The following is a 144,179-nucleotide window of genomic DNA, read 5'->3' as shown; positions in this document are numbered from 1 at the left end:
ACCACTGCAGCAGCACATTGCAAACCACTTTGCCATAGTCCCTCATATTATTGCTGCTATTATTGTGTTCTTATACTATTGCTGCTATTATCGTGCCTCTCATATTATTGCTGTTAATATCATGGTTGTTATACTACTGCTGCTATTACTGCATTTTTTATATTAATGCAGCAATCATAGCGTCTTTAAGATAGTATTGTTATAATTATGCTTATATAGTGGTACTATGATTAGGAGGTGGGGTTGGTAATAAAAATATTGCTGTTAAAGAGTAGTACATTGGGGCAGTGAGATATTGCTTGTGAATCTTGAACAGTGGTGCGGAAACTTATTATATGCTGCCCCCCTTACTTAGCGCCTGTCTTCTTCTGGGTGTGTGACGTCATGTGGCAAACTGCAGGTAATGCAGAAGTGATTAATGAATAGACAGAAACGGTCATCCAGGTGCAATGATCTTTATTTATACAATCCAGTTGGTCTGATGACCCAAGTACAGCAATACAGCGATAATGAGAAGCAATACAGCGGTGTATATTGCTTATTTAAATCCTCAGGTTTGGTCCCGAAATAATAAACAGTCCCGTTCTTAAACACCCACACGTAACACAAACGCAAGTCCACAGTGAGTGATAAAGTGCTTGTGGTGTATTTACAGTTCTCTGTGATATAGTGCAATGTTGTCTGGGTTTAGTGCTGGCCTTTGGCGACAGCTCCAGATTGTGTTAGCTGTCTTAATAACAAACAAGTACAATTTAGACATGAAAAACAAAATGCTCATGGTTTACAACATTACTCCTTTCTGGTTCAGAATAAACCATTACAAAAGGAACAAATCACATCACTCCATCCCCTTTTGTACCATCTATAATGACCCCTTTGTTAACGAGTGCAAGAGCTCCTCCAATCCTTGGCTGCCACGTTCTTTCCCTTCCGGATCGATGATTTAGTGTACCGGAGCTCCGCCGCAGTTTTCAATGACCAACTTCCACTTAACCCTGGAAATGAATTGTCTGGTCATCCAGTCCAGGGTACTCTGTTCTCTTTACACAGTGCCCTCACAGATCAGGAGGGAGATGTATCACCAAGAATCACTTTATCTCTGTCACAAGTCACCACACACTTCTAAGTTTAAGCTTGACCTCTCTCTTTGCTTCTCTAGTTGTTATTAATATGAAATGCTACTGTAAGCTTTTTCCTAAATGTATTACATTTTTACTAGATCTAAGAAACTGTCACACACTATTGCTCCCTCTCACTTCTTTTGCCAAGTTCTAATTCATTTCTATAACATAATGAAGCAATGGACAGTTCACCATTGACTCTGTACCAAAAGGTGCTTCTTATTTGTTAAAAGATCAATAGAAACCTTGGATTTCAAACAGCTGAGCAGTGAGTCTCTCTTCACTTGACAAGATTTATTTCCTCCATTTCCCCATGCATGGTACTGCTTCGCGTCAAGCAAGCAAAGACAAGGTTACCAAATGAATTATATTCTCTTTGGCAGATCTACTGTATACTTCACAGGGACTGGTACCGTTATGCTTTGACTGAAGTTATTACTTTAAGTCAGTTTCTGATCTGCATTATATTCTCTTAGTTTCAAACTTTTACAGATTCTCTGTCATTATATTTCTATTATTCTTTTTAGAGTAAAATCACAAACCACTTTAGTTCAATTGATTTATTTCAATTGTACCCAAACATATTGGATCTTTTCACTGAGTTTACTCTTCTTGCTTCACTAGATCGGAATGTTAAGGAGGCTCCATGCTTAGTTCAAAGAGATCCTTCCACCTGATAAGAAATAACTTTCAGCATGCATTAATTTACAGTATTAATTTGACTTTTGTGTAGGCCTACTGTACAGATTTATTTAAAAAATGTTTTTTGACAACTCATATCTTCCTCCACACATGTCCGGTTTAGAGAAGGAGTACTGACTATGAAAACCTTTTTGATAGAAAAATATTTTTGATTTGGGGGTGAAGGTGGGGAGGGCCCACTGGAGGTTCCTTGCCTGAGGCCCACCAAAACCTATCGCCAGTCCTGCCTGCTACTGTCAGAACTACAATACACCAGACCACATATAAGTACTTTTAAATAGAGGAAACTAGATCTGTTTGTGCCTGTTTAATATGAGATTTTATTTATTGTCAGGGAGCATAAATAAACTGAGACATCTTAGTTAAGTTAAAGTCCAGGAGATGTTTGCCAAGAACATTATCTTAATGGAACTGTCTGCACTAAATATTAATCCAATTTAGAATGTAACATTAAATAAATCATTTCTAGCTTTTTTAATGTAATGTGACTCATCTATTGCCCCCAGTTCCCCAAACTTTACTAAGCTCCTCAGTACAGGAGAGCAGATGCTGCAGTTAATGCATTACACAGTATAACAATATATATATAATATATATATATATATATAAAGATATATATATATATATATATATATATATATATATATATATAAGGTTGCCTCAAGTCCATGTTGAAAATATCAGATTTTGAGTTCGCTGAAAATTATTCCAAATGTAATACATTATAATTGAAATGTAACTACATAAGAACAAGTGTATCATTTACTATTAAATTATCCAACTCTAACATTCATTACTCATGAATAAGCAACCATTTTACTGCAATACAGGCAACACAAGATACGGCAAGGAGAATGTATTTCTTGTAAACACTGCAGTGTAAACACAAAATATTATCTAGTGCGCTTGTATCGATAATAACACAAATTCTGCAGTTACAAAAACACCAACTTATTTATCTATGAATGTATGGACTCGGTTTAACCAGTTCAAAACTAATGACAATCTCTCACAACCAAGCCCCTGCTGTCACTTCTTCACATGGTTCATATCAGAGTGAGCTTGGGCTTGTCAATTGTGTACCTAGCCAGCAGGAAACTCGACTGCAGGTGATTCATTCATATTCAAGTGTATACAAAGCTGCAAACCTCTTCCTTCCTGACTCCATAGGCAGCACTTTAGTTTGTATACGTGGGCAGCAAAAACATTAATAAACTTGCTGTACTTACTATACAGTAAAACAACATTTAAATATATGCCAGAGGTCCCTTACAGAGAGAGGTGTGTATGTTTGTAATTGATACAACAATTAATCAATGTATCGATTATTGATTATCTGTCCCTAAATTTCCCCAGCTTCGATTACATATTGGTGAATCAATGCATCAAATTAAAATCAAGTGTGAAGTCTCCTGTTGCTGGTTTGTATTAAAACCTTGTGTGTGTGTGACGGTGCGCTTCTTTTAGATAAGCGCATTTCTAGGATTCACACATTAGAACTCAACATTCACTTTAGACAAGTCAAATCAGAAGTAGGCCTATTGTAATCACATTTTCATGATTCAAAAATTAAGGCAATACTTTTTGCTTGTTTGTTTGTTTGTTTTATTTATTTATTACATTTCATATAGCTCTTTTTATACAAAACTATCGCAAAGCACAGTACAGTACATAGCAGAAAAAAGAACAAACCACAATACATTTGTATAGCACAATGTCACACATACAACTGCCAGAATTAGACCATTTAAACAACATATTTAAATAACAGTATACACATAACAGAAAAGCAACAATTTTAAAGTTACATTAAAACCTACTAAGAAAGCCATTTTATAAAAGTGTGTTTTAAATCTATTAAATCTACCGATTACTTTCTTTTGTTTCAAAGCATGTTGTGCTTGGATTATATGGCAATATTATATAAAACCAAGCTGAGTTTAGTACGGTAGTTAAATTAGTTAGGATTTGTGAGATTAATTCATATGTTTTGCGTTGCTTTTGGCCATAAAATGTTAATAGTAATGAACAACCATAGTTCAGATAGAAATGACTTCTCTTAATATATATATCTTTTTTTTATTTTATTATTATTATTATTATTATTATTATTATTATTACAATGTAAAAGGTACATCTGATATTCTTTTCTGTTGCTAAAAACTCATGTCCTTTGTATTTCTTTTTTATAATCTGTTTTTTTTAAATCTGTAAATAATAATGTGTTTTTCTGAAGTGTTTGTAATTTGAATATAAGGTGTGCCTTTTTGTTTAACTATTTTGCACAATGGAGTTTTTAGTTAGTGGATCTTCTGTTAAAAAAATGCCAATGCATCGATTATCGTTGATAAATGCAGCAGTTAGAGTTGAACACCGCAGAAGCAAGGAAATGCCATTCCCTCCCCCAAACAAGAAGCCAAATGAACCAGAAAATACAAGAAACCACAGACTGCCGTCATCAGGTAAGACACAGAACATGCAACTCTTTCCAGATGACACAAGAGACATCCATCACCATGGTCCAGCAGTGCTGTAGCCATGGATATACATTTACACTTCAACACATTCACACCTACTTCAGGCTGCAGAGCCATATCAACTGTACAAAAATAGAACTATATTTTCAGCCCACGCTTGGTATGAAGAGATGGCTGGCAAATGCACTTTGAGGGTCGTCAGCAGTAGGCCCGACCGAGAGGTACCAGAGGTAAAATAGAATGCTCTCCACTGGCCAGGACAAGGGGTCTAGCTTCGTGCCCTGACACCAAATAGAAAATCTCTTCAATTTGAAGGCTTTCACTGGTGGGTCAACTGCTTTGGAGTGTCCTGAATGGCGTGCAGATAATATTCTTTTCCCCCTTTAATTCTGTCAGGAAGGTCTTTAAGCTTGCTCCTCCTACCCACCCAGGTGGTATCCTCCTCAGCTCAGGTCTGTAATGTCAGATCTTACATGCTGGAAGCAAGAATCGGTGTGCCATATGTCAGGGGAGGTCAGTGAGTTGTTTGGTGTGCATCATATACCACTCGTAAGTTCCACCATAGTTCTATTTTTGTAAAATGGTTCTGCATCCTGAAGTGGGTGTGTATTGCTACCACATCGGTGGACCATGATGATAGATGTGTCTCTTGTGTCATCTGGAAAGAGTTGCATGTTCAATTTCTTATCTGATGATGGCAGTCTGTGGTTGCTTGTGTAGGGTGGGAATGGCGAGAGGGCTAAAAACCCTAAAGCCACATTTCCTTGCTTTTGCTGCATTAACATAGTTTTTTGCAATTAATTTCCTTGCTTTTTTTTATTATAAACTACACCACTTCTGTGGAGGTATGCATACATACATGACTGCTGCATTTCACCACATTTTATTAGACATGTGCAGAGTGCAAACTCAGTTATTCTATCAAAATAGTAAAACAATGTTGATCGTTTTTTAACTACATAGTTTTTTAAATCTATGGTGCATAATTGTAAGGTATGAAATGAAGTGTCTCTTAATGTGGATTCACATGAGACAACATAAGTGACTTAATGTAACGTAGTAGCCCTTCATGTCAGTTTAAACAGGTTTCAATGGACAAGACATAAGGTTAATTAAGGTCTCAAAATGCCTCTTATGTTTTGTCCATAAAAACCTCTTAATATATATATTATAATAATATTATATATATATATAATATATATTATATATAATATATATATGTTATCCAACAATACCTGTTTATGCCAATATATATATATATATATATATATATATATATATATATATATATATATATATATATATATATATATATTCTCTCTCTTGTTGATCAACCAATAAGCACTGACACAAAGCCAAAAGACTTGTGACGTATGCCAAAATGAAATCTGATCAGAATTAAAGCTCAGCTAATCAACATGCAGTGATTATACTGAAGTTAATGCTGGCCAATAGCAGCTAATAAAAACAGAAACAATATGAGGACTCAAATGCAAGCAGCATGGATTGCACTGAGAAAGCTATGTAGCGGCAACAATTAAAGGTTGATTAAGAAAGGAGTTACTGTGGGGATACTGGGGGGCTGCTTTGGCAGGGCAAAATCCAGCTGGTAGCTGCATTTGAGAAATGTTGCACTACTGGGTTAAGTAAGAGTGGATGGAATACATGCACATTAAAATAAGTCGCAGTACCCAGTACCAGCTAACCGTTTTGAGGTCCTTTATTTGCCCTGGTCCGAAATTGCAAAATTCCTGTTCCAGTCTGATGTCAGACTCACAAAAAACTGTTAAACAGCTCATGTGTCGGCTCTGAGTGGAGAAAGCCAACAGAGAGTGTTCTCCAATCGTCTCTGGTCAGAAAAAAGGCGGAGTCAGGTGAGTATCTTCAAAAGACGGAGAAAAATGATTTAAACAGAGAAGCACAGACAGACTTGGAGAGAGCATCATGGGAGAGAGCAGACGGCAGAGGAAGACACGGCAGCCTGAACAACTTGCAGAGATCATGGAGGAAGAAGTCAGTGACTATGAAAGTAGTTTAGATGAAGATTTCATAGAATCCAGTAAAAGAATAAATTCAATTTTCTCAACGTGATGAATCAGAGGAGGAAAACAAAGAAAGCGATCATGACGAGCCAGACACGGAGACGGGTGGAGACGCTCACCTGTAAGAGCAGATAGTTTTGTGATGGATAGGTGTCTGATTTGAAAAGTATCACACACTGTATACTTACAGATAAATCTGTGAAAAGCATGTACATAGTTATATGTGTTCTATAATTGTTGTTGGTTTAAATTTGTGCACTTTTGTTGTTTGTATTTTTCAGTTCTGAAATAAACAGTTATAAAATACATCAATTGTTTTTGGTTATTTTTGGTTTTATTTTTAGGTGTGTCTTATTCATTTATAAAAAGATTGGAACCTGAGTGATGGCTGTAACAAATAAAAAAATAATTTAGTGAATTTGTTGGCATTTTTTTCTACCCTCACCTCATATAAAAAGTGTGCTTTGGTTATTTATTTTTTTCCCACTTGTTTTCTTTGTTAGGGGAGTCATTGATTTACAATAAGTTTGGAATCTGAGTGATTGCGCTAAAGGCACTCTAACTCAGCAAAAACACAAATTTTGCAACATTTTTTTGCAATGTTCCCCTCATATAAATAGTAAAGAATAATAAAGAATAAAAACTTGTTTTTGGTTGAAAAAAATTGGTAGAATTTTCTTGTCTCAGAGTATCAGTTTGATTATACAGTGATTTGAAACATGTTTTATGTAAATAAAGTCACTTTAATTCAATTTGAACAGCACATGGTCTAAAGTGTTATTTTGTTCCTCCAAATTAAATAAGACCTGACCAGCCTGACAGGGTCAAAATAATTGGACTGCAAAGGGTTAAGTACCGACAGAATTCCATTGCTGGTCCACACACATGGAATTCCCTTTAACTTCAATATTTATCTCTAAAATACATATCAGCACTTCACACAGTTTCTCCACGCTGCTGTCACGCTCTGCCACAGACAAACATTTCTTGGTTCTTTTTTAAATGGAGGGGCGTCTTCTCCACGTGGCTAATTGGCTGATTGATCAGCTTACCAGGAACTGCATGCCAATCATTCTCGGGCTAATCAATCAGACAAAACCTCTGCAGAAAGACACCACGCCAAATCAATTATCTTATTTAAAACCATGTGACTGTGCAAACTGTGGTCATATTGGCTCCAGGCTGTTCCCCTACTCTTGAGCTAAGATGGATGCTAGCCACAGAAACACATATATTTTAATGTGTAGGGGCTGTGCCACATTGTATAAAACTACACTTAGAATACTGTGTTCAGTTCAGGTTACCTCCTTACCAAAAGGACATTGTGGATTTGGAAAAATCCTAACAAAAAATAACCAGCCTAATCCCAGGGTTTAAAAGAATGGGCTAAAGAATGGGTACATAAACCAGGACCCAGCTGGAAATTAATTGGAGCCAAAGGGCAGGAGACCCTTTTTACTTTTATTAGGAACCCAACTGATATATGTGTACTAGAATCGAGGAATACTGGAAGGAAATGTCATAAATAAATGAAATAAACAAACAAATCAATTACAATAAACAGCAAAATGCTAGTAACCTGAGAAAGCCCAAATTAATATCAACTACTACCCGATATGGTAAATAGATACTTGTTTTGCAAAAGAAACCCAAAGGCAATACCAAAATCCTATTAATACAACTATAGACTGTTCTGAATGACTGTAGGCTAATTAAAAGAAATGACTATCAACGGAGTTTGATTTCGGTAAAATATGAACACTGATATTTTCAACGTAGATTTCAACAACCTTTTTAAATATATAACCTTGTATGTATCTAAACATGTATAAGCCACTTTTAAACTCAAACTTACATTTCTCATTGGATTTAGGTTTTACATGAACATGTCAACTCTGTTAAAGCTTGAACAAGGTGAACTCTGATCTTATCAAAACAGTAATGCAGAGAACACGTCTCTCACTCCCACCAAACACCCTCGACATTAGTGACAGTGCAAGAATGACACAAAGTGGACACTCATAGCAGTGATAGTGCAGATGCTGCGACTGAAGCAGACTGACAGGAAAGTTAATGAGGGCTCTTATGTTGCCACTTTAACAAGCACCTACTTAAAATATTCAGCTGTCACAAGTTACCTCTCAAAACAAAGTTAAATTGTTGTATTTGTTTTATTATTATTATTATTATTATTATTATTATTATTATTATTATTATTATTATTATTATAAAGCAACATCCCACTTTCAAAGATGTCCCAAAATAATTAAGTGTTTAAAGGAGCCATTACACTTAAAAACACACTCCAGGCACTCGGAAAGTTTGATTTGCATTATTTGACAGTGATTGATAGTTTTGAAGCTGTGCTTAACCACAGAAGTGGACTCGGCTGAAAGCAGTTTGAGTAATAAAACTTGTACTAATGTATTACTAGAGTGAAAAACATATGTATTGCCATAGTCATTATATATAATCGTTGATACCCATTACTCGGCACACCCCCAATGATGTTTTATGTGATGTTTTTAGTTTTTCGTTAAACTGCTACAAACTATTACATTTTTCAAAATGTCTAAAATTTAAAAAGTAATAATTAACAGAGCGTAACATCAAGTTATACACCCCACATCACATCTGTAATAACCTACCGGTCTTCTATTTTAGCTTATCAAGTACCCAACCACTTCAAGAACACATCTTCTTTGCTTTACTGAACATTTCTTTCCAAAACCATACTTAGACAATAGTTCCAGCTGCATAGGCTTTTACAAATTTGTTATATTAATTGACTGATGAAATGGTAGCCGTATTAGTCCAGAGATGATTGACAAAGCGAAGGAGATGTGATACCTTTTACGGGACTAACTAAACAAAAATGAATCTTACTTTCACCTGAAGAAGAGACTTTGAGGTCTTAAAAGCTTGTGATTATGTTTTGTTTAGTTAGTCAAATAAAAGGTAAGGCATCTCCTTCTCGTGGTATTAATTCAGTATTTTAAATACAATTATTAAACAGTGCAGCTTAATTAAAAAAGCAAAAAAAGAAACTAAACAGTGCACCATCTAATAACCAGTAAACAAAACATTTTAGTGTTGTATATTGCAAACAATTTCCAGTTGTACAAATTCATTAATTTTGTCTTGTTAATCAGGACTATAACCATACACATACTTTATAAGTGTACCACTGCATTCCACTGACACGAAGAACAAGTTACAGTATTGTGACAGAGATCGAATGATTCTTGGTGTTAGATCTTCTTCCCCACCTGCGAGGGCGCTTTGTAAAGGGAATAGAGTACCCTGGACTGGATGGCATGACAGTTTAGTTGGCCATCTAAAAAGGGGGAGGAGTTACAGTACACAAAATCAGTGACCCGGACGGGAAATGGCTTGGCATCCGTGGATTGGAGGAGCGGATGCACTTGTTGGCCAAGGGGTCATGGGTGACGTTATAAAAAGGGGACGTACTGATGTGATCTGTTCCTTTGTGAATGGATAACGCTAGTCAAATGCAGTGCACACGCTAAGAAAATGATATATTGATTGAAGGTCCTTCTATAAGCACGCTATGTTTAGACCAAAAGAAAACTGTTGCGACCAATAAGCATTCCATTTAGATTCCTGAGAACCTGCACTTAGTCCTTCTATTGAAAATGTAATACATCCAGGATGAAATTGTTTGAAAGGAGAACAAAGAAAATATCCTAAAGATTTTCAACAGAATTAAAGACTGTCCATAACACTGCTGGTGCTAATAATAAGGTATGAATTTTAAAACATTAGTTTCAACTCCTTTAAGACTTCAACCGATGGTGTCATATAGACAACGAATTGAAAACCTAACTCCCCTCCCCCAAACAAAATACTAAATACATATGAGTGTTGGGGGCTCTGGCAAAATGACAAATCATTGCATCTGAACTAATAAAACACCATTTTCATCCTCCAATAATTTTTATTATTGTGGGAAATGGAACAAATTGTGAAACTAGAGGGGAAGATTTCCTCTAATGGGTTTGAAAAGCGATAATTTCTGTAACACCAGGGTGTCGTAACTTCAGGATACCTTTCTTTATTGAATGTAGTTATGAAATGGATAATAATGCAGCAACAACTATGTTAATTTGGTAAGAATATAACCCATTAAGGAAAGCAAAAGGAAACATTTAATTTATCATGTGTGTTTGCAGATGTAAATGTTCCCTTCACATTCAGTAAAAGCCTCCTCCAAATGACCTTAACTGGGTATTGAAGCAAGTATGTTAGTAATACACATTCCACATCACAGCTATTTATACTAAATTAGAACCATCAGTATTATAAGAAAGCAGACTCATAATGACCTTATGTAAAAATGTACTGTAACTGTGACAGACACACCACATTACCCAAAGATACAAGAATGTGAAACAAAAACTAATTTCAACATGAAAGACATTGAAACATTGTCATTAAATTAGCTAAGTTTCTTTAATTATTTCTAAATTAAACTTGAAAATGTAGCTGTTGTCACAGAATTATTATATTCTTGTTGATCCAAGCATTTGATCAAATGTGTTCTCTCTCATGCAGACACGCTTGTTCTTGATGGTACAACGTTCACATGAAAAATGTTCCAAAGCATGAAGACATCAGGGCCACTAATGGCTATTAGGCTGACAGAGATCTCTTTGGGTGAAGAATATCATTACCAGTGCTATTGTAAAAGCTTTCAGTTAATCTGGCACTGCCTGTACTGAGATAGGGATGAGAGAGAGTAGTAATTTGTGCCTTTCATCTCCACAAAAGCCCTCTGGGAAGGTTGGTTTCACAGCTCCTTCACCACACAAATGAACTGTTTCTGTTTACACTGGCACCTGGTCTGATTGAAAGTTATCACACTGTCAGAAGGAAGCCGATTCTAAATAGGATGGACATTTCCGAAATGCCAATTCCAAATTAGTCCACAGGCATCTGTTTAACCTATATGGAAATCTTTGAATTTGGTGCTCGTTAAAATCCTCTCTATCTATTGAGCACCAGGAGTGAGTTTTCCCAGTTGCCAGTGTGCCTCAAACCTGGCCTGGGGGGACCACACTTTTTGGGTTGAGGTAGCAGTTCAGTCTCCATGCACATCCAATTCTTCACTTCAACTATGAGAATGAATAGTGTGACGGTTTTGTATGTTGACTAGACCAGGGGGCCCTCACTGATGTATTAGACATCCTGAGTCAGGATCACCGCTCATTGAATTCAGAGAAATGTGATCCCCTTACTATAGAAAAGGAGATTCTAAATGTACAACAGAGCGGACGTCAAGGTAGTAACTTACATTTGAAATAAAAAAATAATAAAAGCACCAAACAGTGAATTGTAAGGTGTCAGCCATAGGAAATATGAACCTGACGCTCTCAATGGCTGCCAAAGTTTTGCCAACATGCTACCACTATGACTAATTAGATTAAGCTATTTTTTTATTTTATTTTTTTTAACTGTTTTGGTTACATACTATTGCAACTACAAGAATCGCTGCAGTGTAACATGAACTAAAAAAATATATGTCTTTTCTTGTAATAAGACAATGTAACTTGAACGTTAAGTAAAAGTTTCTTACCGCTATATCGATCTATAACTAACATTCTCTTCGAGTTTGAGCTAACGAGCTCTGCTGAGATTATTAAAATTTGTCAGTCATACCTGAGGTATACATATTGTATATATATATGTATATATTATATATATATATATTATATATATATATATATATATATATATATATCCACACACACACACACATACATACATACATACATACATACATACATAAAATGTACAGTATACACAGATGAACTTCTTTTGACACCATTCAAAGATTAATGGTGTTAAATTCCTGATAATGTACCTCTAACAATCATGGGGAAGCACTGATGTAGCTCTGTGCTCTCTTCCTGGTATTCTTCCTGGCATTTTTATGTGTTTTTTTTTTTTGCTTAGTTTTTTTGCTACCAAGTTTCATTGGCCCTGACGTTATTTGTTTTGATGTGGTGTGACATGGATTTCTTAACAGCAGATTTGCAACAGGATTACAGGAGATAAAGAAGTGTTTTTTCTCATCATCTCAGTGAGATGATTATTCAATATGTCCCTTGAATTTAACACATTTTGACCCGTGGAACAAGCCTGTGATCTGGAAGTTGTTTTGTTCCCAGGGTTCAATGCTCCACATTGGCTCTCTGAATTCTAGCTTTGGCTTCTTAGATTTTTGTCAGTTTTTATTCATTTGTAAGTGCATCACAGATGGTCCAGTTTTGTTACTCAAAAGATTCTGGGGTAGGTGTACTAAGATGGGCCAGTTGCAGCGCAAACATACCTCAATTAGCATTTTCATTGCAACAGTGAAAATGTTGTTGTATTTTCTTAGAGAAAATATCTTAATGAAGACAGCTGCAACATACTAATTTAAATATTTGTTGTGACTTCTTAGCGAGATCTCTAGCATTATACATTGAGCGACATTGTTCAAATAATTGTTGACTTGCTGTGGCAGAGGGTGTCCGCACTATAATCATGCAGGAGTAGCCCTTCGCTAAACAACATATGCGCTGAAATAACATTAATGTGTTTTGGGTAGGCTACATATTGCATTATACAGTACAGTAGTAAAATCAAATGAGCACCTAGCACACTTATTACTTTAGCCTATAGGCTACTGGTATGGTAACACAAAATAAATCATGCTGCTCCATTGCACACATTTGTGTAATGCAAAGAAAAAGATGATTTTAAATTGAAACTAAATGTTTCGCTTTTATTATTATTATTATTATTATTATTATTATTATTATTATTATTATTATTATTATTATTATTATTGACAAGTTATGATACAAAAATGTATGCTGCACATTTTTATTTTAGTTAGTCAGGGGCGCAATGCTAAATTGTGCACAATTACAAACCACCTGCACATTAATAGAAATGCAAAGAAAAACTGCTTCGGCAAACCAATCCCTAAAAGTCGCAAATAGCATTGTGCATGTTTAGTACATTTCACCGAAGACTTTATTCATTCTTTAACCAGGAAAAAAACTTTTGAGATAGAGGCCTCTAATACAAGTGTCCTGGCCAGATGACCAGAAACAGACAGCAGTAATTTCATCACTCTACAAGACAATCTTATCATACAGTCAATCTGAGATCAGAAACATTTATACTCCGATAATACTTGGAATCTACTCATTAAAATAAATCTAATTTTAGTCATTATTCTTTGTTTAGCTGATACATTTGGATTGTTTATCTGATGTTATTTCATATCCCAGATACTCTGGTCAGACTATTCCATGCCATAGGGGGCGCTGTAGCTAAATGTTGATCGGCCAACTCAGGACCTTCTCTAAGGCACTTGATAAATAAGTGCAAGACTATATCGTAAACTATACTAAGGAATATTTACCTGTAGCAACAAACCTAGGTAACATGGCAACAAGCCTAGGTAACCTGGCAACAAACCTATTATAGTTTTACACACAAAAAGTACCCAGTGTAATTGCCTTCTACAATGAAGTGACATCCAAGAAGCCAGTAACTGGCAGTGATGGGTTTCTAATACAAATCTGGCTGCTTTGTTCATTAGTCGATCCATTTTTTTTTTTTAAATTGCTCAGCAGAGTCATCTAAAAATAAAGTGTCACCATAATCAAACAGCTCTTTATAACATGATTTCTACTTTGAAGCATAAAGTTTTCACTATCGAAAAATAAAAATAATGTTTTTTGTTTTTTTTATAAAATTCTATTTTGTTTGAGGGTGCTTTGATTTTAGAACAGCTCTTCTTGCAACTAGATGCTAGTTTTATACTGTTGCAATCATTGTCTTCTTTGAAAATGTGTTTTTGCTTTTGCACTTGCTTCAAAATTGCCCCATATCATAGTCATGTGAACAACAACATTTATGTTCAACTTCAGGGTCACTTTGTCACGTCAAGTTTAAATCGGAATGATGTCATCAGTGAATGTGTAAGAAACAGGTTTCCAAAGAAAACTTTGTAAAGGTTCATAATTAGGGTATTTAGTATCATGAACAGCGCCAAGCTGGTCAGTGCTGGAATTTCCATGAGGGGATCCCTAGCCAGCAGAAGTGCCACAGCCAATGTGACACTCCACATGGAATCCTCAGCGAAGACTGGCGACTTTGCACAGCCAAGACGTCAACCTGTGCCCCGTTGACTGCATTATTTGTACAATGCACACCACACTTTTACCAGGGGAACCACTTGGCAACCCATCAATTCACTGTTAATTAATGACCCACAACAAGTAACTAGCACAGGAGAATAGCAACTGTAGACAATCAGGTCTACTGAAATGATGTAAACAGTGGCTGATAAATTATTATGAAAAGATTTCCACAAAATATCAGGATTATGCATTTTAGGGTATCTGTATTTAGATCTGCCTCTATTTAAAGCCTTAACATAGACCCCAATTAGGTTTTGTGATTTCATATTGTAAGAGATACATAATACTAAATTAGTGAAGCATTGATATGTATTAGATAATGCATACTTTAAGGGTTTAAAACCCAGTTAGTTTGCATGGTATCTACATGTGTCAATCAATTGCTTAAACAAGTCAATACTATTTATTTTCAATCTACAGCCTTGTACAAGGTTATGTGAAAGAGTCCAGGCGAGATAAAATATAACCAGATTAGGCTGTCGATACACTTTTTTTGGTATTTTTAGGTATTCAAAAATGTACCACTTAGCAATTTTTAAATACATTAATTTAATCTCACTCAATACATTGCATTAATTTCACTGCTTCTGCCATATGTCCCTCTGGTAATAGAAATTCCTGGAACTACTCTATTTTTTCATGCATTTTTTTGTTGTTTGTGTGACATGCATTGCCAAGTCTCTTTATTATGCTCTGTACCAAAGTGTTGGAAGACTGTTTGCCCTGAGCACAGCTGTGACTCGGCATGGCATAGACTCTACACCTGCTTGTGTCTCTAAGGATGTGAATCCATTCTTGCATCCATATTTCACACAATAGGTGCAGGTAGGATTGTGAAGATGTCAAGCCATGGATGGGTGCATTATCATTTTGAAAGGGTACAAATGTAGCATTGTTGTGTGTGATTTGCAATGATGCTTAAATAAAGTACAGTACCTCTGCAAGGAAACAGTTTCACTGTAATCAGCAAAGCGGAAGACAGACTTGATCCCTTCTAAAGGATAAATGCAACACATGGTTTGCAAATCAAAAAAAAATCCCCACATATCTTTCAGATCAAATGCAAACAAGAGGCAAGCACGGCTTCTCTAAATACCAAAATGCTAATGCCAACATTTACTCACCTTCAAGATGCTTTACTCTGCAAACAACACTGAAGAACAACCAGTGAAAGGAAAACTGCAGCAACAGCTATTGTTGTGAGCACTTCCTATTTGTGAAAGTAAAGTGATCAGAGACTTTAATCACAGTAGATAGCGTTGAAATATGTTACTCTGGTGTTGGGTGACACTGTTCCACTCAAGGTTGCCTGCAGTTGTGTTTTTACTGACACACAGACTTAAAGCGGCCTTTTTTTACTGACATAAAAAAATCTGGAACAATAAATACAATTTATTTAATACTAGCTATTTTTATGTACTTACATTTACTTCTCATCGTCATACATGAACACATTTGCAGACTGGATCATTTGCTTCTGAAGCTGGTGCTGTTTTTAACAGCAGTCTTTATAGTCAGAATTCAACAGAGAATGTCTGTAGACAATTGATTTCTTACGTCTGTTTTTACAAGGATCTCCTGAGAAAAAAATGTGTTGTAATTCTCCAGTACTGTGTGGAAAAACCAACATATTAATTTTAAACATGGCAAGTGTAGGAAATTGTGGCTCTCCGCTAGGTGTAGACGAAAGCACAATTTTGTGCCAGTATTCATCAGCCGCCAGATCTGTCAAGTCAGTCACTTGATACTGCATAAATTCAATTTCTAGGTTATTTACATATTTCCAAGAACAATCTGCGGAAAGCATTGCAAGCTGAACAATGTCTCCCGAGCTCACTGTGCTTTGGCTACTTGATTGAAGAATGCATGCTAATTTCAGCATAGGATTATTAATTGTCATTTTGATACTTTTAACTGCCATTACCTAAGGTGTAGGTTTATCTTTGGAGCTGAATGGTAAAAATGCAAAGCAATAAAAAAATATACTATCCTTTATTTCGATTGGCAAGCTTGGTTTCACTACACCTTAGGGCTGTTTCTAAATCTATCAGATGTGCTATGAATTAGGTTTCATTTATTTTATGTATTTGACATAGTTAACCCTTTAGGGTCCCAGCTATTTTGACTGTGTTTTACTGTTGTTAGATTTGTGGCTAAAATCATTCACCTATAAAGCTTACAGGTACATGTCATACATGGAATAAATCTGCACACACTAGCCGTCCATAATAAAAAAGTGGAAGTCTAATCTTATCTGTTCAATACAGATAACATAAACCACAGAAAAAAGAGTAACACTTTTTAGAAAAAAACAAACAAACATTATTTATTGTTTGTAAAAAATATTTTAGCATAGCCAGCTCAAATCTGACAGAGTATAATGAAACCTCAACATGTAGTGAACATGGAAAAAAATTTGGATACAAAATTAAGGAACTATGGCAAGATATACAAAAGGGAAAAAAAGCAACCAACCAAATATGTGAAAATATTTGCATACTGTGCCGAGGTAGGTCTGTCTTCAGTGCAGCAGCAACATTCCAAAACATTGCATTCAAGGGTATCTCCTAATATGGTAAACTACCGGAAAAACACTAGTAGGACCTTATTTTAAAGATCAGGATCTCCTCTTTCCAATAACACAAGCAGAGCTGTAACTCACAGTGCCTGAGTAAAATAATTTAAAAGGGCCAGGTCACCGGCAGAATATTTAACATTGGGCATTCCCTAAATTAAGGTTGTTACCTCACAAGCCCATTATTAAATCATTACTTTTGTTGGTACAAGTAGGAGTTGGACATAACTGTAATACATTGTGGTTAAGTCTGAAAATTCACAAAAACCTTCTAAAAGTCAAGCTGTGAAAGAAAAATCAATGATACATAGAGCCCCTGTTCTCCAGAAGAAGGTAACCAGACTAAAGGTTTTAGTCTGGTTTTACCCAAGGCTTTGGATCCTCATCCATATAGTTTAAAATTCAATAAAATATTTAAGTTTGGTCAACATGGTTTCTGTTGTGTCTGTCCCTCACATAACTGATTAGTGTTGCCCTGTCCATGTGGCTTTACATGCAGCTTGAGGTGACTCAACGTCTGAGAGGTTTTTTTTTTATGGCTCAAAGAGCAGTTGTGGGCAGATGACTCTTGTTTATGCATTAGTTGTTTTTACTTAAAAAGCTCATTTTAATCAGAGTTATGAACCTCAATCAACCCAGCTAAAACTGTTTCTAATCCACAAACTTCTGCTAAACGTGGTGCACTGTGCTTTTGGTGCCGCTTCACAGGGTGCCTGCTGGCTCGTCTCCAGTAAGGGGGGGAGGAGTGGAGGGGCAACTGTTTACATTGGTAAAAGTACAGCACTCTTTAGGTGTAGTTCCACTCCCAGTATGAAGTAATTAGCTAAATATATTAATGCTTTTAAAAGGTATTTCGTTGCTCAAGATTCCATCTTTGGCTTTGCTTTGTTCCTGATTAAAACTCTTTTACTTGAAGATTACCTGAAGAAGACTAACATTATTTTTAAGAAGAAAACGAACCTTACAAGGTGTTCTGCTGCAAGTCAGTTTGTGTCACAATGGGCAAGAGCTAACCGACTGATAACATCAGGCGTTGTTGGCAGGTGTTTTGGTACCCAAGACTGCACAAATTACTGGTGTTTTATGAGGAATAGTCTCAAAAGTGATCTATATTTGCCACACAGCTTGAACATACACTCAAACTCAGATTTCCCGCCATGCCATCCCTGAAAGAGATTGAAATCACTGAAGATTACAGCCTACTGTCAAGTTTAATTAGTGCGGCTCATAATTGCCCTATACCCTCCTTGTAGTGTTATGGCAGGTGTTTCAATTTCTCTTTTGTTGTACCATTTCTACGTCATTTTACAAGATAGAGACCATATTGGCATTTTTGGACCAGAAATAGCTGTATTATACTTTGATCTTTTATTAAAAGAGTCAGAGACAAATAATAAATTAGTTGTTTGTGCAGAGTGCCTTTATATTTGTAACTGGAAGCATATGGCTACTGTGGTAAAGTGGTTGCTGTCCGCAGGTGTATGGTTGATGCAGTGCTCAAGACAATGACAAACAACAAAGTACTGGTGAAATGGTGGTTTATTTTGTAATCCAAAGCCTGATGACAACAGTAAACAATAATGATAACAGACAATACACAATGGTTTGCGTATTGCTCTATTGTAATTCATGGATTTGCCGCATAATAATAGTCCTGATATTTAAACACCCACATGTAACACAAACACGATCACAGGTCCACAGTGAGTGCTATGGTGCAAAGATAGTTAATTGTGACAAGTGCAAGGTTGTCTGGGTTTGGTGCTGGCCTTTAGAGACAGCTCTGGATCATGTTAGCCATCTAATCACAACAAACAAACAGTTTTTAGACATGACAAAACAATCAAAACACTCACGATTTACAATATGGTTCACCTTCCAGTTTAGCATTAACCATAACAAAGGAACAGACCACCTCACTACGTCCCCTTATATATTGTCAGTCATCAACTCCATGGTTAACGATTGCAAACACTCCTCCAATCCGCGGCTGTCACATCGTTTCCCTTCCAGGTCGATGATTTAGTGTACTGTAGCTCTGCCCCCTTTCTAGATGGCAGACTTCCGCCTAACCCTGGGAATGAACTATCTGGCCAGCCAGTCGAGGGCACTCTGTTCCCTTTACATAGCACTCTCACAGGTCAAGAGGGAGATTTATCACCAAGAATCATTCTGTCTCTGTCACATTACATCTTAGAAATGGAAAACATTTTATAAACTTTGGAAGTGATAGATAAGTAACATGTTTATTGATACCCTCTGTTACATATGTATGGCGTACACTCATGGGATTGGAAGTGTGGGAGATACAGTTGCATTGTTCCCTATATCTTTTTGAGGCCTGGGATTTGCTCACTGACCATAGGTTGAGAACTTCAACTGTGTATGATTTTTAAAGGCAGACAAGGAACCTTGAACTGAAAATGTACAACTACCACACTGCATTGAAATTGTGCGATGCTTTATTTCCCACGCCATGCATCAAAACCAGCCTGGAGTGCATTATTTTTTATTTCCAACCACCTCTCATGGGTCATTGATTTCTTGGTGCATGCCACTGATCTTATCAAGGCTTTTGAGTCCACTAAACTTCAGTGTGAAACCTTATCAGTTGTGAAATGCATCATTGTAGAGTTCCTAGCCTTACTAATAATCTATGAAATACTGCTTTCTCAGCTTGTGGGGAAAAAACAGTACCAACAAATTGAAGCATCTGCTCTTATTTGCTCAAGTGTACTCCCACCAGGCAAAGACTCAAGTATGTGAACCTCAATTATATAGTACAAGCCTTGATAATAGCTTGCCATGCATGGCTGTTTAGAAGACTTAACCAGAATACACAGTGTCTTCCCTGAGGTTTTAAGGCAATATCTTCTGTCAGGCTTACTAACTCTTCCACGAAAAAAAAATTAAATGGCTTCTGACTGTGCGGAAGTGAGAAGGGGAAACATATTAAGGTCCCTACTGTTGGAAAAGCATTGTTCTCTTAAGTCTGGCCAACACAGATATGCTTCCCCACTTGGTTCCCAACTGGCTTTAAGATTGCTGTCAAATTTGATTTGTTTAATCAATATACCGAATGAAAAGCATGCACACCAACAATACTAAAATTGGGGCCCATTGTATAATCACGCAAATAGCTTGCTTGCTTTGGATGAAAATGTGCACTAGTGACTCCTTTGGTTTCAACACCTGTGTCCATATACAGAATAGGTGCCCCAGTAGCTGAAGACATGTGTAAATTCAAGAAATGAATACATTTGAAACACTGCAACTAAACTACATTGAAAATTATGTTAACATTGATAATAATGCTGTTCAACCAGGACGCGTGTCTTTGACATTAATAATTCTCCTTATAGCAATGTATACGGCAGCTGACTTAAAAATGTTTATAACATTATTATTATTATTATTATTACTGCAAATGCAACAACGATAAAATGCGCTTACATCCTAAACAAAGTTTAATAGATTTATTTTTTTAGTTATCATTTATTTTTTAGTTACAGTTATATAATAATATATTTATTTATTTTTATATAGCACCTTTCATACAGACCACCATCACAAAGTGCTTTACAGAGGTAGGCTGCAAACTGTGCATGATATGCAGAGTCACTTACAATAGGACGTTCATTTAACATCTCATCCACAGGATGGAGCACAACTAGGTTAGATGATTTGCTCAAGGTCACACAGTGAGTCAGTCAATGGCAGAGGTGGGATTTGAAGCGGTGACCTTCTGGTTACAAGCGCTGGACTTTAACCACTGGACCACACTGCCTATACTTATCATTTTTTTTAATAGTTACAGACATAGTAACAGGCTTAATTAAAATATTTAAGTCACGTAATAAAGATGGGTTTGGTGGTGGGATTGGATGATGGGAGGAGTCCCATTGAACTCGAGCAGGGTGATCAAATGTCATTTTAGATTTTATCCCAAAAAAATATAATTTTATATATAATGTAATATAATTTTTTTAATCAGTTGTCATATACTGTAACTTATGCATATATTAGATGAAAACATACAACAAAAGTTTTAAAATGTGTAAAAAATTACTTTTTGTGCACCAAATGTAGCCTCTATGTTTATCTGGTGGCCACCTTGGATTTCATTTTTATGCCACTGCTGACTTTAAGCTTTCATAATTTAAATTAGCAATATAGTTGTACTAAATGAATAACATATTTTTAGAAAGAATGTTACTTTAGGCTAAACATCACTTTAAATTGGAGGATCAATGTTTTATGTGTACATGCCAGCCTCTTGAAAACCGCACATCTAACTACCTGCAGAAGGAGGTGAGGGCGTGACAGCTAATCTGTCACAGTAAAACTGTCACTGAAACAGTAAATAAACTGTATAGGTGCCATTCGAATGCATCTTAATATATATCTTTTTTTTTTTTATTTGTCATATTTGCAATCAGAGGCTTGTCATAGTTTTTATTTTTGGATTTGCTGTTGTCAGCGGCCTTCATTTGTGCACGTACACTAATATATTATATATAGATATATATATTACTGTGTATCGTATTAAATTAACCATTGGTACCACGATATACTATGTTAAATAAAATTTACCAACAGACATTTGTCTAAATCTCAAAAAGACTCCTTGCTTAACATCTGCTTAAAATTGTAAAAGTGAAATAATATCTGCACATTCAACGTATGTCCCTTTAGAGTTCCTATGCTAATTGAGATTAATCTCCAATATACCAAAATATAAATAGATTCCTTCATAAAGCTCACCTTTACTCATGTTCTATTGACAATGAAAATAATGCTTTTCAGGTAAAAAAAAAAACCCAAACAAATAAATAAATAAATAAATAAGAAAAATAATACAAACAACAAGCTGGCAATTCCAAACCGTGTCTGTGACAAAACTCAAAAATCACAATTTTCCTCAGGGTTTTCTGTGATCAGAGATCAGAAATCTGTCTTTGCTTCCCACCTACACATTTTGATTCGGGGGCTCCCTGCTGCTTGTGACGTTACAGAACGGTGCAATAGAAGTGTGTTTTCTACTTCCTTAGCAATGGTCTTAACAAACCATGGCAGGAACCTGTTTATGTGCAAAATGACAAGATGACTGTTTGCGTTAGAGAGGGGCTGCATGTATTGAAAATAAAATAAGTTTGTTATTGATTTTATCATAAAGACAATGACTCGAGTCACGTCTTTTGAGCAGGGAGTCGAGTCGAGTCTTTGCTTGCAGAATCGAGTCAAGTCCAGTCATTTGATGGCAATGACTTGAGTCCAGTCGAGTCAGAAAAATTGCGACTTGATTCCGAGTTGAGTCATTACAACTCTGATGTTACATAAAGGTACAGTAATGGATTAATAAAGGATCATTTCAACGGTCATGGGGCTTTAATAACAAAACCGATATGTGCAATGTTTGCACTGACCAATGGCATATAATCTGTGTCTAATTGAACTGAAATGCAAGTTTCATCCAGGTCTGTAGTAGAACTGCATGCCTATATTACATATCAAGCAATGTCATTTCATGACTAAATTCAAATGGTATGGGTTGCACTTGTGCCAAGACTGTCTAAAACCACTTTGAGCATTGTATACAACCTAAATAGTCATATTGTAAATGTTAAATTACTTCAGTCACATTGTTGAAGTTGAATTATTCACAAATCCATCATTGGGCAATGATGGGAATCTTACCAAGAAGGGTGTATACATTAAGTCAAATTTTTCTAATCACCACTGCACACACCCTACCTGAAGAGAATTAAAATAAACCATCATTTAAGAGTTTAAAAAATCTAATACAATTCAGCATTCCTAAATTGTAATCTATCATATTTAAATGCCATCAGCCAAAGTACTTGTATTAGGTTTTGTTGGAATTCCATAACGATCTAAATTCAATTTCATGACATTCAGCGTGAAAATGTAAGTTTATTTATAATTCTCGAATCATGTGTGCAATCATAAATACAGATTCTCGTTCCAAATTGAGTTTTTTAATAGTTGATAGTTTAAATGTCACATAACATTAATTAATAAATGTTAACATAACAATTAATTTATAGGACATAAGAGTTTGAGGATTAGAGGACTGAATCAAAATGATTCTAAGGTCAAATTCATAACAAACTAAGTCAAGTAGACGTTTCAGCTAATGCCAGAACACAGAAGGAAGCACTAATCATTTTTCTGCTTGACTTAGTTTCAAATAAGTTTTACCGTAATAATGTTAATGTCACAAACGGTCCAAAGCAACAGCAATCTGCCTCAGATGCTTCCAGACCAAGCAGACTTGCTGAAAGAAAGATAAAAGTGGTCGAGCAAGCACCGAATCAACAGTGTGACCTGCTCATTGTACGTGGCTCTATTGCAGATAGAGTACATGCTGGCTGCAAATGTCAGCCGTGCAAAATCATACAATCACTTCAAAATTCAAACAGTAAGCAAGTTTCATTTTCATTACTCAAATGTTGCTTGCTACAAACTTTTTTTAAAATTTTTTATCGGGACAAAAACATCTAAAAAGTACATTTGATGGATATTATGTTTTATTTCTTGTGTCATTGAATTGTTTAGTGTTAGAGTTGCCATCAGTTCCTTGTTTATAGAAAATTCTGCTTTTTGTAGAAATCTTGGTTCTTGTCGATTTTGTTTAGTATTTTCAGTGAGACAGACAGGTAGGAGACCTTGGAAGTGAATCCAATTAGAGACTGAGTTGCTGTTTTTTTTCCATTAAAATACTGCTGTCTCTAACTGCATTGTAACAATCCTTTGTAAGCTTGACAAGACTGAAGATTTGCCAGCTTGGGTTTTTCTATATAAAAGTACTTTCTATAAAAGTATTGCAAAGCACTGTACAGTACATAGCAGAAAAAAAGAACAAACCACAGTACATTTGTACTGTACTGTATAGCATGTCACATATGCAACTGCCACAATCAGACCACTTAAATAACAGATTTAAATAACAGTACATACACAATAATAATAATACAAAACAGTTACATTAAAACCCACTAAGATAAGAAAGACATTTTATAAAAGTGCATTTTTAGTCTTGACTTGAAAACTGTAACGGTCCCAGCTTCCCTGACAAACGAAGGCAGAGCATTCCATAATTTAGGAGCTCAACAAGAAAAAGCACTACCTCCCGTGTTGCTTTGGTTGACCCTAGGAATAACCAGCAGCCCCGCATCCTGTGATCTTAGAGTGCAGTTTGGATATGGAGTCAGTAACTCCTGCAAACAACTGGGTGCTAAGCCTTTCAGGGCCTTGTAAGATAACAGCAAACTCTTAAAATCAATTCTATATTGCACAGGGAGCCAGTGTAAAGAGGCCAAAACAGGGTAATATGTTCACTTTTCCTGGTTTTAGTCAGAATTATAGTGGTGGTATTCTGAACAAGCTGCAATCACCACAATAAAGTGCATTACAATAATCAATTCTAGATGAAAAAAAGGCATGCATTAGTTTCTCTGCATCAGGTACATAAATAATTGATCTAAGTTTGGCTATATTTCTCAAATGGTAAAAATATACTTTAGTAACTTCTCTAATATGAGTCTCAAATGATCAGGATCAAAGATGACCCCCAAACTCTTAATTTCTAGTTTTAGTTTTGATGAGAGACTGCAAGGGTTGTGCTTATGTAATCCCACATTTCCTTTTAGTTCGTTTTGTGAGCCCACTAGCATAACCTCTGTTTTATCTGAATTCAACATTAGAAAATGTCTGTAAGGCAAGCAGCTAATAATACCCAGACAGAAGACATTCCTGGCTTTAGGGGAAAATACAGCTGGGTATCATCAGCATAGCAATGGAAGTTCACTCCATGTCTGCGAATGATCTCACCTAATGGTAGCACATGAAAACAACAAAGGACCTAGAATGGAGCCCTATGGAAGATCACAGACAACTTCCAATAATGCCGGTTTTACCTCCCCAATAGAGACAAACTGAAACCTATCAGATAGATAAGATTTGTAGCATGTAGTAGCTCTCATATGCTGAACTAGCTCTGTCAGTCCCTGTAAGATAATCAAATATAAAGCCCCCATAGTAGCCTTAACAGGTACAGTTGGTAAAATTGTGCTGGAGTCCTCCTTTCAGGACCAAGCATTTTTCAGTGGGATGTTCCCCCAGGACCAGATATTTTTTCCGCCGTAGTTCACTCTCTTCCTACAAAAATTCACTAAAAATCTATTTCTTACAGTAGCATCTTGGAAATACTGTCCTTTATTTGCCAAAAACTTTGTGGAACATTGTGAAGTACTTCAGAAACCATGCAAACTTTTCACTTTTTTTAAAACACAATAGTTTTGTTTTTTTTTTAAGGTGGAGTACTTTTTATTATGTATTCTGCTTAGAGATACATGTATAAAAACACAATATTCTATGACCTGAGGAACCTTACAATACTACCTGCAAATTCTGTTGAAAAATATTGATGTTTGGGCAAATTACAAGACATTGTTTCACCTGAGTGATTGTAATAACATAATACACATTTATTCTCAGGGTTTTATAATCAATAATGGACACCATTCTCAATGTATTTTCTCAAAATAAATATTTATACATAAAATAATAGTTATTCATTCCATTAATATCAGTAATAAAGAAAAAAAAAACTTACCTGATACATTTAGTTAATGAAATAGTATATGCTTATATCCACTTGTTTCTTGATATTTATAAATGCTGTAAAAACATATATATTAAAACACATGAGACAGAATAAATATTCTAATATAAATCAAATACACCAGATTTACAGTGTTTCCCCTTTAGCTCTTCATAATAGTGCATACTGATAAATCATCTCCTGATCACATGATTTATCACCAAACTCCTCAATAATGCTATCCAAGTCATTCTTTATATATATATATATATATATATATATATATATATATATATATATATATATATACACACACACACACACACACACACACACACACACACACACACACAGTATTCAAGATTCATCAATTAAGTCCACAATGTTTTTATTATATTCAATTGCTTGCCAAGTGCTGAGTATGCTATTTTAGTATTGTATTACATTTGTTATTAAATTATAAAGTACCTTTAACCCTAACCTAAACCCTACTCTAATTAAATGCATTTTCAAAGTTTATCTCACAGTTCACTGCACATAAGAACAACAAATCATCACTATTATATATCTTTAGTAGAAAATGACCTTAAAATGTTTTCTTCTTCTCTTTGTTGAATGATCTTTTGCTTTTCATTTTCAGATATATATTTTTATATTAAATCACACATTTCTGTGTGTACAATACTGGGTATTCCAAAAAGAAATGCAGAGTGGTTCTTAGAAATTACTTTTATTGATGGAGAGCAGCAGTCACTGACCTCAATACACACCTTGCTCTGAACAGAACGGCTTCTTTCAATTCACCAGTGAATTGAAACCAGGCTTCATTCACCAGTGCAGATCACTTAATAAAAGGGAAGTAAATATCTTGGGTCAAGGTGAACAGTTGCCAGGAGTGTATGGTGCATTGAAATTTTTTTTAAAGTGAGAAGTGAAATTCGAAATAATGGTATGTATGCTACTTCTACAGAAGAACCAGCCCAACATTGCCTAATGCTAGAAGTGTCCAGTAAATTCTACATTCAAATACCAAGATGAATTGGTAGTTCTAACCTATTTCCAACCACAACAAATTCCAAATGCATCTTTGGAAGCAATGGAGGAATAAAAAGGTATTTTTTGTTTCAAAGTAAATAATTAGGGGGGGGGAGATCTTTAAATATGTAAAAAAATATTTTATGTGACAAAGAAAACTCCATGCCTGTCACAGTGAGGTGTCTGATTGACATAACAACACAAAACAACAGATTAAAACAGGAGAGACGATTCCATGTTGATCCTCTTCTGTCTGTCTGCTTTGCTCCAACAGTTAATTTTACCATTATTACAATCTCATACATCAGCGTGAGGTTGAGCTCTAGAGAGAGGAAAGCTTCACGCTCTTGCCAGTATAAAATTACTCCCAGGAGCAGGGTTGAGCACTGAAAATACCCTGGAGTAAACATTAGGAAAAGGATGCAAAAGATGTTTAGGGACAAGAAGGATGTTCAGCCCATCAAGGCTCATCCCTTCCCAGCACACCAGTTAACCTACTGACTGATTCAATTTAATAGAATCTCATTATTTAAAGTTCCTAGTGTTGTAGATGCCATTACTTCACCTGGTGGCTATTCCATGAATTTATAACTCTTTGTGTAAAAAAGTGGTTCCTACCTTTAAACTTAATAACCCCAAGTACTGGTACAGTTGGCGTCACCTAATCAGGATACTGATAATCAGGGTTGCGGCTTAAATGGGACACAACTCTGGGAGACAGTTCTTCCTAATGCTGTTTATATTGTTTTATTTGGGACATGACTTCAATTCATTGGGATACAGTATTTTCAAATGATGAAGGAAGATCGCTTTTCAGAGCAAGACAGGGCACGTAGCACAGTGCAGCAAGTACGTGATTACGCAGTGACTTGAGTAAATTGCGTCAACCAGATTGAACTCTTGAAGAAGGAGGAGTCTCCTGTGGTTTCACAGACTACTGTAAAATTGGCGTGTCAACATTGTAGGTGCAACTAATTTTGTTTAAGAATAAGAAAAATAAAAACATTGACTTAAATTATGCATTTAACACTTAATCATAATGTGATGTGATTTCATTATTGTTCTTTTCATTAAGAATTAAAAAAAAAATGTGGCTAAGGTTGTCTCAACTGCCTCATTCAAAATTTCATTCGGACTACAGAGTGAGAGCCAGAGCCAATGCACCCCTTCCTGTGTAATCCTCAGTGAAGACTGGCCACTTTGCACAGTCAGGACCTGCGCACTCCTGACTGTATAACTCACCCTGCACACCACACAGCTGAGCCACTACTTGGGGACCCCAAAATTGCTGTTTTGTGCATTTTAGTACTTCTTGAATGGGATAATATTGGAACAAAATATTTTAGAATGTCTCCAAATCTATAGAATACCAAGAATGGTGATGGATTATTGTAATCGGATTATGATTGCCTAAGAAAGTTGATGTGGCAACCAGCCAATAAAACAGTGCACAATAAATCAATTGAAAGGCCATTACACACCATCTATTTAGAGATTCAGGTCCACTAACTCCTCTCTCTCTCTCTTTCTCTCTCTCTCTCTCTCTCTCTCTCTCTCTCTCTCTGGTTTTAGCTACCACAGTAATCAATAGCTGTTGAAAGAAATGTGAAGGCTCCACTGATTAGATTTTTTCTCTCAAGGGGTGGGTGGGGAAGGGTTGGTAAGGAGTATAATATTAGCTTATTATATTGTCACTTAATCCATTTAATATTTTTAGCCACATCTTTTTTATAGCATGGCAAGGACTGTCTTTCTATTAATTTTAATGGTCGATCGGACATAATAGCCGTTTTTCAGCAAATCTGAATGCTTAAAGGGACAGCTAGGATTAAAGGGTTATTCAAACATATCCATAACAAATAAAGTTATCCAGTGCATTTTAGAATTGATTTTAAATTCTTACTAGTGACATATAAAGCAGTAAATGGTTTGGCACCAGATTACCTAAGATAGATTCTGTCCGTATATATACCTCTGCACACTTTAAGGTCGACTAGCCTTTTGTGCCTCCTAAAGGTAAAATGTAAAAGGAGAGGAGAACGTGCATTTGGTTATAATACCCCCAGATGGTGGAACTCATTGCCCTTTTTTATTAGAGATGATGCTTCAGCCAATATTTTTTAAATCAAGATTAAAGACTTACTTTTATAGTCTAGCCTTTTTAACCTGACTTACAAATATAATTGTTTGATATTTTTGTAAGTTTGTGTTTTTTCTATCATTTTTATTCATTTCCTATTTTCTTCAACTTGTTATTACATTTGTTATTGTTATTATGTATTGATATTGTCATTAGTACAATTATGTATCGCTAATTTGCAATTTTGACAATTTTTTTATACTTCTTTCTGTCTTAACCAACATGTAAAGTGCTTTGAGATACTATGGTATGAAAGGGGGATATAAATACATAAAATAAAATAAAAATGTAATTAAAATTACATCTTGGAATAGATCACCAATGCTTTAAACTCTTTTTGTTATCTTATCAAGAGATAATACTAAGTAAATCTAAACAACAAAAAAAATACATTTGGGTTTGCAGTTGGAAACAAAGATCCAATAGCAGTTACAGTAGGCATCACAGTTATCCACAATGGGAAAGCATCTTGTAAATGATTCCATACCTCAGTGGTACCAAGCTATACAGGTTCAGACAGTGCTTAAACATTTTACCTCATAATTAGCAGCTGTTATGTTGTATAATTCCTTCCATCTCATCATTCAGAGTCAACAGTAAATGCACAGATAGTGAAAGAGCAAGTCTACACATGTGAGGTGTTAGATTTAGCCAACCATTTAAAAAGCTAAGGACATCTATATTAATAAAAGTGACCGTTAAGCACAGGGGACAGTATCTTGACTCAACATAGTTGGCTCACTGAGGAAAACTTTATATTTAGGTTTATTATTGATATCAATTAAACTGTTTGATTGTTGTTAAAGAGAGCAACAATCTGTAATATCAACTGTAGTGCCTGCATTAAAATAGCAGGTTAATTGCTCTATATAATGAGTGAGGATTAGATAGATCAATAACTAAGATTGATTGTCATTTTAGATAAATAATACATTGCTATTTTTAAATATATTTGCTACTGTGTTAAATAGAGTAAATAATTATACTATTAGAAAGTATGGAATCTGCTGCAATTCATTGTGTTGCAGCGAATGTGCTTAGTTTGTACTCAGTCCTTGGATGGCCTGACCTTTGACCTGGTAGACTGGAGGCAATGTTTTTAGACAGGCACTGAGTAGATAGGAAGTGGGTGGTCTGGCAGAAAACACATGGCATGAGTTTTCTTTCAAGAAAGATTCAAATTAGATATAGTAAGAGTGGAAATATAAAGGATAGTGTTTGTTTGGAACGTAAGAAGAAAACAAATGACTGGAAAACCTTTTAACTAAATGTTATTGTGGATTTCAAGAATGATTATAAAAGGAAGCATGTCTATGGAATGAAAATATTGAACATGAGGGTGGTGTGCAACTTTATTTAATTCAAAAGCACTTTGTTTAAAAGCACTCTTTGTTACTTGGAACACCAGTAAACATTCTCTTCTGATACTAACCAGTTGGTTGTCTGTGAAAAGAAAAAAATCGAGAAATTAATTACTAAAAAACCCAAGATTGAAATGTGAAGAAAATAAATTATTATTAATAATAATAATAATAATAATAATAATAATAATAATAATAATAATAATAATAATAATAATAATAGTCACCTGAAGAAAGAATGAAAACTTTGGAAAAGCTTATTTTAATTCCTCCCAAGAAAAGTTATAAATTGAGTTGCAACAACCAAAGTTAACCAACTATGTTCCACCACCTTTGAGCACTTGCGGAACTACATGCTAGTTTGAATGACAAGCAAGTTCTCTAATACTCTTTAGTCAGGGAGCCAGTTATATGTTTAGTTAGACTCCAGATGGAGCAGGTTTATTTTAGTTTGTTGTTTTGTTTTTGTTTGGTTTATTCTTTGCATTTGGTTTCCCTGTAAAATAAGGCAGTTAAACTTCATTGAAAACACTTGTTTTACTGGACATTGTTCAGTTAGGACACTCTTATTATAGACACTCAGTCATATTTGTTACACAACTGCATTTAAACCATCAAACCAAACAGCACAAAAAGCTTTTGAAACAGGGTCCATTTAGTCAAAACCCAATAGCAGGTGCCTGGATATATTTCATTAAACAAGTCAAGTATAGGTACTGTTACTGAGTCTAACTTTGTTTGGCAAGAGCGTGCCTAAGGTCCCAATTAGGGTTGCCACCTGTCTGGGTTTGACCCGGACAGTCTGGGAATTGGCATCTGTGTACGGGTGGGAGGAATTAACAAGCCCACATGCCATAATGTCCGGGTTTCCTTGAAACGCATAAGAAACACTAACCTTCCTGTAACATTTTCTTTGACGCACAAAAGTTATTAGAAATGTACTGTTTAGTACTGATCTGTATATTTTACTTTGTCCCAGCATTTGAATAATGCTTATAGAGCTTTTAACCTCATCTCACTCACATGGGCAGATCTGTAGCAGCAATGCATTACAATAAACACTGTACACAGTGCCATTGCATCACATCAGGACCATTAGTATGCTACCTGTAGAAACAATTCCTGGCAACCTGACAATATTGGGGGCAGACTATTATAGGTCATGAATGAAAGAAACTTCTCAAACTTAAAAGTACCACCTTGTATGGTCAATGTAACACCGATCCCTGTTTAGAAAAAGCTATTTAAACCCAGCTCTGGGCTCTCAAAATCTACTGCTCCTGGAGGTGCTGTCAGTTAACTGATGGCAACCACAAACCCCTTTTTCAGGTGGACTGCTACACAGGATGAGAATCATGGTGAGGTTAAGCTACCTGCAGAGAAAGGCTTGAGACCTGCCGTTGATCAGAAAAGGCTGTTCTGACAAACAAATCAAATTTTACTGCATTGCAGAAAGACATAAACACTGTGTTGGGCCACACAGGTGGCTGAAGATTCCAAGAATTAGATAATGCATATAAACTGTGCTGATCCCTATTGGGGATTGATGATCCTTTGGAGAATGACTTCTACTTGGACTATTCAATGGATCAAGTTCCACAGCCTGAGGACAGAGTCAGTATTGCCAGGGAACTGTTGAGTATAATCTATATGCCATTCTCTTCATGGAACCTAATTAAATTCATTGCAAAATAGTCACATTGAAGTTTGATTAATTAACTATTTAGAGTTACATATTTTGTGAAAGATAACTTTTAGTGAACCTTGGATAAGTAACTACAGTAAGTTAAAGTATCTCATGTATTTATGTGAAGAGCTTATGAAGTAAACTTGATATCTTTTTAGTCAAATTTATTTTAGAGAGTGATGAAAATGATGTTTTAATACTGTGTTTAGACTGTTAGATGAAGAGTACCGTGAAGGTTTCCTTTCCTGATTTGTGTTTGCAGTTCTGTACTACTAGCGCGATGCTATTTTTTTTTGTCTTAGAGACTTAGGATAGATGTACTAAAGTGTTGGAAATGAGTCTAGGGTGAAATGTCAGGGGTGTGCAATTTTTGAAAAAAACTTGTTGTCCAAGGGATTCAGTCCCGTAGGCAAGATGAGGTTAAAAGCTTCATGACCATGAATGCAGATGAGCCCGGGATAAGACGCCCACTAATAAAAACCTTATTTAATTTGATAAACATTATTACAGTAACAATTTTGAACTAATTTCAAATATGTGATTGACTGGGAATAGGTAATCCATAGGGTTGTGATGTTTACAGTTTTAGCTGGTCTATTATATAGTAATTACAATTAACAGAAAAATAAATATTGTTTATTAACATGTTTATTAGCTGGTTGTCAATAGGCAATCCTTAAAATTGTATTTGAATTTAATATTAGTGTTTGGGAATGGATGAGATGTTAACACATTTCAAATTGCAGGGTTTAAAATGCTGTCAAGGTTATGCTTTATAGAAAACAATTACAGCCTGATGGTGTGACAGGATGGCTGCAAGGGTGACATCAGACCAGTAAGTAAACACAAACAAGGCAATTGCGGGGTGAATGAGACACAATGGCGCTCACCATTTATTAAATAGTAAGCACACTTTTAAATAAAACACAAAAGAAACGACGCATTGGCCAAAATGAACAAAACACACTAACAAGTGTCACGCTGGTGCGAACCAGCATCAATAGAAATTGTTATTTTATTTTGCTCAATCTCACAACACACAACTCACAACTCTCAACTCCCATATAGTGCACTCGTTCCCCTTAAATACACTTTGAATTATAATGACATAATTACCCCGAAGATCCCAACTGAACGTGAACAATTAAACAATAAACAGATTAGTAAAACTCAACACACGCACGTGGACTTTCATTCAAGCACACATTCTTACAGAGATCAATTAACAGTCATTCTTACGTGAACGCAATCTCACAAACATAAACAAACACTGGCGAACGGGTTGTTCAATAACAGTAACAAAGCTAACACCACACTATACAACACAGACTACAATAATAACAACCATCACCATAACAATATACATGTTTACAAAATAACCACCTCCATCATCATGACAACCAGAACAATATACACAATAATAACACAAATATTCACAAGGGGGCGGGGCACCCTGTCACCCCTGGATACCAAACAACAAAACACTACTGTTTAGTATTTAACAGATATGCCAGAAATCTCTTTTTAAGCCTTTCTCCTTAATCTAAAATATGTATGCCAAGTTATACATTTATATAGACAGATATTTGGTGGAGCTGAAAGATCACATGTCACATGATTTGAATGGAATGAGGAAGGCTGTTCACTGCAGGCATTTGGGATTCTCTGGACAACTCAAAACAAGTTCAAAGCTAGTTAAAACATTTAGAGGAATATGATTATAATTCAGTAATGAAGAAACAGAAACCAGGACTGCTCTGAATGTATGCTAACACCATTAAACAGTATGCAAAAAAATACATTTGAGGCTACTTACTCTCTAAAAATTAATGGTTACTTCTGCTGAAATGGAAATGTACATTTGCATAATTCTTTGTGTAAATTATAACTATTTTCCATTTTGGAAAAAAGGAAGCTTGGATTAAATTCAAATAGTCTAACATTTTAGTTTTAGTACTGCAGATGACCTATTTTCCTCAGATCCTAGCAGCTGGTGTGCAGATCAGCACAAAGCCCTGTCTAAGAGTACAAGGCATGAGTTGTGGTTGGGAAGACACAGAAGGCCTACTGCTATTGGTTCTTTTTGTTGGCTTGGATTGACTCATAATTCTATGGAAAGTAATCAAGCTTAATATCACAGCAAAGCAACTTAAAGGAACTAAGAAGTATCTGAATGGACCTATATCAACATTCATCTAAACAGAGACAAAGGTTTTTCAGTAAAAGAACTTCTACTTTCCACCGAAAAGTTCTCGTATTTAAAAACCTTTGCTATAGTATTTTTATACAGTCGCTTGTATTTAACAACCTTTACTGTAGTATTAGTCGTTTCTAAGTTGCATCCATACTCTCCTTAAATTATTTGTGAAGAAGAGGTATGCTTTTATCTTGCTTCACAATGTTGTTCTTATATATAAATGTGTGTCACATATACATTGTTTTGGTTTCTTTGATCAACCTTTACCTTGATATGTTACAGCTGCATTTTCTTAAAACATTTTACAGCACTGTGGAATCACCGAGAAATAGATGGTTGATGAAATCCAGGGGGATGCCCTGGTACTCCTAAAATGCTTTAAAAAAATCTAGCAGTGACTTATCTCTGCAGACCATAGGCGGCTTAGCTTCACACACGTTTACTGCAAACAATGTCACTTTTTTCAAGCCTTTTGCTTTTAATAATTGGATTAATTGCTCAGTGTTGACGATAAAGAAAACATGGATGGAGCTCAAATTACGACTATTAAAAGCAGGGGTTTAAACAGAAATGAAAGCAACAAAGATGAATAAGACATTGTTCTCTTTGTCAGCAAATCAAGGAAATAATCTTTGGGTATAACTTATTTTACCATGTCTAGGAAAGAAGATGCTTTTAACAAAATAAATAAAAAAAATAAAAAATACTGTATAAACCAACAACTGTAAAAGTACCAACATCCGTGATTCAACCACAAAGATACTGCTGAGGGTAATGACCTGGAAGTGAAACAGTAAAAGAATTCCCAAAAATAAAGAAAGCAAACTGAGAATTTACTTGAACTTGGTGTACAGACTGTAAATAATGTGGCAGCCGCGGATTACAGGAGCGGCTGCACTCGTTTACCAAGGGCTCATGAGTGATGGTATAAATAGGGGTCGAAGCGATGTATCTGTTCCTTTGTTTGGTTGAAAAGCATTTTGAATTGTAAGGACGGTGAGAAACCCAGTGAGGAATAAAAACATTTGTGAGTGTTTTGTTTAGTTTTGTTTGTCTGTAGTTGTCTTCTGCTATATATTACTAAACGACTAAATATGATTCCGGAGCTGTCGCCAGAGGCCAGCACAAACCCTGAACAGCACAAACCCGGAAAAGCACTGCACTGTATCACAATAAACTATTTGCACCACTAGCACTAATTCACGCACTGACGGACATGTAGGTATTTTGTGTTTTGTGTGGGTGTATAATGAAAATGTGACTATTTGTGGGGGAAACCCGGGGAACTGTAAAAGTTAAGTCGCCCTGGGTAAGGGCTTCTAGTAGGGAAATTCATTCCCTCCCACCCCTTTACAGCAGTGGAACGGGCAAGGCAACACAAGCAATCACAGACAGCCATCATCAGTTAACAACATACAACTCTGCAGATACATATTGAGACATCCATCATCATGGTCCACTAAGTGTATGACCTCTAAGTGCTTCCTAAGAACATACTGGGAGGTTTCAGGGGAAGGCCCACTGCATAAGGATGGATATTAACAGAATACATGTGTGTGCTATCTGCCAACATAGTCCTAGAGCACTGGAGAATACAGAACATACTGGTATTACAGCACAATGTATACAGCCTAACTGTGACGGTGAGGCCATCACTCTCATTAAACTGTATTCTGTTGCTCATCTAGTATGACAATGAAAAACTCTTGATTGATCCGTGTTATTGGTTCTGCTCTCTCAAACTGACATGACACAGCACATTCCACTTGCCCATGTAAACACAGTTTCATAAGTGTATCTAATACACTTCCATTTTTTTAGGTGACGGTATCATTGTGTTATACATCTGTCACACAGGTGTCCTGTTCTTAAAGTGCTCGCATTCCACCTATGCATGTTACTATGAATGCTAATGCACATCACCCCTTCCTCCCTTGAAAAAGACTGTATTATGCCATTGAACATCTGCAATTCCATACAGCAGAAAGTTATGCTAGGACATATATTCATATTACAGCATGTGACAAAGAGAGAACAAATCTAAGTTGTAAATCTCCCTCTCAACCAGAAAGGGTGGTGTGTAAAGTGAGCGGTATGCTTTCCCGTAGACTGGTCGACTCAACGGTAGACAGAAACTGGAGGTCGGCCATCTTGGCGGAAGTATGTAACGGCACGTACACTAAACAAATCACTTGCGATCGGGTGGCAGCGATTGGAGAAAGCCTGGAGCCGGGCTGATCCAGGAAGAAGTTGGATGGTACAAAGGGGACGCAGCTATGTGAGTACTCCCCCTTACACTGAGATTGGATAACCAGCCGGTGTGTGTATTTGTGTTTGTTTTGTTTTTGCAGAGGAGTAAGATGGAGATTGGGAACTGTAGCCACGAAGCCAGCTCACAACCATGTCTTACAGCACAGCACAGCATAGCACAGACCTTCACATCACTTGCACCTGGATGACAGAGCATAGTTTCACGCACAGAGGATTGTGGTTACTGGAGTGTTGTTTTTTGTTTGGGATTGCAACCCGCCATATTTAGATTCCCCTATACCATTGCTGGTGTAGGGGAGACTTGCTTTTCTTTTGTACATTTCAAATAAATACAGGCATTTTATGGGAGCTATATTGTCATTTGTGTTATTTGCCATCACAGCACTCACCATTACCACACATATACACTTCCCTTCATGCTGCCCTGCATGCAGTTCACCTCCCCCACCAAACAAACTGATGCACATCAAACATGGATGCCACACTAGACATTTATTTTGGCAGTGGAATTCATAGAGGCACAGTGTGATGAATATATACAGATATACAAGACCCCCCAACACACTGGCAGTAGTCCTCATACACATAGTAGGCCATGATGATGGATTTTCTCTTGTGTTATCTGCAGAGTTGTATGATGTTCATCTTAAGTGATGATGGCTGTCGTTGGCTGCTTGTGTTGCCTTGCCCTCCACTCCTTGTAAGGGGATGGGAGGGAATGCAGGGTTAGGGTTAAAAACCCTAACACCACATTTCCTACTTTTGTCATTTTAATACAAAGTTTTTTTCCAAAGAATTTCCTTCCTTTTTGAGAATATATTTATAGCTTTGTTTTTGCGATAATGAAAGAACCTCATGAAAGATCCCCTTCACGACAAATGGAATTCTAAATTCTTTTTTTTTTTTGCCAGAGTACTTCTGTTTTCACCAGAACAGCTGCTTATTTTCGTGATAATTCCTTTTTTGTGAGACGTGTGATGAAAACAGATTTTATAAAGATAGAATAAACACATTTCCCACTCACAAAATGAAAAGACAATGTTACAGTACATCTTACAGAGTCTCAATTATATACAGACATGTCATGGTTTACTTAAAGTTTACTGAAAAAAAAAAAATGTCCGCCTGCCGAACAAAGATTTTTTTTCTGACAAAGGAACCACTGAACACAGAACCAAAATTTTGAATCTCTTTAACTCTAGTCCCGTTGTACTCTAAAATTCCAAAACATTTTTCAGACCTGCAAGAAACAGCAAAAAACATAGATTTTCAATTTTTTATTTTTTTTACTATCTGGATCACGGAACGAAATGGCCCATGTCAAGAGATCTAACCAAAAAGACCACAAGTCCAAATGTCCATGCAAATCCATTGAACAGGGTAAAAGTTAATACAGAAATAAGGGTTTAATATTAAACTGCCTACCCAATGGGATTGCATATCACTAACTATGACGTGATATATATATTATATATATATATATATATATATCTATATATATATTATTATATATATATATATATATATATATATATATATGAGAGATAAGATTTTCTTTTTCACACCCTCATGGTTTAATGGGTTCCATTTACTAACAGGGTTATTTGGATTTGACCAAGAGCACATTTTTATCATAGCAACAGCTGTGCCATCTGGATAATGTGTCCTTGGCACTTATTCAGCTTGTTTTTGGAATCTGATGTTCTGTTTCCAGACCGTCAGTGCAGATGGAGTTTGAATGAGTGTTGCTATGGTGTACTTGAAAAAGGTGCTTCATTGTCTATTTTTACTGCCGCAATACCGAGAAAAAGAGTCTGCCATATCAAAATAATAGTCACAACGAAAGAGTTGATACTAGTTGAACCAAGTATTGCCGGAAAGGCTTTTAAAATTGTAGCATTAAAGTGTACTTTAAGTGGACTAAAACATTTTGTCTGTTTTCTAAACTTTGTATTTAATTGTTTATGATGTTTACAAATGCTGTGAATGTTTGGAAAAAAAAAAAATATCCCCAATGGTCAGGGAAATGGTCAAGGTTTTAAAAAAGAATGACAGCTTCCTGACTAACTGGAAACACAGAAAAAAGCTAAGAAACTGATTAAAGCACATATGTATTATTACATAATATTTGACAAATCGGCGTACCATTATTATTATTATTATTATTATTATTATTATTATTATTATTATTATTATTATTATTATCTCCAGTTACTCTTTAGCATTTATTAAATACACATATTTAAGATATTTTTTAAATAAATAAATATATTTACAGGACAACACATTTATTTGTTTTTCAATAAATATCCATGGCTACCCTGTCCCTTGTTATACATTTATTATGAAGCAGATCTTTTACAACAGTGGAAACTATAGACCTAAATGTAAAAAAAATAGTTATCAAAAAATGTCTCATTGATTTATAACCTTTATAATATCTTGGAATATATTATTCAAAATACTACAACATGTCTTAGAGCTCGTTCACTGGTAACTACAAAAGCCAGTCAATAAACTCCCACTGCTGTGAAGGAACTACTAAATGTATTGGTGGTGAGATGGGTGAATCTATCCCTACCAAACCCCTTCAATATCTCTACAATAACAGTATAGTTATTCTGCACCAATGGGTACTGGTACATGAGCAGCTACAGTGGTAACATAACAATATAAGAACATTTAGGAACAAGTCCCATTAATGCTCGTGATGTGGTAAACTTACTTTCTAACCACCCTGTATATCAATGTGCTACTGTCAATGTGTGTTCCAAATCCATTCTATTGTCAAGCCTGGTAATGCTGTGGTCTGTTAATGGTCTGGCTAGCTTTTATTCAGAGTGATACACTGGTATTGTAATACAACAGATTTGGAACTTCTCTTCAAGGTAAATGTAGTGTTAAATAAAGTAAAGGAAAATACAAAATGCTGTATTGATTTTGTGTATCGATGCAGAAAGAGTTGATAGAGAGGTATTAAATGGGATTGTTAAGGATTGCTGAAGTACTAAAAGATGCTCACCTTTCAATGTGATCATGAAGCCTTTCAAAGTTTCATTTCCAAGAAGTGCCCTATAAAACTGCTGAGGAATTAGGAAGCAATGAACTGTTAAAGCCCTGAGAATTATGCCTGCCAATAGTACATGGTTGACTGAAATTGTTGCTACAGAACACATTCAAATACAAGTGTTTTGGACACCTGCCAGAAAGTGCTACTCTGATGTTCTGTTCCTGAAAACACAACGGTTCAAATAAATAATGTATTAGATCGCCATGACTGGGCAGAATTGTAGGACGGCATGTGTGTGGATTATATCGACAGTCATTCTCTACACAAATATTTATACTGCTTCTTTACTGCAGCCCGAGTCTGTATGACCTTTATGCAAACTGGAAGCATAACATTCTCAACACTAAATACCAGGAATTTAATGACATTATTTAATTCCAGAATTTGCAACCCTGGAATTATTGAGGAGCTTATTGTATTTTGGGTTTTGACACCCATTATGGAACAATTTTCTAGAATGGTGATGTCATCATACTACCATGGTATTAATTACTATAATCCACATGTTTTGAATCACCTAGAATTTTAGGATTGAGACATCATTAAAAAAAAAAAAAAAAAAATATATATATATATATATATATATATAATATATATATATATATATATATATATATATATATATATATATATATATATATATATATATCATGAGATATTTTATTTAACATCATGAAGCCAAAGAAATTACAAAATGATATCACAAACATCTACCGGAAGACATAATAGCAGTACACTATTTCATGTTAGATTTAGCAATGTCACATTTTTCAATATATGACAGTTTTTTGTTAAGTATATGGAAAACTACAGAGAGAGAGAGAGAGAGAGAGAGAGAGAGAGAGAGAGAGAGAGAGAGAGGGGTCTCCCGAGGGATGTTGATATTAATATTCATTAATATTTCACATACCTGGTACAGAGAGGTAGGCAGAGAATCATGATGATGAATATGTTGTTCAGTTTCATCCCAAACATGCTCAATTGGATTGAGATCCATGGATTCTGCTGGCCCTGGAAGATGACTGAAGCCTCTGTCATGCTTCTCAAACCACTGAGCACAACTCTGGCACTGAGAGCATTATTGATAGAAGAGAACCATCGCCATCAAATAGCCATCACCATCATGTGCAACATCTTTGAACAGACTTCACTGCAACAATGCTTGAGCAAACGACAGCATTCATTCAGCCTTCCAGAGTTTCATGTAACCATTTGTTAACCAGCATTGCAAAATAAATTGTCATGTGAACTTTGTCCAGCAGTTTCTTTTGTTAATAATTTGACATGTGTGACACATTCTAAATGTACTTGATTTAGAGCAATAGACTTCATATAAATTGAGAAAGGGCACTTGTATTCAAGAGAAATAATACCCTTTGCCAGAAAATGTTGGTGTGTTCTAGTTGCTGTATGATGGGTCTGAGTTATTGTGTAATTGCTTGCCACTCGTATAATATACAGGCAGGGGCCAGCTGGGGTGCTGCTGGATCGGTGTGCAGAAAAAGGAACAAGATTAGGTGGCTTGCATGCTGGAAATGTTGAAAAGAAAATAGTTGAGCAGTCTACTTGCCTTCCAGAATAGTAAACATGTAAAGCCTTGTCCATCTGTCACTGAGATAAAAAATGACTTGAAATGAATCCTGTTCCAGCCTCAAGCAGAAAAAAAAATCTAATAAATGGAAAGATTTGAAAGGTCAAGCAAACCATAAATAAGCATTATTGATATCTGCTGCATCTGTAAGTGAAACTTAAAAGCAGGGTGCAGCTAGACATGTTGTATAATATTGTTGCTGAAGGCATGCCTATTAAAGAGGAAGCCACTACAAATTACTTTTTCTTTTTTTTGTTATTTATTCACTGTTCCCTGATTGTGTTTGCCCTTATTCAAAATATTTTTTTATTGCAAGTACATATAAGGTTTAGCTCAAAGAGACAACTTCCCAACATGTTTAACTTGCCTTTGTCAAGGGAAAGTGGTTTTGAAAAAAAAAAAAAAAAAAAAAACTGCGGTTATTATAAGCTTTTGATGCCATGGTAACCACATAGTTATTCCTCTTTAAATGTAATGTCTTTGTGATTTGAGTCACTATATAATGGAACAATCTATTGTTCCTCTCTATTTCAACCAGGCACCATGGTATCTAGTTTATTTATCAATTTATTTTCTTTTATTCTTCTATACTGTACATTGTCTAATTTATTTTTTTTCTAAAACCACAAACTTTAGGTCATCTATGGTCTATTCTTTGTAAAGTGCTGAACTATTGGTTCATTTACTTTTTTATTTCTTGTATTTGATAGGTGGTTCTAAATTCTTTTATATAAATATGTACCTGTCTCTCCTATATATTTTATTTTATTACATTTTATGCATTTTTTCTTTATTTCCAATATATTTGCACACTTTCTTTTGCACACATGTTCTTTTACAGGTTGCAATGTCCCTTAACATATCTATGACGCTTCATGTTTACTGTTCACTAAAATGTTAGCCAAATCTGCATCCCTTCTAAAAGCTACGATCAGTGGTTTCGGAAATATTTGTTTAATTTTTTTCTGAATTATGAAGTAGATGTAAATGCTTCCAAACTATTTTTGAAACATTGCGTAATAATTTATAATATGCAATTATCAAGTAGTTAATTCCTATTGAGTCTGTCAACTTTTCTCAATTCTCTTTCAATAATTTGTTCTTTATATATTCTCTTTGCTTAAGATTTATTTTGAATGCCTTTCTCTGTTTCTTGTAGTCATTTTCATCAGGACAGATTCTTGTTATCATTATACCAAGTCCTTTAGGAATTGCACTTTTAGTATAGATACATATTATGTGTAGATGACATATACAGGTACTGATGTATATCAGTAGGTTATGAGTAAAGTTCTGTTTTAATAGATCCTTGATCAAGTTTAACCAAGGTGTCTAAGAATTCAATTTCAGATTCTGTCCACCTTAAATCCACCAAAATATTAGGGTAGATATAATTTGCTAATTTATGAAACTGTACAAGAGATTCCTCTCCATGTGTCCATATTCCAGTTATGTCATCGACATATCCGATGTATTCTAATGGCTTCTTGTCTAGTTTACTCAATAACATTTCATCCCATTTGTCCATATATGTGCTTCAAAATGCAGGTCTAACTCCGAGACTATTGCTGTGTCATCATTCAGTTTGTAACTTATATTTATAAATGTAAAATAAACATTTTCTAAAACTAAATTTATTGTATTTAATATTTCTTCCGTACAGGGTCGGATTAACCTATACGCAAATTACACTATAGCATAGGCCCCCAGCAAAATTGGGGCCCCTGCGAGGTGGCCAATAGTTTGGGACATTTTACAAAAACTGCAGAGAGGAAGAGAGGGGCACAGAAGCTTGCTTTTGGTTAATTTTGTTATTTTATGAAGGCTAGGCATTTCTTCTTTGATTACAGCATACCTGGCCTGTCGCTCACGCAATCAGCTCCCTGCTAATGTACAATACCAAATGCTCCACCCCTCTACCTCCTTGGAGAGATCCATCCCTAGCTCTACTAAGTCAGAGGCATCAGTCTGCAGGATAAAATGTATGAATCAGGCTCAATTTACTTATTCATTTATTTTAGTTTTAGGGCCAGTTTAAAAACCAGTCCTTCTTAAATGTGCACAGTATGCCTATTTAAATTTTAAAAACTTTCCTTTTTTATTTGGGGGTTGAAATTTTTTTTTAAAAGGCAGGTAAAGGTTAATGTGTACAACGGTGGAGGCTGAAGGAGATTCAAATGTGGATGTCTAAAGCTGGCAAGAACAGTTTAAGTCTATAGTGTTTGTTTCTCTCGCTACATACTATATATAGCTACTATATATATATATATATATATATATATATATATATATATATATATATATATATATATATATATATAGTTCTGCTGCTGTATATTGGCTGATGGATTTTCTGGTAAACCAACAAAACCACTGACCATTAACCTCAGTGGATGTTCTAGTATACCCTTGCTAATGCTTTTGTACTTTAATGCCTGGAACTGAAGCTTTTTTTTATGTCTGTGATCCATATTGCATAACTTTGTGTTCTATGTTCCCACTGATGTTTGAATGTAAATTAAAATGATCATTAACAACAGTGAAATGTAGTTATTATCACTCACATGAGAATTGTGTCATATGGTACAAGGCAATAAAGGCATACGCAGTTTAACAAGCCACATCTCCAGCTATGATCAGCAAAGAAAGAAAAGTCTACATAAAGTGCGCAGACAGATGGACACACTGATGATGTTTCTCACATTTTTATATGGCAGCTCCACAATCGGGAGAATATATTATAAAGTGCAATGCCAAACACATTGACTATGAAAAAAATATTTTTTGACAAAATCCACGGCTGAACATGTAGTTAGAAAAATGTAAGCGTGCTCAGGCCGGATTAAGCAATATACCAATAATACCATTTGCCATAATATGGGTTAGTGTAGGGCTTCCACGTCCTTTAATCCAGCCCTGCTTCCATAGGTATCATGTTCTTATCTACTCTATTTTCCAGAGCCTATTTACATGCCTGGAAACACTAGGGTCCAGGGATTTTACATCCATGCAAAATAACATTGGTATTCTCTGAAAGTTTAACCTTTTATATTATTCATCCTTTTTAGAAAATGTGTTGTATCTTTAACACAGCGAGGTAAGCTTTCAACATGTGGCTGCAGCTGCTGTTCAGCTACTTTCGCAATAACATATGTTGGGTTATCAATTGTGCTAACAATCATTTGCATTGGGAGTTTTTCTTTGTGCATCTTTGGGCTACCTCTAACCAAACCTGTTCTTGGATTTTGTGGAAGCATGTCATTTTTTAATTCTTTCAATACAAACCCATTTTTATATAATCTATCTGCCAAAATTCTCGCTTATTTTATTATGCCGTTATTATTATTAATTTTTACTTCTTCATATGTATTTATATTTTGGAATTCAGTCCCTACTGCTTTTAATAAATTTACTGTATATTTGTTCATTACTACCACCCCAGAACCTTTATCTGCTGGTCTTATAATAATACTGCCATCCTCTATTAATTCCTTTAGCACTTCTTCATTCTTAGTTAAATTTAGTTTACCTTTACTTCTTAGGTCTGCTACTATTTAATTTATAACTAATTCACTATACATGTTTAACTATTTGTGTCTTCCCTCTGGAGGAGCCCAATGGTGCTTTCTTTTAATTTTTTTTCATTGTTCACATGCACATTCTGATTCTATATATGGTGCTTTGTTTTGGAGTTCAGGAAGCTGCTATGCAGTTCTATTTGCCTGCTACGGACATGTATAATGCAGGTCAGATCATCCACAGTTATTAAGAGCGGGAACATATAAGATACAAAGTGTCAGATCACAAGCTGGCACTTTTCACTATAAAGAAACTTTTGATGATCTAGCCTAGTAAATATTATCTCTGACGGGAAACTAAGAGCACCTCCTGAACTCAGGTGAAAGCACTTTTACACAAGAAAGCACAATAATTAAATAATTACAATATGACATTTGAAGCTACATACATTCAACAAAACCAATATAACCAGACTCTTTTAATTTTAATATCTGACACAAACACTGAAGTTTCGGCCCTGGCTGTTTATGGAGTAAATTGCCTGCATTGTGTAAACAGAATACTCAGTTGTACTATGAACTGTGAAACAGCATCCATTACGCTAGTTTCATGGCAGTCTTATCTTTGCGATCTTCCTATTTCACTCCTCTAAAGTATTTAAATTGCTTTATTGTTCTGTGACCAGGCTGGCTGGTGGTGATGTCAGACCAGGAAGAAGATTAACACACATTCAGTGCTGCAGGGTATGAAAAGCACTCCTTGCATGTTTTATTAATAATAAACAACAGGTTTAAACTAACACAAGTGGAACAAACAAGTATTGCGCTGGTGTAGAACCAGCACGCGTAGCAATTGTTATTGATCTTTGCTCTTTCTCTCCTTAACGCGTGACTCGAGCTGCCTCTGAACACACCAATCCCTTTCTCACTGTGATCACCCTATTTATACACCTATTCAATTCACAGCTCCAGCCACATTCCCACCTGTTTTTACAGGGAGGATTTTAACTGCCTCCCTATCACCACTATTCCACACACAAACCCACATCCCCATGCTCACATACCAATATATATCAACTCCCCAATGATACATAACCCAAACTATACAAAACAAGCCATCTCACAGATAACCATTGGTTCAGCTCTCTAAGGAACCACATCCATAGTCTTAATACAAAATGTCAATGTATTGAGTCAATCTGCTGGGTACTAAGTAATTTTCACAACTGTTGGATATTACCAGAATACTGATTTTTTTGTTTGTTTGTTTTGTTTTTTGGTCATGCAATGCTTTGATTTTGTTGATCCTAGAAATCCTGTTGAAATTCAGTTGAACAACAGCCATTTTTTAAACAGACAAGCATGAGCAACAAAAAGACAGAACCTAGGGAAAATACTTCCTGTCAGAATGATCAATTTTTCAGTTCTGAAGTGATTCATATTTGATTGCTTCCATACTTCAATGTACAGTATCTGGCTTGTAATAATATATCTGTATTGGTGTGTAACAGGGGTGTCCTGTTATGTGTGGATAACTGCTGAGAGAACAAAGAGACACAGACACGTGGCTACACAAGAATGCAGTATATAAAGAAACCGTTTACAGAGTCAATAAAACCTGAAAAAAATATCTAACTGCAAAATGACTAGGAGGTTGCCTTTTGAATACAGGTAACTGTATACTGCGTGTTCTTGACTAATCTAGTTGGAAAAATCCATTTAAATATATATTTCCATATAATCCATTGAATAACGTATTTAACAGATCCATTATCTTTCTGAATGGGATTTTAATTAGGCCAGCTAAAGAGAAATATAATTAATTGAGACCTATTTCATTTTATTTAGCTAAAGAAAAAGTATGATATAACTGTTAATTTTCAGATACCATTGAAAGACATAAATTGAATAAAAAGAAAAAAAATCATCTTACTTGCGACTAAGATGATACAATTTTTTTTCTTCATTCTGAGATATTGTAAAATATTGGGAATATCTTCCAGTTGCCCTTTTGCCAAGTTCTTTAGAAGTACCCTCCACCATTTTTCAAGATTTTTTTATACCACACTCAGGTAGACAAGATTAGTCGATCAATTATGTTTTAATCAGTCAAAGCTCACAGGTGTGATTTATTGTTTAATCATTAATTAATTAAAACCCCTAATTTTTATTACATCTTTCTGCAGTTTGTTTTTTGTTGGTGCTAGTGATTCAATGGGGACATGACTTATAATAATAACCTTTTTTGGAGGCACAGAAGAGTGTGTGTGAGTGTGAGGAGGGGTAACAAACAAACATAAAATGTACATTTTTGTGCTAAGGATTAGGGTTAGGATTAGGGTTAATACAAACATGATTTAAATTGTTAAACATTACTACAGTAACAATTTGAGCTGATTTCAAGGATATGATCGACTGGGTATTGATCATCCATAGGGCCCTGCTGTTTGATTGATCATCCATAGGGCTGTGGTATTTGCAGTTTTAGCTATATACATATCTATTAGCTGTTTGCTAACAATTAATAAACCAAAAAAAATGCCCCTTAAAATAAAACGTGACCTAATTTTCTGGTCCTGTCAATTGTCATCTAGTACCTGTTTAAAGCCTAATCACCCCATCTCCTTTGTCAAGTGTTTTGCTTTTCTCTCCTCCTCCCCTCCTCCTCCTTTTGTACCACATGCCTCTGTCATCAGTCCCCGCTGGGGGGCAAGTGATCTCACTGCCCCGACCTCAAGTCAGGCTATGCCACCTCTGTCTGTGGACAAGGGGGGTTTTCATCATATGAGTCAGTGGAGACCCCCGGCCACACCTATCCTTTCGCAGCTCATGCGCTTTTACTTACTTCAGAATTAGAGGCTGATTTCTCTCTCTTCCTGTTCCCGCTTGGGCCTTAGTCTGCTATGTGTTTAGTGATCAATGTCCTAACTGACCTTCTTCTTTCCATCTGTTTTCAGATTCCCAGAGGGAGGTTCTCCTCAATAGCCAGGGAAACTACTTTGCTGTCCTTTCATTTTCAGGTTTGCATCCACTACCTAATCCATCCCTGAAGGATTCAGGTTTGCATCCGCTAGCTATTCTACCTCAGGGACGCTGTGCACAATCTTGGAGGCAGTGCCTCTCCTCATCAGCAAGACAACCCTTTTTATATGTTTTCTCTAGAGGTCTCTCCTCTACCAACCCAATTTACCATCTAACAAGCTATTCTAATAACCCGGGCTCCTGCCCTGTGAAGTGACAGCCTGTGTGTTGAATTAAATCTGCTCACCTGTGTGGCGCTTCAACACCCACTGCTCTGTGTTGATTCAGTGTTATACAGTGACAACCCACGTATGTAATATCACCCTGTTACAACCTGATAGAGTTTATACATGTTTCAGGAAGCTTTATTGAGGCCACAAGGGTGCTTCAAATTTTAAAAAGTCATAAGGATGTGATGACAAACAAAAAAATGATACAAAGTATAAGTAATAAGAATACAAAATGTTAGATGACATGTCATACCGGCACTCAATCAATGTTCATGCCATTTCTTTATTTAACAAACCAAAAGTATTGTATAGAGACAGGTTTTTTTGCATGTTGGAATATTGTATATGAAGTAAGAAATATTGCTACCTCAGTAAACATGTTTAATTCATCAAATCAGTTACTTTGCTGTCATTTCTATTATTCAACACTTTGAAAGGAAAGCTGAGCACAAATGTAGCTATTAAGAAACAGATGCTCAATCAGATGCGACATGTTCATTTTGAAGGTTTAAGTGTTTGTAACCCTTGAAAACAAATTCTGTCTGGTGGAGATTTCAGCTATTTTGTGTACATGCGGTGCAGTACAGCTTCCATTCCGTTTGCATATCAAAGCTATGGCACAATGCATTGCAAGCTTTTTGCAGCTTAGAGTTATTGGTCAGTCCCTACCAACAGAACAGACAATGGGAGAAAACGTCAGACAAAAGAAATGTTAGTGATATTTCAAAAAAATGTGTTGCAAACCTTAGTCTCTCCCTTCACCCGTTACTCCTCCTATTTTACTTTCGGACCAACCCCGAACACAGTAGTACGTTCCCTTTAGTATGTAATGTCCCGCCTCTGTAGTCAGTGGAACACCAATCCCCAACTGACACGTGTCCAAACTTGACTCCAGTGGCTGGAATTTACATACTCGTACTTCCGCCCCTCACCAACCTGCCATGGTCACGAGATCTTGGTAAGGGAAGTCCCGAGTTGGTTTGATGCTGGAATGACAGCCCTCCGACTTAGTGGTCTGGCTTTGGAACTGAGTAGACCCTTGAAAACAAATTTCGGTCGGTGGAGATTTCACCCTCAAAAGATGACTTTTTCCATGGTCACGAGATGATTGTGTAAGGGAAGAGTTAGTTCTTAATTGATGTATCATGTCGGTGCTTCAGTACAGCTTTCCATAAAGCTCCCAATTTGCATATCAAAGCTATGGCACAATGCATTGCAAGCTTTTTGCAGCTTAGAGTTATTGGTCAGTCCCTACCAACAGAACAGACAATGGGAGAAAACGTCAGTTTCTATTGTTATTGATATTTGGTAGAAATGTGTTGAAACCTTAGATCTATTTCCAAGTCTGTATGATTGTGAAACATCAGAGTTATCTTAATTGATGTATCAAAACACAACCTTCAGTACATCACCAATATGGAAATAAAGCTCCCAATTTGAAAATCTGACACAGCTACTGCATTAAAATCCCTCGAATAATAAGCCTCACCTTTTTCTCATTCTATTTTGGTAGTACTTTCAGGTTGTGTGTGTTTTTAGCCAGAGAAATTAACGTTCCAAATGTAAATAACCAAATTAATAAAATATGGGACGGTATATTTAAATGTTTGTGTCTGAGTTCCAATTTGTCCTTGCGTGGCTGCTCATATCATACCGCTGGTTTCCACAAAGTTTTCCACAAAGTTTGTGACTTTTGGCCTGGGTTTCCACAAATTGTGTTAAAACACTGAAAGTGCAGCCTGACTCATTTTGGCCACCAATTTTTAATTTTTTTGTTTTTTAATAGAAAAAGCAGAGGGGTGGGGGGAAACACACATAGACATAGCGTTACACAAATAATAACAACAGAAACCATTCTGGAATACATTATTTGCAAAATATTTTTATATATATATATATATATATATATATATATATATAGATATATATATATAATATATATATATTTATATATTTGGATTTATACATGTTATTATTAATTAGTCTTTAAGCAGGCATTTTCATTTTTTTATCAAAAGCGACTTAGACAAAGGGCCTCATTTACGAAATTTTGAGTTAAAGCGCCCGTAAAGTAGTGCGTCTACATCTAAATTTATTGCCCCATTTACTAACAGAGAACGCATTAAAATAGTATTTGGCGTATTTACATACCATACCGTGCACGCTACTTGTATTGTGAGCGATAATTTAATGTGCACGATAATGCCAGAGACTTACCCGTGACCACCATGATATCAAAAGCCCCAGCAGTCCAGACGTATCTTTTGGTCAGTAGCTTATTGTGAAGGTGGAGGTAGCTTACATTGACCGAAAATGAGCGATCAACAGACACAGCACTCATCAATTCTTCTTTAAAACAACCCACCTCTTTCATATAACGTGTTTTCAACATGTACAGTCTGCATTTTAAGAATGACATTTCCAGTAAGCCAATCACAGCTCAGAGGTAGTAAAATAGCCAATCAAATAGCACACATGATCCATTTGCTCATACACACGTGTAACAGCACAGAACACATAAATGTAATTAGGATAGCAAAGTGAAGGCTTGTTTAAACTATTTATTCTACTTTGTATAACATTTAAAATCAGTAGCAAAAAAATAGTTGGAGATGTCATGGAAGCGAAAGCTGGAGGTGGAACACAGAAGATTCCAAAATCGTTAGCCAGATCATTATTTGTTCAATAAATCATTTTGACAGCAAAGCACTATGTCTGATTTGCAGTGCAACGGTTGCAGTTATGAAAGACTATAACATTCAATGCCACTATGACACACTGCACAAAGAAACTTATTGTGAGTTTACTGGAAATGAAAGAAGCTATTGAGTCAACAAAAGGTTTTTCTACAAATCAGAAGAAAAAATGAAAGTGCCATGAACAACCCAACCAGAGGAAAGAGCTTTTTTAACTTCAAAAAACCATGGAAAGTGCAGAATTACCTTGGAAGAAACTAACTGGGATTACAACCGGGTTGCACCATATTTAACTGGACAAAAGAGTGGACTGGCTAGCAGAGTGCTGAAAAAAAAGGAAATGCAGAAGCACCAATTTTCTTACACTGGATTCTGCATCAACAGGCATTATGTGGAAAAGTTGCAGAATTAGAAATTGAGCATTGTTATCAAATGTGCCAGAAAAGAAGTGCCAAGTATCTGGACAGAAGTCATAAGAAGGTGCATCTCATAGTGGTACTGCTTACTATTTCACATTTTCACTATATATATATTTTTTCAGTGCTGTTAAAAATATTCTATTTTAGAATATAAGTTAAATATTGAGAGCATTATATACTCTGACTTTTTTTTCTTTTGTTACTAATACTCTTCTATTTCCTCCATCATATTACATTTGTGCTATTTAGTTTTTCTATTTAGGTGTTCTAGGAAAGATGCTTCTAGTTATATCTGCCTATTTCTGTAATATGTTGATTAATTGATTGAAACCAAACTAATACTTGGTTTGAGATGTGGTACGAGACTGGAAATCTGTCTTGATTATGAGTTAAGGTTTTCCACTATTAAGAGAATAACTGGCGTTGCAAAACCCAAATCTCTGAATGCGAGTTTTTCTTTTCCATTTCAAGCAGACATGATAGTAGCAAACCGCTGATCGATCCTGTATTAACTAACACATAGAAAGGCGGAATCTCATCTCTCTGCCCTCATTTCTAGAATATGGGGCGCAAAGGCGCTGAGCTTACCCAGTAGCCGATTTATATGTTCGTTCAGTCCAGCTGCCATCTCAGCCCTCAGTTCCAGCTCTCCTTCTGCCTCTACTTTCGGTATCCAAGTGCAGTCAGCTGATCCCATCTGCTTCCACAACCCCCATCCAGAATCCCCAACTTCTCCAGATGCTATTTGACTGAATCCTACTCTCAGTAACCTCCTTCAATCTGCTCAGCATTACATGTCTGCAGCCCTCGCCCCTTATTCAAGAGCTCTTATTCTACAGACTGCTCAGTGTCTTCAACCTTCTGTGCCCAGAATCGAATAATCATAGCCCTTCAATCAAAACCGGATCCTGGCACTCATCATCTGTGCTAGGGATTCTCTCCATCTCCCTCCAGTCTCTCCATACCAGCATTCCTCCTGACCCTGTGGGATTCTTAAAAGCTTTCTACCTGCCTCACCTTCCTGTCTGTCTATATCATCATACATTCTTCATTTGCTAATTTCCACTCTTCAGAAAAGCCGCTTCTCCGCCTACAAGGATGTACCCAAGGAGATCAGCTGCCTCTTGGCTCCCTTCCATGCTTACTCCATAACATGGCTGCATTGATCCAAGACGGATCAATTCAGAGTGGTCGGTCACCCATCAAGTATCAAGTCCCCTATCCCCCTTTTCAAGGTATCTCCCCAGCAGAACCCCCCCCCCCCCCCCCCCCCCCCACCCCCCTCAGACCATCTGTTCTTTGATTCCTCTCATTCCTATCATCACTCGCCTCCACTCTCACCTCTGAGCAGACCTCCCTCCTTTCCGCCACCCTTGGCTCCAAGCAGGCCTCACTCTTCTCCACTCTCTCCTCTGAGAAGGCCTCCCTCCTCGACTCCACCCTGTCCTCCAGAGCAGGCTTCCCTTCTCTCCTCCACCCTCACCTCCGAGCAGGCTTCCCTTCTTTCCTCCACCCTGGCCTCCCTCTTCTCCACCCTCACCTCCGAGCAGACCTCCCTCCTCTCCTCCCCCTCACCGTCGAGCAGGCCTCCCTTCTCTCCACCCTCGCCTCCAGAGCAGGCCTCCCTCCTTTCCTCCCCCTCGCCTCTGAGCAGGCCTCCCTTCTCCCCACCCTTGCCTCCAGAGCAGGCCTCCCTCCTCGACTCCACCCTCTCCTCTGAGGAGGCCTCCCTCCTCGACTCCATCCTCTTCTCCAGAGTAGGCCTCTACCCTCAACTCCGAGTAGGCCTCCCTCCTCTCCACCCTCGCTTCCAGAGCAGCCTCAAGGGTTTTTTTCATCTCCACTGAGCAGCAGGTATACACATAGTCACATCCTACTAAATTACTAACCATCCTCCAGTTTGTCCTGTTTGTCCTTCTGGTCTTTTGTTTGTTATGCACTGTCATGTGCTGTCTTTTGTTCGTCTCATGGTGTGGGAGATTTTGTGAGGAGCCGGGGGTCCATCCAAGTGAGTCTCACTTCCCCGACCTCAGGGCTAGGCATCAGCCTCCCTTTACCTTCAGGGGGGTTCTCAACATGTGAGTCAGAGCAGACCCCTGACCATACTCTGTCCTTTCGCAGCTCCTGCGCTTATCTTGCCTCACTCAAGGCTTTGTTCCATACTCTGCCTCAATTCGGAACACGGCTACTATGTGCTCGTCCCATACTAACCTCTATGCCTTGTTCTTATTTCAGGTCCCAGGCAGAGTGAAGTCTCGGCCAATTGAGGGTCTAACAAGCACCCCTTTACAGAAGTCTCAGATGCTGGGTACCTCTCCCTCTCTGTCTCCTTTTGTCCCAGTCTTCCGGGACAATCTTCCTCCCGAGGGGCGGTTTCCCGAGTCATAACCCTCGTAGTGTTTTCGGTTGCTGGGTCCTTCGCCCCTGGGTTGTGTTGGCATCGCTCCCCTCAGTCAGTGACCATCTTTCTATCTGGTTTCAGTTGCTGGGTCCTCTGCCCCTGGAATGTGTCGGCATCACCACCCTCAGTCAGTGACCACCTTCTATCCTAGCTTCCATGTCCAGCTTTGCCGGTCTGCTACTATAGTGGGCCTTGCCCGCTCTTCTATTCTAGGTCCGATCGTTTCTAGCCAGCACTCTGTCCTATGTGCTGCTCCCTTCTGCTTCTGCCCTATCCTAACACCCCCAGCTCACACCCCGTGAATTGTAAATTTGAATCTGATTAAATCAAACTGTCAGAACTAATGACTCAAATTGAATCGAGTCAAAAAAGTGACTCGACTGGACTCGAGCAAACTCTGTGACTCGACTCGAGTTTGGCATGTCAAAGACTGGACTTGACTTGACTTGATTCGAGTCCCAATTTCGATTTCAACACTGGTTTATGGTATTAAGTAAGATGGCATTGGTATTGGTACATGGTATTTTATGGTAGATAATATACTGTAAGAATGCTTCAAGAAAAGGGTGTTAATGAAATAATTGGATAGAGTACCATAGCTTGCCAAACACAAAAAGATTTAGAAAAATATGGGGGAAAATACAACCAAATTATTAATAACTGCTTCTGTAGTACTTTTAAACAATGATTTCTGCAGATACTGAAATCTTACCTAATACAGAACATAAATCATGTCTATGATCTATAACAGTTTTTTAATCATTGTTCTGCACTTGGAAACTGAATTTGTAAGGCTGTAAGGATTTCATTAGGTCTGCAATTCCATACAAAGGTCTGGTGAAGCCATTTGATATATTGTTCATGCACTGCTTGCGATCCATTCTAGGAATGCACCTACCATTACTTATAATTTATTTTATTATTATTCGTTCTAAACAGTGATCCTTGTCCTGTAAAAGAAACTCATACAATTACTGATAAACTGAAGAATCCCTTAAATTGCTTCCCTTCCAAGGTTTCAGATCCATTTTGATTAATAATCACCATTTGCATTCATTTCCCTATCTTACCATTTTGTTAAGCTTTAACCCTTGAAACTTATATAGTGACAGTGCCCACTTGTCTTTATGACAATCATTTCTTATTGCAATTATTAAGAAATATAAATTATTATTATTATTATTATTATTATTATTATTATTATTATTATTATTATTATTATTATTGTCTGAGATTTGACCTTAGTTAATAAAGCAATTGTCTTTGCCTTGTGTTTACGGAGCAGAACAAAACCTCCACTGAATAATTGCAGTGGCGCACATAACAGAAGTTTAGTGGCTTAAAAAAAAAGAAACACTTGCAGAAAGGATATTGAATTGAAGAGAGCAGGAACTGCAATAAGGGGCACTGTTTGAAACCATGGTAACATCGGGATAAACGTCTGCTCAAGCACATTAAAGCTCTTGAAGGAAAGACATTTTTTTTAGGAACCAGCATATTATCCCCCTTTTAATTACTGACAGTTAAAAAACAATATAGCTCCAATTAGTAGCTGTATCAGGAACAAATACAGCACACAGAACATCTCTGGGGTAATGAAAGTCCTGAGTTTAATACTTTTCTTAGTCAGCCTTCACTAATGAATATGCTGTTTAAAAAAAGAAAGCACAACTCAATGATACAACTGTTAGATAGTACACAAATGGTTTTTAATGTGCACATTTACCTGCATTTTAAATTCCAATAAGTATTTGCACACGAGTGTGTAATTTATATGTAAGTTATTATGCTATTTGTAAACAGTCTCTTGTTATAAGAGATGCATTCTCATACAGTTGTTGTTCAAACTGCAAAATATAACAAGACATCCTATAGACAACATATTAAAAATCACAAAAAACATGATTGTACTCAGTAACTACTATTAAACATAACAAAAAAAATCTTATGATCTGTTTCATATGTTCTTTGCACAGGATAAGACGTTAAATTCTTAATGGTGATTGGTTGATTTCTCATAAGTGAACTAACATACAGCATAAAAACTTACATTCAGCATCATCCACATTATGTTCGGTATAGTGTGTCGAGTACCAAAAGTCCCTTTTACAGTATTTAGCATACTGGGGAAATTCTCCAAATAGACAATGCGAGCAGAGATAATTTAGAAAAATTAAACTAGTAATGCACAGTAGTGAATGCTTTTTGAATATGTCCATACAAACTGTTATTATAAAAAAAATTGTAATTTATAATGTAAAACTGAACAGCACAGATTTCTTGTAATTTATTATGCCTATTCACTAGCACTTTTAACTGGCTAACTTCCCGGTATTTATTGTCACCCTTCATTAAATCACATTAGAGGCTGTGATGAGGTAGACCCCGCCCCTGTGCAAGTTTTGTTTTGTATTATTAAGTATTTGTATTATTATTATTTAAAATGCAGGGCGGCTGAAAAGCTGTTATTGTTTGTATTTTTGTATTTCCTCTTGTGAGAATGTGTGACTGATCAGCTACGATTGTTGAATTAGCTGACAGTCACGCAGATTTATTAAACTTTATTATTAAACTTATTAAACTTATTAATTTATTAAAATTTATTATTAAACTTGTGCAAAATATGGCCGAGGGGTTAATAAGATTTTAATAGCCAGTCAATTCCTTGGCCATAATATACAAAACCTGCAGCTTTGGCTGCACAGAGTTCAGGAGTGAACAATGGGAGTAATAGAGAGAAGTTAAACAAAAGAAATAAGGAAACAATTGCGACGCGTGCTGGTTCACCACCAGCGCAATACTTGTTGTAATTATTATTTGTTTATCTGCTTGTTTTGGCCCATGTGCTGTTTAGTTTGACTGTTTTGTTTTTGTTTAAATCTTTTATTTAATAAAAGAAATGAGCACATTGCATCTCGCCCTGTATACTTGGCTGTCTTGTGGTTTCATTTCCTGGCCTGCAGTCATCACCCAAGCTATCCTGGCACAGAGGCCAGTTGGGAAGTTTGCAGCAAAGTACAGATCTTTCTGTTCCTAATCTGTGTTCCTTGTTACAGAATCAATGCCTTCAGAGGTTTTCTGTTTTAAAGGGCACATAAGGGCTTTTTTATTTTATTGTGTTACATGTTCCCATGTGTTGTTACAACTGTTTATGTAAGGTGTGTGTATTATTTATTTATTTATTTATTTATTTACATTTTGACAACTTTTTAAAACTTTGAAATTGCATTTCCTGTCTCAAGATGGCTTCCCATGGACCATTCAGACCTCTCAGAACTTTTAGGTCTCCAATGTGGATATCTGAGGGTGGATCAAAGGACTGGTTTTGGGAGGTGATTTGGCCACACTGGAAGAAACCACAGCAGCAGAGTAGACCGTCACTTCCAGAAGGACATCCTTGAATGGGAAGAAGCATCCGGAGCGCAGAGTGTTGACGAGGCACTCCAGGTCTCCTTTGTGATAGGCGGTTTGCAAGGTGAAGGTGGGGAGCAGATCTTTGAATATCCTGCAACAACGTTTGTATCGGAGATAATGAGTCAAAGGGGGGGGGGATTAACTGAGAGTAGAGAAGGTTATATTCATATAATTTTCAGTATGATTGAGCACAAAATCTGATATCAATTGCCACCCTGTATTATAGGATGCTTGATGCTTTGGAAAATGAATTAGCCATTAGGTTAGACACTGAATCACAAATGTGTGTCTCTGAAATAGATGTTTGATTTGTACATGATAAGGTCCTCGAACATTGAGCATGAAGCTGGTATGAGCTGCAGAGCGAGCCCCACTTTGAGAGCCATTCATTATTGTTGCAGTAGATGCACAAGCTTCAAAGGGAATTGAACATCTATATGTAAGAATACTGAGAAATTGCAAACAGGCTGGCTGGTGGCGACATCAGACCCGGAAGAACGCCCAATACTGAGGGTGAAATGGGGGTGAAAATAAAAGGTTGAACAAAACAAAAACACTGCCGGCAAAGCAGCTTTGTAAATAAATATGTAGAAAATGTATTTTTTGGAACTTATGTTCCAGTTTATCAGGTTTGACAGAGCATAGGCTGTGCACATGGATGTACGTGTGTGTGTGTGTGTGTGTGTGGGTAACGGTTTGGTGGCTGCTGGCCATCTTAGTGAAGGGTCAGCCTGCAACCAAGATGGCCACTGTTTGCACAGCTACCTAGTTTAATTGAGTGATTGTTTAATTAATGGTATGATTGAAAAAGTGTGGAATGTAGCCAGGTGGTGATTGAAGCAATCAACTCCCTAGCTACATGGTATAAAAGGCTGAAGAAATGTTTGTTTTGAAATGTTGTGTAGGAGGGTGCGGAGCGCGAGAGTAGAAATGGAGAAAGAGAAGGACATTTAGAGAAAGCAGGCATATGGAATGAGAATGAAATTAACTACAGCTGAAAACTGATGTGAGTGTCTAGATCTGAGAATTAAATATTCAGTGTTTCTATTTGAAAATCAAGCAGAAACATTGCTAAAAGCATGTCGACAGTCATCAATATTCTTTGCATTCCCAATCTTCATTATAATGAATTAGTGCCGTTTAAGAGCTACAACGATATTTGTGTACCCTGGGAGCTGTTAAAAATGATTCACATGTAACATTCATCTACCTCTGTATCAAAAGGATTTTAAATTATTTCAGCCTAGAAAGCCTGCTTTGTGTAGACCGTGGATTTCAGGGAATCAGCATTGCTCCTGTATGATTCCCAGTGCGCAAAATTGCTGTGTTCAGTGTTTTCTGAATTAGATGAAAATCCAATTATCTGGGGAACATGCCAGGTACAATAGTAAGTATATCTATCAACATCGCCCTCTACCTTCACCCCTTCCCCTTCATCCCTTCCTTTCCCTTTCTTTCTCCCTCCCTCTTCCTCCCTCCAATTCACCTGTGTGGACAGGCTGGCTGTATGGCTGAAGTCATACCAGAAACAAGGCTGGGTGCAAAGGTGCTGCAGCACTTTTTAATAACACACAAATAAAATAAATGGTTTGAACAAACAAACCACTCAAAATAATGGGCACAATGGCCAAACACTAATTAATTATTCACTTAAATCCCAGCATGTGAACTAATTTATGCATTCCCCATTCTCACATACTCATACACATTTTATCTGCATATGAAGTATTTGTGCAATCCCCGTGCCTACATACATATTACAAATACACATTTTAACCCTTTGCGGTCCTATGTCGGATCAGGTCCGACATCACAATTTTTCTTTTCCAGTCCGATGTCAGACCCTGTCCACCATCATAAAAAAGACATAAAGCACAGGGCTCTAGTCTTTTTTTCTCCGGAAAAGCCGAGAAAACCTTTCAATGACCGAATGAGACTGATAGGAGCCGAAGGATGCCGAAAAACGGGATAGAGCTAGCAGCACCACAGAGATAAGGTGGACTCCAAAAAAAAGGAGATAGCTGCTTCTGCACCCAGCATTCAAAGAATATCACTGACATCTGTGTAGCTCTGAGATATTATAGTAATAAAATAATGACTTTGATTGCATTATTAAGGAGTTTGGTGATAAAACGAGTGATCAAGAGAGGATTTATCAGTATGCACGTCTATAAAGAGGTATGTGAAAAATACAGTGAACAAGGGCTGGGGCTTGGCTGGAGATGCAGTACTGAGTGTTCTTTTGCAATGTAATGGCTTTTATTTAACCTGTTTTACTCTGAAAAAAATATTTTAAAAAGCGCGTGTAAAAATAACAGCACATGTGAAAATGAATTGTACCTGATGCGTCTGACAAGAGCTGAATAAATGGATTGCTGAGGGTTAAATCACTCGTACTCCACATAGCCTGCACCAATATGTCCCTGCACCAATACCTATACACCAACATTAACACACCACACACAACATAGAACACAAACACTGGGGCAGGGAACACTGCCACATATCTCCCCCCTTGTGTGCAGCACACATGGCCTCAACAGCCACGTCCCCACTTAAAATCCCCAAAGTCTCACTCAAAGTCTCAGGCCAGGAACAGAGACTTCAAGGGGCTCATAGGCGGCAATGTTGCCAGTAGCAATGCCAGCAATGGCAATACTGTCAGCGCTAATGCTGACAGCTTACATGCTAGTTTCTCCAGCCGGGGCAGTCCTGGCAGCAGAAAAACTGCTACTAGCAATGCTGATAGCAGTGTGGCAAACACCAGCAGTGGAAAGGCTGCTTCCTCCTATGGCCCCGATTGCTGGTCACACTGACCCTAGTTTGTACTCGTTTCAACCACATAGCAATGGACATAGTGGGCCCAGTGCATCCCGCCGACTCTGGATATACACACATTTTAGTAATGGTGGATTATCCAGAGGTGGTGCTACTGCACTCCACTAGTGCCGTCGCCATTGCTGAAGAACTAGTTAAGATTATTGCTGGAGTAGGGGTGCCCAAAGAGATTCTGACAGATCAGGGAACCAACTTCATGTCCAATACCCTCAAAGAAGTGTACAAAATTTTGAAAATCCATCTCATAAGGACCTCTGTGTACCATCCACAGACAGATGGCCTGGCCTCAGTACTAAACAATTTTAACACAGGAAATGGCCACATACTTGTAAGATGCAAAATACACCTAAACACAGCACTAGAAAGAGCGAAACTTGTGATGATGAAATCCAACACAATCAGTGTAGAAATGCTCCAGAAGCAAAGCCTGGTGTTTCAACTGGAACTGAAGAATAGATTCAGTGCTCTTCAAGATCTGCAAAAAGATGAAGCAATCAAGGTAAACAAAATCTATGAGGAAGTGATGCAAGTAACTGCAGAAACAACAAAAAACATTGCTGGAACACAGAATACAAAATGTGACCAGAAGATCACACAAGAGACAAAAGACCTCATGAAGAAAAGAAGGGAAATGAAACAAACAGCATCTCTGAAGTCAAAGATTTAATACATTAAGCTCTACAAGACAGTAAGAAAGCACATTACTGAGGATATACGGTCGTTCAACTCTAGGTTGGTAGAGAAAACTATTGAAAACGACCAAAACATGGAATCTAAAAAACGTTCTCATTCTCGTTCCTGCCCAACTCAAATGGTACGCACCTGTGGCAATTAAAGTCTGGGTCCTAAGAAAGGTACGTGACTAATTGTGCTCAATTATTAATTAGTGAAACAAACAAACAAAAAAGAAACAATATGCACACATATTCAAAACAATACATTGATGAAAATAAATCACACCACAAAATTCTAACTATATCTTAAATAAATAATAACAATTTATACAAAATTACATATAACTACATACAATAATTGCAAATGATGTACCACCCACACTCTAAATTAATCACTTGTGCCATCTACTTTATGTTTTTACCTGAAATGCACATAAGTTTTTTTTTTTTTTTTTAACAGTAACTACTGTATGGCATCCTTTGTTTTGTAATTCATTCACAAGGGTAAAGTCAGGCCTTTCTTACATCTAGGATATTTTTTAATTGTAATAGTGTTACATATATCATTTTGCAAATGAACAAATATTCAGATACATCTGAATCCTGAACAGATATCTGAACATCAAAATACCATGTTCGTTCAGCAGTATAATAAATATATGTTGCATGGATAGAATCAGTGTTCTATAAAATACAGTATCTAATATGTCTTTAATTTAACTGTCTGTCTGTCACACACTACATTGTGAGCATAACTGCCTTTTTTGCACCAATATTCACCAAGTTGTTTTTTTTTTTTTTGTATATTCAATCCTAGCCTCCTATATGTCTCACATTGCATCTCTTACTCCCTGTCCTCTTACTATGCAATTAGGAGGACCCTCTCTATGTGCCTGCACTGGTGTTCATAACAAGTAATGACTGTAGATCCCGGAATACATGATTCTAGTTGTTAATTTTGGATGATCTCTCATATCAACAGAAATATTATGTACTATAAAGTACTTCTCAATTTGCATTTAGGTATTTTATGTACCTTACTAATTTATTTTGTTAATCCAAATGTTTGAAGTGAATAATTCAGAAAGGATTTTTTAAACTGTGAAAGGCAGGAAATAGTGGCCCTGCTCTGGAACCTCAGCTCTGGCTCCATGCTAAGGAGCACTCCAGTGACCCAGCTCCAGCTCAGCTCCGACTCAAGCATCCCCCCTTCCCATTTCTATGCGCCCCTTCATCTTCTCCCTTCTCCTCAGAGTAATCATCCTCTTTTTATACAGGGATGGGTTTCATTAGTTAAGTGGGTGATTGAAGATCCAAATCCTGTGCAGGGTCTTACCTCACAGCTCTGAACTAAAAATTATGGTACCGCCATAGCTGTACTTTAAATGGCTTAGTTTTGAATGAATGCAGGGCCCATGATTTCCATTACATGAGAACAGGTGTTAACCTCATGCTATATTGAACTTAACTCTTATCAAGATAAGCACCAACTAAGACATAGCTTATTTTACTGTAAACTAATGTGAGACCCATGTTTACTGTATCCCACGCTGTTTTCTCAGAAGCTCTTGGCCATTTAACTCCAGGCTTGTGCCTGTTGAGGTTCTTTCCTCTCTTACGCTGGTTCACCTGACCGGTTTACAAGGATCATTGGGTTCATCGCTAGTTGTGTTTATGCAAGTCCTCCTCTCATCTATGACATGGGTGCTGATGTCATGTGAACTGTACGTTTGCTTCCTGTCACTGGATTTCATTCTACTGGACTTGACTGACTTCATAAAAAGTACTGATCAATGCTAGGCCCTTGTCCCTTCTCCCTCAAGCATTTAATTATCCCTTGATGAAACATTTCTTGTGGAGGCTCAGCAGAGCCTGAATGATGGAAGTCTTACAGTTTTTATTCTTCCAATCATGATGCCAATCAATATTCACTCGATTTAATTTTCCAGTCTGGTTATGTTACTACGGTAACACAAAGCAGCTGTCTCATCCTGTCTTATGGAGATGTACAGTATCTAATCAATATGACAGCTGCTGGTGGAAAAGCGATACTGCCACGTCGGTCAAGATCTGTTCCCATCTGCCAATGAAAATCATATTATTATTCCTTTCCCCGATATTACAGGACAAAAAGTTATTTAAAATTGGGGTGATGTGTGGAAAAGGAATCATAAACATGGGGTTACTAATCTGACTTTTTCAAAAATGGTGTTTGTGCTGCCAAACCCACTTCAAGTGAAGCTGAAACTGCTGTGATAAATTTTACTATCAAAACGCGCCCCAAAATTCAAACTGATTCTATTTGCAAACCGTTTAACCAACTAACTCTTAACTTGGTAGACATCATCCTAGATCCATGGAATTCAAATAAGTCAATACAATTTACTTTTTCAAAAATGGTGTTTGTGCATAAACCAATATAGCCACCTGACGCATTTCTTTAAAAACCTTTCAAAAGTCGCCGGTGTTACAGATTGATGCTAATATAGGAATATGTCCTGCAATTCCAATTCTTGCCAGACTGTGGGTATACAACTAGTTGTTTTTACTGAAAACTTAAAGGTAAATGAAATTAGCTTCTAATCATCTACAGTCATTGTGAGATGGGGTACAAGAACTAATTACCTTGAAACTGCTACCATAAAACCAAAATTTACTAAACCATTTTAGATCGCACACACACTGGGATGCTCGCAGTTATTTTATTATTATTATATTATTATTATTAGTATTATTATTATTTAGTTATAATTATATTATTATTATAATAATAATAATAATAATAATAAATAATATAAATGTCTGATAAGAGATTAATTATATATATAAAGCATTACCTGCTTGTCCATTATTAGATGAATACCAGACTGATTACACTGCTCAGTTACTATTGAACTTGATACCAGACATTATTGTTCACTGTCCTGATTTTACCATCTGACTCATCCAAGTAGTCCGAGTTATTATTATTATTATTTATTATTATTATTCATTTATTTTATATGATGGCTGTACCTTCATTGCTGAATCTTCGGTCAAATGTAAAAACCTTGTTCATAAATCAATATAGCCAAATGTATAACTAGATTATAACTCCTTACAAAGTGCAGGTACCTTCCAGCACCTTGGGGAAGTCAGTGCCAAGTCATGTCAAGATGAGATCGGGGTAAACATTGGCCCAACCCAGACAATTAGGTACAGATCCTAGTTAAGTGTCTCTATTAACAATAGAACTACAGGATGTATATACATACCTACAACTACTGCAGCTGTCTTTTTTATGTTATATTAAAATAAGTATAAAACTACTGCAGCTTTGCACGCTATTAAACTGTTCTGTGTTAAATGTAGTCAAAACAGCCTGTTTATTTTAAGATACCAAACATAGTGCTTACCTTTAATTCCGATTTCCTCATTTGTATTTTCCCATAATTTCTTTGCAAATCAGATGTTTTGATGTTATTGTTTGTTTTCCTTCAGGATATTGTCTGTGACACAGTTTTTGCAGCCTGCTTGTTACAGCACGAGCACTGACACGAGATTTGGGGGTGGTGTTGGAAGAGAACTTATGACTGTAAATGCTGGTCTATAAAACAAAGTGGTTTAGCAGCTCAGAGACGACTCTGGACATGCAGTGGGAGCTTACGACACTCTGTGAAGCAATAGAGAATAGTGCCCGAGATTTGTTTGTTTGCCTGTTTTCTGCAAGTGTTTTCTGTTTGCCTTTTTATTTTGTGCCTGAGTTAGCTGTTCAACGGTCATTTCTATCTCCACTATAACTGATTTGGTACCCTATTATTCAGTAACTTTTTTTTTTTTTTCAACATAATCATGCCAAAGACTCGCGGTGCAGTCCGGCGTTGTATTGGTCTATTCATTTTAACTAGAAAATAAGTATTTTAAAATAGAAAATAAGTATTTTACAGAAAATGCCTCCTGTAGCTATTCAAAACAAGTGTGAAGCTCTCAAGTTCAGCAGCACTAAGACAAGCCCACTGTTTTTACTATGACAGTCAAAATGACAGCTGCGGTAGTTCTAGGTATAACGTATTATATATCTATAAGTTTCTGCAACCCTGGGTCTACTGATGGTTTGAGAGGTAATATATATATATATATATATATATATATATATATATAAGTTAAAAAACCACAGATGCCTAGATGCCAAATGCGTTTAAAAAACGTGATGCGCCAAAAAGTCTGCTCCGGTAATTCCAGTGTTAAGTATTTCCAGTAAGCTTAGGACAACTTGCCATTAGGGATATAAACATGTTATGAATTAATACCTTTCCAATGCAGTTCACACCACAGTTGGGGGACCACATGCTGGGATTCTCTTGAAGCAGTGCGGTATTATTATAATTTCCATCCCTGCAAAGGCATGTCTAGAATGTAGAAATCAGTTATCATTGACGCCTCTAAATTGCCAGTCAGCTCTAGTAACACTCTAGGGGAAATGGTGCGTGAAAACTGCATGCATTGGCAGTCTATTGTACAAGGCAATCTGGTATAAATTAAAGGACGGGTGTGTTTATACTGCTGAGGACATCCTGTCTGAGGGATTAGTATGCAGCAGATAGTTAATTATTCAGGCTGGCATGGAGGTGGTTAAATGGCTGAAATGCAAGGCACACCTGGAGGTTTTGGGAATACATGCATTGCTATTAGGCAACTGTTCTTATTATTGTTACTATTAGACTAGATAGGAGTTGTGCTTTATCATATGGTATCTTCATTACCTTGTGATGCCTAGAAATGAAAGAACCAAATTAACACTAGAACGGCTGTGTTTATAGGCATACCTAGAACAAGCATGGTTGTCAATTTGACCGCCGTATTAAAAATAACATAAATATTATAGTCATAGTTCTATTCAGGAACGTCATATAAAGCATCTACACAACCGAAACATTGTAAATAAACGGACATTTGAACAGAAATGTGCTTATATACAGACATATTACATAAAGCGCAATCTCAAAAAAAGGTAAAAAAAAAAAAAAAAAAAAAAAATGTAATAGATTTCTGTACATACAGTGTAACGCAGAATGTGTGTTTTTGGCAGGGAAGGGGTTAAAATCATCCTGCCAAATGTAATTGTTATTTTGTTAATTGATAATTATTAGTTGCAGCTGGGAAATTGTAAAATAAAACCAGCTGCCAAAGTATAAAGAGAGACGAGCCAGTCTGTTCGGGGTCTCTCCTCTGTGATGAGCCCCTACTATATGTCGTAACGTAAACCGGTACTGTGTGTACTGTTTGTTTCAGTTATAACTGTGTGTAAAACGTGTTTTGTGTTTTAATCGTGAATCATCCGATTGTACAGTTTTAGTTCAGTTCTTTAAAACTGGACAAAGTTTGTGTTTGTTTTATTTATTTATGTGCATAAATAAATAGCGCAACCATGCATTTCCACTTCCTGTGTGTTTGGTTAGTTTGTGTGCAGAAAAGAACTTAGAGACGCTCAGGCTCCGTTACAACATGTATATCATGTACACACAAAACTGTACAACTGAAATGATGTAAATAAGTATTTTTTTTTTTAATAAATGGGTTTATACTGCCTACATAACAAAGCGAATAATAATAATAATAATAATAATAATAATAATAATAATAATAATAATAATAATAATAATAAAGTGTATATACGCAACCAAAACTATGCATTTATACACAGACATACTATAATCAAAATGATATGACTAAATAAACATTTGAAGAGAATGGGCTTCATTTACAAAGTCTAAGTGCTAGCACAAATCATATAGATCCTGCGCTTTTGAAAATATGCAGTGTTCTTACCGCACTTTCATTGTCTTTGCGCATTTAGCACAGCTATCAACATAACCCAGGATTCTAGCACCAAATGCCCCACGGGTATGTACTAGTGCAGTGAAGGGGCTGCCACGGGATTGCTTCTTCTCCCACGTGATCTCCTGTGCCCTCCGTGTCACTACAGCTGGAATTCATTTTAGCAAACCCAGTCTGCTTCAGAACCAGATTCGACATTGTCCGTCTCTGCTGCACCAGGTAAAATTTGCAGTAATTCCAAACACTGCTTTGCTGTCCTGCATCTTCAGTGATCAATTTTCAGTGTGTATTGAGGTAACAATTAGTTTCTTCACACCAAAGAAGAAACAAATACATTTCAAAAGCATGTTAAAGAGTTAGTACAAAGCATTGATTTCCATTGAGATAAATGAAATATAGGAGGAAAGGTGGAAACCCGATTGTTTCTCTCCAATAAATGCTGCCTGAGTACAACAATTAATATGACAATGTGAAAGAAAAACAACGAAATAAGTAAAATGGTGCTTGAGGTCTTAGGGAGGATTTATTTTCACTGTACATTTCTTGTAGTCTTTCACATAGGCATAGTGTCAACCTAAGTCAGGCTTAGCAGAAATGTTTGAAAAATGCCATTGGCATTCCGTTATAAAATCAAAACTGTAGCAAGAGAAATAGCAGACCATTAGCAGAAATGGAAATAATTGAATTGGAACAGATACTGCACTGTTGTCCTGAGGCAGTAGCACATTGTTTAGTAGCATTGTACTGCAATGTGTATTGGATCATACCACATAAACATGGCTTCCTCTCATTTGTAACACTACTTATGTTCCTATGTTATCATATAAAAACCTTATAGCTGTATTTGTGCTACCATTGCCACTTACAGCAGAACCATACCATTGTCATGCAAGACCATGTGTTACAGAGCAACACAAAGTACTGATAATACAATAATGCATCGTGTATCCGCCCGTCAGAAAACTGTCATCTGTAGAAAACTGATCAAATAAATTAAACTAAATGTACCCTTTAGAATGCCAAGGAGACTTGTCGCAATAGATAGATCTTTCCAGAATCTCTGCCTGTAGAACCTTTAGTCCTGATTAAAATTAATGTGAATAATCTGGGTTATCATTCATCATTCACCAAACACTTCAATAATGCGATCCAAATTATTATTCTATTACTATAACATCTCAAAAAGCTCTGCAAATGTCTGTGATATTCTTTGAGTGCTGGATGCGGAGGCAGCTATCTCCTTTCTTTGTGTCTGTGTTATCTCTGTAGTGCATGGGGCTATCTGTATTGCTCAGGTACGCCCCTTATTTTTTTGGCTTCATTCATCTCCTATCGGTCTCACTTGGCTATTGAAAGGTTTTCTCTGCTTTTTCCGGAGAAAAATCAACTAGAGACCAGTGCTTTACGTCTTTTTGATGATGTCAGACAAGGTCCGACATTGGACTGGAAAGGTAAAATTGTAATGTCGCACCTGGTCAAATAGTCCTTGATCTTCATAGGAGCAGCATTCAGTAGTAAAATGAATTTTAGTTTAGGCCTGTCAGGAAGTGAGTGGTGCAAGAATGAAGGGAAGTCCAAGTTGAGAGTCTATTTACAACCTTTATTAAACAAAAACACACACACACACAATAATCCAACATGCAAGGAGAAAATGGCAGGTGCTCCAAGTGCACAGTGCTCCGTGTAATGTTGTGGTTGTGGTGATTTCTGGGGTGGTTCTGCTGGCTGTAGTAGCTTTAGCTTCCATTCACGCGCCATCTACACAAAGATACAAAACAAAACAAACAGCAACACTCCGGCTTGTTAACTTGTTTCAGCACAAGGGGCTGTACTCACATAGCTGCGTCCCCTTTGCACTGCCAAACTCCTCACTGTGATCAGCATGGCTCCACTCTCTATCCAATCACTGCGTACCACACAGCTGATCACAATAGAGTTTAGCAGTCTTACGGCTACACCCTTTCACCAAGATCGCCAACTTCTGGTTCCATCCTACCATCGAGTTGGCCCATCCCTGTGAAGGCATACGACCAACCTTACTTAGCGCCCTTCCTGGTCGGGAGGTAGAGTTTCAGCTCAGATACATTCTATCCCATTCACAAGGCCGTTTAATTATTTGGGCCTGCATCGTCTTAGGAAGCCGCACTATAATATTTGATTTAATTGACCAACTAAAGCCTCCTACATTGAAGTGAAATACACAGGAGCAAATGGGTATGACTTTAGACTTTAGGAGTAACCTTCGGCTTGTTCCCTTCCTACTGTGGTGAAAGGGTTATACGGTCAAATTAGTGTCCGATTAAAAAATGTTTTAAGGCCCAGTGATGAAAAACCGAGATACTGTATGTTATTTAAAACCTGGAAAAACCTCTCACATGTTTAGTCATTCCAGAGGAGATGCAGATGGTCGTTTCATATACAGCATATGTAGTAAGACTGAAAGAAGCATTTTTCAAGTCCAGTGACATTGCGGAAGACCTTGAAAAAGACTTTTAATCGAAACATTTTTCACTGGAACTTCTTTTAGTATTGTTATATGCTGCTATTCAGTGTTTTATAGTTGTGGATAATGTAACGCCTCCTCGGGAGCCGAGACAGGAGAAAGCACCTAAAGTAAATGGCACAGGATCAAAATCAGTAGTCCAGCTACGCCACTAATAGAATAGCACCCTCAGAATTTCAATCATTATGGTTAACATATTCAATTAAGTCCGTTATAATTCACAGGTTGTGAAGTCCCTTATAATTTTTCACAGGTTCATTTTATAGGGCATTGGTACACAACTAGGATATAATCAGATGAGAAAAGGCACACAGACAAGAATAAAAAGTCATAAAATGTTTATGAGGGACATAGACACAGTGTAAGAGGGTCAATACAAGTAGGATAGTAAATTTTATATAAAATCGGCTAATTACTACAAATAATCAGCAGAAATTTCAAGAAATACAGCAGTGTGGTAGTGTGCTGCAGTGGACCGTACTGGTACAGAAAACACGAGCAAATATTACCTATACTAATAAATGTAAAAGAGGAGACAAAAAATATAATAATACTTTAACAGTTCAAAATATATCCAATAAACCAAGCACAATTTCAACCAAGGATACACAAACCAACAAAACCACAAATGTACAAACTGCAAATCTTGCCTATATTTAACTACTGTATACGTAACTATCCAGACCTGGGACAAATATAGTTATATTCTGTATTTAATTTGAAAATATCAACTCATTCAAATAGCTGAAATAGTTAAATATCTCCACGCAATGTAACTAATAATGGGAAATAATTAAGTATAATTTGCGGAAAGTAAATATTATTTGAAAACATTGAAATAACTTTTCCATAAATCCAATAGTATTTTTGAATAATTTAATACTAGTGCAATAGTTGTAATAAAGTTAAATGTATTCAACCATCTTTATATATGAACAGAAATGTAACGAAAGCCTAATTAATCTCCTGTATCCAAAACAGGTTAACCCCTGTCCTCATTCGCTGTTCATCAATAACCAATTACACCTGCTGCCATTAACAGAGCAGTTGTCCAGAGGTAATTGAGTGGGATAACTCCTCATTGTTTAGCTCTGTTCACCTCAGCTGGTAAAGTGGCCTGTTCTGAATTAATAAAATAAACTTGTATATGCAGCATTCTCCTCACTTGAGAACCACCTCAACCATCAGGAGTTAATCGCAAGACCTAATATAAAAGCTGCCATTTCCCATTGCAAGAGAAGTAATAATAATGTAATAATAATAATCTTTATTTTATATAGCGCCTTTCACAAAGAATTATCACAACACGCTTAACAAAGAAAGGGAAGAAAAATAGCAATAAAACAAAACTCCTGACATAAACAGAACTGGAAACTTACTACTAAGAACATTAAAAAATCAAATAATCTAAAAGAATGTCAATTTAAATAAATGTGTTTTAAGGCAAGATATAAAAACAGACAGGGACTCAGAAAATCGAATCTCGAGTGGGAAAGAGTTCCACAGCCTTGATGTGTAGGACGAAAAAGCCCTATCCCCCATTGTTCACTGCTAGGTTAAGGGAACAGTTAAAAAACCAGCATTGGCGGACCGTAGAGCGTGACCAGGAATGTATTTTGACAGCAGGTCAGATTTATAAGAGGGAAAAATTCCCCTGTTGGCCTTGAAAGTCAACAATAACATCTTATATTCAATATGAAATTTTGACCGGCAACCGGTGTAGAGATTTTAATACAGAGGTTATATGTTCACTGCAGCGAGATCTGGTTAACACCCTAGCTGCTGAATTTTGGACATACTGGAGTTATTGAACAGTATTCTTTGACACCCCAGCAAGTAGGGCATTGCAATAATCAAGTATGGAGGAAACAAAAGCATGTTCCAGCTTTTCTACAGCAGACATTGACAAGACAGAGCGTAGTCGAACAATATTCCAAAGATGAAAAAAGACAACTTGATAATATTCAGAGCGTGCAGCTCAGAAGTTAGACTACGGTCAAAAATGACCCCCAAGTTTTTCATTTTGGAACAAAACTCAGTTAGTACCCCATCAATAGTCATGTTTTGACAACTGGATTCACGCAGTTGATGCGGAGTATCTAATATCTTAACTTCAGTCTTGTCACTGTTTAACTGCAGAACGTTTGTTGCATCCAAAGCTTGATGTCAGCAATACAATAAGTGAGCACAGAAACAGCCAGGGCAATATCAGGTGTGGCTTGCAAATAAATCTCGGTATCATTGGCATAAATGTGAAAATTTACATTGAATTCAAATAGTCCCAATGTGGAGCCCTGAAGAACACCAGAAAAAAACAACACAATAGATCTGAAACCCAAAGAGACAAAATGCTTTCAAAATGCTTTCTCTCATAGAGGTAGGGATTAAACCAGCCTAGGGCTGTACCAGATATGCCAAGCATATTCTCCAGCCGTGGAAGGAGAGTATTATGGTTCACAGTGTCAAAAGCAGCACTAAGTCGAGCAAGCAGAGAGTATCGGACACAGTTCAAGTTTTTTCAGGGGCAGTATTATTGAAAATGATAGACAGATTGTTATTATAAAGTTGAAACATGTCTTCCAAAGCCACCTTTAACACTGTAGTCCTCTCAGTGACCACTAGGGGAGCACCAGGGAGTGCGGACACTATTGTTTCAGAAAACCTAGCATCTCAAGCACAATAGAAAGAAAGCAACACTGATGTACAGGTAAGTAAGCAGGGTTGAGCTGAGTGGGTGGGTGATGCTGGGACGCCAGAATCACTGTTGAGCCCTCTTGAGGTGTCGTGGGCTAGTCGAAGACTAACAGAGGACAGAAGGTGCCCACTTGAAGACCCCAGAGATATACTCTACTTTGCTCAATCCAGGCAGCTGCCATGCTGATGCGCTGGGGAGACCGCACTGTGGTTGATCCCTGGAGACAGCATCGCAGCCGTTGTTTGTGCTGATGCGCTCGATAGGCAAAATAAAATGATCCCTGTAGCCAGCATTACACTTCAGCCATCAACACCAGGCAGAAGGATATCTACATTAACAGATGGAAAAAAACACAAATGGATGGAGATGCAGATGGATCACATTAGTTTACTGTAAAGCTACGTCTTAGTTGGTGCTTATCTTGGTGTTCAAATCAGCATGAAGTTTTAACATCTACTCTCATGTAATGGAAATCATAGAAGGATCAGGTCAACTCCTTTTAAACCCAATTGGAGATAACTTCTTTCCAAAAATATTGAAACATGATTTCATCACTCACTTCTTCCTAACCCCTACTTTCTCCAAAAAGTTAGGTGAAACAAAGTTCACAGGATCCCTGCTACAATATAATGCAATACGATACAAGTTTATATGTATATAAAAAGAGATGCTGTTTTATATATTTAACATCAGCTTTCTGTGTGATTATATTAACATATCTCATCACCTTTTCAGATTGATTTACTTTCATATACAGATATGTTAACAAAATATGGAGCAAAAAGATTGCAGGGGTTTATCACAAGCCTTTGAATTAGCATACAGTGGTCAGTTCGGTTATTTCCATTTAAATTTAAGCTATAGTGAAACATGTTAAAAATAATAGCCTTATGTTAACTTGTACCATGCTTGAACTAAGCTTGACCTCTCTCTCGGTTTCTAAAAATTCATGTGAACAAGCAAGATTTCACACACCTTGTTTACTTGCCAAGGCCAGTGTTTTAATTAATATGAAACTCCACTGTAAGCAGTTTTCCAAATTCACCACATAATTTAAGTAATTTTTTGGCCGATTCAAGAGACACCTCACTGCTATCTTTTCAAATAATACAAAAAAGCGTACATATTAATTTTTATAACTAAGCTTTCATTATTTTCTTATAACATATTCCTGTCTTTCTTAAAGCACCTTCCGTTGATTAGCATTCAAGTTTGGCAAATCTTTTTCTGCAAATTACCTCTGTTTATTACTGCAGTAAAATCTTTATATAAACTAAACATGTATATTCTTTGGTTTAATTGATATTGTAATTTCTAAAAGACACTTTTTGTTTAGTTGGAGAAATTTAACTAATTTTTAAATTGATTTAATTAAATTAACATTATTTCAAATGTGTCTTAACAATGTATTTACAATATTGCCAATGCCATGCTTCTGTTATAATAAACTTTAACTATTTTGTTTCAACAGTTTAACTATAAATGGTATTATAAGATCTATTCTAATTAAGTTATTTCAGTAGAACAGTTGCTCCTAGAAATGGTAATGTTATTTTACTCCATTGATAAATCTTTTAAGTTTTGAATGGAAGGTCCAGTTATTTATATCTAAATACAGGCTATTGTTAACATATTAGAATGGTATAATGTTATAGTGACTGAAGTCTGACCTTCACTGTTCATACAAAATCCAGTCAAAGCAGGTTTTTAAGAAAACCTTTGCTTTTTGCCAGTTTTAAGATTGATTAATATGAAACATTATCATAAACATTTTTCAATACTCATTTTTCAAACCAATATCTAACTTAATATATTAACACGTCCTACGCTTTCCATTCCCATCTCTTCCTGCCAGGTTCTAATTAATTTCTGTTATATATAGAAAATGATTATTGTAAGATAAACTCCTATCTTCTGTTATCCGAAAGGTATTTCTGTTTGTTAATGTTAATGAGATCGCTCATTATAGAGAGGATCTTGGCTTTTAAATCGCTGACCATCAAAAATCCCCGCTTCATTGATCAAAACCAATGAGTCATTTTCAACAATGCCTGTACCACAAGCAGGTGAGAATCAAGGTTACAACATTAGTTTGTATTCCTTTAGTAAATTTACTGTTAGAGTTACAGTTTATACTGTTTTTATTCTATTTTCTTGCTTCTTTTAAATAAAACATTCTAATAGCTGTATTATTGTAACCAAATAAAAGATTTACTTCTAACTCAGGGGCTCCTTTTAGATCAAATTGTAATTATTTCAAATAAGATACATGACTGCCCAACCGTTTAAACTATACAATGGTTTAGCTCCCAGAAATATAACCGCAGTTCTAAGACTTTAAATTGTTGATTCAATTATTCTGTTTTCATTACTTTAGAATACTTGCTTTTAAATCAGAGACTGTCTTTAAATCGGACTCACTCCTTTCTTTAAATAAGAGGCTTGACTATAAGCCTGCTCTTTTAACCGGTTACCCTCTACACTAATTTTCTAAGTCTTTTTAGTTTTTCCATTACAAGATTTTTATTATTTTTTTACTTTAAACATCTACACTAACAGAACATGTATATATTTATTTCAAAGTATGTTGTTCCTTTTTTACTCAGCTCAGCAGCTTTCTCCAGCAAGTTAGCTGCCAAGGTCTGCCACCTAAATGAAAGAGTTTCCTACTTCTGATAAAGGTCTGCCAAAAGCTGGTCAGCCCGACCTTTCTCTGCATGCTTTTTCACAGACTGTACATAACAGCTACTTAATATTTTCTACCAAGTATGCAGGTCTATTTGAAACAGAGTACATACAGTATTATTATGATTATTGACAGAGTATATCTTATTATTTCAATCACTACAGGCTAGTTTAAATCATCCAATTAATGTCTAATAACTCAGCACGTTCGAACTCTTCTACACCATTCAGTCTTCTACTAACAATCCCAGTAAAGTTTTATCTACCGTCTCCTTCCTCCTTATCCCTCCCCCCCTTATCCACCTTCCTCTATCTCGGCTGATGACTTTTGCCTTCAAAATCACTGACATCCGCAAACTCTTCAATACCTATCCTCCTTCCCCACCAACCCCTGTCCTCTGCTCACTCCCCATTGCCCTCTGCAACCCATACTAATCTATCCTCCTTCTCACCCCTTCCTGTTATAAAATACAACCTGTTTCCATTTGTAAGTATACAAAAAGACATTAACTTGTTATATAACCTTTTCTATAACTTCAAATGGAAAGGGTAAGACATTCACATTTAACATTAAATTAAATAGTATACTAAAACATAATCCACTAAAAAAAGTAACTATGATCAGAAATCTAATTGCAGCTTTGGATTCACTATTTCCATTTGGCAGAAATGTGGTTAAATGCAATTTCAACAGGATAGCAGCAGGAAAGAGGCAAAGAAGTGCACTTTAATAACCAAAATAAAACACAAATACAAACACAGGAACAAAGTTGCAAATAAACAGGCACACATGCCAAAATAAACACGTTTAACAAAATACAAAATGTAGGCTGGGCATTCACCTTCACAAACAAAACACAGAATGCACGAAAACACGAAACAACACAGACCAACGCTCCTCTCCCCAAACGGAGCCTTGGGCTTTCCTTTTATATGATGTGGCTGCTCCCAATTAGCTCCAATTATTCCCTGCCAAAAGAAGGAGGAGCCGCATTCTCACATGTTTTTTGCAGGATCAGGAATTAAACCCATCCTTGCCCACCACCAAACATACAAAACACCACAATATTTACAGACAGAACTCTAGCTCTTCTATAGCAATATAGCTATTAGGACCTGAATAATGGATTGCTCTTCAATGCTCTTTGCTTTTGTTCTCTTAATCGTCATGGAAACAAAAAGTCTGTATGGGGATGTTGCCCATTATGATAATGTACCTTTACCACAGCAATTGCAAAACCTACTTCTGTTTCTTAAAGCTGCAGTGTCCTGTAATTATAGTAACATTATTCCCTGGTTTCTGAATGGTGAAAGTAGTTGGCCTTTCGTGTTTTATGTTTGACCTATGCATGTGTAATTAGTTTCTGGGTATCTGTTTTACCCCCTATGGACACATCTCAAAATCAGCTGAAATGAAATAAAAAATAAAATGGCAATGCGACGCATAATGTATTTTCTTCTAGTAGCTGATGAGTCAACATGTATATTAATGTCTATGTTCTTTGTATTAATGTAAGCTATAGCATGTCTGCTTACAATGCATGTAATTGAGTCCCTGAGTCAAAAAGGATGTGCACTGACATCAGCATAAGACCCATACTTATCTCTCGACAAGAGGGCTTTCTTTTTAGTTAAATGGTAAGATGTTCATCTTTGAACTCCATGGTTTGCGGTTAACAACCAGCTCTTGCCTTTCCATTCAGTTCAATTCAGTTCGATTTGCAGCAGATCAGAAAGTTTATTTCAGTCTCAGTAAGACTATGTTCCTTCAACGTGTCGCAATTTAATGCAAGATACAATGCACTTGAACTGGTCTACCCCCTCCAGGTGGTCCATATTTGGAATTTGCATTTTTAAAATCTAGAACAATATGGTACAATGATGGACAAATTCATTCTAGAAAGGCATTAAAAAAAAATATAAAGAAAACTTCCAATCCTCTCTTCAAAATCCCACAGAATAAGGCAGCATGGTGTTTGCTTATTTTAAATAACACAACTAATTCAGTAAGATTGAAATGTGCATCAAGGTTACTTTAGTTTTGCAGCCTTTAACACAGTCCAGGGCACATTACATTCCAGTTCAAAAACAATAATGTCCTTTATGATTTCATAACCAAAGCAGCTCCAAGGAATCCAGACTTCCTTCCAAAATAAAGCTAGTTGCAGGAATAGATAATCCAACAGGGCCAAAGCAGCTCCAAACTAATCTGGGCAAGCTTCCATAAGAAACTCAAGGTAGGAGTTACAATAGGACTGGGAATATAGTATGCAGGAAACTATGTGTAAGTCCATTTTTATTAATTTTTTTATGATCCAGGTAGATACAATTTTATATTTATTTCTGTGGCAGGTAATAGTATCCCATACTTGTAAATGTGTTGGGTATTCTGGAGTTTAGTGGGTGCCTGGGGGTTTGTCAGTTATCAGGATTGGTTTTCTCTTAGCTGTAGGTCTGTCATTTTCCTTCATTATAAAGTGTTGTACAAATCTCCAGGGCAACAAGACCAACTGGTACTAGTGTCATTTTCAATTTGCTGCATATGAATAGTATTCCCGAAAGTTAAACGAGTACTTCATAAGGCAAGGCATCGGGGGGGGGGGGGGGGGGGGGGGGGGTTCTACTCCTGAGAAGGTGATTTTCGAGAGTCAACCAATATTTTGAATTTAATTATTAGATTTATTAACATTATTACTGGTTTTCATTTATTGTGCTGAGAATTTTTTTTTTCATTTTTTGGTTGGTTGACATTTCAAAATACAGCAAATACGATGCCTGGGATTAAACTACAATTACTGAAGTAGTTACTTATTTTTTATACATTTGTCTTAAGGTATGTTCAGCTGAGTTCAGGGGTTGCTCTTCATTTCTAGTTGTCTGGAACAGATACATGTAACATTGTCTAGATCAGCCTAAGTGTCTTTATACTCAATACAGTCAGCACTCACATATCCGAACCTATAACATTTTGACTTCAGTGACTTCAATGACTTCAGTTAAGCAAGTGTGACGCATATCTGATTATTTCATTTTGGCCTGTTCCAACCCTTGTCAGAAAAAATACAATGTCAAAAATACATAGCTGAAAGGACTGTGTTTTAAAATAAGTAGGCTTCCATTTAGATGTATTGCAATTGGTTTTGTTATAATTATCATTATGACATTTGTCATAATGATAATGATATGCATTTACATAGAATTGGTACCCCTGTACAGATTGGAGTATATGTTAAGGGCAAAAACGGTGGTCTAACGAATCTAGTTTTGCCAGGGCCAACCTAGTTTCGTGATTGAGGACGTCACTCCCTGGAGGGGCCCATTGGCAGCTTTGATATAAAATGCTCAGTAAATACCTGACCTCTGGCAGGCATATCCTAAAAGTTGGTTGTCTTCTCTTTCAGGGAACCAGGGTTATATCTGTAATAATTTAATCCCATCAGATTTTATAGTGGGGCCCCCACCTTCACCCACAAAAAGCTTTTCATAAGAGGCTCCCGAGTGGTGCATCTGGTAAAGGCGCACAGCATGGAGTGCAGGATGTGCCCTATAGCCAGAATGTCACTAGTTTGAATCCAGGCTATTCACCTGCTAACCGTGGACAGGAGCTCCTAGGGGGAGGCGCACAATTGTAAAGTAGTAAAATGTAATTAATGCTTAGGGCACTTTCTTTTTACTTTAGCCTGTAGGCTACCAGTAACACTAATTAAATCTTGCTGCTACAATGCAAATAAAAGATTATTTTAAATTGAAATTAAATGATTTTTTTTTAAAATTATTATTATTTTTAACTTGGCCTACTTAGTAGCCTAGACAACAATTAACTCAAAATAGATCATAGACCTATACAGATGCTCAGAATGAGCTGGAGGGGTTAGCGGCAGTCTATTGCTCCCAACACATTGGGGAAACCATAAATGTCATAGAAATTTGTTTACAAGGCTCTTAAGTACACCCAGCCTTCAGTGAAAATGTGATATTTGTTCGCCTCAAAAATGCATTGAGCACAACTGGCAATGCATGAGAAAAAGTGGATGGTTAAATGCCAGCAACAACTGCCGTCAGCTTTAGTACATCTCATTATAATATTTGAGACCCCTCATCTCCACCCATTTTTGTGAATTTATGCAAGAACATCCGTATTTACATATTCATCTAAGGTTGAACTGCAAAGAAAAACTGCTGCTGTAAAGCTTTCCCTAAAAAATCACTAATAACATTGCATTTGTTTAGTACATTTCACCCTAGACTTCAGACTCGTTTGCAACTGGTCTGCCTCCAGGCTTGTAGAACAAGGAACTGGTTTCCCAGTTCCGCTTTCATAGCATGTGGCCAGGGTTAAATGAGAATCAATAAATCAATTAACGCCTGACCACATTTAACACCTGTCTAATTAGGTAGGGGATTCTAACCTCAGCCCTGCCACATTCAACACAAACTTATACATTTCAACAAACTTTATTTACAAAATATAAAAGAAACAAAAATACAAAACTTCTTGACATGTGCAGGACCTCAGCTCTACCACATTGAGATATTTAAGCAATACAGCCCATCGATACAGGCTCTACCGTGTGGTAGATGACCGCAACTGGAGTTATACGTCCTGAGTCGTAAACAAGCGAACGAAAGGCAAGGTCATCTACCACACAGTAGAGCATACATCGAGAGGGTTCTATCGTTATTAAAAAATGATTTATTTCTTATTTTCTCTTTAAAAAAACCTTTAAAACCTATATTTACCTTGAACTTCTAATTTTTTGCCAGGTAACCTTCCGCTGAGGAAAATAGTCCCTGACACAATAAGAACAGAAAAATGGCATACAAGGAGAGAAAACGTTTTTTATTATTATTATTATTTGGATAACATATTTATTTATTGGGGTCTTACTCTTTCTTATTAGAATTTATCTGGACATTGCCAGATAAATTAACTGTACAACTGTTGAATAGTCCATGTAGTATAGAGTCAGACTCGCAGGCAGTGGATTGGCTGGTGCGGAAAGAGCTGAAACAGGGTTGGGAGTTTGATTGGCTGGTTTTGAGGGAGGGTATTGTTTGGATCCAGCTGATGACAGAATTGTGGACCAAGCATGTATTTCCTGTTGATTTGCTGTCCAGTAGACATGATTTCCCTTGCCTCTAGACCAGCGTCAGAAAGTATTAATGTTTAAGTAGCTTTTTATGTTATCAGATTAGTTGTAGATAAGAATGTTAAGGGGAAAAGACATTATTTATGCACGGATTGATTTAAAATTGAATTCAGAGTTAAGCACTTCAGAGTTGATCTAGAAGCTGATAGGCTGTTCGCACTCAGTCGTTTTCTAATTATTGTAAAGAGGTGTAATTCCCTAGGGTGTACAATAAAGGAAAAGGTTACCAATATGACTGTTATAAAACTAAAATACATGAACATGTCTTATAAAAAGAAGTACGTTATGAGTGATGGGCTTTTTTTTTTAAAGTCACAAATCCTAGACAAGGACAATTTGTCCATTTAGATTGGATGTTCTTTGTTATAAATCTTAACATTTGTAAAACCCAAAGAACTGCTCTGTAATTAGATAGATCCTGTCTTGGTAGTAATTTTTGTCCGGCCCAAGCTTATACACTTACCAAACCTCAAAAATAATACTTCTGACATCATAATCAAATATAACTAATGGAATCTAGTATATGTGAAAATAATAACAACAATAATACTAATTATTAATTATGAAATAGAATAATGAGATCAATAACTCCATGGAAAGTCAGATGAAAGTTTAGTACAGTTCTGAAGGAGGGTTAAAGGTCGTGCATAATTAGAACAAGGTGCCAGCTATAGGGTGCCACAGTTTTTTGTTTTCAGCAATTATGAAGATTACCAAACTATCATATTGGACTATATTCAGAAGTTATTAGGTGATTCCTCATCATTTGTGGCATAATATACAGTGGCAGGCAAGGTTCTCATTGCAGAAAAGTTTGAAAAAGCAACTTTCCTCTTTGTTCAATGGAAGTTTAAAATCTGGTGCGGTGTGTTTGTATTGTAATGCATTTGTGGGCAACACCCCTTTGAAGCTCTTAGATTGACTCATTACAACTGCCTTATAATTGACTGACTTAGTGACATTTTTTCTAAAACACTGATCGCAGATTTTTTATTACATTAGAGTAGCTGTTATTTACTTCATGCTAATATTGCACTCAGCTTTGGAAAAAACTAAACTAGATAGTAGTGGTGGGGACCAACCAAAACATAGCATCACTACAACACTGAAGTAAGATATGAACCTCCAGTGCTTTTCCTCTGTCAGGTAACATGGATTTCAGTGTTGATGTCTGATGTCTAATTCTGGGGATAAGCCAATTTGTGGCCTTCCTGACACAACGGCAGCAATGCTGGCTCCAGGGATCTACCAAAGAGATTTTAAAATATGTTGTATATGGTTTTAGTTATTTTGTACTGTGTGCCCACACGTGTAATATATATTTATCAAGGGGTTTTTAATGTTGTGCACATGATGTAAATACTCCTAGCAGCAGCTCATGTTTATGTTGTTTGTCAAGATGGTCCATTTCTTCCTCTGTGAAATGATGAGCGCTTAAGACACTGGAAATTGTGGTGTTTTTTATTTCTGATTCTGCCAAAGGAAATTGATTTTTATTCATTCGCTCAGCACATTAGATTGGGATGCAGAGCAAAACGGAATCTGACAGTGCAGCTTTGTCAGCACAAGATTTAAAAATATTTCCTTTCAGTGAGGAAAATATAATGAGTCGAGAGTCTATTAGTGCAACACAACACAAGCATACCATCAAAACAAAAATAATATATATCTTTGACACTTTAACGTTCCAAGCCCATTCGACCTGTCAGTATCCATTGTTAAAGCCCTTGTCAATTAATTTTTTCTCTCAGTGTTTGAAATGATCTCTATAGGCCAGAGTTTTATAGCAAGAACTGAAGGTAAGTTTTAGAAGGGTGATGAGAGGTACAATTAGTGAAATCTGGCCTTCTGACAGGTGGAAACCCTTGAGGAAGTCCCCTGGAGGACCTAACCAAGATGGAACATGACTTAAGCATAAAGTCCGGTTGTGATGGCCATCTTGGGAAGGGTAGAAGCACAGTTGGTCCAAGTTGCACTGATATCAAAGCCAGATAAGGTCAGAAGTGTAATTGAATAGCTATTGGCTGTGGCAGATTGATAGGGGCAGGACCTGGGGTACATAAGGGGTCTGTGTGGAATAGCAGGGGGGCTGAAAGGAGGAAGACTTAAGTCTAGGCAGAGACAGGATGAAACAGAAACCAAAAACAAAATATACAGGCTCCAGGGTAATGTGTTGCTTTTATCTCTGGGATGGCAACTGCACTACAGGGTGAGACGGAGACATGGTGGAATGGGGAAGGCTGAGAGACAGAGGCATCCCATACACACAACAGTGCCGGTGAGCGAGTGGGAGCCCTGATGAGCATGTATTTGTGTATATGTTTATTGTGCTTGTAAATATATTTTTAACACTGAATGCACGTGTGAGGTTTCCACCTGCATTACCCTGTCATTGTTAAATACAGAGTATTGAAACAGAGTGACTGGACTTGTGTGTGGTTAAGTCTGATGCCAGTTCATCAGGTAAAAAGTGTTACAGAACAAACCTATGAACAAAATATGAATGTCCTGTTTTATCTAAGCTATAAACCCAGATTTCCACAGCCCTCCTCCCAACACAAATCACCTTAGAGATACTATAAAGACAACAGCCAACATACTACACATATAGAAGCAGTATTGCAATATTACATTGTGACAGGGTCCCTTCCCCTTGTGCATATTTATGTATTATTTGTATTATTATTATTGTACTTCTATGCGGTTTCATCTGTCGTTGTTGTTTGAGTCTCATACAATGTAGCTGACCTGGATGGGGTCATTTATTAATAGGTAATTAGGAGAGAGCTATATAGAATGAGAGTGAATGCTACACAAAACTGTGAAAGTCAAAGGTACTCTCTGTTTTGTTTTTGCCCATATGCCCTTTTGTTTTGAACTGTTTTTTTTATTATTATTATTTAATAAAAGTACTGCTACAGCAGTTTTCCCCGTACTTGTTTGTTTTGCACTTCTTCCTGGTCTGTCATGTCACCACTCACCTGCGCTCTGCAACCACTGTGCCACATAGATGTGTAGTTTTGCTAAGATCTAATGATTTTGACTGCTTTCATGATTTTTGCAATTGTTTCAGACTAGATGACTATAGTCCACTGCTAGCCCTCTTCCAGAAGCAGATTATATAATCAAATCAGCTTTATCCTTCATGATCTTCATTTACTTTCAATTTAAACAGTGTATTACTTTTGAAAGTTGTTGTTAACGGCAAGACTCCATTGTATCTGTCTGTTTTGATTACTCTCAAATTATTTTAACCAAGTAGGTTTTTTTAGGTGACTAAGCCTTGAAAGGTTATACTCTTTGTTCATACAATTTCCTGTCATCTAACATCAAATCACTACATTAACTTCAGATGGAGTTTGTTTAATATAATATATACAGGCTGACATGCCACAGGAAAGAAACATTATTAAAAAAAAAAAAAAAAAAAAAAGAATTTTCATATCATCTTACATGTTGACAGCGGTCTCAGACTAACACATAATCAATTGTTCTAAACAGCGGCAGATGTAAATACTGCCACGGTTTAACTGTTAAATTAGGACCAAATCAATAATTTTACATTTGTTTTTAATAAAAAAATACACTTAAAAGACTTACAATCACTACAGGGTATATATTATTTTAGAATTATTTAAACAATGACAATTGTTTTAATTTAAAGAATATCCTAATCTTTTACAGGTAGGCTAGTGAAGAATATCCAAATCTTTTACAGGTAAACTATGGAGGTAACAAAGAAGTTATAATAGTATAAATAAATATAACATGATTGTGGGACTCAATAGCATTAAAGATCAATTTAGTATGGGAAAGAAATATCAATTATCTTCACTAATGTGTTTGTCTAGCTGTTTAGAAATAAAGTGATTTTTAAAACTTGATTTGGGTCAATAAACGTATGGCTTTCAAAGGGCTGAAATAAAATGTGTCATGTATCCACCCTTAAAAATATTGCGACCTATTTCTTATTTTGTATTGTAAATACAGTATAATTGTAAATCTCGAAAAACTACTCACTTCTAAATCTTTTGTAATCATCTTTGTATTACTTTAGTATAAATACATGTTAATTTGGATTCATATGTTGTTTTTTTCTGACTTTATGTGAATGAAAAGACACACATTTGCCCGTTTTCCCATTGGAAATAGCGATATTTTAAAATATCACTGTCCTGGTCACAAAAGCAAAGTTTGTGGGGAATAATAGCCATTTTCTATACTTTTGAGGCATAAGCAATTAGGAAATAACACTTACTACCCAGGAACAAAAATTGTGTTACACAGTGTAATCAATGATGCTCAAGTGTCAAAAAGAAAAACAATTACGACTGAAGATTGAAAGTATAATAGCGTTGCATATAAAGGTGGTTTAAAGTATTATGATTTCTGTATTTTGGATACATTATATGTACTTTAAGCTTACTTTAATTAATACTTTATTAACAAATTAAAATTGATAGACAGTTATATTCTTATAGTAAATAATATATTACTAACTATCATTGACATAATTTAATATATTAATTTTCCTGCTTGTATTACTGATCTTTATCGTGATCATGTTGGATCCAACTCATGATGTGCAAAAGACCAAAAAACGTAGACAGAGAAGATATTTGAAAAATTGAAACAGTTTAAGCAAATTAGTATCACAGACAAACTGGTATGGAATCTTACAAAGTTAACAGTTATTTGAACATTATTATAAGTAATTGAGTGCTCATTACAGTATGGCCACTTGTATAAAAGGAGGATAAATCCTTTATGTGATGAAGGGTGTTTGGGTGTCCGTAACCTGTGTGTAACCTTGTATATGAGGTTTCCTTGACAACTGCAGAGAAGCTGGAAGATTTAATCCAGTTCATATCTCAGGAAATGGTTGGGAGTTCCACGCTGCCTCAGCAGAGTGGGACTTTATCATAATGGAATACTGCAGTTACCAGTCTCTGCTCTAACTGAGGAGTTTAAGTGTGCCAAGGTTCGACTGGAAATTGCATTTTTAGATTCGGTAAACACCAGTATGCTCAACTAGCTGCTGAAGAGGAATACCGAGGATGGAGAGTCTGGGTTTACCCAGTGGAAGTGGGTTGCCGAGGATTTGTCACACTCTATAACCAAGTTTCTCAGATGTCGGGTTCAGTGGCCAAGAGTTGCATCGCACAGTGAAGAACTTCTCTGAAGCAGCAGAAAGGAGCAGCAACTGGCTGTGGTTGAGATGGAAAGATTCTGGCTGGGGATCTCAAGCATAATGGAAAGAAAGCAATGCTGATGTACGGGTAAGTAAGCTGGGCTGAGTTGAGTGGTGATGCTGGGACGCCAGAAGTACTGTCGAGCACTCTTGGTGTTGTGGGCTAGTCGACGAAACACAGAGGATGGAAGGTGCCTACTCGAAGACTCCAGAGATGTGCCCTACTTAGCTCAATCCAGACAGTTGTCATGCTGATGCGCTGGGGAGACCGCACTGTGGTCAAACCCCGGAGCCAGCATCGCAGCCGTTGTGTGTGCTGATGCACTGGGGAGGCAAAATAAGCTGATCCCTGGAGCCAGCATTACACTTCAGCCATCAACACCAGACAGAAGGATATCTACATCAACAGATGGAAAGAAATGCAAATGGGTGGAGATGCAGATGAATCATATTAATTTACTGTAAAGCTACATCTTAGTTGGTGCTTATCTTGGTGAGAGCCGAGTTCAAATTAGCATGAAATTCGGAACATTTACTCTCATGTAATGGAAATCATTAGGGCCGTGTATAATGCGCAGCCTATTTTAAAAAAATAGCAAAAATGCAGTCCTGCTGGTTAAACCCCACCAGCCAAACTACATTTCCCAGAATGCCTGCGATTACAATGGCCAGTGTGCACTTACCCAGGGTTGAGCAATTGTTTTCACCTGCATTTAAAGGTCGGTATTTAAGCAAGGCTATAACCTCTTTTTTGTAGTAGGCTAAAGCTGAGGTGTTGAAAGGACCCCCACCAACCTTTTGTATAAGGTAACAACTGTATTTTCAAATCGGTATAAATATTTGTTTGTTTTGTAGCGGCCAGTAAGCAGCTTAGCTGCCCGGTTATTAGACAGCGGACCTTCACAGTTTAGTTAGAACTTCAAGGTGGAGATAGGTTTTGTTTTGTTTATTTTGTTAACATCTGTGAATAAAGAACATAGGCACCGACCACAACTTCCACTGCTGGTATCTTCTTTTACACAAGAGGGCAGGGCTAAAAAGTCCAGAACAAGACTGACAATCAGACAACATCTAACCCAGCAACCACAACAGCATTGAACTGTGATATTGCTTGGCATGTCGAAAAATACGGGGGTCTGATCAACATTTCCGGTCTGTCCAAGCTGTTAGAAATGCTGAAATTGTAAACGTTTCTCTTGGAACTCCTCAGGAAGCTTGGTTTGTCTTTTCTCATCAGTCAGTCATGTTGCTACTTGTGTATTCGGGCAGGCGTCTTTTCTTGGCAGTCAGTTACGTTGCTGTTTGTGTACGTATAGTCACATCTTTTGTTGGTGATTTTAATACATGCATCACTATACTGCACTCGAATTTAAGATGCAGGCTATTTTTGAGAAGCAAAAATGGTTTAAAAAGTACATCTAAATTCAAAGGAATATGGTACTTCCTATTATCTACAATTTTTTTACCAACGTACTCACCAACAGACTTCAAGAAAAATTTTACTCGGCACAATATATATATATATATATATATATATATATATATATATATATATATATATATATATATATATATATTATATAGGGAAATTTGTCTTATATTAATATTTGACACAAACAGAATATCAATTACTAAACACATAATCAGAATTATTAAACAAATAATCCAGATTATGTGAATTCTAACCCAAGTACTGCATGAAAGTTAATGATAAAACAAACATTAGTTTGCATGATAGATAGTCACTGTAATTGTTAATTATATATAAAAGACTATTTAAGAAAAAAGGTAAAACTCATAATCTTTCATACTGTATGCCAGCTGAAACAGCAATTTGGTTGGTATGAAGAAGATATGTATGCTGTCATGTACACTGCAGAAATTGCTGTTCACTTCTACAAACACCGACCACAAATATTTTAAAGATAAATTATAAGTGTTTTGCTTCTTTTACCAAAAGGGACTTTCCCTACAAAATATAAAAACAGGAAATATCTGGCAAGATAGAATATCCCGCAGCCAACATATTTCTAGCACCCTAGGTAAGAAGGCAGGCGGCCAAAACTCATGCCTCGTACTGAATGGTTGGGCAGTTCATTCCAGGGGCAGTCAGAATCTGGCCATTCAGGAAGGGGGCGGCGTCACGGTACCAGGAGTCATCGCCCTAGTACGGTGAGCGAAGTTTCAGTCATGAATTGGAGGAGACGTGATTGAACTAGTTATTGGAGGGGGCTGGGCTGAGGGTAGGTATACCGTAATTTGTTCCTTTGTTGTGGTTAATGCTAGGAAACGAGGACGGAGAAACAGTGAGTGAAGTGTTTTGTTCAATAACTGTGTGTGTTTATTTTTGCCAGACGGTTGCTATATGTATCCAGGAGCTTCTACTTCACTGCACCGGTATAGAATCCAGCACCCCACCTGCACCCAGAGCATGCATTGTCTGGAGACGTGTCTGTATCTGTGTTGTGTGTCTGTGTTTTTGTATTATTATTTTGGGACTGGAACCTCTTGGTTTATACGCTTGCAATATCCATAGTTGGGTTGAGCCAGCATTTATTATTTAAAATGGTCAAGGAGACTGAAAAAGAAAATTCAGAACTTGAACCGTGAACTTTGTGTTTGTCGTTGTCTGGAGCATCTGCATCATCCTTTCACCTATGCACTGCAACCCGCACATTCACACCATGTCAAACAAATTCGTCATTAATCTTATTCATGGTTCTCTTGGGACCTTTTAAAGTATAGAATCAGCTTGAGTTAACTGAGTTGAATGGTCAAAATATGGTGTGATTTACCATGACAAGGAAACATAAAACAAAACACTGATGGCAACAGGTTAAATTAAAAAAATAAATAAAATGAAAGCAGCAGTAGTTTCACTCAGAATGATTGCAAACAAGAAATGGCATTTACAGCGAACCCTTGTGGATTTAATGTGACGTCAAATGACCGTGAAATGTAGAGTTTCAAACACACGTCTGAGAGTAACAAAATACAATGTGCATTAAATCACAAGGCTTTTTATTTTAGATTAGACAGGTGCTGCATCCTTAGAAAATCAAGTGCTGTGCCCTTTCCTTAAACTGCAACTTTATTTATTAAATTTGATTTATTTCATAAAGAGTTTCAAAAGATTGTGTTTCTATTTTTCCAGATTGTTTCTGCAAAATACATATGTCAATATTTGTATATAGAGTATATTTCATTGAATTTAGCTTTGTTTAAGCCCTTTCCTTTTCATGTTTCTACGGAGTTGTTTATTGCTAGCTGTTCGGATCGATAATGTTACTTTCCATTCTTTTTAAAGGGGAATACTCAAAATACAAAAAGCACATAAAATATTTTGAAAACTAGAAATGTTTTAACATTTTTAACCATAATATATAATATTTTCCAATGATTAACATGGTCTTAGTAGACAAAATAAAAATTAGCAAGCAATATCAAAAGGTTCACAGTTACAAGTAATATAACCATTAATATCAAAGTCCTTTGTTGCAGTCTTTTGTTGAACTATTGTACATATGGATGCTTGGAACTCAATTAGAACTCAGCTGTTGACTCCTAGATCAAAGCTCTTTCATAGGTGGCTATCAACTCAAACGAAGGTAAAGGGTTTTATGCTTTGATCTATAATTAAATAAAGTGAAAACATCCATCTTGAAACAACTGCCACTGATCTGTAATCATCATAGCAACCAACAACACTGACAAGAAGTCATTTTAGACACATTTATCATGTCAGTAATAATTGTCCTCTCTTGTCTTTGAAACTCCTCCTCTGTTTTAACTAAACCTGCGGCCTTCCAGCGGGTGCTGTCAGCAGTGTTACTGTGATCTGTTACAGTAAATAAAAATAAACAATGGATTGGTAATGTCTAGGAAAAAGGCTACAAAAATAAATCAATAATCATTTTTACCTGATAGCGGTAAAATACCTAGTTATTTTCTGATGTCTCCAAATTGTTGAATATCAGTTACCTAAAGAAGTTACATTTGTATGTTTTCATATCTTGTAATTGTAATTTTATTCAAACTCACGTACTGAATTTCATTCATTTATTGGTGAATTATATGTCCCCACTCTGGTGCTTAAACAACAACACCACACACAACTGATTGTTCATGCAAGTTAAAAGAAATACACTTTGCTTGATCAAGGAAAAAGAAATTAAAATGCAATGCCCATTAAAACATTGTGTCAAAGCTGGGTGAGATCACATATAAAACAAAATTTAAACAAAAAGGGGATTTTTAAAGCCTGGTAAATATTAAGTAAGATCAAGTAGATTAATTTTATTTATTAGTTCACCTTTTTGTTTCCAATAATGAGTGATCATGGGTTCTGCTGATCCAATATTGAGTTGATATCATTTTCTCTGTACCTGTCTTTACTTGACTGTGAGCTTGTTTGGAGAATCCTAATTGCCTAGGATATAATAGACTTCCTCATTAAATTCAGATCATCTGACAACTTGGCTGGTCCCACCTACTCACCCTCTCGCAATAGCTGAAAAGTCATATTGTTACTGGTACATGATTTGAATGGAATGAGGAAGACCGTTCAGTGCTTATTCTTACTAAAAATTAACTTTCCAAGTTTTGAAAAAAAATTATAATTGGCTTTGATACTACATTCCTTTCTTTATGGGATCTTGACAAGGACATACACTTGGATGTGAAAGTGTCAGACTTAGTTGCAGGTCTGTCTTTGTGTTTGCACACACAATATTGAACAAATATGTTTTTTCAGTTTTGTTGCATACTCATGAACTGAAATGGAAACATACTTTGGAATTGATTTATTTTTGTTTAAAAAAAAACCAAAAAAACAAAAAAAACAAATGACACTGAGCAGAAAGATACAGTTATAGATGGACTACTGTATTATTAAAGTGTGCTGCCTTTAATAGATTGATTCTACAGTGGTAATAAATACAGAAATCTGGAAAGATTACAATGAAATCATTCACCCATACCTCATATCTACATAATAGTGAGAAGATCTTTGCAATGTGAGGAGATTAACTGTATACTGTACATTTGAACAAAAAAGGTAACAATCCTTAATATACATATCTGTATGGAGGATATATGCAGGAAAATGCAGCCAGTAAGCAATGTTTGCATTCACTCTAAATATAGTTTTTATCTAACCTGCCAAATATGTCACAAACACAGTGTGTTTGCATAGAAATATACTGACCAGCAAAAGTAATACAGCTGATAATCCTGTTTTTATTTATTTCACATATAAGGGTATTGCAGTGGCATGTTACAGGTAATAATGGAACTAAGTCAATAAAGCACAAGACCAGAGGTCATTATCACTATTATACTACAACCTTTTAGTGTTACTTAAAGTTACCTCTGTTTGTCTAAAATAATTATTGTTGTCTTCAGAAAAAGTGAGCTTTTTGGAGCAGGGCTCCCTGTGAAGTGTTTCATCAGGAAGTAGTGGTTTAAAATAGGTGTTGTTAATTAGTGTCATCTTTTCCATTATTGAGTTGCAACAGATCGACTGACCTCCACAGAAAACAGTGGCTGGTTGCTATGTATTTATATAGACATTCCCCAGAAAGCCACGGGAGTGAGCCAGGAAAAGGTTCACCTGGCTGAATCGTTGTCACCTGTCTGTAATTGGCAGTCAGGTATATGAAGTGGATAAAATGTTTGTTCAGGGCAGTCTGTGTGAAGGCAAGAGGCTGTCAGGGTATGAAAATTGGTGTAGAAGCAAAGTCTGTGTGTTTGAAGCCTGGGAAAAAAAGGTACTGTGTGAAACCTTTTTGTTTGCATAACAGAGTTTTGTTTTTTTAATTGGTAAACGGCTTAGCTGTCTGATCTAGTAAGAAACTTAAAAAAGTATAGTTTAATACTCCATGTGTTTTTTTTTTATTTATTTTTTTTATTTATCTTTTATTAGGAAATAAAGACAATGTTTTATTTCGAAGTGCTTTCACGAAAGTTTTTAAACAAGCCACGGACACAAACTCGGTCCCTGTGTTTGATTTTAAAGGGTGCAAAAGAACTTGAAACGATGATAATATAATTTACTATATATATAATATTATATATATATATATATATATATATATATATATATATATATATATATATATATATATATATATATATATATATATATATATATTGTGACAGACTGGGGTGTTTTGTCACTGTTCTTTCAGGTCTTGAACACAGTCTGACATGAACCAGGAACTCTGGACAACAGTATTTTGTTGTAAACAGGGTGGTGTTCTCGTTATCCAAAGTCACACAAATTCTGTAAAATTAATTTTCTTGAGGCAGTTACATTGTTAATCTCAGCAAACGTATTTTGCTTCAATGAAACAAAAGACAAGTATGCACTTTATCAAGGTTCAAAAGAATGACTTGCAGCAGTGAATTGTTTAAAAAAGCTGTTATGAAAAAAAAAAAAACTTATATTGGTACGTATTTTGTTGAAATGTAAGAAAAGTTAAAATTACACAGCAGGCTTGTTTATTTAGTTTTAAAGTAAAGCAAACTAGAATTGTATTTTCTGTTTGAAATCCCAGAAAACTAGCAACACTTGTGATAGTTCTAGCTGCTAGACATACACAACTTAGTTTATAGGAAAATTATAAGCGCTGATGAGCTAAATAGCTTATTTCCATCATAAAATGTCTTATGATCTTGTAGCTTTGTAGTATTTTATTTTTATTTATTTATTATTATTATTATTATTATTATTATTATTATTTGGTAACAGAAGAAGCTAATGAAACTGGGTTGGGGGTGTATTGCATTTTGATTTCGCTAGGAGTAACACTGTCAAAGTAAACTAATTTTAAAACATTAATCTGTCTTTGTAATATATTGTATTGCATACATCTCCAGTAAGCACTAGTTTCTGTGTTTTTACTCATGCATTCGAATCACACGCAATGACACCTGATTTATCTGCGGATTTCACACATCCGTGGACTTATGTCCCCCAAGTACGTGGATAAATGGAGTTCCACTGTGTGTGTGTGTGTGTGCGTGTATATGTGTATATATATATATATATATATATATATATATATTATATATATATATATATATATATATATATATATACATACTGTAACATTAAATAACATTTTAAAGAGACATAACCAGACTGCAAAATACTTCAGTGTGTTTGAGCTCATTTAAGGTGTTTCATGTTTAAACACAACATTAATTTGTTTGCATTTGATTGTACTCATGTCTGCCAAAGACTATCGATTTCACTTGTAAAGAGGGGGTACCTCACTTCTAAATCTATCAGACAGCACTAGTTTATATAACAACATTAAAGAATTATGCTACTACGACTGTATAATTTAAATATAAATATCTACCAATTTTACAGCTATAACATTTGTGTAGGAACTTCAAATAACGTTATGTAAAATCATTAAGCCAACAGTATCAAGTATAGCCATTTTGTAATTCACACATTGCAGAACTAATCAATGGTTGGTAAAATGTTTGTGGAATCTTGTTCTTGGTTTACAGGGATATCTGACCACTGTCCTGATTCATCCTAAGCATGCTCAATGGGGTTTTAATCAAGTGGAAATACAGTCCAGGACCGCACATTTGCATCTGTAGGGAATCCTTGTGTTTTACAAGCAGAGCAAGTTGTGCATTTCAGTGAACCAGACATTTATAATCAAGGTATCTAATTAAAAATAACTGGATTAAATTCTACCTTTTACTTTGTTTCATTTGCTGACTCATATTTAATAAGATATGTAGATTCTTGGTAGGGTTTATTAAATACCCCATAAAAACACAAATTTCTGTATGTTTAGAAAACATATGATTTTGTGTTCTTTAGATTAATATATACATATATACGCAGATATCAAATTTCTTTATGTCGCTCTTTATTCTGCTTGTGTGTGTGTGTGTATGTGTGTGTGTGATAAAGGGCTGGCGATATATAGCTGGAGGTATACTGTCTTTTATGTTCCTCTCATGTTTGATGTTTTATTGTTAATCTGAATGCTGCCTTTATCACCTTGACAACATGTCAAGCTGCACTTTATCCAAAAGCTCAGTCAAGAAATAGGCAACAGCTTGAAACAGAAGTGCCTTTGTTTTAGGTGTGAAACATTCTAGCTTTGTTCTTGATTGATTTGAACGTTTTATATAATTGAACACGCTAGCATCCTGCAAGAAATAATTACATTTTGATGTTTTTTTCACATTGTGCAATGTTTAGGGTGTTTTATCATTTTCACGGTTTCTTTTGTTTTCTATATGTCACCAATTTCACATCGATCTCCAAATGTTATATAAAGCACTAACTGTGAAGAAAACCATTTTGTGAATTGTGAATGCTGTGGTGTTTGCAATGTTTGTTTCAAATTACTGCTTAAAAAAAGAAGCACACATTAGGGGACTTTAGAGTCATGGTATTTATTTCCCCTTCCAACATTCTAGTCCAGGTTTACTGCGAAGTGTGAGAAAAACACATTTCCTTTGACCAGACCAAGCATTTTATGCCCTGTATGTTTTTGGCCACTTAAAATGTGTCTTTTTATGCTTTTGGTCTGATCAACAGATCACAGAGGTGTATGTTAAGAGTAAACTTCTTCCATAGTAAATCCTGAACTGATTCCAGCTGGTCTGCTAATAGAATTGTATTCCATGGGTCCACTACAATTAATGGCTGTTGATGGATAGTCATGGTTAAACAAGTGGACATGATTGATGATCATGGTCACAGAACATGCTCTACAAATAGGCATGATGATGGTCTGAAGAGAATCTGATACTGACAATTAAATACCATTTCATATTTTTCGTACTTGAATTCAACGCTCCTGAGTGGGAAAATTGAACTGTTCCAAATTACGTTGCACTTCTAAGCAGACGCAGAGCTTGATCTAAAGAAAGAAATTCTATGAAATAAGCTGTTTAATACAATTTTAAATATACTTTTATTTTTCATATATTGCACTTGCTACATAAATACAATGCTCCATGATCAGCTCGGAGAATCCGCAATGAATGAATGATTGCAATTACAGGTGATTTAATGAAATGTGACGGGCGCTCAGGGCCCGTGAAAGATAAATTTGGCCAGAGTCCTTATCGGTTGGTGCTCAACAGATACGTGTGTGAGGCTGGCTGGAAAAACATGACGTTACATGCATCCCAGTGTCGCAGATAGGAAGTGGCTATGGGCCACCTCCCCGCGGGGTGAGGCACGCTGCAAGGTGGTGGCTGGGGAGGTGGAGGCCGAAACAAAAGAAGCGACCTGGGAAAATAACACACAGAGCCTTTATGAGCTTGCTGATGATGTGTTGGTTAGGGGAGGAGACTCCTTGCAAACAAGTTTACAAGAAGTATCCTCTATACCTGTTCATTTGCGTTTCAGTGGTTGAAAATGTTATACTGCTACACTGGTTGTTACATGTAAAATGGGAATGGGAGTCATCTATTCCATGCATATTTATTTAAAGTGGTGGTGCATTTGTCCATTGATCCTACAAGCTCAGCCATTTGTGGATGTGCATGTGCAATGAGTTTGACACACAAAAAGTGTTTTAGAAGTTTAATACAGTGGTCACAAATGGCAGGGCATCCATACAGTGTGGTCTCAAACCTTTTCACTTGATGATGGACCTGAGCTTTTTCTAAGGATTGCCTGTAGGTTTAGAAGATATAACATCTGTTCTTGTGCCTTTTATAAGAATACAATTGTGGGTCACATAAGTCAATTGCAACCAACAGCTACACAGCAGGCAATGTTTCTACAATACTCACTCATAATTGTCCAATAATAAAACAGTGTCAAATGTAAAACCAAACCATGCATTAATAGTGATCACAGCATTAGAGACTCAACATTGCTCCAAAGTTGACCAAATACAGTTAATTATAATTGCAGGCATTACTTCCAAGAGATGTACTCTTTTTAATACTAATATAAGCAGTCTTGCTTGCACAGACTACTGAGTAACTAAAAGGGCATGCTGCTGGTTGATTTTTTTCTGTCAATACTTCCATCAATATTGAATATGTGATTAGTTGACCCTTTTTACAAACTCATCTGTGCTCAGATAATAACACTGTCGAGGGTGATAAATATCAAACAGCATTTGTCATAAGTCGAAGTTTCTCAACCAGAAGAAAATTGTTTTTTTTTTCATTTAGGAATGGGTCTCCAGGTTATGATTTAACCATTTAATTTTCTTAGTAATATCTTGAGAATGGACTTGAAAAACTTGGACTTAAGGATTGTCTAGGACTTGCAACTGGAAGTGAATTTTGCTTCTTTAACTGCTTTTTAAGCCTAGTGTCAGAAGGCGGCGTATCTTGTAAGATATTTGGCCACTGTGACAGTATAACCAAAGTCAAGATACTAGGTTGATTATCTAGCAGGTATTGCTTGATAAGGTGTTTACTCTAGTTGTTAACCCAAAATTGGTTTAAATGATTATTGTATTTGTTTCTTGTCATCACCTGGAGCTGTCAAATATGGCACTTTTTTCTAACATTTAATACATTTTAAAAAATAAAAATAATACTAGCGAAGCCCCTATTTGTTAATATGCAACATTGACCTTTGATGAACAGAGTTGGTAAAAGGTTGCAGAATAAGGTGTATAAATCAAGCACAAAATATCTACCACAAATAGGTTTACAAAAGATGTACACAATTACTGTCTATGATGTGCAATGCCACTGTCATGCTTTGAAAAACATGTTGTAAAACTCAAGACTTTTTGTTTTCGGTACCCATTTTTTGGAGTGTTCTTTTTAGGCTGCACAACAGCCACCAAAGTGAGTTAATCTCGCCTTGAACTAAACAGAACTGAAAGCCTCAGCAGGCCTGCCTTTATTTCTAAATAAGTTACACAAAATGAAAAGCCATTAAAAAAACTCTACTGCAAGGTCCCTTCAATTGGGTGCTAATTAGGTGCGTTTGCCTAAAGGTTTCCCCATAAATGAACACGTCTATGTCTCCAGCATGCACATTAAGGAGTAAATGGAGAAACTGTTCAACAGTGCTGTAAGAGTTTTACACAGGCTCCCCCGTGTCTCATACCCCAACCCCTACCACCTTGGTCCTTGAATTTCGCTAAGCAACTACATAGATAAATCACAGTTTCCTGAAGTTATTTCTACAGCTGTAAGGCTGCAAGTCTAGTATGCAGTCTATCAATTATTAATACTGTGCCCTTGCTTAGGTCAGACGATCTGAATTCATTTTCCGAAGCTTGGGGGGCAAGTTATCTTCTGGTCTTGACCCTACGCTTTGAATGATCTGGATTTTCTGCTGCAGGTCTCCAGTTGACTGAGTCATGGGCTCTGAATTACCTTGGAGCGCCTTAAGATGGAGTCTTTCCTCCACATCTCTGTGATTCGGAACAGAGCTTATCCTCTGCAGTTTCAGAGGAAGGTCTCCTGTGCTGCAGGCCTTCTCAGAGTTGTGGGGGCTCATCCTAAGGACCTTTTTCTGAAGATCCTCCTTCCCTGAACTCATTCGCTGAAGCTTGCTGGGAAGCTTGTTGGCCTGCTCCTCGATGGTGTCAATGCAGTCTACAGAGAACACCCGATCCCTCCGGTTCTTGCAGTTTCCAAGGGAAGGGGTGGTCAACGGTGAAGGGAGGGCCATCTTCTCTTCTTGTTCCTTGACACTGTAGGGAGGACTGGGGACCTCAAAGGTGATGTGAAATTGGGAGTAGTCCACTCGAAAAAATCCCTCCTCCAGCGACATGACCGGTAGGAATCGGTGACCCCAGAGGACTTCATCTTCTGTGTACGAAGTCCTGGCTTGACACGTCATTCCTGTGAGAATACAAGGAGAAGAATGAGACAGTGTGATATTATCCTAACTGTGTTGCTATTAAGAATTAGCCTTGGAGGACAACTATTCAAGCACTACAGGTATGACATTTAGGGCCCGATTCACTTACCAGTGATAAAACTGGAGGTTTTAAGACTGGAAGTGTGTAATTATTACTTCTCCAAACTTTACTCCTTGCTTCCGCTGTAATTCACGAACATCCTAATGCCAGTTTTTCTACACCGTTTGATGTGCTCTCATGAATAATTAATTTGAGTTAATAACACCCTTTTTAACATGATAGTGGGACTCTCACCCTGGGTGAAAGTTGGACCAAGATAAAACTGCCCCACTAGGGCACTAAAAAAACTCATACAATATGCTTATTTTTTAATGTATAAACTAGTGTAATCGTGTGAATTCATTTTCAAGAAGTTCTGCTTTGTTTTAGTGCCCTGTCCGTGCAGTTTTATTTTGGTCCAGCTTTCAAGCACTCCTATTAACCCTTTGCGGTCCTGAATCGCAAAAGGACACTCAGCATTGTATCTCCCAGCCAAGCCCTCCCCTTGTTCACTGTATTTTTCACATATCTCTTTATAGACGTGCATACTGATAAATCCTCTCCTGATCACTCGTTTCATCATCAAACTCCCAATGCGATCCAAGTCATTATTGTATTACTATAACATCTCATAAAGCTCTGCAAATGTCCGTAATATTCTTTGAGCGCTGGATTCAGAAGCAGCTGTCTCCTTTGTTTATGTCCGTGTTATCTCTGTGGTGCATGGAGCTATCAGATATGCCATTTTTTCGGCTTCATTCAGCTCCTATCGGTCTCACTCGGCCATTGAAAGGTTTTCTCGGGTTTTTCCAGAGAAAAAATGACTAGAGACCTGTGCTTTACGTCTTTTTGATAATTTCGTCCAGGGTCTGACATTGGACTGGAAAGGGAAAATTGTAATGTCGGACCTGGTCCGACATAGGACCGCAAAGGGTTAAACATGCATGCTGCTACAACTGAACTGCTTTTAGTTGAAGATTATTAATAAATGTACAATTATATTTGGAATTCAAGGAACAAAAACAACAGCCAATCAAGGAGAGGCATTATTTGGAAATCAATATTGCATACAATTAAGTAACACTATTGGATATTCTTAAATAGGAATGTGCAATATTTTGGTGCATTATTTTTAATAATTATAAGAATATTAATAGGAAATAACAGACACTTAAAACATGCCATAAAATTAGAGAAAATGCAGCACTGTTACAGTACTTAAATTTGCGGATAAAACCTTACCCTAAACTAATATTGTATGCAATTGTCTGGCAGTAGATTCCAATTTGGGTCTGGCAGTAGTTTCAACCTTTGTGGGTTGAATCCTTTGTTAAAGAAGGGTATAAGCACGAACATGGTATGAAATAGTATGCACACCAACAAAACATTCTGTGAATCAGGCCGTTAACCACTTCAAAGCCATGACATACCACGTACGTCAAATGAAAACCCACTTACAGTAGCATGCCGTACGTGCGTAAGTCAAGTTTCCCATTTCATTCTATGAATGGTTTCTCAGTCTAGCATTTCAGGTTTCGTTCTCTAAGGCAGTGCTAGTACTGTGGAATGTGCAATGGATGTCGGGGGAGGGGCAGGTGACATTTGTACCCAATTGCATGTCATGTAGCGATTCCAATCTACCTGTAGGCTTTTAGAAGACTGAGATACATTGCGGGAAGCCATTCAACTTTTACAAGTGTATATATATAGTGTTTAATTTTTGTATTATTAGTTTTACTTGTTTAGTTGTAGTTCATGTAGTTTTTTACAGAAAGCTAAACATGGCAACGTAAGTGGAGAGCGACAACAGGAGTGATGAAGATTTTGAAGTTGGCTCGGAGGATTTCGATACCAGCGACAGTGATGCTGAAAGCAGGGGACTGGATGTTTATTACTGATCCCTACGATGATGCCAGTCCTCCATCATTTGATTTTGCACCTGTTTACACAGATGTGCACCCCGCCGTGGAACTTGAAAAAAAAAAGAAATATTTATTTTGTGTATAATTTGGAAACTTTTAAAATTTTGTCTTGCAGAATGTACATTTATTTAGAACATCTCACATATAAAATGCTGATTTACGATTATCTGGCGTGTGGGTAAAAAACTCTTTTAATGTGCATTTTGAAATCTTTTTTGGTGGTGCAGGGGTAAGCCATCTATATAGGCTTGGCTGGAATTTATTTTCTTATGTTGACATCTACTTTTGTAAGAATTTTAGTATGTACTATTATAGGCTATAAATAAATAAGTTTGAAGTGCCATTTGTGTTTGTAGTTGATAGTTATTATATATGTATACCATGTATGTAACACTTCATTATATATGTATTAAGCTTTTTAAATGACAATAGAACTCCCTAACTCAATACACTGTTTGTTTATAATTAATTGTTTGGTGAACTCCTCTAATCATGCATTTTCTTTGGCTCCACGATAAGTAAACTCAACATGAGTTTACAGTATTATAAGAACATTTACTATGCATACAAACATGTGACAGTGAAAGTGTACATTGTACATAAAGTGTGGGGGGAGGCTGTTACAAATCTGTTTAAACAAATGGTTAAAACAAGTGACTAAATCTGATTCATAACCAGTATAAAAAAAGCTAAAAAATATTTAAAAAACTGCAAATATTGGATTATCTACGTAGTCTGTAATAAATTAACTGTGGTCCTGTACACTCTCTGTCTGTATCATCGGCGACACAGCTGCAGTCTATTAAATTTCAGTTTCAAGGTGAGCTATATACTCTTTCGTTAATTAAAACCCTCCTTTTCCAAGTGCAAATTAACTATTGATAAATTATGACAATTAACATGGATTTCCTTTTAAATTCCCACACAAACCAAAGAAATAGGTCACAAGAAGCACATTATTTCGTAAATCAACAATTTCGGAAATCATATTAACACAATTATTTAATAATGAAATAGGCATAACGAACACTTAATGCCAAAATCAATGCTACATACCGATTTCTTAATCAACAGTGGAGTAATCATTTATGACCTTTTGAAAATCCTGCACATGTCTGGTACTGCGCTAGGTTAAAGAAAGGAGTCAGAGTGCTTTACTTACTTTAAGGATGTTTCTATTTCTTTACCTAGGTCATTTTAACGTAGAAGTGTCTTCAGGGTTAAAACAGGAAAGCAGGTACAAAGCATGTCAGTCATTAGCAGCTAAGTGAGATGAATAGTAATTTCAGTACAGAGATGTGTCTGCCCACTCTGCTAATGGAACCTCTCTTTTGCACAGCAGACAGTTTGTCAGCTCCCTAATCATGAGGCTCAAGTTCAATACAAAGTGATTTACACTTAGCTGGCGTACTATCTCAGCACTTTCTACTCTGCTGAATCTAGATCAAAATCAAAAGACAGAAGTTCTATCTTATTGAATCTATCTGGGGTGGTGTCTCAAGTGACAACAATAGAATCACAGTACACCCTGAAATGCTGGGTTGCAAAATGTCAGGGGTTAGCTGGAAAAATAACTATGGGCACTGCTGCTATATATTTTTTTTTTTGTCTATGGCGTTAACAGTAATAAAAGCAGTAACATGATTGGCTGTCATGACAGATGCTGCCTAAGACATGCGCTGGTAGCACCATTTTTCTTTTTTTTTTGATTGGGTGTGACTCATGAATCTGTATTTTAAAAGTATCTGATAAAATATTTATACACCACAATTAAATCATGGTATGTGCCAAATGCAGTATTAATATTAAGTCAGAGTTATAAACAGAACACATTATGCACTGGTTTGTACCTTTTTTTTTTTTTAATAGTATTCAATGTGACTTTCAAGACCTTTAATGCAGATTGCTGACATGATGAAAGATTTATTTATTTTCATACTTCAAACGCTATTTACACATTTGAAGAAATGAAAGCTTGAGAAAAGTGACAGGCTGCTGCTTTTGAATATCATTAAGTGTATTTTTAATATGAGAAACATATTATAACAGCACAGTCATATTTATTTATTTAAATGATGGAGTGCCCTATTATTTTAACCCTTGATTTTCTTCTCAATTAAGAATGCAAAATTCTGCTCCCTCACCGCACCAGTTCCCCAGCACAGATCAGAACAACTGAAGGTCAGTGGGTGTCCTCCAATCTCACAGCCAAAACAGCAGATGTTGACAAGCTACCGGCCTCTGGAGGACGAAGGCCAGCCCTGGAGGTGTTCAATTATGATTACCAGGGGCCTAGCCAGCAGGGGTGCCAAAATCAGTGGGATGCTCTCTGTGGAATCCCCAGCAAAGAACCTGCGCTCCCCTGACTATATGACACACCCTGCAACCCGTGCGACCATGAAATGATAGAATTAACAACTAATAGAATATTCAGTTAGAATGTTTACTTGTCAACTTGATTAACCTCTTCAAAAGACACTCTGAATTCATGTTACAGGATTTTTATTCAATGGAAAAATCTTGGTTAGTTCAATACTGGCAAAGTTCAAAAGCACCCTACTGGCAGAAACAAAACTCAATGCCTAGGAATTTTGTTTGGGTGGTAGTGGTGGTGGTGGGCTTAAAAGAAAGGTTACAAAACTAAATTAAAATAAAAACTGACACCTAATTCCAGTGGTTTCTATTTTAATATTTCCTCATCAAAAGGTTGTGGACAATTCTCCCTTTTTCTCTGTAAGTCGCCTTGGATAAAGGCGTCTGCTAAATTAATAAATAATAATAAAAGAAGCAAAAAAAAACCAAAACATTTTAAGACTCTGTGATAAGGTGTTCCTCTGCATGTCGCTGGGTAAGCAATACCAAGCAACCGATTGAGCAGGGAGGCTCAGTCGGTCAGTATTTCAATAATGCCAAACCATTCTTTTTCATTAGCACAATTTAGTGAATGGCAGGTTTATACTGAAATCAAGTGAGATGAAGTACATTTAACTTGGAATTCCCTAAATGTTTTTTTTTTTTTTTTTTCTCATCAGTACATTTAGTAATTACAGTCCCAAACGTTTCTATGTGTTCTTTTCAGCATTCTTAAAATGGTCGGTTTGAGAAATAAACTTAATTTTCCCTGCAGCAGCTGACCCTGTTTTAGTAAAAATCTCATGCACATTTACTGTTTTTTAGTATGGTAACGTTTTAAATTACTGTGCTTCTTTGGCTGAAGAGATATTATCAGCTCATCATTTAAGTAAGCTACTCCTGACTGTAAACAATATAACTGAGTGTATTATATCTGGGATAGATGTGGCTGCTAAAGTGTTACAAACAAATGGCACATAACCACCGCTGCCCCCCCCCCCCCCCCCCCCCCCCCCATTTTACCAAAAAAGTTGCCAACAAAGTACAAAACTGTTGCAGTGTGCTAAGTTAACATTAGAGTAATTTATTATTCAAAAATAAAATGTACAATATTATGGATTACTTGTTTAATAATTCTGATTATGTTTTTAATAATTAACATCACAGCTTGAGACTAGTTTTCAGTCTACTAACCATGCCTAACCCAACTTTATAAGTTGCCAAATAAAAAAGATACAGGCAGAGGACTTGCAGAGTTCAGAGGCAGTGTGAAGAGCACGTGTTTTGTTGGATATTTACTTTTAAAAGTACGACACGCCGGACACATATTATCAATTTCTATTATAACTTAACTGTTATGTAAAATCAATTGTCTCCAGACATTATGAATAGAATTCTGACTATCAAGACTACTGTTAAAAACAGCACCAGCTTCATGACCATAAGAAGTAAATAAGACCTAAACTTAAATGTAAGTACACAAAACTAGCTTATTTTTCAATGTATTTTATTTATTGTTTCAATTTATTTCAAAAAAAAAAAAAAAAAAAGCCCCACGCAGTCATTTTTGTTTTACTAAAACAAATGATAGACTGGTAAACCCCTAGTAACCATATATATTATATATATATATATATATATATATATATATATATATATATATATATAGATATTTTGTGACTATATCCCCAAAATTTCATACAGCACCCTCCTACATGGAAGTATTGTATTTTTTTTTTAAATTGGAAAATCAACATCGCACTCTTGTCTATAAAACACTTGTATTTTTATTCAGTAAATCATGATTACCAAGCTGCGCAATGGGATTTAAAGTAGGCTTCAGGTTTTTCTGAATTTATTTTGAAATGTATTTAGCACACCGCCTTCAACAAAACTGTTTCTGTCAGATTCAGTCAGTCGTTCAGTTCAGAGCAGTGCGTGAAACTTTCCCAGTCCCTCAGATCTTGCGTGAAATTTACGTCATAAGACTAGTTTTGGTACATGTATTATTCAAATTCTTAATATGTTAAACGATTAACCACCTAATTGGTGGAGTTAAGCTATATATATATATATATATATATATATATATATATATATATATATAGAATTGTTATAACAACAACAATAGTATATCTAATCCCTGGGACCCAGATACAAACGGATGTTTGACCTAGGGCAATTATGTCGGACTGGTGGGTTAATACAGCCCTGACCACGCCACTATAAATAACACATCAATTTTACCCTAAAAGGGATACATAGTTGTATCGTAGCATTAAGCACAGCAAATCAAAGTTTAAATTTTTATAAACAATAGAAAAAGCAGTAGAAAGGTAAACAACAAACAATACCTTTAAATAATAATAATAATAATAATAATAATAATAATAATAATAATACACAACCCATCACAGGCAGGCTTTAGTGATTTTTTTAGTGACAATTAATTCCTTGAACTTTTACTCTGTATTGTTGACCTTTTAAATCAATAAGCTTTACAGCACCACAACACAGATGTCATTGGCTGGATATATTTCTAAAGCTGGGATTTTCTCTACAATGGTGAGACCTGCCACAGTTTACAAGAACAGGCTTGTTGTAGATAAGTGTTGATTAAAGTGGGAAATTGATCAGTTCACACTGCTTTTGCATGATTTGGTTTGAAACATAGACCCCATTCACACTTGCGATTTAAGGCGGCCCTGGGCAGCCTCAGGGCCACCTTTTCTCATATGTGAATGCTCCAAAAAAGAAAAAGCAGCTAGATTTAGGCCACTGTTTTGATGTGGCCCAGGGCCTGCAATTGAAATTGCAGGACCAGGGCCAGGCCGCTGTTTTGATATATATATATATATATATATATATATATATATATATATATATATATATATATATATATATAATATATATATATATATATTAGTCTGATATCTCTACTCAAAGCAGACTTAGGGCAGCTTTTTCGTATCACATTACCAATTTAATTATTTAGCTCAGTAGCAGGGACCACAGGAATCCGTTTGCAGCGGAATAACACGACAATCTGGGAACTTTTTGAAGTAAAAAAATAATAATTAAAAATTAAATAAAAATAAAATTAAAAAGTAAGTTGGTTTGTTTTATTGATTAATGGCACTGGTAAGCTAGTAACTTGCTTAGAATTTGAAAGTGTAACAATTTGTATTTTCACAGTAATATGTCATTGCCTGTTATTGTGATTATTATTGCTAATGTTATTCTGCTGGTGATAGAGCAGTAGTTTATTGTGTATCGTGCATATTGCTGACAATGTATTGCTGTATTAGGGCACTTCCCTTAATGAAGGTTTTGTTATAATGAGGGTTTTGTTATAGCCATATGTTCTGTAATCTTCTAAAAGAAGGGGTAATGCTAATGTTCAGTTTTTATTGATAATGGTTAGGGACTAGAGAATAATAATAACAAATCATAGGGTGTTACTGTGGATTCCAAGACAGCAGAAAATAAGCGGATGATGGGTGGTTTTATGGTTAGCAGTGGCGTAGTTCATCTTAATGATAATGCGGTCGGCTTTTTTATTATAATTTTTTGCTGTGTCTGGCCTGTCATGTTGTATATCTCTTGTGGGTTGACAGTTCTGTATAAAACTTATCATGAACTGTGTTAATGCCCTTGTTATAGTATTAAAGCAGCTGTTTGAGAATACCCTTGCTATAAAAAGCTAAAGTTAAATACGAAGAGCAAGTGATCTGCTTAAATGTAACTGAATTAATTCCTGTAGTTTTTTTTTTTTTTTTAATCCCAGCTATGTCCAAAGACAACGCGTGTCCGCCCTCCACGTTAATAAATATAGTTGGTGAACTGGATAACATGAGCCAGCTCGATCGCCCAAAACAGCACAACAACATATACCAACAAGTTGTTGACGCCCTCTCAGAACTAACCAAATAAAATTGCAAATTAACGTATTGATTGTGTTTTATTTGTTTGCATCATTAATATTTAACAATAGTAAATCCAACACTCCTTACAAGAAAGGAGAGAATCTCTGACAGCACGAGCCTCCTCAGGTCGCTGCTGTCCAATTGAAATTGACGGCTGAGGTAACCTTCACAGTTTCCAAGCCCACTTATAATAAGTGGAATTGGGCTTGTTTTTGAGTCGCTGATTGTAATTGGCATAAACACCCATACTCTAACACCCATCCTCGACTTACGACGCACGGCACTTACAACTCTTTTGCGTTATTAACCTGCTTCGACTTTACGACATGACACGGCGAGACCTGAGCCATGCGTCATGTGCGTATTCTCGGTGTCCGAACTGCAGTACCTGTCGTGGTCACTCTGACTTAGTCTAGCGTCTTTTTTTTTTTTTGTGCATGTAACTGTTTTTTTTTTTTTTTTTTTTTCATGTATTTGCCGTTAACAATGTCTGATAAGAGCAATTGACTCAAAACGAAACCTAAGTTGTGAACTCTGTCACATGATGAGGGGCTTAACTTCAGGCGATCGTATTTCCTGCTAGGAGTACCAGATACACACTCTGAATACGTCATTGGAAAGCCCCTAGTCTGTACTTTTAAACAAGCCAGATAGGTGTCTGAGTAATATGCGCGTAATCACCGGGCGGAGTGTAAAGACTTAAATAAATATTTGCATGAGTACAATATAATGGGTCATTTTTGTAAAACTATATTATATGGTTGAAGAATCGGGAATGTTACCCCAATTTATTACATTGTTCCAATGGGAAAATGTGCATCGATTTACGACGCTTCGAATTACAACGAATTATAATTTGGACAAGAGCAGTAAAACACATTATTAACCAACCAGGCACAAGGCATTTTGCTTTATTACAGCAGCTTAGATTCACTGCGCACTGCACAGTTCTCTGCGCATGGAAACCACATTTTCACAAAATTTCACTAGTAATCTTCAAAAACAGCACAAGTACTTTACGCATAGCTAACTTACATATCAACCCCCACCTTTGGCATTAATTTGCGTGATGTCACATGGAAACTCCACCAATGACAATAATAACAAGTAAACAGTAGAATAGTTTAACGATCATGTTTGTAAACAAAGATGGTATTGATGCATCTTAAACACATACATATAAATGAGAAGAAACATATTTAATGTGAAATATATGAATGTTTATTGTAAATTGAATCAATGTTAAATAATAGAGTTCATGTTTATATAAAATTATTCCAGGTATATATACCACAATATATTAATATATTAATAAGAAACATCTGATTCAAATCAAGGATTATTATATATCCCGGTAGCTGCTATCGTTCCAGGAAAAAAACAATTTACCAAATTTTAGGCCTGCTTTTCAGTCACACATGTGAACGCGCAAAGACGCCTCAAACTGGAAATATGAGCCGGGTTTCAGACCTAAATATGTGGCACTGGGCCAGCACAGTAGTATGAACGGGTCATAGAGAAGAGAACATGAAGCCTATATGATGTATTGGAAATAAACTAATTAATCCAATCTCTTACAAACTTAAAGATAATGCATATTCATCATTTTATTATGCCTTTTTTAGTTCCCCTGCAAACATTAATTATGTATGCACTTCAGTTCAGATGTACAAATACAGACTTATAATTTTTCTCAAAATCTGCCATTATCTGCCTTTGAGCTTGTCTGGAGAATCCTAAGTGCTGACACTGAACAGCTCCCACATTCTAATCACATCATGTAACAATATGACCTCGCAACTCTGCCGGCTCCATCCACTCTCTCGCTATGTGTAGGAAGTGACAGAGTTGAAAGTCACTGTCTGAAAGTGTTTGATAAAACTGCCTACAACATCATCACCAGGAGCGGAAAATGTATTGGGAATGTTCAAATACACAATGATGAAGAGAGCGGTGAAAATTGCATGGAAGCTGATATGGGAAGTAGATTTTAAAACCTTTAGAACTATAACATATCTGAAGAAAATAAGGCTATTAGTTATGTATGTAATAGTTACAAATTAATACAATTTTCCTTTGGGCTTAATCATTAGCTTACATTTTTCATTATTTTTTCTTTTGTCCTGCAGGCTTTCACAGTGCAATTAAATGTGTTATTGCTCCTGGCTAACACTTCTAGATTAAGGCTGTCGTGCATTTTGAATCAGCTATGCACACATAAGTTATAATCTACAAAACAGGGGTTCCCAAGCCTGTGTCTGTTGTTTTTCATTCCAGCCGAGCTCTCAATCATCAAACTATACCCGTAATTTAACTAAAAATTTGCTTATTAGAACTTTTTGCTTGTTCTCAGTTCATAGAAAGTTAAAGATTTCAAGTTACTTATAAAATAATTAACTTTTCAGAGCTTAAAACAATTAAAAATGTCTAATAAAGCCAATTACTAGTTTAATTAAGGGATCAGTTAAGTAATTAAGCACTCAGTTGGAATAAAAACCAGCAGAGACAGGGGTCCTCCAGGACTAGTATTTGGAACCCCTGCTATAAATAATGTATAAGTAAAGAATTGTCAGTTGTCAGTGTTTAATTAGGCATTTCTTATCAAATGTATCCATCTTATTGTGAAGACCCATTACTGCTAATCAAAACCAAAAAGCTTCCTTCCAATTCATTCGCCACGTCAAATGTTTACAGTCTACATGAATACGCAACTCTGGTCTTCAAGATCAATTCCAGTCCTAGTCTTTATTCCAACCAGGTCCTAAATTAGTTAATTGCCTCTTAGCAGCTCCAATTAACTACATTAGAACCTGCTTGGAGTAAAAACCTGGACTGGATCTTGAGGGCCAATACCAGAGGTCTACATATTCAATTTAGCTATGAAATATGTGCAATGATTTATTATAAAGGTCCACATTTCCTGTTGATAAATGGGGGGGGGGATGTTCTGTCTTGACAGAGAAATATAGCATTTTAGATTTAGATGCCCAGCACAAGCCGAGAAATAAACTAAAATCTCAACCAGGGAATCGACAGGTTTAGGCCAAGGCTTGTTGTTGATAACCCTACAGAGAAGCACACAGTCGTGGTGCTTTTATTGAACCACCAGGAGTGAAAGTTACAGACCCCATCTCGATACCTACACTGTCGCTTCAGTCCTAAACCCCATGTGTGCGCAATTGCTAGCTTTAAAAACAACAACAAATGCTACCTTACGATTAATACCATATTCTCTGCTCACTCAATCATTAGTTATATTTTCAATTATGCAAGTCCAACAAACTACACTGTACCTCTGTAGACCAGGCCATAAATGACTAGTGTGACTTATCACCTCTAAAATCAGTCATGTCGTTCAGTGAGGGCTACCCCCCAGGACCACTACATTATTTGTTCATCCAAACCCTTGGTTGATGCCCACATAGCTTTGTTAAAGAGTTGTCCTTAACACAAAAGAAGAATGGCTACTGCAGTTAATATCTAACTGGTTCACCCACAATCATGTAACAACACTTGACTTTAAGACTACAAAGGAAACAGGAGTAAATCTGAACATGATGGAAAGGGATTTTTTAATGCATCTGCTTCTGCCCTTATGGAGATCAGTGTCACCACCTGTCTGTGTGAGTAATGACATTATTACCACTACACAGGCAAAAAATAAGTACTTGGAAGCATCAAGCCTTACCCGTGGTCTCGACAATGCCTTCCAGGATAACGACAATCTCAAACTGCTCGCTCGCCAGAGATCTCTGTGAGAGATCAAAGAAGGGGCTCTTGGGATTTATTTCGTGGCAGATTGTTAAGGGGGAGACAAGGAACAGTTGGTCCGCCCCAGTCCCAAAGCCGACGTCGAGCTCACATTGATCCAGAGGCAGGAATTCACCTTCGGGAGTTTGTCTTGACTGAAAAATAAATAGAAGAATAAATCAGTGAATAATACATCTATACGTGTATCCCAGTGCAGAGACTTATCACGCTGGGCTTGTATTAACAGGCAGTTTTTCAGCCTGAAGCTATTTGCTGAGTTCCCAAAGTACTGGGGTAGTGCAGTTTTCCAGTACTTTCCAAACCCATCTTGTAAAAGTGTACCATTAAAGCATAGGTAAGCATTGGAAAGCCCAGATATGTAAGATAAAGCACAGAAAAACAGCAAAAATGACTATGATAAACATTTATCAGCACTGATGTCCCTAATTAACCCTTTAATTTGTTAACCTAACACCAGTAGGTGTACTCGACATTGTAATGACTTTCATTGCAAACAGAATTTAGTTATTCAATGTTCTTACAGCCAGAAGAAGTTGCTTATTAATACAAATACAATTGTAACAAGGAGGAGGCTGGGCGCAAATACATGACTGCACACCACAAGCAAGGGTCAAAATAAAGCATTACACGTCCCCATGTGTTACTACAACTTTTTAAATAATGTACCTGTCATTTTTCTTTTCATTGTTAACATCCTGACAACTTTGTGTGATTTAGAGGACAGATCTCAAACCCTCAGTGCTCTAGAGTGGCCATTTTGAAAAGAGCTTTGAAACAGACTTAAAAGTTATAAGTGTGAAAAGTTGTCAGGATGTTAACAATGAAAAGAAAAATACAGGTACTTAGCAGTTGTAGCAACATGTGGGGACGAATAACGCTACATATTTCAGATACCTGTTGTATACTCTTTAGCCACTATGCAAAACAGCAGGTCTGCATTTGTGGTTTTATAGCTTTTAACCGTATCTTATCTCACAGACAAGAGGCAGAATTCGTAACTGCAGTGTATAACACAGCACTGCTCAATACACAAGACCTGGACATGAAACACAAACCATACAGTTCAAAAACAAACATCTTACCATTCAACAAAAGAGCAAGCTCTATAGTCAAGAAGCAAGTATGAGTCTTAGGCTGATCCGCCACTAGGAGATACATTACAACATGTTCAGATTCATGATTGTTGGATCATAACTGATCAGAATCTGTATTACTCAAAAAATGCCTTGACTGGTCTTTGTTTTCTACTTACACTTCACCAAATCAATAATACATACTGTGTGTTACACACTGATAATAGCATTATGACATTGAAGTCTAACGCAGATATCATAGATTGGCTGCTGCAGATAGCAGAGGTTAAAGGTGAAGAGTGTTTGAAATGCATTGCAGTTATGGACCTGCCTGTGGGATGAGATAAGGGGTTAAAAACTCTAGAACCACACATGCAGTGTTGCCAGTTCGTTCTGTTGCTTTGTCCTGTTGTTGATTAGTGTATATGCATTAACTTTAAAATCCAGTACCACCAATTTTTATTTCTTTTGGCATGGGAGAATATAATAATTTAGACACCTTTTAAATGAGCTGTTATAACAGTGATTGATTAAACTAGCAGAGTATACTGTACTGTAAAGCACTGGTGATTAATTATCTCTCAGCTCACACTTAAAATAATGAACTGGGGAGATGGGGAGAGCTTATGGATACGTCCAATCACCTGGGCATGCTCTCCCATGGCCTCCAGGAACACTGCTCAACACACACATTCAAATCCATCCAGGCAAAACTGACTCAAAATCAATAGATCCTGATTTACAAACGCCATTGATTCTGAAGAATCCAATACTCACACTCTACAGGAACTAGCTTTGTTGCAATATTGATTATTTTTATATTTATGTCATTCGAAAGGGAAGTGTTTTTTATAGAATGACCCAGGATCCCAGGCCAGTTAATACTAAATCTAGGGATGCTGATTTTTGTTTAATTTCCTAAATATTCATGAGTTGGATGCGATTATATCACAGGGATCATGGTTTTCATGGAACACATAAATGTTGCCATTTGTTCCCTTTCAATTCGAAGACGACCCCAACAATACTTTTGGGAAATGCCTGCTATTCGTTGAGCATTTCACATCAGAGCTGCCGATAGGCCCCCTCCGGAGACTTCCTTGGCCCCACCTTCTGAGGGAACACTCCACGGAGCTCACTTCCTCTTTTGCTTCTCACTGCGGTAAGGTAAGGTACTAACCTGTCCAGTTGCTGCGATTGAGTCTGTACAAAAGAGATCTCACTCGAGTTTTCTGGAGTTCCCCTGCAATATTTTATATTGCTGGAAGTTGGCTCGCCACTTCCCTGGAATCAGAAACTCTGCTTCTGTGATCTGAGCTATAAACATTGTGCCATTACGCTTCGTTGAATCATTCTTTCTTTCACCAGTCTTCACATTGCACTGCATTGCAGACTGCTTTCTCCTTTCATATTTTATTTTTATATTAGTCTACTTACACTTAGCCCACAATAAATCATAGTGTCTCATTAACATATTCTGGCTATACAGGACCTTACCTACTATTTCAAACCGGTACACAGCTTCTGCTGCCTATGCTCTCCGCTTTGCAGCAGAATTTTGGGGTCATTTTTGCCTGCATAAAATCCTTGCCAGACCTTTGTGAATATCTCATGAATGTACGGTAGCTCATTATATATGCTTAACATGCTGCTTTGCCTACGCAAACATCATTGAAATGGGAATAGTAAATAGGACAGGGGCAGAACTGAAAATGTTTTGTGTACAATAAACACTTCGTAAATGAGGCCCTAAGGTTAATCAAACCCTGAATATTTTTGACCACAACAACTTTAGCAAAGTTTAGGATTTTCACATGTTTAAATACTTCAAACTCTAGTTGCACCCCTTACTAAAACCTATCCTTTGTGAGCTAAACCAAATGGCTCAGCATCTTGTATAGGCCCTTCAGAGGTACTAGTGTTCCCGGAGCTAATTGAAATTAATTACCTGGTATAAGAAATAATTGCAACCAGGGACCTGAATTAAAACACACAACCCCTGCAGCTGTTTGAGCCAATTAAGACACAAATAAAAAGGTTAATGATCCTCCTGTGCTGGTGAATGTTGATTGGAATTTCGTACTTGGTTTCATAGAAGGTACATTTTTGTGTTGTCTTCTTCACACTGATGGCAGATGAGAGTTTACATGGTTACAGAATACAATAGGAGATCTATCTGAAATCATTTCTCAATACTGTTGTTCTTTAACTCTTAACAGACCATTTTTTTTTTACCTCCTCTGAAGTGATTTACTGAACCTTATCAACATAACTAAAGACAATAACAAGGACAATTTTGGTTACCGTATTAATGGACAGTCCATCTGTTTTAAAACTAAATAAATAAGGCTGCTGTGTATTTAACTTGGCTTACATCAACAAAATACGTACCAACAGAAGTTTTTTTTTTCTTTGTAATAGCTTTTTTAAACAATTCACTGCTGCAAGTCGTTCTTCTGAACCTTCACAAAGTCCACCATAACTTTTGTTTCAGTGAGGCAAAGTATGTTTGCTTGGCTTCACTAAGTAACTGCCTCAGAAGAACGAATTTTACATAATCCTTCTGCTATTTATACCACAACGTGAATTTCGCATATGTAGCGCACATGTCATGGGGTCAACTAACACACATGCGTCTTTATGTGTGTGTGCGCACGCGTGTATAATGTACTGTTTCAGTATAAAACTCAGGGGACCGCGGATAATTGAAGTCACAGATGAACAGGGTGTGGAAAAATTAGGTTCTACTGTAATATAATAATAATAATAATAATAATAATAATAATAATAATAATAATAATAATAATAATTTTGAAAACAAAAAATTTAAATTCTAACAGAATGCAATAGGAATAACATATGTTGAATTTGTATTTGAATAGATTTGCAGACAATTTTGTCAAGCATGGCCTAAATTCTCAGCACTGAATCGTTACAATAAGGCTCCATAACGCACTCATACAGACACTTCCATGCACTGTTGTTGGTTTTCATATTTTTGAAATCCAAGAGACCTAAATAAAACTACTCCCTCATACTGTACGCCTCAACTGTATCCTTTCACATTTCAATGTGCCTGTTTTGTTATCAACATCAATATAGTTTTTGCTTAGCTGCATTTAACATTTGCATTTCATAAGAAAATCTGTTCAGAAAAATCTGTTTTTGATGGCATGGTGGATAAACGTCATCAACAAAAGCTATGATTGCTATAGTAAACACAAGCAAACCTAAGCCAATCAAAGTCGAGATTGATGGCCCAAAAAAACTGTCTTCACAGCACAGACATCACAAAAGAACATTTAAAACCAAAGTTGTTTTTTTTTTCACCAAATGTATTAAAACAATATCTTTGGCTATCTTTAAATGATGTTAAAAGCGATGTATCTGCCGCTGTTAAGAGTGAAATATTAAAACGGGACACGCATTAAAATTGAACTGATTTTTTCAAGGCCTTCAAAATACAGTTTGCACCATTTCTTGAAAAAAATAAACACAAATAAAATGTGTTTTACAAACACTTATGGATATTTTTTAATCATCTAATTGAACTATTTAGCTTACTGCTGGTTTTATAAAATTACTAATTTTGGAGTAAAAACCCTGTCAAATCTTGTCTAGCATATCTTTTTTTTTGTTTACAGAAGATATGAAGCACACAGTTTATGTATACAGTTGTCTATTGTATATGTAGTTGCCCTTTGGGGAAAAAATGCTGATCATGCCCTTATATCCTATTCTAATTTAATAACTTGTTCAATGAAAAAGAACAAATCTCCAGACCAGAGTATTACCTCAAGGACAATTAAAACAGGCCAAGTATACACAGTCATCGTACTATTGAGACATTGCAAGAGGCTCGGTGACTGACACTAAATTTTATTCATCTTTGAGAAAAAGCAGTAGAGCCTGTCCCTCCATAACCATAAGGCTTTTCATAATGATTTTCTAATCACATTACAATGCGCTTTTACTGCAGATGAGACAATCCTGCTACAGTTCAACTTACTGCTGAGAAACACAAAAACAGCGTCCTGCATTAAAACTCATTTTACATGCTCCCATGCATTCGGCACATTTATCTTGCAAAGAAAAAAAAAAGCTATGAATCTATTTAACCTAGAGCAAACTGTAATTAATTGACAGAGGGGATACAGTACATTTTGACACAGAGTAGCGTTGCTGCTGCTGAATCATTGGAATCTTTTAAGACCCGACTTGGCAGTTTTGAGGATCAATCAACAAATAAGAACTAGCACTGATGAACCAAATGTCCCCCTCTCGTTCATAAATTGCACTGCCTACGTCATTTCACCTCAGCAATGTGAAATTCTGTACACCCACTCGGTATTTTTTCCCACCCAATCAGCTGCTTGCCTAATGGTTTGATACTAAAAGCATGTCTTTGGATATCCAAGGAAAGTCTGCATTGCAGAGGTCTCCAGTCATACAACACCTGCCTCCAGCTAGTGCCACTTTCCCTTACCTTTTATTACATTTATAACAAGGAACATAAGGGACTGCCTTGTTGTTTAGACAAATCATTGGCTTGTTAGTCAACATCTTGCCCTTTTTCAGACACTATCCAATTGTAACTGAAAGATGCTCTCATTGTAAATTAAGACCCTAGGGACTAGGAAGATAACTAAACAATATCCTCTGGGAAATAATGCATGTTTTGAGCAACAGCCATCACATCTTAAGCTCTCTGAAGTAATTGTCAGTGTTTCAGGCAGGCAAGGAGGAAGGATGCCAGGATGTGTCTAGAACACGCTGGGAAATATAGAAAACACAAAGTCTCTCAGATCATGAAAGGGTTTGAAAATAGCTAACCAGACTCTCCAGTGCTCAGAAGCTGGCAAGGGAGAATGCACATGTAATAAATATATATATATATATATATATATATATATATATATATATATATATATATATATATATATATATACACGAAGATACCAGTCATGACAATCAGTGTCAGCATTTTCAGATACAAACCTTTGACATGATAATAAAATGCATTCAAGCTGTCAATATCCATTAGCACCATTCCAGAAGACTACCTTAAGGTTTTTTTCCCCTGTGCTAGTATGTTATATTGCATGTATCTCTATAACAGAACATAGATTGGTAAGTCTAGTCTTTTAAACAATTGCATGCATATGCACAATACTGTAAGTTTTTCATTTATAAGCATATGTACTAACTATATTTCACATGTGTTATATACAAAGTAATGTTAAACTTCTGGTGTGTATGGTCACGTCGCTGCGAAAGTATCTTGTCGTCCAATGAAAAATCGCATTGAGTTTGGTGGCGGTCTTTAAACATTCTGACACTTACTGCATGACAACACTCCTTAATACTGCCTCAGACTAGGCCTGGCATAGACCAGTGAAATGAACAAAGAGGTCATTGGTTAAACAAAAGGAACAAAAAAAATACATTTCAAACTGGGGAAGAAAATAAACATAAACACAAAAGCCAAGTTCTGTGTTATTTAATATCTGTTTTATTTTAATTTTGATAGTGACCAAATATGTATATGTACTACGTGTGCAGTTTATTTGCATAGAACATTATATATTTAATAATAAATATCATTATTTTATTTATTAGAGTTATTTTAGAGTTTTCAACTCCATTGGTATTGTTAACATATTAATGTTATTACTTATTTATAAGACACTAGTCATGTATTTGTTGTCACAAAAAACATTTTAAACTTTTTGTTTAAATTATATTAATACTGTATATCTGAGTTTTGTATCAATGTGCATTCTGTTATAAGAAACATGTATTGTACAAAACAAATTATAAATAGTACAGTACTAAAAAGTAAGTAAATCTCCAGCACCACACAGTGCACAGTCACAAAGCACTAATCCAATCGATTACTGTGAGGGTGTTTCCACAGCAAACACTGAGATCTACCATTAACACCTGGCTACTCCTCAGCATAACCCTTTCACTTTCTTTGAAAATACTCCCCCCTGTACATAATTGAGTTTCAATTAAATTTCACTCAATGGGAATTCCATGAATCAACATAATTTGGCGAGCAATTGAAATAGCACATTCTCCTGGTGCCACTAGCTGCAATATAACAATGTGAAGCTGCAGACACCTGAGCTATCTATTAATAATGTTTTAGTGCTTTGGTTCGAGACCGTTTGTGTGTATATATATATATATATATATATATATATATATATATATTATAATATATATATATATATAGCAGAATATCTTCTTTGACTACATAGAAGAAACTGCATAGCTTGCCATAGAGTACTGTAGGTATTCCACGAATGAAGAGGGCAGTATAACCAATGAGGTCCCTGAAGAAATGCAGGGGTTGTTTGCAGCCATCCTTGTGAGTGAAATAAACACATCACAATGTTCATTGAGTAACTTTAAATTTAAATTCGGGAGAACTGCAGTCCTTATATAAATATCTGCATCTATTTAGCAACAGTATATTTGGAAAAGTGCAATTTGCCCAGTCATTCTCTCATCGAATTTGAACGACTGCAAGATACATTCCAAGTGAAGTGAATGATTTCCTTCCAGGAGTGAAAAGCAGATGGTTTTTCAGCAGCATGCCTGGCTGCTAATAGTGTGGAGAACAATAAACAAGATATTGGTATTGGGTAAATACGCGGTACTCTTAAATGTGCATCTAGAACTGCTTTAAATGGTATTTTTTAGTTTTTGTATAGTACCATTTAAAATTTTGGTAAAACATTTAGTTAAGAAATAATAAAAACTGGTAGTCCTAATGGTTCATGATACATTTTCAATAGATCAATATATTTTAAAGTAAAATGATTAAGCCAGTTCTTTTTACATTTTCTACAAGTGTGAACGGACATACTGGGGTACATATTTGACATAAGAACATAATGCAAGTCATAATAATAATGCAAATTTGGTCACATGATATTTTAAAACACTTTGTTTATTAACTAAGCTTACTAATTAACACATGTTGTTAACTTGCTGTAAATATATGTTAACCTATTTAGAAACTAATACATCTAATTTGCAAAACATTACTACATTAACATCTGGCTTTAAATACATTTAAAACCATTTCAATGATATCATCCATTTGGAGTTGATAATACAGTTTAGGCTGGCATCCATACATGTATCTTCTATTCTTTTACAAGCCACTTCTTCCATGCCTCAGTTATAAGTGTGCAAGGCTACCCTACATCAGTGTTGTAATCGAGTCGGAAAAATTGGGACTCGAGTCGAGTCTAATTTGACAAGCTCAAGTCGAGTCACAGAGTTTGCTTGAGTCAATTCGAGCCATTAGTTATGACAGTTCAATTTAATCAGATTTCTTTTACAGGAGATTTGCAATCTAAAAGTAAAATGAAAAGATGATTTAAATTAAAAATACAAAATTGAATGTGGTGATACCACTGATGTTCACCATTTAACATTCATGGTTTTTGCCTTTTGTCTCTCCATGTCAGTGAATTTGTGATTCCTTTGTCTATTTATAAGAATATTTTGTTATTGACAACACAGATATCCCTTTTACCTATGCTCAATTGGGTTGGATGTACAGTAATGCTTACCACAAAACAAAATAATGCATTTAACAATTTATTTACAATTTTACAATTTTTTCTCAAAAGTGAAACGCCTGGATAGTTTTTTTTTTTCAGATACATATGAAAGGAAATTGTGGCATTTAATTTGATATTTAATATTGAGATAATATAGATCTAGGCCTTAAAACATAGAAGTTACAATGGAAAACAATCCAATTAATGCAACTGAGGTGAAATTATTTTTAAAACCATTGCATACTTGCACATATATGCTCCAGTTCAAAATCAGTAAACTCAACCTAATTTGCTTAATATTACAGAATGACATGTACCTTGAAAAGAGTTTAGCATAATAATGTGTAAAAATTACTTTTTGTTATTTTCAGATAAAAAAAATGTGGTTGTACAAGGCTATGGGATGGAAAAAAATAAATACAATTATTAAAGCTCCAGAGGGTTGTTTTGAGTGTTCACTTCTTATACAGTGAATTATTACATAAAATTTTGTGTACAAATTTAAAGTTTATAAGCTTGTACATAAGTTTGGATTTGCAAGTTGTAGTTTGGAATTTAAAAACAACTAACACTTTTAGCAAAATATAGCTTTTTTGCCAGTTGTTTTTTGTTTTCTAAAACAAAGATTTTTTTTTTTAAACACAGTATAACTTTAGCTCAATACCCCTATTGTTTTCTACAACGTTTAAGTTTTAAGCTTACTTAAATAAAAAATCTATTGATTGACCCACCAAAAGTCCAAAAACTATTTCAACTATTTTAGACATAGTTTATTTTAGTTCGGCATTTCTCAGTGCTGGCAGGATGCAGACTGCTTATTTCTCTCCCTGTCTACTCCATAGTTCTTGTGAACTCGACAAACCTATGCTGCTGACGTTCTTCTCTCAGTCTTTATGTTGTCACGTGTTCCTCATAAAGAGGCAGGGCTTGTACGCATCACAAGAAGGGCTGCAGTTATTGAAAATGAAACTAACCATGTAATTTATTTTATCATAAAGACTTATGCTGGAGTCGAGTGGAGATTTTTGGGCCGGGACTTGAGTCGGGTCATTTGAAGACAATGACTTGAGTCGAGCCACCGAAAATTTGGAATCAAGTCTGACTCTGTATTACTTTTCTATTGATTTTATTTTGAAAGTACGGAGGAGTCAGTACAAGAAGGTACAAGAGAAATCTTCAGATATGCAAAATCGAATTTCCAAGGTTATCTTGTTCCCATTTATGGGGGCTGGAGAATATTTTCGAATTCAATATACAACAGTAGAGAGGAATTAGCCAGTTCATTCTTTTTAATCTTTAATGTAATTTTGACTCCAAACAAGGCTTAAAGGTAATAAATCGATGTTGTGTATCTTATCTAGGCATAGTCACTATATACCGGTGTCACAGGAAATAAAGAATTTACTAGACACATTGGAAAGATTACAATAACAGTCTGTTCTGAATTAAAGTTGATAGACAGAAAATGGTGACGACTTAACCTTGCCTTTAAGGTCTAAGATTCACGCATGTGTAGAAAGGTTCAAAAAGGCAAATGCTAACTTATTTCCCAGCTAACTTATTTCCTGTGACACCTGTGCTATGATTTAAATGGAACTGGAAGACAAGTTCAAAGCCAGGTAAAGAAAATAAGAAAAATCATTATAACTTAAAGATGGTGCATCTCCTTTATACAAGTGCCCAAAGTAACAGCATAGCAAAGTGTAATTAAGCATAGTGAAAAGTATGATTAAGCACAGGTAAGCATTGTAAAGCCCAGAGAGGTATGGTAAACACATTTAAAAACATGTCAAAATAAGGTCAATGCAGAGTACCAAAGCATGGGAAAACTGCACAATTACTGTGCAACAATACAGTAAAGATTTATACTGTAAATAATAAACGAAAAGACATTTGAAGTTGCTAGCTTTAATAGTTTTATTATATGATGTAGCCTTGGCTTTTAATTACCCTTGTTCTGTGCAAATTCTGTTCCTATAATGAAAAATCATTCATCATGGGTTATAAGCACATGAAGAATATCCTTAAAAGCCCAGGTACTACAGGACGTAGAATTTTTGTTTTGTTTGTTACACAGGTAATTCTTTATTTTAGCCTGCAGTTTTCTGAAACCATGACAACAGTCTTCCCTTTGAAATCTCTCTTCCAGTCCAAACAGATGGCACTAAAGGGTGAGCTGCACTGGGAATGCTTTGGAACAAGTTCACCTCCTCAGTATGGTGGATTCCAAGGGAAGCTTTTTTACTCTAAAATGTCAGCTTCAGCCACCACTACATTGTCTGCCCTTTCCAAGCACACACAACAGACTAGTGTTCTGCGTTACCTAATTTAGGGAGCATCAAAACGATACCATGCACAGTATCATGATATTCGATACTATCACGATACTTTGGATCTCATGTCCATTACATGTTAAATGGCTGCCAAATTATTTTTTTGCAAGTGCAAAGTGCATAAGAGGCTAATACACAGTTAGCGATGCTATAGCATGGTGGAATGCTTGCTCTTTAAATATTTCTAATTCCAGTGTATTCGAAGGTCATTGCCACTGAACATAAAATTCAAATAAAACTGTTAAGAAAGTGCAACATTCAGTGTAAAATAAACCATTTTTTTTTTATTTCTTACATATAAAAAGAGAACTCTTGCTTCAAATACTCCAATTACAAGGAATCTCTTAATTCTTATAGATAACAAAATAACACAGAAATGAACTGGGTGAAATGACAGTGACAGTGAAACTATACTAACAGATCAATGAGATGATTGACAGCAACACCTAGCCAGTCAGAGTGGAATGGAGACAGGACAGACAGTAAGTATAAAAACTAAATTCTAAACCTAAATTTTTATTTTTTGGTACGAAAATAAAAAATAAAAAAAGTGAGTGGTTTTACCAACGTTTATCCTATATACATTTATTTCAGTTGAACTCTCATCCAGATAGGGGGCGATCATTATACCAGAAGTCATTGCCTTAATGTGCCAGTTTAAGTCAAGTAGCTTATGATATGATGCATATAGAAATTAATTTCAGCTGCTTGATGAGATTTTGGGATCAATAAGCTACTAACAACCAAACGAGCAAGATGGGCCGAATGGCCTCCTCTCGTTTGTAAACTTTCTTATGTTCTTATGTCCTTATGTCTGTTTTGTTCTTACTCACAATATATTACATTTGTGGTTTATTGGTTGACGAGCATTTTAAAATCATTAATCATTGTTGACAGCATTCTTATTTCTTGTACTTCTCTAGTCACAGTCCGCTTGTTAAATCAGATCCGTTCTCACCCAGCACTTAATGTCAGCATTAAAGTAGTTTTTTTACATGTTATTTATATATTTATTTTACTCTATACTTTATTGCTATTAGTTTTTAAAAAAAAATGTGTCCAGGTTAATAATAAAGTTAGGGGGGTTCAAGGCACTTCAGAATTCGATAAATTGCAGGATGGTACACAATTGTGTGTGTGTGTGTGTGTGTGTGTGTGTGTGTGTGTGTGTGTGTGTGTGTGTGTGAGAGTGGTTTTCCCCCCACTTCATTTATTGCAGTTTTGCTTCAGATTAAGCCATTGCAAAGTTCTTATTTTTAATTAACACAGTTTTTTTTGTGCATTTGATTAGATGTGAAAACACTGTAGAGCCCCTGAAGTACCTCTCCATAAATAAATTGTGTGCTATACCATAAGATCGCCACTGTCTAAGATGTAGGTCCTATATTTTATTTTACACACATAAATGTTTCCTTAGGGTGAGGGACAGAAATTCTCTCATATAGTTTGCTTGCCACAAATACATGTTTCTTCAGGCTGATAGGTAGAGCTTGTTACTTGTTCAGTGTTGTTGCCCATGGGCAAGGAAAGGTTGGGGGCAACCGATGTTCAGTCATTTCATACGATATTGCACATGATAAAGTCAAAGTTAAGCATTATATTTAATGCTACATTTCTAAAACAAACAGGCTACTAATGTAGATGCCTTTCTCATGTGCTATTGGAACATAATTTTGTTTAGGTGTATTCAAGCCACATGTCTCCATGAAAACAACGTTCCAGTGAACCTTAAATAAGGACATAAAACATTTTACTAGCATGTGGGCCATTTGGCCCATTATGCTGGTTTGGTTATTAAACATCTTGCAAAGAAAGTATATTAGACAAAAGACAACCACTCTGGCTACTGTTGGAAACTGTAAGTGCTATTTATTGCTTTCATGCTAAACCTGCAGCCATCTGCATTGGCTGACTTTTGCAGCGTGACTCGGAAGCTACTAGGTTCTGTGCTTTTCCTCTGGAGGTGAAGTATCACACTGATACTGTTATTTGTAGGGAAACTGATATGCTGGCAATGAAGTCTGTATTCGTCCTGGTCTTTCCACCACTAATGCTGACAATTCAAAGCACAGGAGTTTCACAGCTATCACATTACATACACATAAAATACTGATTACCACATTACTTGTCATCTGGCTGAAATCCAAAGTAGTTCCACACCAAGCTTCTTTCTCCATAATTCGCCATTACTGCTGCAGTAATTTAGTTTTCCCAGAATGCACAGGGTAGTTGGTCACTTCCGCTAAGCTAAAATGAGTCACCTGAGTTCATATTGTTTTTAAAGCTCACAATTACAGAGTTTTATTTTAAAAGCTCAAAAAAAAAAAAAAAAGCCACTGTGTAAAAAAATATTTTTATTTTACCCCAATATTAGGTAGGATTTTGATATCATTTGGTACCATATGTATCGATATACCACGGAACACTACAATAGACTATAAATTAGTATATATGTTTAATTTGTTCCTCAATTCCTCAACTATAATTCCTCAACTATTCTATGGTGTTCATAATCATTTTGAGTGCTTCAGGTTTAAGTTACCATATTTCTCAATAACTGCCTACCTGGCTTTGAGCTTGTCTGGCGAATCCTAAGTGCTGCGACTCTGCCTTCCTTATTCCATTCAAATCATATTGATTTGACCCACTACTGTTTAGACCAAAACAGGTTTAAAGGTTTGTGTTCTTAAAACTGAAGGAATTATTTGAAGCTTTGTGTAATCCTACACAGCTGGGTCTGAAATAAATAGATAACTTATCTTTATTATAATGTATTTTATTATTGGTTTGTGTTTATCCTGCACTATAGATCTTGTACAAATGAAATTGCCACAAGGAGGGGATCTGAAATAAGTAGATGAAGGAGTAATTTATACCAGTCCCTGTAGAATGTAGTAATTGAGTGGAAAATAATTTTTACTACACTCCCCCAACGCATTATTCTTGCCTGAGTATCTTTTTCACTGATAATTCTCTGAGTTTTCACTATTGCACACTATTATAAAAAAAACCTACATTATTTTTCTAATTCTAACAAAACTGATAGAGGTGTACTCAACCTACAAATGTAACCTGTAATTACCGCATTACATTACTAACCATACAGGTAACTACCACATTACATTACTAACCATACAGGTAACTACCACATTACATTACTAACCATACAGGTAACTACCACATTACATTACTAACCATGCAGGTAACTACCACATTACATTACTAACAATGCAGGTAACTACCACATTACATTACTACAGGTAACTACCACATTGCATTACTAACCATGCAGGTAACTATCGCACATTACTAACCATACAGGTAACTACCACATTACATTACTAACCATGCAGGTAACTACCACATTACATTACTAACCATGCAGGTAACTACCACATTACATTACTAACCATGCAGGTAACTACCACATTACATTACTAACAATGCAGGTAACTACCACATTACATTACTAACAATGCAGGTAACTACCACATTACATTACTAACCATACAGGTAACTACCACATTACATTACTAACCATACAGGTAACTACCACATTACATTACTAACCATGCAGGTAACTACCACATTACATTACTAACCATGCAGGTAACTACCACATTACATTATTAACCATGCAGGTAACTACCACATTACATTACTAACCATGCAGGTAACTACCACATTACATTACTAACCATACAGGTAACTACCACATTACATTACTAACCATGCAGGTAACTACCACATTACATTACTAACCATGCAGGTAACTACCACATTACATTACTAACCATACAGGTAACTACCACATTACATTACTAACCATGCAGGTAACTACCACATTACATTACTAACCATACAGGTAACTACCACATTACATTACTAACCATGCAGGTAACTACCACATTGCATTACTAACCATACAGGTAACTATCGCATTACATTACTAACCATACAGGTAACTACCACATTACATTACTAACAATGCAGGTAACTACCACATTACATTACTAACCACAGGTAACTACCACATTACATTACTAACCATGCAGGTAACTACCACATTACATTACTAACCATACAGGTAACTACCACATTACATTACTAACCATGCAGGTAACTACCACACATTACTAACCATACAGGTAACTACCACATTACATTACTAACCATGCAGGTAACTACCACATTACATTACTAACCATGCAGGTAACTACCACATTACATTACTAACCATACAGGTAACTACCACATTACATTACTAACCATGCAGGTAACTACCACATTACATTACTAATCGTGCAGGAAACTTCCACATTACATTACTAACCATACAGGTAACTATCGCATTGCATTACTAACCATACAGGTAACTATCGCATTGCATTACTAACAATGCAGGTAACTACCACATTACATTACTAACCATACAGGTAACTACCACATTACATTACTAACCATGCAGGTAACTACCACATTACATTACTAACCATACAGGTAACTACCACATTACATTACTAACCATACAGGTAACTACCACATTACATTACTAACCATGCAGGTAACTACCACATTACATTACTAACCATACAGGTAACTACCACATTACATTACTAACCATGCAGGTAACTACCACATTACATTACTAAAATGCAGGTAACTACCACATTACATTACTAACCATGCAGGTAACTACCACATTACATTACTAACCATACAGGTAACTACCACATTACGCAGGTAACTACCACATTACATTACTAACCATACAGGTAACTACCACATTACATTACTAACCATGCAGGTAACTACCACATTACATTACTAACCATGCAGGTAACTACCACATTACATTACTAACCATACAGGTAACTATCGCATTGCATTACTAACCATACAGGTAACTATCGCATTGCATTACTAATAATGCAGGTAACTACCGCATTGCATTACTAACCACCCACCACCTCGTCAGGACAGGATTTTAAGCTTTTACAGGAGGACAAGAACCTTATGAAAATATTGTGTGCAGTATTCGTTTTCGTGTAGTTTTCTTCCAGCCACAATTCTCCTTTTTAGTCGAAATTGTCCTTCCAAATGCAAATAGCCTAATTAATATTAAAATATGGGAGGGTCTATTGAAATGTTTGTGTTGAAGCACCGCAAGCGCAGCTGTCTCATTTGACCACCAAAGAACTAACAAAAAACTAAACAAAATAAGAACGAAGATTGCGTTACTGTGACAAAGTGTCCGCCCCTGTGTATAATATCTGTTATGTTGCGTGTGGTTTGTTTAATGTTGGTGTATAGTCATTGGTACACAGGATATAAACGGGTCTGTGTAACACGAGTGTTTAAAATGTATATGTGTATTTAGGCATGAGGATTGCACAGCATTTCACGTGCAAGTAAAAATTAATAATATGTGAGCACGGGGAATTGCACTTTATTAATTCACGTGCAGTTGTACCGAGACTCCAATTGAACGATTGATTAGCAGTCGAGTCTTGGTACAGCTGCATAAAAACACCATGTTTTCAGCCACTTGCAGTTGGGTGTTCGGTTAGTGCAGAATGGGAGAGAGAGGAGGATAAACTATTTACAACAATTGCTATTGCGTGCTGGTGGGACCAGCACAATACTTGTTTGTTTAAACTCACCGTGTCTGTCAGTGTGTCTGTCCGTGCACCGTTTTAAGTATTGTCCGTTTTTGTTTGTCTCTTTTTTTTTGGCGTAGAGTGCAGTGTTTCTGTTTGCTTGTTCAACCCTTTTATTTTACAATAAACCAGTGCAAGCAAGCACCATCATCATTTCATTTCATCCATCCTGTTTTGTGTATTTATTTCGTGGTTCTGACGCCGCCCACTTCGGCAGTCTCTGTGACAGTTACACAAATACAAAAAAAATTCCATAAGAAAGCGCATCCTCTATCCTTGCATAATTTGCTAAACATTTTTTTTTTTTTTACTGCATATTTATTATAAACTTATATACGTACATACAGTCTATAATTCTGTATATACACATTTTCCTACAGAATTGTAGCTTCAGAAATTGTAATCGACAGGAGCTCAAATACCAGCACTTTAGGTTAGTGATATAAACATTATCCAGTTCAAAGATCAAAGCTCAGCATTGTAAGATGTAAAGTGTAGTGTGGGATGAACTGTTTGGCCCAGGATCTTGCCTTCTGGACTGATCGGAGCTGCCCTCGTTTGCCCTCCGACGTCAGTCAGAGGTCACGATTCCACCTCTATGAGAATACACCTTCAGTGCAATTACCATATTCCTTAGAATTTAGACCAAATTTTAACCACATTTTGCTTCTTAAATAGCCTGCATCTTAAATTCTAGTACACTATAGTGATGTGTATATTAAAATCGCCAACAAAAGATGTGACTATCCGAGTACACAAACAGCAATGTGACTGACTGCTGAGAAAAGACAAAAAAGACGTCTGCCAATTTTGGATCATCCATGTTATATAGGCAGCCACTTACAAAGCGTCATTAGCTTCCTGGGGAATACCAAGAGAAGCTTTTACAATTTCATCGTTTCAAATAAACAGAACCAGCTTGGACAGATCAGAAATGCTGATCAGACCCCCATATTTTTCGACATGCCAAGCAATACCACAGCTCATAAACTGTGAGGAAAAAAAGTTGATGGAATTTCTTTAACTCAAAACGAGAGAGGATTGAGAAACCAGGCACATGAGCTGCTTTAAAGGGAAAGTTACTGTTAATAGATAACCAAGTGAGGCTGTGGAGCAAACTGTTTATGAGTTGCATTTTGGATCGCTCTTTATTGATGATGGCTACAGTAGATTGGCTGTCACAGTGGAAGATGATCGATTTTCTCGACCACCAGTGGCTCCAGATGGAAGTAACTGAGACTATAGTATAAAGTTCATGCAGAGCAGAGGAACGTTGTTGAGAAGAAAGATTGGAGATTGGAGCTGGCCAGGCTGCTGAAAACCAGAAAGGTTGAACATGCACTGTGACAGACTGCGAAGGAATTCAAGCTGTAAATCTCCCTCCCCACCAGAAAGGGCGCTGTGTAAGGTTGGTGGTATGCTTCCTCCTAGATGGACAGCAGGTAGGCAGAAACTGTAAGGTGACCATATTAGGGGGAGCGCGTAGCTGCACCTACACAGAGGACTCCCTTGCAACCAGCTACGGGGTAGACAGTGATTGGAGAAACCATTGCACCATGTGGATTGCAGGGAGGAGTTTTGTGGTATAAAGGGGAAGCAGCTATGTCAGTACCAGGCCCCTTATGCTGAGACGTGATTCACAGTCGAAGCTGTACGTGTGTTTGTAATTGTTTGTGTTTTGTTGTTTTTCTACTGCAGAGGAGGACTGAGGATTGAAGGAGCACATTTTCGTGCATGCAGGACTGTGGTTTAGGAGTGTTATTTTTTTGTTTGGGACTGCAACCCACTGTATTGCTTCCCCTATATGTTGGTATAGGGGAGACTGAATTATTATTTGCCTGTTTATTAAATACGGACATTTTTCATTGGGAATACTGTCTGAACATTCCATTTGTACACCACACCACTCACATTGTGTCACATGCCCCAAATCCTAATGATGATGCATCTGTGTACAGATGGAGCGCAACAGATGAAATTATTTTGTCTTAAAAAAAAAAAAAAAAAAACGAAATGGCATTCCAGGGCATGAAGTTAAGTTAATGAAAGGCAAGGCAATGTTGCCTTCGTTGATTCAGGGGCATCAAGGCAGTTCTAGGGGGCAAAAAGGCAAACCATAAATCCAACCCAGGGGCACCAAGGCTCATTCATAAAACAACAAAAAAGAAATACACAGACCCTATTATGTTAATGACATTTTAATTAAAACAAACACAAATATTTTCTGAGTGATTCACACACTAATTGTTACAAAAATAAAATATAGGTCACTTTTCCATTATAAAAATGGTATAAACAATCTAATTTAAAAACAGCATAAACAGTCACCATAAAACATACAAAGTGTAATTTGGCACCAAATATTCAGGGTATTTTTACTAAACTCAGTCACACACCACTGACTAATGCATAATACATTAGACCAGAGGCTTAGATATAGCCATACAACAGCACAAATAAGCAATGGCAGTGAAGGCAAAGTTTAAAAAAAAAAAAAAAGATACAGGCAAACTGGTTGAAGATTGACCCATGGCTGGAGTTTAATTACAATAGTGGTCAAATGTGTTCGGTCTGCAGTATCTGTGCAACTGTAGTTTGCTAACTGTTACAAAATCAATCAATCAATCAATTAATCAATCTATTTTATATAGCTCTGTGGAAGGGTGGTGGGTAATTCACTGACACAGGAGACAGACAGGTGAATTTGGCAACACCGCACAGGTGCCCAGTTTTATTTCAGGGTGCTGTTCTTTCTTTAGTCCTGCAGATGGCGCTGTGGGTCCGTGGTCTGATTTACCAACGATGGTGAACAGAACCACGGGCATACCAAGCAATGGTACACAATACCGGCGCCCTTGCAGGTGCTTCGAAACAATAATTCAAAACAGAAGGCACAAAGAAACAGGGAAAATAAAACAGTAACAAAAACTACAAAGAAAAGGTGCTGCACTTTGCAGCGATATCCCGGTCGCCGCTGCCCGTGCGACCCGGATCACCGTCCTACACTGCCAGCTCACTAGCCTGCTCTGATATACTAATCAGGGGTCTGCCCAAGGGTTCCCCGCCCTCAATGTCTTGCTCTGAACCTCCGTTTCTTTCTCTCCCACTGGTTCTTGGTCGTTGACCAGCGCTTCCGCACTCTTGGCACGTTTAACAGGGCAGACCTGAGGAAATAACAGAGCGTTAATTTATAGGGCTAACAATCTCCCAAGACGTGCCTCTCAGCCATTCAGAGAGGGGAAAAGTCCACACACCCACTTTCCCACCTCCCCGTGTCACTGCCATGACTCACAGGCGGTTGTTGGACGACTGCCGCCCTCTTCCTGCAGCCCGTGAACACGCCAGCAGAGTCAGCACAGATCTCTCCCTGTTACATATCCTTCCCTTCAGAATGACACCACCAGTTCATTTGAAAATCTTACACCCCCATGCCTTCCTGAGAGAAAAAGTCTGCGTTTTGATGCAGCTTTCCTGCTCGGTGGACTACCCTGAAGGCATAGGGCTGCAAGGCCAAGTACACCGTGTGATTCTGGTGTTGCTATCTTTCATCCGGTGAAGCCATGCTAAGGGGGCATGATCTGTAACCAGGGTGAAGTGTCGCCCCAGGAGGTAGTACCGGAGTGACTCGACTGCCCATTTTACCGCGAGACACTCCTTCTCGATGGTGCTATAATTTTTCTCGCTGGAGCTTCCTGCTGATATACAGGACTGGGTACTCGCTTCCTCGCACCTCCTGACACAACACTGCCCCGAGACCTGTCTCTGACGCATCCGTCTGCAGGGTGAACCTCTTACCAAAATCCGGGCTACATAGTACTGGCCTGCTACACAGCCTCCGCTTCAAGGCGAGAAAGGCCCTCTGGCACGACTCCTCCACTGAACCGTATTTGGGGCAGCCTTCCGGGTGAGGTCTGTCAAGGGAGCAGCGAGCGTAGCGAAGCTCGGGATGAACTTTCTATAATAACCCGCTAGTCCCAAGAAAGAGCGCACCTGGGTTTTGGTTGTAGGAACCGGCCAGTCAGCCAAGGCTTTCACCTTAGCAACTAGAGGTCTGATCTGGCCGCCCCCTACTCGATACCCCAAATACTCCGACTCACTCTTCCCAGTGGCACACTTCTTTGGGTTAGCAGTGAGCCCCGCCTCCCGCAAGGATTGCAGCACCGCCGCCACCTTACACAGATGACTCGGCCAATCCTCACTGTGGATAACCACGTCATCTATGTAAGCAGCGGCGTACTGCTGATGGGGCCGCAAGATGCGATCCATCATCCGCTGGAAAGTGATGGGGGCTCCGTGCAACCCAAAGGGCATGGTCCTGAATTGGAACAACCCGAAGGGAGTCGAAAACACTGTCCTCTCTCTAGATTCCGGGGTCAGGGGTATCTGCCAGTACCCCTTCGTTAAATCCAATGTTGTCATAAAATGAGCTGTGCCTAGACGCTCCAGCATCTACTCGGGGCATTGGATAAGCGTCAAATTTCGATTTCTCATTGATTCATCTGAAATCAATGCAAAATCGAGTTGACCCGTCTGGCTTATCGACTAAAACAATCGGACTGTTCCAGTCACTTTGGGACTCTTCTATTACTCCCAGTCTCAGCATTTCGTCAATTTCTGCTTTTATTACCTGTCTTTTACGCTCAGGTATACGGTACGGCCTCTGGCGAACTAGCGCCCCTGGCTCAATATCAATATGATGATGGGCTACTCGAGTGACATTTCTGCGTTGGTGTCAGATTCTCAGCAATCTGTACCGATCCTTTTCTTGCCAACACAGAAAGATCAGGTCCCAGGTCCGTGACGTCATCTGCATGCACCACTAACAACGCCTCTGGTTGCAACCAAGGCTTTAAGAGATTGATATGATAAATGTGTTTCTCTGTCCGTCACTCCGGCTGGCAGATCTCATAGTCCACCTTCCCAACCTGGCGTGTAACCTCAAAGGGTCCTTGCCACTTAGCCAAGAGTTTCGACTCAGAACTGGGTAATAACAGAAGTACCTTATCCCCCGGCTGAAATGTGCGCAACCGGGCTCCTCGGTTATATTGTGTCTCCTGTCTGTGCTGCGCCTGCTGCAAATTGTCATGCGCCCATTTTCCCACAGACTCAAGACGTTTGCGCAGGTCCAACGCATACCGGACGGTATTGGTCGAATTGTCCTGCTGTTCCTCCCACATCTATCTGACCAGATCGAGCACGCCCCGGGGTCTCCGCCCATACAACAGCTCGAATGGTGAAAACCCCGTAGAAGCCTGGGGAACCTCTCTGATCGCAAAGAGAAGGGGAGGAATCAGCTGGTCCCAGTAACGCACATCACTACGAATAAATCTGCGCAACATGTTCTTAAGGGTCTTATTAAAGCTTTCCACCAAACCGTTGGTCTGAGGATGAAACACACGAGGTCCTAATGGTCTTAATTCCCAAAAGCTTACATGTTCCGCGGATTAGCCGGGACATAAAATTGGTGCCTTGATCGGTTAGTATCTCCTTGGGAATCCCCACCCGGGAGAAAACCTTCACAAGCTCGTTGGCAACAGACTTAGAGGACATAGATCGGAGGGGAATTGCCTCTGGATAACGCATAGCGTAATCCAGAATGACAAGTAGGTGGGTGTATCCTGCCGCACTCCTTTCTAGTGGCCCAACTATGTCCATCCCAATACGCTCAAACTGAGCTTCCACTAGGGGCAAAGGCACCAGTGGGGCTCGTGGAACGGCTCTAGGGCTGGCCTTCTGACATTCCCCACAACGCTCACAAAACCGCTTAACATCGCCATCCAGCCCCAGCCAGAAGAACCGTGACACAAGCCTTGCTTTAGTTTTATCCCTTCCCAAATGACCAGACAGGGGAATAGCGTGAGCCAGCTGCAACAAATCCTCCTTAAAGGGCTGAGGAATGAGCAACTGATGACGCACTTCACCGGTCTGGGGTAATTTATCAACACGGTACAGTAGGTCTCGATCAATTTCAAAGTGGGGGTACGTGGCGGCGTGTCTGGGCTCGACCACCCGACCATTAACCACCGTTGCTTGGTCAAAAAGCCTGCCCAGCACGTCGTCACGCCCTTGCTCGAGTCGGAAGTCACGGGAGCGAGCTAAGAAATCAGCTCCCATGGCTTCCAACTCGGGGTCAGGTCGGTCCCGAGCAGAGGCAGCCGAGCCAGACCCCTGCGCTGGCTCCGCGACCTTCCCCCCCGGACTCTTCACCAACCGCCCCCACCTGAAACTTCTCTGACTCCCTCCATTGCCAGCCCTCATTCTTAGCGATCCGGCGCTCCCGTTTAGTTTTACGGGGTTTAAATCTATGGCAAAACCATTCTGGATCGCGAAAGGGAAAAATCTCTCCAATTACTTCCTCTTTCTTAGCCAATAAAGAAGACGGGGCTGTCAGAGCAGCCAACCAATCTTTAAATTGCTCACAGTCCCGTCCCAGAACTACTGGTACCGGCAATCGAGGACATAATCCTACCTGCACCTGCGTCACCTGCTGGCCAATAGCCATACACACATTGATCTTGGGATAGGAGCGGACATCTCCATGAATACATTTAATATGCACCCGTCCCAATATACGTTTATGCCCCGGTGAGATTAGGCTCTCCTGTACTAGAAACTGACCACACCCTGAATCCAGGAGAGCCTGGGTTTTTGTACCATCCACTGTCAGAGAAATAACAAAACCCGTGTGCTGAAGTGACTGAGGTAATTGAACGTGCCTACCTGGTCGGCTGAGGTCACACTCCATCACGGGGCAATCCCGGGCGAGGTGGCCAACCTTCCTGCACGTCCAACACCTCGGTGAGCTGGTTTCTCTCCCCGAAGTTTTGGCAAAAGGGGGTCCGTCCGTGCGAGATCCCGGTCCGACACTGCAGCAGCCCGTGGGTATCCCCACCCTGCCCCAGTTCTGGGAGCTCCCGCCGACACCCCCCGACCAAATCCTGAACTACCCCTTCCCCCTAGTCCCCTCGCCCTCTCTGGGGCCAGTTGAGGGGTTGATCCGGTGGCCGCGCTCCTCCCAGACGGTCTCATCGGCGTTGGCTCCGCCACCTGGTACTGTTCCGCCAGTTCAACCGCCCGATCCAGAGTATCTGGTGCCTGTCACTGGACCCATAGCCGAGGTCCCGGGGGCCAGACACTTCAGAAACCGCTCCACCACGACCAGCTCCACCAACCTGGCTTTGGTGACCGCGTCCGGGTTCAGCCAGCCCATGGCGGCTCCCCCACCGCAAACTGCTCCTCCCGGAATTTTTTCCGGTAGCCCTCCGGGGTGGCTCCCACGCGACTCAGGATGGCTGCCTTCAGCAGGGGGTAATCCAGCATGTGCTCCGGGGACAGCGTCCTCGCAGCTGCTTGAGCCTCCCCGGTGAGCTGGGGCAACAAACAGCTAGCCCACTGGGCTTGGGGCCACCCGGCCGAGATCGCCATGGCCTCGAACACATCCAAGTAGGCGTCAGGTCGATCCTCGGCCGTCATTTTGGTGGGTCTTTGTAGGGAGTGGTCTGGAGCTGCGGGACTAGCCACCCCCTGCACTGCCGCGGTGAGCGTCTGTCTCAGGAGGTCCATCATTGCGGCAAACTGGGTAGCATCCATTGCCAGTCTGCTCCTTCTGTAAATGCACTGCTTGGGGCAGTGCCAGTGAATCCCACCTGACACCACGTGTGGAAGGGTGGTGGGTAATTCACTGACACAGGAGAATTTGGCAACACCGCACAGGTGCCCAGTTTTATTTCAGGGTGCTGTTCTTTCTTTAGTCCCGCAGATGGCGCTGTGGGTCTGTGGTCTAATTTACCAACGATGGTAAACAGAACCACGGGCATACCAAGCGATGGTACACAATCCTGGCGCCCTTGCAGGTGCTTCGAAACAATAATTCAAAACAGAAGGCACAAAGAAACAGGGAAAATAAAACAGTAACAAAAACTACAAAGAAAAGGTGCTGCACTTTGCAGCGATATCCCGATCGCCGCTGCCCGTGCGACCCGGATCACCGTCCTACACTGCCGGCTCACTAGCCTGCTCTGATATACTAATCAGGGGTCTGCCCAAGGGTTCCCCGCCCTCAATGGCTCGCTCTGAACCTCCGTTTCTTTCTCTCCCACTGGTTCTCGGTCGTTGACTAGCGCTTCCGCACTCTTGGCGCGTTTAACAGGGCAGACCTGAGGAAACAACAGAGCGTTAATTTATAGGGCTAACAATCTCCCAAGACGCGCCTCTCAGCCATTCAGAGGGGGGAAAAGTCCACACACCCACTTTCCCACCTCCCCGTGTCACTGCCAGGACTCACAGGCGGTTGTTGGATGACTGCCGCCCTCTTCCTGCAGCCCGTGAACATGCCAGCAGAGCCAGCACAGATCTCTCCCTGTTACAAGCTCCTTTAACAGTGGAACACCATCACAAATGCTTTACAAGATGCAGTAAATACAAGAAAATCCATAAAACTTCAAACAGAGAAATGCATAGTACACAGAATACAGTGGAAACCTGTACAAACAACGTGACTAAAAAAAAAAAAAAAAAAAATAGAAGCTTCGCCAGGCAATGGAGAGTGCTCTGCATCTCAATGAACAGCTGGATGTACATAATGTTAGATTTTACATTTGAGAGACTTTATAAAGTTTCACAGTTTTTTAAATTTACAGTTGCAAAGGATTTGTTGCTTTATGATGCATTGCTCAATTCAAGGTATGCTGTTTTTAAGCATACACATGAGATTCTGGGATCAATAAGCTACTAACAACCAAACAAGCAAGATGGGCCGAATGGCCTCCTCTCGTTTGTAAACTTTCTTGTGTTCTTATGTTCTAACCCCTTTCATGAAAGCAAACATTTTACTAGTTAAAAAGCAGAACTACGTAAGGTAGTGAGAATGTATTACACAAAAATAAATGAAAACAGAAATCGATGTGCATCTCAAGATTGTGTTTCACATTATGTTATCTCTGCTTCTTGAACCATGTTATAGCTAATTGCACAGTTATTTCTTTTGGTGCAAGAATTAAGAACACAACTAATAATTATCTACCTATTCTGTGTTCATTTTTAGTGTTTGTGTTTTGTGAGGAATAACACCAAATTACAAAACAGCAACAGTCATTGAAATGTCTATAAATTAGCAATTTATATGCACTGAAGACATGAAAGGAGTTAGAATGTGTGTTGCACTGTTGCATTTTAAAAGTATTGCAATTTTAAGCCTGTTCTTTCACAAATCAATTTAATTCCGTCTAATCTTGTCCTTTCTGCAGTACTTGTAAGTTTACATCAATATTAATATATATTTTTTCTGAATGTACTTCAGACGCATATGTTTCCAGCCGCTGGTGAAAACAACATTGAAATAGGTAAGTGAATTACAGTTAATTTTAATAGTTTAAATCTTTGATTGCTAAGGTAACCAGATTGCACTTAAAAATAGAAATTTAGAATTCCTTTGTGTGCTGGGCTGTGTTGAATTGGGATGACGAGCGAGGACAGGTGGAGCAAGGATCTTTCCCAAATCCCTCCCAATGGCTACTAGAGGCTTCATTCCTACTTTGACACCCAACGCCTGGATCCCCTGGACAAAGCAGGCTCACTCGTTCTCCACTCCCAGAATGAACACTGGTAAGTACATGCTGCACTTACCTTTACTAACTCCTCCCCTTACGCTGCCTGCTACAAACTTGAAAATCTCCTTTTTCAGTTGTCGCTCTTTGACTAACAAATCTCTGCTTCTCAGTGAATTTATAACCAAAACCAATCTTCATCTTCTCTGTGTAGCTGAAACCTGGCACTCTGTAAAGGACATGCACTCGCTGCATCTAGACCCTGGAAGCCCTTCTACCATGTTCCGGCTCGGCTTGCATTCAAGACATCGAGGCCTGGATGTATGCCAATTTTCTTCAGCTGAACACTAGCAAATCTTCTAGTAGGATCTAAAACTCAAGTTAAGAATCTCAATATAGCTGCCCTGAACTTCTGCTGCTGCCTTCCCCTACAGTACGAAGCTTTGGTGTACTTCTTGACAGCAACTTTTCCTTTGATGCCCACATCTTCTTTCTTCCTTCTACCATCTTTAAAACGTCTCCAAAGTCATGTTTGTCATGCATTTGTCTCCTCTCGGCTTGACTACTGCAACTCTCTATATGGTGGCCTCCCAGCACGCACCACAAACCGACTGCAGCTAGTTCAGAATGCCGCTGCCTGGATCCTTACCAGGTGTAAAAAACATGATCACATCACCCCTCGTCTTGCCCAGCTGCATTGGCTGCCGTTCCAATTCTGTAAAAAGAGACCCACATCTTCAAGTCTGCATGGCTAGAGCTAGATAGGTTAACATGATGGTGAAGTTTGAACTTCCATGGCAACAGTATCAAGAGTGATTCCCAAGAAGTTAGGCTAAGGGGCCTAAGGTTTTCTCACCTGATAGTGGAACTCCTAATAAAGAGAAGGTTTCTTTGAGTGTTGACATGGATTTGGCTGGGGGTGCATCAAGTATAGAAGGAGAAAATCATCCAGAAAGTGAAGCACGAAAGAGTTTTATCGGTATAGGCCGTGGCTCACAGCAACTTGTTAATTGTTAGTTAACAATTGGCAGCTTGTCTTTGATTATTTATTAGTATAATAAGATCGAATTTGGCCTTGAATCGACTGAAGGCTCATTCTTATATAGCGTTAAGGACTTTTGTTACAATATACACACTAGGGATGGGACAAATATAGCAGTTCTGAATAATTTTCCTTTTAAGGTCTCACTGAACTGATGCATTTCAATTGAGAGCTGGTTAAACTTTTAAATCACACAGTTAGGTTGTGCTGTGTGTATAATCTCCAAAGTGCTTTCAATTAAAAACAAATTGTCGCCTTCTAATCTGTAGATTGAGAGTGTGAGTTTCGCATGGCCGAAGCAGATCCACATTACAAACACATAACCATAACAACAGTGTGTAAGGTGTTCATGTAGGGTTTAAAAAAAAACAAAAAAAACACACAACTAACACTTAATTTGAACACGGTGATGCTCTTAAAGTATGTCATTAGGTTCTGCACAGTGCTTTCGACACTCTTAAAAAGTGATCCAGGTCGATAAGAAAAAGGCAATTCTCCTAATCGAGTCTGTATCCTTGGGACTACCAAACTACCAGAATCATGAGATCACAAACTGTAGCCAGTATTGACCTTTTTGACCAAAGTATTAAGATAATTGGGAACCATACCTTTAATAACTTTAAAAACGAAGTAATACCAGTGATAAAGCCTTCAATTTGTCAATGAGAACCTCCTAGTTTTTTATACATCTGCAATGATGTGTCAAAAAATGGACACTCTTAAAACAAAATGGCAGCATGAATTATATGTTACATCCAATTTTTGCAAAGACTGCTTGGAAGTAAACTGACAGATAAAATCACCATAGTCCAAATGGTTATGTTAGGTAATTTAATTACTTCCAATACTATTGTAGTCTGGTTTGTGCTTTAAGTTTATTATTCCCTTTAAACTGCAAAATTGAAACAGATATGGAGATTCTCTGTTTATCAACTCTTGTTTTTACAGGAACATATATTAAAAATGATCATAGCATGCCATGGAATTCAAAACTGCAGTGAATCAGCTTAAACTGATTGAAATCATATAGTCAACATACAGCAAAAACTGAACATATTCCCATTATCCTACCTCACTGCTTTACTCTATCATACGATAAGTCATGTTAAAGGAGTGTTTGAACACAGTGTTTACAAAACACACAGCTACATTCAGAAGCATAAATCACAATAATCTGTTATACTTTCTGCATTATTTATTTCATAAACGCACAGCTACAAATCTTACACTCATTCGAGCACTATGGCAGAATGACCAGGCAAATGGATCTTATGAAAGGAATTTTCAGAATTCTTCTGCTTAATTTAGGTCAAACTCTTTCTTTTCCACACTTTGTACTTGTTTTATAAACAGAATATGCATGAGCGTTTATGGAGCACTGTAGGTCTTCCACTCCAGGAGGATGGTCATAGACCACCCTTCATGGGCTTGTGGGTTACTCATTTGTGAAATATCTACAGTACTCTATGAATATCAGGGTGTACCCTTTAAAGATTTGGGAGGATAGAGACACAGAATATTATGATATATTAATATGAGGAAAAAATACTATTGAACCTACCCATTCATCATAAGATATTAGTGGCATACACCAGTTAACAATAATGTACTGGGTAGAATTAATCTAAAGAATTCTGACTACTTCATAATTAGGTTTCCTGTAGTGAAACTACAACCAGATAAGTATTTGTGAATAGAAATTGAACAGAAATTGTGGTTGTGGTAAAAGCTACCAAATACCCCTGTTTTCTTTCTATGGGTCAGAAGTTGGCATTGAACAATATCTCGCTTTGAGTCTTCCAAGTTCCAAACCCTTTCAAGCAATCTAATCAAAACACCATGCAAGATACTCAGAATACTATATCTGTGCGTCACACTTCACAAGCCCTAAGTGAAGTTGAATAGTGGCTTTGTAATATATAAATAATAAAACGTTGACAAGCAGATATCGTGACCAACAACATCATATGTGTTACTAGGCTGTTTAACATTAAATGTTTTCAGTCATACAAGCAGTAATTTGCTGTTACCAGACGGTAAATCCGAAGCAAGATGTTCTTTTATTCAATAGAAAAGAAGTGGCACCTTGAATAAGGAAACACAAATTATTTTCTGGTTAATTCGGGTTCAACTTTACTGGGTATTCATTAAAAACATAATTTTCTTGTGTTACTTCTCTATTAAAAAAAAAAACAAAAAAACTCTCAATTACCTTACTTAAATCCTTCTATTTGCTGTAAAATAGTAGCAATTTTCTTCTGGGGAAGACTGTGAACGTTCCAGCCCTTATCCATAATATAGGCTACATTCATTCACATCAGGGTGTTACGCTTTTAAAACCTATATTATCATCTCTGACTGATAGCAATATGCAGAATATCACTATTTGACTGATAGCAATATGCAGAATGTTGTTATCCTAACCACAGGACATCCACTTCCCAGGTTATTGCCTGACAAAAGCAACATATTCATTTAGAACTAATTCAGACAATATTTGTAACGGTATAATTTCATTACTAAAGATCCATAGCGCTGTCAATACAATCCACTTTATAGATGATAGTTGGCTATCCACTAGTTTCTGGGTGAATCATTTAGAGCTCAGCTGCTTAATGATTTCCTTTCAAAATAATTGATACACTTATTTGGCCTGAACATGAAGAAATGATTACATTGTTGTGATATGTGTCTGTGTGCATGTGAGTGTGTATTTCATTCTTATTTGGACCGATATATATATATATATATATATATATATATACACACACACATACACATTATATATATATATATATATATATATATATATATATATATATATATATATATATATATATATATATACATTCTACAGCAAAGCTATCAAACCTCTCTTCAAAATAACATTGGTCTAGAATGAATCTAGATTCTCAAATTGTAATTAGCACTCATTAAAATTCCCAAATGAGATATAAACAACTCAAACAAAAAAATTTGGAGATTGCGAGGAGTACTGTGACAATCTGGAGTAAATGGCATGGAGTTTTTAGACCACTGTGTCTCATATTACACAGACCTAGGGATGATTTATAAAGTGTTTAGCAGTGACTTCTTTCTGTCCCTATGACCAGAACAAAAACTGGCTCAAGATACTTATTACATTCCATTTAAATGGAATGAGGTACCTTTGGATATTAAGTGAAGCTTAAAATTGTTTGAATTTTGTAAGGATTTGTATAAACTTGTTTTTGGAACCTATTACGTAGTGTCTGTTTATTGTTTTTTTTCGTGTTGTTGGTGGTTTGGAAATATTGTGTGGTCTCTAAACTCTAGGGCTCATTGCTAAGAAAACTGGAAGCAGTTCACTTTCGATTTTATTATATAATATATAATAATATATATATATATATATATATATATATATATATATATATATATATAGGATAATTAATTAGATATATATAATATATATATATATATATATATATATATATAAGGATATCTACATATATATATTACAATATATAACATTCCTACATGTTATTGCAATTTTGTTCTATTTCAATGCAGCAATACCACAGTGAAACAATTCCTATTGTATACATAGTGAACCTATATGAAAACAGTATCTATTAAATATATGAATGTCTGTTTTATTACAAAGTGTAAAACAGCTGTACTTAACTGTATTGAATACCTGCAGTGTTTATTTCTAGTTTTGTAACTTTAAATTAAATAGTTTACATTTGACAAGCAATGACAAGATACCACAATTTGCATAATGATATGCAGCACTCATATTTACAGAGCTGCTATCTCAAATGCTGTACTGTACCATACTAAACGGATGTGGCTGTTAAATATACAGTACAGTTTTGCATTATAGTCTATATTGTTGTATATGTAAGAGGTGGACCGTGATGGACATACTGTCCTATGAAGCTTCATTTGTGTGTTCCACACTTTTGGGGGATAAAATATGACTATGCTTAAACGGCTAAATAGTTTTGCAGATGTTTATATATAAGTAAATCAGCTTCTTACCTTTATAAGTTTGCATCTGATCTGTGCCGAAACCATATGACTGTTTCTCAGATTGCCAACCCTGAACATCAGGCAGAGTTTACCATCCCGCTGGGAGATTACAGCATTGTGGCTGAACATCAGCGTCTCTGCTCGCTTCTTAGGCTGGGACATTTTGATAAACATGCAGCCTATGAGAAACGCATCCACAATGGAGCCGAGTAGAGACTGGAACAGAAAGAGAATGATGCCTTCGGGGCATTTCTCTGTAATATATCTGTAGCCGTAGCCTATGGTAGCTTCAGTCTCGATAAAGAAGAGGAACGCGGAGGGGAAGTTGTAAACGTTGGCTACACACGGGGTATAGCTAGCATCGTGAGCCCGGTATAGGTCTCCTCTGATGTAGGCGATAACCCACCACATGGAAGCCATCACCAGCCATGCAATAGTGTAGGTGAGGATGAATATGAGGAGGTTCCATCTCCATTTGAGGTCCACTAAGGTGGTGAAGAGATCAGACAGGTACCTACTGGTTTCTCCCCCGAGATTCCCGTGCTGGACGTTACAGCGGCCGTTTTTATCTACAAACCTCTGCCGCTTCTTCTTGGCAGGTGGGGTGTAAGTCGTCTCTCTGGAGGTGTTTACAACTTGGTAGTCTTCACCAAATTTTCTCCTTAAGGCTGACATCCCTTCAGTTGTTACGGCTTAAAGCAGGTGTCCCCACCACACCAGTTCAAAACTTGTCCTTCTTGTACTTACACTTAATATGTCCACTTAGAAAACAATGTATCCGTCACTTGGTCATTTTTTTTTTTTTTTTTAATTAACTCAAAACTTGATAAGATAATCAGCAGAGTCCATATAGCACAACAGTTAAAAAAGTGTTGTTACTTCTTTTCCCATCTGCTTTTCACCAGCTATCCTTCAACAACTCGGAATCTTTATTTTTAAATTCTTGATTCAGGCTTATGTCACCTGCTTGTTGAGTGTGTGTGTGTGTGTGTGTTTCTCTAGGAGTACCCGTAGTGTTATGCTCCCCTTTCTTCGGTATCAGTTATTTCTCTGGTTGTGCTCTGTACTGAGGGCGCTTTCGTTCTGAAAAGGAACGATTACAGTGACTATAAAGATGAAGACACCACAGAAACCGCTCTGCATCCGAGCTGTTATGGAAGGGGGAGGGGGGGGTGGCGCTTGTAAGCGGCTGCCTCCAGACCAATCAGAAGAAAGAGCTGCATATCAACACGTCTCTGCTGTGAAAGCGACGTCTCCCAATGTTTTGCAAAGGGAATTGCATGGAAACACATTGCTTGAAATGAAAGGAAAACAATATAGAACACTATAATAACCATACCACTTGCTGGGCTAACGAACAACAGTGAACACTTTGAATATGAATAAGCCAGCTGCTGTCCAAGAAGAAAATAAACAATGTGTCATTTTGTTTCGTTTGTATCAGATGTTGCTTATGACAATACGTTTTTGTTTGTTTGTATTTCTTTGTTAATTTCTTAATGAGAACTGTAAAAAGGACTATTTTTTAAATGAACCGGTGGTTGGCAAGTTTTAACAAATTTGTTCCATTGTAAAACAAAATGAATGCACAACACAAAAGGGGCTGCTATTAAACGAATAGGTATTTATTTTGTGTGAATTGAAAAAGAAAATGCTGTTAGGTTTGTTAAACGATTACTGAACAAAAATAATAGAAAATAAATATTTGGGTTGTGCTTGTTATCTTATTATGGAAACCTTGCTAATGCACTATTTGGCTTTTCACTGATGTGTGGGTAAATAGAAACATAACCGATACAGCATTAAATGCACAAATAAATATAATCGTTGAGAAAAAAATAACAAAAATATATTAATTTGATACTTACCTGAATGCTTGTAATATACTGTAAAAAGGAAGAATTGCTGCCACCTGCCGTCCCAGCGTTGCTATCACTGTGCAAACTAGTCTGAACATTGATTTTCATTCTGTCGAGTGTTTGTTTCCACGATTGCAGCAACAGTATTACCGTAATAGTCAAAAGGCAATTACAGTGAACACTAAGGTAATTTCCTGTCAAAGCATTCAACGTACAAGTTTGAAAAACTGTCAAGATAAGTCGTGAATTTCATCAAAATGTAGGTGTTCAAAATTGTTTTAGAAATGCTTTCTGAAAAATTTGCGTTTACATTTTTTTCTTTAAAAAAATGTATTTCATCAAAGTTTTATTTTGAATGCTCTACAATCAGAGGGGTGAGGCGTCTTTTTCACACTTGGAAAAAGCCAACTCCAATACCTTTACATGGAGAGAAAAAAGAAAGCAAATTCCCATGAGAGCCTAGAACTTCTGGTGGAGGAGGTTCTTAAGAACAAAACAGATTTATTTGGCCTACAAAAGAAGTCGTGGGACTAAATTACAAAACAAGCAAGAAAAAAAAAAGAAAGCACTAGGGCATACCACCATCAGAAAATGATGCAAGGTACAAAAGTGATACTATCACCAACAAAAGAAGGTCAAAATACAATACTGAAACTGGAGGCATGGGTACCAGGGGATGAAACCCAGCCCAGCTTTCCACTGACCACCACTGAAGAATGGATCTTGTATAAAGGTGCATTGGTTGTCTTTAAAAAGAAAAAGGGGGGGGGGCGGGGGGTCAGCCTACTGATAAAGAACTTTTGAACACATTTGAGTGCTTATATGATGTGACAAAATACAAACTTAGTTTTATGTTTTCTTCTCATATAGAACCAACTGATCTTGAAGAAAACCTGGTGGCCAAACACTCATATTTACAGCCACAGCCCTGAACCCCATTTCCGATTTTATTCTCCACTAAATTCACCATTTACATCTTTTAGTCCTGCTACTCCCCTTGTCCCAGAGCACAGCATCCCTTTTGTTTGTTCCCCCACCCCATCAAGGGTCCCTTTCAACAATATTAACACTGTCTCTGAGCTATTGGCTACCTTTCAAACATGGACAGTAGTCCAGTCAACAGCTACTGTCCCATCTACAAAGGCAAGAGAAAACTATGTATTCTACAGTCTGCTACCATGACACTATTGGAAGGTGTCTGGAGGCCTTGGTGGCAAGACTGCCATTGTATGCATAAGTAACTCCTGTGCCCTCTCCTTTCCCTGCAGTGAGCTGAGCTTACAGTGTGTAGTGTTTTAATTTCCTGTCTAGACTGCATATAGTCACATGACATACTATGTGCATAGTGAATAGTACACTCAGGCACACAGCAGAGCTGTACAGTTTCATTTATGTGATATTTTTGCATGAAATACATATAATAATTATGAAATAATTAATTTTTATTTCTTAAGAATACTGTAAAAATCACGGTATTAGGCTAATTTCACGATTTCTACGCAGCCCTTGAAATAGCAATTTACACACGGCCTTAATCATAGGCTAAATTGTTGGTTGGCGCTCTAATTATTCCAGGTCTGAAATGTCTCTAAGCAAATAAGAATGAATTCAGATTATTTTGATGTATAGGGCAGATAGTCAAAGAGATATGGCCACCTGATTAACAGAGAACATGCAACACGGGTTAATATATGCTATTGCGTATGATCCCTGCATTATGGGGCACCTTGTATAACGTTAATTGCGGTGCTATCAACTTGTGATAATGAATATCACAACTGGATGCCTGATTCTCAATTGATAGTCTAGGGATGCGTTCTTTTGCCTTATTTGGAAGTGGTAGGGTCTGCTTTGTCACCACCTCTTCCAGAAGAGCTTTCAGCAAGGAAGAGCAGAAGAGAAGTGGTCTTAATTCAATGTGATGTCAGTTGCCATGGTGTTGGCTACAAATGGTTATTTCACCCAGCACAGATCTGTACCACATGGAACTATAGGTATATGAATCCCTGGAGGAACAAAATCGGAAATATATTAAACATCACAAAAATGTAAGAGAACTGTCTAGCCATCAAAATGCCAATTCATGCTTCATGTTTTTAAAGTAGTCCCCCCACTATTTTCACTGTAGAACGTGAACAGCTTTATATATAAGAACGACATTTTTGTTTTGGTTACAGAAAAAACTAAATTGAGCTACTTAGTTTCTATTTTGCTCATTACAGCGTGTATTTTCAAAGTTTAGTCATATATTTGATTTTAAATGCTATCAAGAGATCATTTTTGAGGTTATCTGTCTTGACTGGTATGCTTTCACAAACAAAATGTATTGTTTTATCCACATAGTTACAGCATAGATTACAAATATTTATAAAGATAATTGCTTTTGCTTATAACAGCAGTCATTAGTCTCTTGATATTAAAAAAAAAAAAGCTTTGTAGTGTCTACTTAGACACAGGATGCATAAATGCATATTCATAGTGTTCACTGATTGAGTCTTTGTAAAAAATAATATACAGGTATTGGGCAAAATAATAGAAACACATCCCACCTGTAGCAATTATTATGCATTGTACAACATAGTACACTGTATGTTTAAAATATATTTTCTTAATGAAATATATTGTAATCAATGCAATACTATAGTTTCACAGCAAAACAAGCATATTTATTGTATAAACACTTCAGTGTTTTAATACATATTTTGCCATGTTATTGGTGAACATCTGATAAAGTCAACTCACTATTTTTTTCAGTGTTTACCAAGCTTTTCTATGCTTCCATTATGATTTCACTAGGCTGGACTTTGCTTTTCACTAGGCTGGGCTACACTTTGGATTACTATCTCCTGTATTG

General features: G+C 37.0%; 1 protein-coding gene across 2 annotated transcripts; it reads right to left on the bottom strand.

The window, feature by feature from the left end:
- Positions 1–67,826: 67,826 nt before the first annotated feature.
- Positions 67,827–140,624, bottom strand: kcnj19a (potassium inwardly rectifying channel subfamily J member 19a). Of its 2 annotated transcripts, none has more exons than XM_041266973.1 (3): positions 139,476–140,624; positions 108,131–108,347; positions 67,827–67,903 (listed from the first exon to the last, which is right to left on the bottom strand). In XM_041266973.1, the coding sequence occupies exons 1-3, from the start codon at positions 140,139–140,141 to the stop codon at positions 67,893–67,895; spliced, it is 894 nt and encodes a 297-aa protein (XP_041122907.1). In that variant the 5' UTR covers positions 140,142–140,624; the 3' UTR covers positions 67,827–67,892. The 2 variants fall into 2 exon arrangements, with proteins under 2 accessions (XP_041122907.1, XP_041122906.1); XM_041266972.1 differs by lacking the exon at positions 67,827–67,903 and adding an exon at positions 93,929–96,183.
- Positions 140,625–144,179: the final 3,555 nt, after the last annotated feature.

The sequence above is a fragment of the Polyodon spathula genome, chromosome 12, assembly GCF_017654505.1.
Source record: "Polyodon spathula isolate WHYD16114869_AA chromosome 12, ASM1765450v1, whole genome shotgun sequence".
In the NCBI taxonomy this organism is placed as follows: domain Eukaryota; kingdom Metazoa; phylum Chordata; class Actinopteri; order Acipenseriformes; family Polyodontidae; genus Polyodon; species Polyodon spathula.
This window is presented reverse-complemented; position numbering and strand designations above follow the sequence as displayed.

Bases quoted from the DNA above. Each gene is read 5' to 3' on its own strand.
- kcnj19a (XM_041266972.1), bottom strand. From the start codon at position 140,141: ATGTCAGCCTTAAGGAGAAAATTTGGTGAAGACTACCAAGTTGTAAAC. The intron at 108,348-139,475 runs GTAAGAAGCTGA...TTTATTTTTCAG, and splicing joins TCAGATGCAAACTTATAAAG to TCAAGACAAACTCCCGAAGG. The intron at 96,184-108,130 runs GTAAGGCTTGAT...GTATTCTCACAG, and splicing joins AGGCATTGTCGAGACCACGG to GAATGACGTGTCAAGCCAGG.